Here is a 144179-nt window from a genome sequence, read left to right on the forward strand (position 1 = left end):
TGCAGCAGCAGTTCCAGTTTGTGAAAAAGGTAAGCTGAAAATTTGAGTCTCCAGAACCCCATGGAGAAGTGAATCACAGTGAGTCAAGTAGCTTATGAACAAAAGCACATGTCCACCTGTGAGTGAAAAGATTCAGCAGTAGTCACAACTAAAACAATTAATGTTGAGATTACACATTGATGAGACAAGTGGTCTGTACCCATGAGAAGTAGTAAGAGATCACTCTGGAAGCCTTAGAGACCAGAATCTATGAAAGAAGAAAAAGGGACAATCGAAGTCAGTTCTGAAGATAGTGAGAGTGCTGCACATTTGAGACTTAGGGCCCAATTTAGATCTTGGCAGAGGGTTACTCTGTCACAACAGTGACAGATATCCCATCCTCAGAAATATAAATCTTACTATACCCTAAGGTATTTATATTTCAGAAGATGGGATATCCATCACCATTGTGACGGAGCAACCCATCCACCAAGATCGAAATCATACCCTTAATCTATTTATCTGATTTTTGCTCATATTGCATTATTTCTGAGCCTTTATTGGATTTGAGATTGCTGCTACATTTGCATTTTTGCTATTTTGTGTATTGCACTTTTAAATTGTAATAAACCTTTATGGTTTTTCCTAAATTTCTGATTTCAAACTCCCTTTTGCATCCAGCCTTTCTTATTAACTGTATCTTGAAATGATGTTTTGAATCTTGTCCCTGAAGCATATTACCTCATAAACTTTGAGGTTCACACCGTCCTGTGTCCTGCAAAAAGTTTGGTGTGCCACTGTCAGGCAGCTTATCGAAGGGACAGTTTCCATATGTCTTATCTGAAAGCTACATTTTATACCCTACAACTAACCTTCTAGAGGAAGCCTGGACTGTTCGGTGTTGCTAGTCTCGGCAAGCCATAGCCTTAAGGGGAAGGTCTTAGCAATTCCAAGTCAATTAGCATGCATTAGTGTCTGGCTTCAGTATTCCATGGACAATCACAATACTTGCTGCAAGGATTTCTTAGTTACATTTGATTTCTCCAAACCCTGGAGAAATTGCCTGACAAGCACACATACAATTATTCCATAATATAACTCCATAACACACAGGCCGTATTCAGTGGTCGAAGTGCATAAACAAAAGTATAGGAGCTCTAATTCGGAGTACAATGAGGGTGGGGTCAGTGAGATTAGAGGCGGTGTCAGAGACATGGCTAAAATGTACAAAATAATCTATAATAATTTTGTAGGCCTTTCATTTACAGGTAACTACAAATAAAATATAACCCACACACCTTAAAAGAAATATAAATGTAACTTTAATGTGGTTAATGTGATCACTTCAGACGTATGTGGGTGTAACCGGACCGTCACTGATTTGTATCTTGGTTGGTGCACTGGGGAAATAGTGATGTGTATTTCCAGTGATAAAATTACCAAACCTGCAACAGAAAGCATTCTGAATATACAAATCATTTGTTTAAAAAAATTATTACACACATGTTAAACACAATATAAATAGGCTATCAAGAAAAGTGCAAAATGATTGTATGTAGAGGTTTACAGTGCTTTCAAAAGTTACGTTTTAGTAATGTACTGATTGTACCTTCTGAAAACCTTTATCATAGCTTACGATCAGTGCTTAATTTGAGCAGGTGGTTTCCGGAGCTCGGCATGAGCACTTAATTGTCATCACTGGGACTTATGACAAACTGCCACCTGGTGGCACTGCATATCTAATGTAGAGATGAGGACAACAACAGTTGTTTATTCATTCAATATACAGTAAAGATTACTAATACCTACCGCCCAATCCATTCTGATAGCATTGGGGGCATGGAATAGTCTGATTTAACACACTTGTAAGAGTGTGATGATTAGTAGTTATGTCGGTACTGTCATTATCAGTGCTGGCAGTGGCAATAGGTGTCGTAAACTGCAGCTGCCTCCTGAGGAAGGCCCTGGCACTTATGTTTTCTTAATATAAATTAAGCACTGGTTACCATTAAAAGGACACATTCTATCAATTAAAGCTTACACTGGAACTCAAGGAAACTTTCGATTTACTGATAAGCCAACTCCACAGACAAAATATATTTGTTAGCTGCCTCTCTCTTCTCTTACTTCAAAGTAGAACAGATCCTTCTTCCTCTCCCCATCTCCTTCCACCCTGGAGCGCTTCAACCGTTCAGTGACTTTTGTGTTTTTAAGAAAAACTATGGGAACTGTTTGGAAAAGTGTGTACTTTAAGGACGCGAGCCATTAGGACCCGGGAGCCTGGCTCCGCCTCCATGGCTGTCCCTGACTCGTTGACCAGAGAGGAGGGGTTTCCAGACTCCTTCCGGGGAACGAGTGTTGACGCTCCCGCCGGATGTTAAAGGGTGGGGGGAAGGGTTAAGGGCCTATTTAGGGGTCCCTGGCCCTCTTCCTCTTTCCATCCACACCGGAGAAGGAGACGAGGCGACGCAGACCCACCCACCCACCCAAATTGAAGAAGTATATCAAGGGGTGTACAGTGGGGTGTGTTGACAGTAAGGGGAGCCAATAGATTGTTGTACAACGTCAAGGGGAGTCCTCCTGCATACTCCCTAGGCCAGTTCTTAGGGGGGAGACATTGAATGGAGTATATTCAGTGACCATAACCCCCTAGTGTTGGAGTTAATAGTCCCCATCTTTAAAAAAAGGAATAGGGACAATCCCCAATTGTGGTTCCGTGGTTCCGAATTCGGTTCGATAGTTCCGAAACCCGATTCCTAAAGATTGTCGGAAATGGACGATCTTGGTGTCAGCAGACCGCAAATGATGAGTTTAACGTGTCTGAGTGTTTTCATATGAATCGATATAGGAGAACACTCTGCATTTGAGGATTTAGTTTGAACCCTCGGGTTCCATTTTGTAAAACGGCAGCCATCTTGTATGGTTGCCCTAACATAGGCTCTATGATAGTGGCCGAACGAGTCCTTGACACGTACGCCTTAGCTGACTTTTGGTTGACCTGGCCGAACTGACTCCTCGCCTGGGGCTAATCCTGCTGAGCCAGTTCCTTGGTTAGCAGCTGCACTGATAAAGATCAAAGAGCAGGACGTGCCTTGATTTTATGGCCACCATTCCCACTCCTCTATCTCCTTTCCATCTGTTCCTGCCCTTCCTTTACGACATGTTCATCGATCTGGGTTGAAGGTTTTATGATGGGTTTGTCCGGCCTGATCGAACAGGAAAATAGCATATGTGCGATTGTTTTTGGTGGGCTGGACAACGGAAAGTGGGATTAACTTTGACTGTTGTGATTCGCTACTTTTTGAAATGCTACTTGCTCATTGGTTAGTTTTGTATGCACCGAATGTAAATTGTGATGTTGCCAGAAGCGTAATTTTCGGCATAAAAGACCGAGTTTCGTTCACTGAGATGGTGCAGTCTCTTTCGAACTACCCGTGTGTACTTCGTAGACTTCTGTCCCTGGTTGCAACCATTAAACTTTGGTCTTTGACGTCATCGAGAAGTATCCCGTGTCTCTGTTTGCCAAGACAGGGGAATCCGGGGTCTTTGGGTGTTGCCCTGACACCGCTGGGTTTTTGTATTAGTATTGGTTCTGAGAAAACCCAGTACCTCATTTGGCGCCCAACGTAGGGCGACTTCAGCTGTACCGGTCCAAGCCAGAGGTTCGTGAGGAGCGTCGTGTGAAAATTCCGGAGGTTGGCCAGCCACTTCAGCGACCCCTGTATGTCGACGTGGTTCCGAAGGTCTTTGCTGCGAGGCTTCCCGCGTCCCGACGGCTACGAAGGACTGCTGCCCTGACTGTCGCCCTGTTTTGGAGCCTTAGACGTTTGTAGAGCGAGACGATAGACGGGTCTTCTGGTGACGCCATCGACGATTCAGTTAAGTATAAAGGGAGCGTCTCCTAGTTCTTAGTCCTTAGTTTGGTTTGTATCCTTTAGTGGATAGCTTTGATTTGGTACCTGCAGGCCCCAAAGCCAAGGGATTCGTGTATTCCCGAGCTTATCGATTTTAGATTACCCTTGTTGTTTGAAGCTAGACTAGTGAGCAAGATGCCTGGTTTTAGCAGTCTTAGGAATTTGTTAAGTTGTGGTACTATGGTGTCCGGTTCCTCCGATCGGAACTCCTACATACGAGTTGTACGTGAAGCATGGAGTAGGTCCAATTAGCTATAATGAGGTTTGGATAAAATACACGAAGAACGACGGTGTCCTACAGTGGCCCCATTATGGTAGTTTTGAGACAGAAGTCTTAGACAATCTTGAAGTGAAGTTGTTCAAGAAGAAAGCCCGGCTGGCGATGTTTGATTCTTTCCGCATATGGCGCAAAGAAGCCAAACAGAAAGAAATTAAGTTAGCGAAGAAGAATAGAAAGGGTATGTCAATGGTGCAAGCCGCCGTTGCATACAAAAACGATGAAGAGGAAAAAGATAGTGAGCAGATGCTTAGAGTGAGGAAGTTAGCGGTAGACAGATGCTACCCAGTTTTGCCTGCTAAAGAGCAGAAAGATGAAAAGGATCTTGTGAAAGACCCTTTGATGTCTCATTTGCTCAATTCTCCACCACCCTATGTGCAGAATGCTACAGCTCCACCACAGCCTGTTGTGGCCGTGCAAGCTCCTATTGCTTTGCCTCCTGTTATTCCTTTACAGCCAGCTCCTCCGTTGGTTGTTCCTTCTAATGTGCAGCCTTCTCAAGGGTTGCCTGCTTTGCCTTCTGCTACTACTGCTGTTTCTATGCCTGTTCCGACTATGGATCCGACTACTACTGCTTCGTCTCCTCTTGTCCTTCCGACTGTTCCTTCTCCTAGACAGCGGATGACCGCTGCCTTTTCAAATTTCCTAACTCCTATCTTGGGACAAATGGGTATGTCTCCTATGAATGAGCGTAGACAACTGCGTAGTCAATTGCCCGATACAGATGAGAGAGTGATTCTAGACCATATGACACGTAGATGGGTGACGTATAAGTCCCAGTGTGATCTGGAGGTATTATGGATGTTTTCCGACAATGGGAAGCACCAAAGCAGCGTTACGTTTTTGAACTTATGTGTGCGTTCCTCCATGAACAATGGATGGATGAAGTGGGTAGAGTTCCTGTAGAATTATCCCGATTGCGTTCGGAATTTGCTAAAGGAACGATTGTGAGTCTATCCGATGTTGAGAAAGCTGTATCAGTGTTAATGCTGCTACGTAGCGATGTTCATATTGAAAGGTTGTTTGAGCCAGATTCGTCAGTTAGAAGACAAGCGCGTCAATATCCGATGCGAGAGGTTCCTCCAGTATGGAAACCTGCTGATCCTAATGCTAATCCACCGACTTTAGCACATTTCCAACGTGTGTGGGTACATGTGCCATGGAAGCGTGCAGAAGTTTTAGCGCTTAAGCAGACTTTACCAGATCCGCGAAAGAATCCTGCGGGATATTATAAAGAACTTACACAGACTGTGAGTTCGTGTGTCATGAATTTGGCGGATATAGATATGCTTTTTGGGAATGTTGTTCCACAGCCCATTTGGAATGTCATTCGTTATACAGATCACGATGCTGAGTTGGGTGATTCGTGGGTGAATCTCGCTGCAGCAAATGATAGACAAGTGGGAGGTGCTAAGCCTGAAGATGCTATTACTGAACTCCCTGTTAGGATTATTACTTTCATGAAGACTTTAATGCGTGAGGGTCCGTGTTAATTGGGATAAATTGTCAGCCTGTAAGCAGAAGAAAGAAGAGTCTGTTTCAGACTTTTTCTCGCGTTTCGAGGAAACGTTTGTAGATCATAGTGGTCAGGATATGGCTACCGAAGGTGGCCAGAGATTGTTTGTTGATAAATTTGTGCACAATCTTCTTCCTGAGTTGTGTACTAAGTTGAAGGATTCTGAGAGTTCTTGGCCCGTTTCTACTTCGGCGCAGATTCTTGCTACGGCTCAGTACTACGAGAATAGGCGTAAGGATGAGTTAGAGAAAGCGGATAAGAAGACTAAGGAATTGAAGACTAAAGTTCTTCTACAACAAGCTTATCCACCTCGTGTTAATAATCAGCGTGATTATCAGCAGCCTCAACAGTATTCGAGGAACTCGCAAAGAAACGAGACTCCTCAACAACAGCGTATCCAGTATGGTCCTAATCAGTGTGCATATTGCAGAGAAGAGGGTCATTACAAGAATAGTTGTCCGGTTTTGTTGCAACGCGCAGACAGTGCTCCTGGCGTTAGAGGTCGAGGTGCTCAACAAGTGCCTCGTGGTAGAGGTCGCGGACAAAATACGCGCCCTTTGCCTCCACAGAATTCAATGAATAGTTTTGATCAGCAACAGAGTTCTTCCGGTAGATCTACACAGTACTATGTGGATGATTACTATGTTGAAGGCGATGGAGAGCAAGGTAATGATTATTAGGACAGCCATGGACAAAGAGAGGGAGTTGTTTCAGTTCCGGTAGATCAGAGTGGACCTTACGTGGAAGTGATTGTATCAGGTGTGTCAGAGCCTTTTCTGCTAGACACTGGTGCTACGAAGAGTTCTATTATGCATTCGAAACTCCCTGGCGCACCTTTGTCTGGCTCAAATAATGTTTCCATAGGTTTTTCTGGCGCCCCCGTTATGAATCCGATTTCCGTTCCATTGCCTATTTCTGTTGGTCCTCGAAGACTTGAAGCACCCCTTCTTTTGACAACGGGTTGTAATGAGAACTTACTAGGCCTTGATTTGTTGAAAAGATTGTATGCGACATTGTACTGTTCTCCGTCTGGAGTACATCTTACGTTGGGTGAGAATGTGATTTCTCCGATCTATGTTTCGAAAGATTGTCTTCCATCTGAATTTTCTTCTTTACCAGACTCATTGTGGGCTACGGGTCCAAATGATGTGGGCCTGTTAGACATTCCTCCATATGTTGTGACGTTGAAGGCGAATGCTCAGTTACCACGCATTCCGCAATATCGTATTTCGAGTGATGGTGAACAAGCGCTTTTAGCGATCATTTATGATCTGATTGACAAAGATGTTATTGAAGAGACTCGAGGTAACGTGTGTAATAGTCCGGTTTTGCCTGTTCTAAAGAGAACTGATTCTTCACAGCCTCCTGTATATAGGTTTGTTATCGATCTTTGTGAAGTGAACAAAATAGTTGTTCCACAATTCCCTGTTGTACCTGATATTACTGCGTTACTGACATTGATTCCAGCTTCAGCTACTTGGTTTTCTGTGATCGACTTGAAGAATGCTTTCTTCAGCATCTCGATTGCCATAGAGAGTAGAGATATCTTTGGATTCTCTTTTGGAGGACGAAGTTTCCGCTTCAAGTGCGCTCCTCAAGGTTATTGCGAGAGTCCATCGATTTATAGTCAAGCTCTGAAGACACAACTTGACTTGTTGGCCTTACCGGAAGGTGCGGCCCTTATCCAGTATGTTGACGATTTATTAGTCGCTGCTGATACTGAAGAGATGTGTAAGGATGCCACTGTGTCTTTGTTGTCTCATTTGTCTAAATGCCATCACAAAGTCTCTCTTTCCAAACTACAATTCTGTCGCCAAGAAGTTATCTACTTAGGTCACCTCTTATCGAAGGAGGGAAGGAAACTGACCCCAGAAAGAATTCAGACCATTGCGAAAATGAGTGTCCCTACGACACAGAGAGAAGTACGTGCGTTTTTGGGTATTACATCGTACTGTAGACAGTGGATATCAAATTTTTCCCTTTGAGCGAAACCTTTGATAGCCCTTACGGTTATGGATACTCCAAATCCTATTCCTTGGACTGACGAATGTCAAAAGAGCTTTTCTGAATTACGTGATGCATTGTGTTCGGCTCCTGTGTTGGGTACTCCCGACTACAGTAAGCCTTTCACATTGTATGTTCACGAGAGAAAGGGATGTGCATTGTCAGTTTTGACTCAACAATTTGGCGAGAAGCAACGCCCATGTGCATACTTTTCGTCAACTTTAGATCCTGTGGCTAGAGCGTTGCCGAGTTGCTTGAGAGCAACTGCAGCAGCGGCTGTCTCGATTCAACAATCTGCTGGTTTGGTTATGGATAACACGCTAGTGGTTATGGTTCCACATGCAGTGGATACCTTGTTGAATCGGACGAAGACACAGCACTTGACTAGTGCTCGGTTGTCAGGGTATGAGCTTACGTTGTTGGCGAGCCATGTGCACATCAAGAGGTGCAATACTCTTAATCCGGCTACGTTGTTGCAAATCTCGCTTGAGACAGACGATGATAGTGAAGAGCAACACGATTGTTTTTTGAGAACTGAAGAAGAGACCAAAGGGAGGATTGATCTTAAAGATACTCCTCTCCCTGATTGCAATGATGCCTTGTGGGTTGACGGCTCATGTTTTAAATTACCGAATGGCGATACCACTGCAGCATATGCCGTGACGACTTTACATACAGTTGTCGAAGCTGCTCGAATTCCATACAATTCTGCACAAGCGGCAGAGTTGATCGCACTTACGAGAGCATGTGTGTTAGCGAAAGGGAAAAGAGTGAATGTATATACTGATAGTCAGTATGCGTTTGGAGTGGTCCATAGTTTTGGACGATTGTGGCGTGAACGTGGATTTTTGACATCGCATGGGACGAAAATCCAGCATGGGCAACTGGTGAATGAACTTCTTGAATCTCTTACGCTACCTTTGCAAATAGCGATTGTGAAGTGTAGCGCCCATAAGAAAATTACAGATGATGTTGGTCGTGGTAATGCGTTTGCGGATGAGGTCGCGAAAGAAACTGCTAGAAATGTAACGAGTCGAATGTATGTTGCGGATCCAGCAAGGTGGGTTCCAGAAGTAGGCATGTGCGAAGACACCATTGAGAGTGTGAAGATTATTCAGAGCGAGGCTTCGGAGAAAGAGTTGGATGAATGGAGAGAGAATAAGGGTAGATTGGATGCGAGTGGTTGTTTGACTGACTTGTCCGAACATCGAAGATGGTTGCTACCGAATGCGTATGTGCTTCCAGTTGTTACAATGGCACATGGATTGGCGCACATTAGTGTGAAAGGGATTTGTAAGTTGTTGGCTCCGGTTTGGCAGAATACAGGAATACCCAAATGTGCAGAGAACTTGGTTAAGTATTGCATGGTGTGTTTGATGCATAATCCTGGCAAGGGAACTCCAACACCAGCTGGTCATTTTGCTCCTCCTACGTATCCGTTTGAGGCATTGCAGCTAGATTTTATCCATATGGAAAGATGCAACAACTTGAAGTATGTGTTGGTGGTTGTTTGCTCTTTTTCTAGATGGGTAGAAGCTTACCCCCTTAAGGACAATACTGCCTTGTCCACTGCCAAAGTTTTGATAAAAGAATTCTTCCCTAGGTTTGGATTGCCAAGAATCATTTGGAGTGATAAAGGAAGTGAGTTTGTGGGACGAGTGATGAAGAGAGTGTGTGAAGGTCTTGGGATTAGGCAGAAATTTCATGCTGCAAACCATCCTCAATCAGCTGGTTTAGTTGAGTGCTATAATGGCACTCTGAAGCTAAAGTTGGCCAAAATTCAAGAGAGCACTGGTTTACAATGGCCAGATGCTTTGCCTTTAGCGCTATTGTCCACCCGAATGACTGTGCACTCGAGAATGGGTTTGAGTCGGTATGAGGTTGTGTTTGGTCGCCCGGCGAATATTTGGGGCGTACCAAGACCAACGAGATTTAGCAACCTTGAGTACCCTGTTTTGCTTGATTATTTGCTTGAACTGACAACTAAAATGAGTGTTTTACGCCAACAGGTTCACGATTCTCTTCCACAAGCTACAGACGATCCAGGACACGTGATTGAACCTGGTTCCTGGGTGTTCATCAGGAACTTCCAAAGAACGAAGAATACTCAGCCCCGCTGGACTGGACCTTATCAGGTCCTCTTGTCAACGAGATCTGCGGTGCGAGTTCGTGGTAAAAAACACTGGATCCATGGGTGTCATACGAAGAAGGCACCCCTACCTTTACCATACGATAAGTGGGTTCAAGACGGTCTTGCAGATTCAGAAACTGAAACTGTCCCGAAGTTCGTCACGTTCAGTGATGCTCGTTTGATTGGTACTAATTCAGAACTGGAGAGTGATCGGCTTTTGCAAGAAGCAATACCTCCTGCGAAGCGGTTGGACACTACTGATCCTCAGTTGTTGTTTACCGATCAAGAACTACCTGGAAAAGACAGATACAATTTGAGATCGAGAAATAAGGACAAATAAAGTGAATAAAGTTGATTTTTTTTAATGTTTACAGGTTAACTCTCCACCAAGGATCTACGTATTTTTGTTTTTCTGAACTGCCATCCGGTTCTTGCTGCTAGGGTCGCGGTTGCTACCAGTCTTGGGAGTGCAAGCCTGAGACACTAGGTCTTGGGTTCCGTTAGTCCGAGGCCGTCTTCCTGGGTTTAGCGGAGGCCTCTCAAGCAGAATCAACCAACCACCGCGGGCAGCAACTTTAGTTTAGGATGGATTTCTTTGAGTTGGAGAGACCTGTGCAGACACTGACTTTTAGAAAACGCATTTGTAAAATAATGTTGAAGAAATGTTTTTTGATTCCGTGCATACTTTTACTACTGAGTATCGTAATTTTTATAATTGGTTATGTAGCATTTGTTTTTAAAGAGACGTCTAATTCCACTGTGCAATCTAAGCCTTCACCTACTATTTCCTCTCATTCTTTTCACCCTTTGCCTGAATATGAGGTAGTTAGACGTAAGGAGTTCGCTAACAATTCCTTCATACAGCTTTTGCACCAGCATCAGTTAGTGATTAATACAACGAACTGCTGGATTTGTGGTTTAATGCCTCATACAGCCGACAAGGGAATTCCTTATTTAGTTTTGCCCTTTAGTCTAAATGGTTTGATTCGAGCTTACAGAACCATGTTCATATATGCCCACAGTGCTGACCCCTTACGCTCACCTAGAGATAATCCGAAGAATAGTCCTATAGCTAGAGGCATAGTCGATATGATTCAAGGGACTAATGCAGTAGAGACTATTCCACAAGACGAGAGACAACCATATAGTGGTTGGAGCGTAAGTGGATATGGAGTAAGTCTGAGTAATAACCAGCGTGCGAAAAGTCCTCAACCGATCTGGATAGTGCCCCTTAAGGGTTACTATTGTCTACAGGGCAACGGTAAGAATCCGAGAGCTCAGTTAGGGAAGAGCGTCTGCACTGAGACTTACGTGTTTCCGTCTCAGTCTTCCCCAGCGTTCTTAGCTGCCAAGGGTACTTATTTTGTCTGCTATGACAAAGCATACACATGGTTGCCCCATGATTTTTCGGGCACATGTTTTGTCTCCTTTCTGTTACCCCCCACTTTTACAGCTGCGGCAGATTATCACAAGATGAGAATTACGAGAGGTGTCTTTAGTCAAGAAGACACTGCAGGACAAGAATTGGATGATTTCTTCAAGGGTTTTCTGCCGTTTTGGGGACCTATGGCTAACAGTAGGAATATTCGTCAGCTTACGAGAGTGGTTGAGTCCACCATAGTTGAGACTGCCGGTGCCCTTGGTAATCTGACTGCTGAGCTCCAGTCGGATAGACATGACACTTCAGAATAGAGTTGCCCTGGACGTTATTCTAGCAGATCGAGGGGGAGTTTGTAGACTGATTCAATCGAGCTGCTGCGTTTTTATTCCGGATAATGCTCCGTCAGTCTTCCAGGCCATTTCCAAATTGCATAAAATCTCTGATTCTGTCCATTTGGACAAAGGGGATTGGTCCTTGATGGGATGGTTATGGGGATTGATATCCACTTGGGGTTGGAAGATTTTGATGGTCATTGGTATGGTCTTAGCGATTCTGTTTATGTTCTGTCTCTGTGTGCAGTGCGCTCCGGCTCTTTGTGACCTTTGTGCTACTTTGTGCGTACGGAAGCCTGTCCGAAGAGAGATCCATAGCAATAATGCTACAGAAGCATATTGATGACCTGATGAATATAGATCCAGATTCAGATTAAAATGGGTTTGGGTTTATTGCCTATGATAGGGCAAAAGGAGGGTCTGTGGTTCCGTGGTTCCGAATTGGGTTCGATAGTTCCGAAACCCGATTCCTAAAGATTGTCGGAAATGGACGCTCTTGGTGTCAGCAGACCGCAAATGATGAGTTTAACGTGTCTGAGTGTTTTCATATGAATCGATATAGGAGAACACTCTGCATTTGAGGATTTAGTTTGAACCATCGGGTTCCATTTTGTAAAACGGCAGCCATCTTGTATGGTTGCCCAAACATAGGCTCTATGATAGTGGCCGAACGAGTCCGTGACACGTACGCCTTAGCTGACTTTTGGTTGACCTGGCCGAACTGACTCCTCGCCTGGGGCGAATCCTGCTGAGCCAGTTCCTTGGTTAGCAGCTGCACTGATAAAGATCAAAGAGCAGGACGTGCCTTGATTTTATGGCCACTATTCCCAATCTCCTTTCCATCTGTTCCTGCCCTTCCTTTACGACATGTTCATCGATCTGGGTTGAAGGTTTTATGATGGGTTTGTCCGGCCTGATCGAACAGGAAAATAGCATATGTGCGATTGTTTTTGGTGGGCTGGACAACGGAAAGTGGGATTAACTTTGACTGTTGTGATTCGCTACTTTTTGAAATGCTACTTGCTCACTGGTTAGTTTTGTATGCACCGAATGTAAATTGTGATGTTGCCAGAAGCGTAATTTTCGGCATAAAAGACCGAGTTTCTTTCACTGAGATGGTGCAGTCTCTTTCGAACTACCCGTGTGTACTTCGTAGACTTCTGTCCCTGGTTGCAACCATTAAACTTTGGTCTTTGACGTCATCGAGAAGTATCCTGTGTCTCTGTTTGCCAAGACAGGGGAATCCGGGGTCTTTGGGTGTTGCCCTGACACCGCTGGGTTTTTGTATTAGTATTGGTTCCGAGAAAACCCAGTACCTCACAATGTTACCGACCGATATCCTTGATCGACGTAACAGCGAAAGTGTTGGGTCGCGTGGTCCTCAATCACCTCACGGAGTGGGCTGATGCATGCATTTGAAATGAAGTGCATGCCCGTGTATCTTTATAAAGGTAACAAATATGTACTGCATGGCAAACACGAGCACCTATTGATAAGAGTGCATACTCGGATAATACTTCCCTGCCAACCACCCGAATTGAACACAATACTTGATCACTCGGAGGGCACGTCCCTTGGCATGATTAGTCATATCACAGAGACACTTCACGACGTTACAGGAAAGTATAGAAATTCTACTGAAATCAGTACTTTTTGGCTTTTCCCTACAGGTCTCTTTCCCTTTTTTGCAACCAGACGGCTCTTTTTATTTTTAAAGAGCACATCTACCACTGGTCATTTTTCCAGTTGGTTTACAGGGGATCAGGATAGGGTGTACCTTTTAGGGGGCACACACCTCCCATCCACCTGTTTTTGGTCCTGAAGAATACCGGGCTACTGCCCTGATGGTAGAAACATGTCGACCAAGCCACTCAGACACATATAGAGATACCTTGGCCGTAACTCACCAAGCAGTATCTCGCCAGTGATTTTTAACATTGTTCTGATTACTTTATAATAAAATTGATTTTAAGTTAAACCAGGACAATTTTTAACACCTTTTTTTGCACATACAGTCACAACCTGCTCCACTGTAACACAGGTGTCGAAGCACATCCTGGTGACGCTAGGTCACCAGGGTGGACCCCGATGATGAAGCAAGTCACCACTAGGTGGTGAGTGAGGGGTTTCCTAACAAAAAGGTTGATTTTTTCCTTTTTTTGCCAAACAACTCACCCTCCGTAAGTTTTTCTAAAAAAAACCTGACGTAGGGGATACTCCTTCTTTTGTTTACATAAATACTGATGCACACCAAATCATTACTGACACGCAATACGGGTTCAGGGAGGGAAGGTCAACAACGGATCAATGCTTGAACCTCTATCTCCTGGTCGCTAAATACACCCTAGCTAGTAATGAGGCAGTATACCTAGGGTTTATGGATCTCTCTGCTGCTTTCGATCATGTTAACAGAGAGAAGCTGTGGGCCCTGATGACTAGATTAGGGGTTGAACAGGATTTAGTTAATATATTGAAAGCAATGCATTGGAATACCTCTGCTAAAGTGCGCTTCAACTCGGAAGGGGGTACCACATCACCTTTTCCATGTAACAGTGGGGTCAGGCAGGGTTGTATTTTAGCCCCATTTCTGTTTTCTTTATATATTAATAATTTAGACATGGAATTAGGCAAACTAGGAGTAGATTCCCCCCAAGTAGGTTCCCGCCCTGTCTCGGTCCTGTTATATGCGGATCACGCGGTGCTTTTAGCCAGCACCCCTAAGGGACTCCAGAGTTTGATTGACAGGTTTGTCAGCTTTATGAACACATTAGACTTATCTGCAAATTTTGATAAATCCTATGTTATGCTGACAGGGACCAAACCCTGCAAAAAGTTCTCTTACAAGATAGGTACTCACAAACTAGGGCAGGTTCAGTCCTTTTTCTATCTAGGTCTGTTATTTGATGGGTTTTTAAACTTCAAACTTCTAGTGGAAGAGCGACGCTCGAAACTGGTGGCCTCGACCGGGGCGATAATGAACTACGGACGCAGGCTGGGAAGGTGGTCCCCCGAACAAGTTATGAACTTGTATAGATCGATTTGTTGCTATAAAGTGGCATATGGGTCAGAAGTTTGGGGTTTTGCAAATACCCAGCAGCTACAGGCAGAGGAAAACAAATACTTTAGAAAGGTACTTAAAACCCTGCAAAGTATCCCCGCCTATATTATTCACAAGGAATTAGGAGGGGCATACATTGAGGACCTAATAAAGGTTAGACCTCTTATAGCCTGGCTGAAGATCTGGACTAACACCGAGGCAGATCTAAGCAGACAAATCATTACAGACTGCCTGAAAAGGGATAAAGGAATGAGTATTCCCTGGTTAAAATATGTGAAGGGCACGAGGGGCGTGGTTTGGACGCCGAGGGAGATGGCGGCGCTCTGAGTCTCTCTGCTCGTGCCGGAGGAAACGTTTAAGAACTGGAGCATACAAAACCTCTCCAGCGCCGAAAAAATAAAAGAACTGGACGGCGGAATGTGAGCGGGTCACAAAGAGCGCTCAGTCGACGAGCAGCGTGAAGGTGAAGTCCGGTTTTGCAGGATTTGCAGCTCCGCTCCGGCGCTGCTGGTGAAGGACAGCGGGAGGAAGGCTACGTGTCCGCCCAGCAAACCACCGAGGACGCCGGCAGACAGAGAACGAGGGTCTGCTCGATATGAGAGCAGGCTTTGAAGGACTCCGGCGGTGAACCGGTCTGGCAGATGCACGGAAAGGGCAGCGGGAGGAGAAACAGTGAGTAAATGAAACGCCTGAAACGCTTGGCAGGCACAACAAAAGTGCACAGAAAGCGGCCACCGCTCGCACCACACAAAATAGCGGCATAACGAATTTCCTAAGAACTGCAGGCATACAGATTGATTCTGGCCACATGAGATGAGCGTTTTCACTGGGTAAAGGAGATAAAAACGATTGTGCATGGAAAACGCCTGATCATTGCTCTCATTGGGAACATTAAAATCGGTGTCTTGGTGACAAGCAGAAATGTGCTTTCTGGGATGATTTTGGCCCCTGAGGATTGATTCTGATCTCGTATGTGTAGTCTGACCATGTTTCCAAATTAGCCCGAATACTTTGACACTGCTGAGACATCAGGGCTGCCACAATTTCATATGCTATGATGGCTGGGTGCTGGCTCAACATGAAGGAATGATTAGTTGTTGTTCTACAATGGGCAGAAGCTGGTAAAGACTGGTAAAGGCTGCAGGAAAGTGTAGCTTCTAAATGTATGATCTGAGATTGCGCCTACCACACGATGTGTCACTGCAATGCGATTGAGTGAGATTGCCACTCCACACATATTGCCTATTTTAAGCAAAGTGGCGACGCAAACTCCCACCGTGAGTTAAGAATGGCGCCTTCAGCACAGTGATCAACCTGCTCAAACTAATGGACTGCATCATTGATTGCCGACTCCTCGCTATCACGGCTTTCTCAGTGGTCATCTGAGGAACAAATAGGAACAAATAGGGCATTCTCCGGAGCCTGGAAAAGAAAGTGCGCCACGGCGGACAGGCACAAATCAGGTGAATCACTGCCCACGACCAGTCAGTCTACATCAGTCAGTCTACATCACGAGCAAACATGTCAGACAAAGAGCTAGCAAAAAGCCTAAAGAGACTTAAGTCTGATCTGCCCTCACCAGGCAAAGGAAGGAAGGATAACCCGGATCCAATAGATTTAATACTTAGCAGACTTGATGAAGTCAGGGATCTGGCGAAAGCGACAAAAGAAGAGGTGGCAGCAATCAGGCAAGACAATCGCGACACCAATGCAAAACTTTTAGAAGCAGAAACGAGGATTAGCAAACTCGAGGATATGGAAGTGAAGACCTGCAACGCAGTTAAACGCTTGCGCATAGCAGCAAATCAAACAACTCGGAAACTCGCTGAATTGGAAGACCGTAATCGAAGGGGGAACCTACGCATTTTTGGAATTCCGGAAGGTTCAGAGGATCAACTGGGGAGCTGCGTGGCTTTTCTTGAGTCCTGGTTTACCCAAGCTACAAACATGACGTTTACACACCCACTAGAATTTGATAGAGCCCATAGAGTCCCGGCAAGGATCTCGAAGGATCAAAAGGGTCCCAGAGCTATTGTTTGCAAACCGCTCAGGTACCAGCATGTAGAACAGATTCTTACCTTCATGCGTAAAAACAATCACATTTTGTGGAAATCTGCTAAGGTCTATATATCTCAAGACTACAGTAAAGAGACAGTGGACGTCAGGAAGGCATTCTTGGCGCTTCGACCTCAACTGAAGAAAAGGGGCTTCCAATATGGATTCATTGGTCCGGCAAGATATCAAGTGATTATTCAGGGCTCTCCACACATTTTTTCAGACCCACTAAAATTGAAACGTATGCTGGATGGCCCTGTGGAATTGGACATGGAGACGAATAATCCTGAAAGCTCCGCTGACCAGGCTTCAGCCTCAGGTTATAAATGAAGGGCATTCTGCAACACGCATTTTCCATTGGTATTCAATTCCTGGTTGTTTAGCAGAACAAATGGATATGTTCAGCTATTGTGTCAAACGAATATGGTGCTTTGAAGCAAAGATTATGGCCAAAGTTTAGGGCTTTTTGATTCGGAGTTCATATCTCCATATATGTATCCGTATTATACACACTTCACACATTTATACACATTTTTCAGGATACTTTGAGGGCCCATGGTTAAGGCCCAGGTTTAAGGTTCTGACTTGGTATCCATGTCTATACATTTGTATTCTTCTACCTTGAGCTACTTCGTTTAATAAGTTTAATACTTTTTCGCATGCCTCACTACTTAGGTTTTATAACTTTACCAGTTGGTATTGATTCAACAAAAAGGTAATACCTTGTTTCGTTTATCTCTTATATTGCAGTCCTTGAATTCCTTCATACGTGCAAGGTAACTTGGTACATGATTTATTATGGTCGTGATAGTTAGAAACAACTCACAAGTTTTCAGTAAATGTTATAAATCTTATATGCTCCAAAAGAATATGAATATGTCTAGGCACGGGGAGGCTGCACCGTACTCTCTCTCCAATCACCATGCCTACGAAATACAGGTGGGGTGGGGAGGGTGGAGGGACGAGGGGATTGGGGGTTCGGGTATGTGTTACATATCTTTTATGTTTGATTCTTTTTCTTCTTTTTCTTTTTCTTCTCTTTCTTCTTCTTGCTTGCACTTTCACTATTGCACTGACACCTGATGGTGGTGTGGGTTATAGCCTCTATGTTCACTCATATGTCCTCTCGAAGTCTCGGGGAGATGGAAGTCCAGGATTTTGTAATTGGTCAAGTGTGATGCATGTCTTTCTCCAGATGAAGCATTCTTTAACTGTTCACACATAACGCTGTGAATACTCCGATGGGAGTATGTAATATGGACAAGATGAAGATATTGTCACTCAATGTTAAAGGTTTGAACCAACCGATCAAAAGACAAAAAATCTTAGATTATGTGCGTAGGTTGAAAGGCGATATTGTATTGCTACAAGAGACGAAGCTGGAAGCTAAGCTGTTTTATCACTTGAGGAACAAGTTTTACAACGAAGTTGTGGGTGCAGAATCTGTTCACAAAAAGAATGGGGTGTTGATTCTTGTCGCGAAGAAATCAAAGGTGGAGGTTTTATCTCATGAGGCTAGCTCGGACGGGAGGTGGGTTACGGCCAGACTAAGCAAAGAAAATACGGAATTTTTTGTTACGAACATATATGCCCCTAACACCAGTGACCTGAAGTTTTGGGAGGGCTTAAATAAACATATGGAAAATATCCCAGATAGCGCTGTTCACATAGTGGGTGGTGATTTTAATCTTCCAAAAGACGCAACGCTAGATAGGGACTCCCACTGCCCTTTCAAACCAAACAAATCTCATAGAGCCTTCAATAATCTGTGTGAACGCTTTCATTTAGTGGATGCGTGGAGGCTCCAGAATCCTACAGGGAGGGATTATACCTTTTATTCTACACCGCATGACTCATACTCCAGGATTGACTACATCCTCATAACACAGAACGGGGTACCCAGAATAGAGTCTACCAACATAGAGCCTCGTGTGATGTCGGATCATTCTTGTATTTCCCTGTCCATTGCAAATGCCAAATCATCTCCCCGTCAGACGTCTTGGCGCCTGAATGATGAGATATTAAGCGACGCTCAACACAGATCTACAATACAAGCTGCCATTGTCTCTTACCTGCAAATTAATAAAGAAGGGGACACATCTGATCTTATTAGATGGGATGCTATGAAAAGTACATTACGGGGAGTATGTATCAAGATTAGGTCTGCCATGAATAAAAATTATAACGCGAAATTAGAATCCCTTGAAAGTGAAATTAGAGATCTTGAAAGTAAGCATTTAAGGTTAAGAGACGATATGACTCTTTGTGCTCTGGCAAATAAGAAATATGAACACAATGAGTTAATAAGTGAAAGGGCGGGAGTTTGGCTAGACAAAGGAAAGAGGTTTAAGATTTGTGAATCCAATAAAGCGGGAAAGAGTCTTGCTTCATATTTGAAATTTAAAGTGCAAAAAAACTGTATTAACATCCTTAAGGACGCCTCAGGGAACTCACATTCTGATCCAGACAAGATAGCTGAGGTATTTAGAGTGTTCTATGAGGACCTGTATGCAAAAAATACAAAGGTGGAGGAAGATAAAATTAAGAGTTATTTGGATGAGTGTGACCTTCCAAGGCTGACCGCTGAAGACCAGATTAGTCTAAATGGCCCAATCAGTACTGAAGAAGTGGAAAGCGCGATTAAAAAATTGAAAACAGGGAAGGCACCAGGCCCAGATGGCTTTACAGCCAAATTCTATAAAACATTCCCAACTATGTTAACTGGGCCCTTGATAAACCTATTCCAAGAAATAAATAGCTCTGGTGAAGTAAAAGGCACCCTGGCGGAGGCAACAATTGCAGTACTCCCGAAGGAAGGGAAAGACCCATCGCTCCCAAAAAACTACAGGCCAATTTCGCTAATTAATATTGACTGTAAGATTCTAGCAATGATACTTTCCGCACGTCTTCAAAAGGTGCTCCCACAACTAGTCCATCCATCTCAAGCGGGCTTCCTAAAGCATAGGTTGTCCAGTGATAACACACGGATTTTGGCGCATGTGTTGGAGAAATCTAAACTTCTAGAAACCCCTACAGTAGCAATAACGTTAGACGCCGAAAAGGCCTTCGATAAGGTTGATTGGGTCTTTCTCAAAGCAGTCCTCAATAAATTTAATTTGGGGGAAACATTTACACGGCTAGTGATGTCACTTTATTGCTGCCCCTCGGCGCGAGTTAGAGCGGGTGGATCGTTCTCATCTTCCTTTTGCTTAAAGCAAGGTACGAGGCAGGGGTGCCCTTTATCACCCTCGTTATTTTTTTTGGCAATTGAACCATTCTTACATCATATAAGGGAAGATCCTAAAATTGCAGGTATACCCTTTGGAGACTGCACGGTTAAATTGACAGCATATGCCGATGATGTGCTTGTCCTGTCTGAAAGGGCGGATGAGGCAGTGTCTGCACTCATGTCGGACATTGAAGACTTTTCGAGGGTTTCGGGCTATAAGCTCAATAAAGACAAGACGGAGGTCAAACTGCTAAATAACATAGGGGATAAGGGGATCTTGGGGGATTCTGGTCTTACATGGCAGCCCAAATGCTTTAAGTACCTGGGGTTGGACTTCGATAAGGATTTAGTCTCCACTCTAAAAATAAATGAAGAATCGACTTTGAAAAAAATATCTACTCTTCTAGAAAGTTGGTCCCCAAAGTTTCTCTCATGGTGGGGCAGGGCAGAAACTCTCAAAATGATGTCAACACCATTAGTTAACTACATGGCCAGTATGCTCCCTATGACGTTCTCTAATAATTTTGTCTTAAAAATAGACCAGCTGTTTGGTAACTTCCTGTGGCGGGGCAAGAAAGCCAGGATATCTCTAAAGAAATTACAACTGGCAAAAGATAAAGGTGGCCTGGGGCTACCATCGTTCAGAAACTATCAGACAGCCTTTCTGTGTAAGCAAGGTGCTCAATGGTTAATGAAATCACCAACTTACACTCCTGTGTGGATTGACATTGAGAGATCAATAGTGGGCAAGGCTCCTCTTGAGTCTTTAATCACCATGGATCTGTCACACCTCCCTCACTCCAGATACATATTGTTAAATACCAGAAGGGCCCTACTTAGACTTGACCAAACGCATAAAACCAAATTGACATTCTCTAAATCATCATGCATGTCATTATGGAGAAACCCCTACCTTAAACACACGGGTGTGGAACTCTTCTGGGAGTCATGGTCCGAAAAAGGTATTAACCTGGCCGGAGACTTATATGACAACAGCGAACCAATCCCGTTCTCAAGCCTACAAACGAAGTTTGACCTGGCCCCGATAGACTTCTATAATTTTCTAAAAGTTAAGGCGACATTAACCAACCGTAATTTCACACCCTACACTCCGTGGCTGATAACACATCTCCCACGCATCATGCACTCAGGTCACTTCGTTTCCAAGGTGTATAAACTGTTGCTACCACTGCCCAGCAAATCTCACAAAAAAGTGGAAGCGAAATGGGAAGCGGAACCTAATTCCACAGGAATAGAGTGGGATTGGGAATTGATTCATAAGTCAGCACTTGCCCACAAAGTATCACCCATCCTATTCCAGACGAAGTATATGCTCATAAATAGGTCGTTCTGGACTCCGGAAAAGCTATTTAAATGCAAATTACGTGATTCTCCGGAGTGCTGGAATTGCCAATCAGGGACTGGTGATCTTCCTCACATGCTATTCAACTGTCCCCTGCTGAAAGAATATTGGGAGAAAATATTTGTATGCATTCATCATGTGTTTAAGATAAAGCCAATGAAGGAATTTGTATATGTCATTCTAGGGGGGTTGGAACCGCGATTAACAAATGAGCACGATTGCCAGCTTTTGGATTTAATGTTGACACTGGCATGTAAGGTTATTTTGTGCAAGTGGAAATGTGCTAAGGAAGTAAATTTCAAAATTTGGCAGGAATGGCTGTCTTTCCTGAGAGGTGCCACGAATCAGACGTTACAGTCCTCTACGTGGTGTCCATCCAATAAGAAATTATGGAAGTCACTAGACAGTTCATCCCTCCACTTTGAACCGCCTTGAAGCAATATGACCTTGTAGTAGTATCTTAGATATATGGGTGTGATCCTAGTTGCTATGTCAGAACTATCCCCATTCATCCACACGTCAAGTGTTTAACAACTTGATCAATAACCATGTGACAAGCAAGAGTGATTCTTCTCTTTATTCTCTTTATTTTTATCATTTGTAGTTTCTGTATTGGCCTGACAACATCTGTATTAATTCACTTTTGATGGAAGATTTAATGTAATGCCTTTTGCTTTGTTTTCTTACTTCAATAAAAACGATTTGAAATAAAAAAATATATATATATGTGAAGGGCACATTCGAGGGATTTGGTTGCAAGAATCTTTTTACTAACCCCAATGAAATTACCTCCATGACAAACAGAGTAAAAAAAATGTTGGGGAATGGGCAGCCTCACGTCGGGCCACTGTAGAAGAACGTAAACCCACAGTTGGTGCTTATGGATTATTGAAAACAGGGGAAGGAATGGAACCTTATCTCGCCCTCATACACAGTGCACAGGATAGATTTTTAATGACCCGTTTTAGGCTCAACCTTTTACATCACATACTGGCTGATCCACCAGGTTTTACCTCAACGGTTGAGCAGAAGGGTACCTGCGGCTGCGACGATAGGTCTCCGCAGGATATCCTTCATTTTGTACTTTTATGTTCATTTTACACTTTACCTAGGCGTAGTTTTTTAGTAGGAATTTTAAAACAGGCAAAGTTTAAACACGCCAAGGTTGCTTTACTGTTTTTGCAAAGGGCCAATGATCCTCACACTCAGTTTTGTATTATGAATTTTATCAAGGTTTCTATAAGGCTAAGGAACTCAAGAGGGCGGTGTTGAATGCATTTTTTGACAATTGTTTAATTACGGGTATATGAATTGTATTTTATGGATTTTCAACAGTTTATTATGTACTTTTATGGTATTTTTTAAATACCGAATTAAAAACTATTGATTGATTGACTGTTACTTATGTCATAGGCCTCATACTTTAAATACGCACAGAGCACAGAAAGACTTGAATCTCTTGCCTACAACAAAGAGTGAGAAAATAAAACACTTTATTTTTTTTGGTTTATCTTTTTGCTACCTTGTGTTTGAAATGACATGTTGAGAGTAACTTTACTTCCAGTGGTGGGCTCCTGAATTTGGGAAAAGGTGTAGGAACATACTTCTCTGCTAGCTTTACCTTCACCCCGATTGTCCAGAAGGAATATACACAGTGAGTCCTTTGGAGCCAAGTGTACTGTTGACAGAGAAAAGGTGATCAATGTCCCCAGCTTACTACAAACTGATCAGCATTTAACCTGAAAGCACGCGCCGCTGTGGTGACTGCTGCTATGTCTACTGCTGTAGACACACTGCACCAGGACACTGTGGAGATGATTCACCATAGCTGGAACCTCAATGCAGCCGGTCCCACCTTCATCCTTGCACCGACAGGACACAACGTACGTTGTGTGTATTCGCATTATCAAAAACCACAGTTTCCCCAAATATTCTAGGATAGAACGCACAATCGTATTCTAGTCCATCCTGTATGTTAGGGTGAATTATTAAAGTAGCCCTGCTTAAAGAGAAGCGCGCAAAAAGTACTGCATGCAACAGAATGTATATAGATAGCTCTTCTTCTTTACTAGGAGACATGGACAGAAGGAAAGTTCAAAGAATAACAGAACGGGAACAGGGCTGAAGACTGCGAGGAAGGCAAGAGAACCAGAAAAAAATCATATAGAACAAATACAAAACTGGGGAGAGGCGCACTGCACACAAACTGCCTTCTGCCAGAGATTGAACATCAGCCACAGGTCACGACGGACCTGGGCCAAAACTGGAACCGACCCAGAAAAGCTCCTGACCATGATCGCACACTGGCAGGGCCGTCTCAGATGCAAACAGTGGCAGCACCAAAACCCCGTGGTAGGGGTAACATTCGATCCAACAGTAACCTGTATTAGTGCTGGAACGGAACTCCGGAGTAACAAAGGTAAAACAGAAACAAGATTAATGTAACAAGAAGACAGCAGCGCCAGAGCTAAAGCAGAAATAGTATTGCTTTAAATAGCTTGGCAGGACAATTGCTCGTTGCAGATATTTCTGTGTAACTGCAACTACAAAAGCTAGTAGCATGGATCAAAGTTTCATCATTCTAGTGTCGGTAAAATTAACACTGAGTGGCCATCCAGCTACTGACATTACCACTCCATTCAAACCCCCAACTGACATCATCCAACAAGGCAACATTTTGGAATGGTTATAGTTGCTGACTTATAAACGTAAGACTGGGTAAAGTTATCTGGTTTCCTTATAGCGGATGGCCGCAGTAACACCCACTATTCAAGCGCCTAAAGATCCCTCCGTTCGTTACATGCGCTACATAAAGGAGAAGTGTGTTTGGCAGTAGCAGGGGAGAGTCTGCCTTGCTTGTATTCTGCCTGTATTCTGGTAGCGGCTCGACTCTGGCCCGGGTTCTTCTTACTTTGATGCAGAACAGTTGGCACAATGCACAGAACGATGCCCCTGTTCTGGCCCAAACCCCATAAAAAAACCCTCCCAAAATAATGACCAGGCCATTATCTTCAGATTATGTGTTTAAGCAAAGCTCCATTTTCAATCCACTATGCCTTAAAGTGTTAGTGCGTCATTTCCGCGGTTGTTTCGTCTTGCACTTCGGCACACCTCGTGTGAAATACACCAGAACAACCTGTGCGCTGGTTCGGTTACTCCACCTCGTCTGTCAGCGTTCAGTGTGGAGAAGCTCTGAAAAAAGGGAGGGCGAGGCAAGTATCCCGGTGCTTCTGCTCCCCCCTCCCCCCGTTCCTCCGGATCCCTCAGCTGCTGTATTTACCCCGCGCTCTCCCTCCCGCGCGCGTTAACTAACCTTTTCACACCCGCGCGCGGGGCAGAGGGGGGCGGCGGCCGGGGAGGGGAGCGCTGTCTGTCTCCTCAGCTATCTGTCTGCTGGAGCAGAGCCTGGCAAATCACTCTCCTTTCACACCCTGCCTCGCGCCACAGCCAGCGCCGCTGTCTGCCGGAGACATGCAGGGGAGTCGGCGGCGCAGTGCCCGCGTGCCCCGCGTCTGACGTGCGGCGCACACCCAGACCGACGCTCGGCGGATATCCATGGCAGGGGGGTGCAGCCATCCCCGGACGGAACTCTGAGCCCCGAGCCTCGGCGCTGAGGTCATCCCTCCCCCACCCCAGAGGGCCGCACAGGCTGATGCAGCCGCCAAGGTAAGCAGGTGGAAGGGGGTGGCGGTCGGTGCTGCCATCGCAATCAGAGCAGGGTGGAAGGGACATGAGGACTCAGGTGGACAGTCCCCACACGCACACCTCTTCTCGACGCTGCATGTGGGTGCATGCGTCTCTGTGCTGGGCGACCTCCCGGCCCGGGCCAAGCAATGTTGCAACATTCAGTTACTGAAAAATGATACAGGGAAGGCGCATTCAACAGATGCGCTGTTGGGAATCTGAGACGCAATTTCCCTGCTTCATTTTTTTAAAGTGGCTTGAGGAGAGTCAGGTCAGGTGTGCCAGTCTCTACCTCTGACACGCAGAGTCCTTTTTGTGCACGCTGAATTTGGTGGGTCATGCACGAGAAGGTCAATTTCAAAGGTACACTGGCGAGCGCTTGGCGACTTTCCCGGAAATGAACATTCTTATGGTGGGACTGCCTCACTCACACCCAGGGAGACGAACAGACATCCAGCCACTCGATACTCAAGTCCCACAATTCTGAACTTCAATGTCCACTTTTTAGGACAAATTGAGGTCCAGTATGTGGAGTTGCTAGGGCCCGAGTGCAGAAAATGACATGTAGGGGTCAGTGTCCCAGAATCCAGTTTATGAAAGCGCCGGTTTCAAGTCTGGGTCTCGGACCCTAGGAGCGCAGGTCTAATATAGTTCCGTCTCTTGCTACACTAAATGCAGACCAAGGTTGCTTGGGTCAAGTTTCCGGACTTGGTATGTTTAGGACCTGACCTCACGAGGGGTCATGTTCATAGCGGCTGAATTTGGAAAACCGTAATGGGTAGGAACACCTGCCACTTACTATACAGATAGAAAATGTTCTCTATTTCAGTAATGGTCGCTAACATTGCAGAAGGTCTGGTTTCAAAGGTGTGCTGCGAGCATAAGTAAGTATGTGTGGTTTTCACACATATGTGCTGATTTATTTCATAGAAGGACATACCCAACTCACACTACACGCAGCCACCTGGTATGTGTAAATCACTCTAATGTACCATATGGTCATATGTACAACTGTTTTGATCTAGATGTTGTATGCCAGTGCCAATGCTACATCTGTAATGAAACGAATTAGTAAAACGTTGGTATATTATTATTCTGACCCTCTTCCCCCCAGAAGTCAGTGCGTGCCCCTGATTTAAAATGTTTAAATAGACACCGAGAGCCATATTTGCAGATAATGTTCGCATTCTGGTTTCGTGTGCCAGTCTCATCAAATTCCAGGCTAGGGTGATGCGGCGCGTGGAGCAGAGAAAGGGCGAATTTTACAGTGGAATGCTGCGTCGGAGCCTTTAAACTTGTATCAGAATCGCGCGCCGCTTCACGGTGAGCCCGTTCCCTTGGGATGCGCATGATTGCGTTATTATTTTTTACTGCGTGGTTCCGAAGAGCTGTACCTGCACCCGTACAGTCGCCACTAGATTCGGTCACACTGCAACACAATTAAGGTTTATCCAACCTCAGCACCGACTCGCTTTTCGGTTACAGTTGCTTTCCTTTATTGGCAGTCATTTACATAGCGCTGCATGCCCTGCTGTCGGCTTCTAGTAGTACATATATTAGCTGATTTGTTACGGCCTAATTAAAGTGTAGAGAGTGAAAGGCATAGAGTTAGTCTCTGTTTCCCCTCGCCTCGCTTTTTTTCTACAGGCACATTATATAATTCAACTAGCACATGTATTTTCAGGGACATATTTCTAAGTAGATACTGCGGCAGGTGTGAAGCATAAATGCTGTCACGTTTGAAGGTTATTCTGTTTGGTTGTTATCACCTCTGTTGCAAGCATAAGCAAATGAAAGGGTCTTAGAAATGTTAAAATCTCTTACATCCAACGTGTTACTTATTTTTTTTAACACAGTGAAAGTGGTGCATAAAATATGCCGCATTTTCGGGCGAACATGGCAATACTAAAAGAAATGCTCTCCAGAGCATGTTTGAATATGATGGCAATGAACTCTTTATCGGCGTTCAGGTGGAATACAAAGAGTGGTCCAAGAAGCTCAGGGTGGGTTCTTTTGGAAGGGGCGAAAAATTGGGTGCAAAAAAATGGTGCAGTGCATCAGCTGCCGAAGTCTCAAATATATGGAATCACAGAGACCTTTCCCCATCGCGCATCCACATGTTTAGTGGGGGCTCAGTTGCTAAATATTTCAATATTTTCCCAGAAGTCTAAATGATCACGGTTTCCGACAAATAGCAGAAGTAAAGCATATCTGTAATTTCCTCTTATCGTTGTCTCCTCAATTTTTTATTGATTTTCCTCAAAATATTATTTTTTATGGGGTATTCTTGAAATCAAAATGCTGTGCACGTGACTGTGACATTAGGAGTCGTCTCCGGTGTCTGCTCGAGCGATCACCGTGCGATTTATGGAGTGCTGCAACACCAGACCTGCTTGCACAAGGTCACACCTGTTACAGTCATCAGGGGAAAGGCAGACAAAATCTCACAGACAACGCAAAGAACATGTGTGAATGGAATCCTGCCTTACTTCCCATTTAAATGTGTGACATGCACCAGACGAGCGCTGCACCCACAAGCCCAAAAAAAAAAAATGCCAACTATTCCATCCCCTGCCTTGACAATTGAATTGACAGCGGTGAGGGTGATTTGTACCAAGAGATGGTGTGAAAGGCAAGGGATATGAGCCTTGCCAGGTGTTCCCAAGTATCTGCCACGCATATCAAATATCACTCATTAGGTGTGAGCCTCACGTCTTGGTTCACGTCTCACTCTGGTCTCAGCCCTAGGTAGACGCTTTCTTTTGAAACATTAACTTTTGGTGCAATATGACGACATGTGACCACACTGGGCGGCTGGTCTTGAGCTGTCTGTGGATTTTGTGTTTGATGTTTGCCAATTATGGTTACAATCAAATGAAATAGGTGTACTGATTAATAGAAGAAATCTACAACTGGACACGTGTTTCAGGTTGACTGGACGATATAGCTGTACAAGGGTGGAAAAAGGAATGCCTGGTGGGTGAGGTAATTCAGGTAATTTTACCATGCGTTCTTCACTGCGCCTTTTGCCCTTCATTTGTCAAAAAACGAGTAGCCATGAGGTATACAATACTCATAGTTTATTTAGCATGTGATTCCATGTCTTCCAGGACACCTCCCTTCCGCCTTCCAGTCCTGGGCCTTGTAAAAACTCAGTGCAACCAAATGTACAAGGCCAATGGATATGACTCACTCGATTTCAACTCCCAGCATGCATTGGGCTGAGACAAGACATCAGACTACTCGAGTGACATGGAACGATAAAGTAGCCATACCTGTTGTGTCGAGCGCTAAGAAGCCATAGACCGTGGCCGATCGTGTGCTATAAACAGTTGTTAGTACACTGAGGGCCCCGATGGGCTGGTGTCACGCACAGAGCATCTGAACCAATCAAACACTCACACCCAGTCAAAAGATCTGGGTTTAATCCATCACCGTTCTTTAGCCCACTCTGCCACCCCAGTTCAGACAAGGCTATATGCAAACCAGTCTGACCCTGTGCCTCATGGGAACAGTCACGCATGGCCTCGGCACAAATGTTTGGAGAGGCACAGGTGAGACTTCTGAATCATGCCGTCCGAGGGCCGAGGCCCCGGGTGGGCAGGTGTCACGCACGGCCTCGGCACAGTTTGGAGACTCACATTGAGAAGTCTGATTGCGGCTCCGAGGCCCCGGGTGGGCAGGTGTCACGCACGGCCTCGGCACACGAGTTTGGAGAGGCACAGATGAGATTTCTGATTGCTGCCCGCTGCACTAATCGCATCGCAATTGCACGGACGGAGAATCAATTTTCCCAAATTGAGATTTTAATGGGGGGTTGTACGGCAGCTAAACCCGACGGCCCCGAGGCGGGTTTCGGTTGCAGTTGATATAAACTGGATAATGCGCTAGAAGATTAGGTAAACCACAGCACCACCTGCAGGACACGAGCTTAGGCTGCGCCAAAGCCGTCTTTTCCTTTCCTTACAGCTTCGAAGAACCGGTCTAAACAGTACAACATCAACAAAAATAGACGCTCTTCAGAATGTTTTTCCCTCCTATGGGTTTGATCAAGATGGACAAAGTAGCCCCCAGCGCTATCCTTGCCAACAGCTGAGAGCTCGGTAGATCTAAGCTCAAGACAGAAACATCGTATCGGTCGAAATAGTCGGAATTGGGCCGCACTGATAGGAAAGCCCTGCACGAAAGGAGAGTCGAGAGGTAGCTCAGAGAACTGGGCGCCTGCTGCAGAGATCTGTGTAAACTGCGCATCATAATGTTTAATCATCATAAAGGAGAACAATCATTCAGAATTGTGACTGACTCAGCATTTCCTCCCAACATGTATTGTACAATTGGTGAGCAGAATTAATTTGCTGGTAAGTGTTATATAAGATACGGTTAATGCAACTGGACATCTACACGCATTCAACCTCCCCACCCCCAACACCCACCCCCAGCGCTTTACCTCCTATAAAGGTGCTGCTGACTGGGGGGCCGCTTTGCCATCGCCCTAAATCATGAACCACAATACGAGTCGAGATGTCTGCCCCTTTCCCCTCCGCGTCCCCTCACCTTCCTGAACACTTGTTTGTTGCAGGATATCACAAATTGCTGGTTTATCGAAATACCTTGACAGCACTGCGGTTCAGCCTAGTCTGTGCCCCAATCCATTTACTTTCCAAAGTTCCTGAAGCCATCTACGCCAATGCTTGATTCATCGCAGCCTCATCTCGGAGACAGTGCAGGCAGCCACAATGCCTTGTTTCATCTCGTGAACAGCGCAACAACAACTAACAGAAGGGCGGATTTTTATTCCACAACATCACAAAACTGGAATCGACTACACATGGACAGGGGGGGGGGGGGGGGGGGCTGGAGCCGCAGTAGAGTTCAAGTGTTCAGTCTTGATTAACTTTGAACCTGCTTATAGTCCCTGATACCCCCTTGTGTATCAGGAGCTGGGGAAGGGCCTCTGTATGGAAACACTACCGCAAGGAGCCATCACGCTCGCCCTGACAGCACTACCTGTTGTCATATTCCATTTCTATGACGGAAGCAGAGCTTTGTTTATAACTGAGGAAACCAGGGCCTCATAATGAGGATCCAATGTTTCTGTATGTACTTTTGTGTCTTTTCCATTGCCAAAATTCAATAAAAACATTCTGAACTAAAAAAAAAGATGTAAATTGAAATATTTAACCTTTCTCCTACTCTTTTCAACTTCATTGGCTATGATTATGTATTATGTTTTTAAAAATTGAATAAAACATCATCTATCAAAATAAAGGAAGAAGAAAGTTTTTTCATACCAGAAGTCTCCAGCAAATTGATTTTTCCTTTGGGAGTTTATTCGCAGTGGTTGTGATTGATACTGATTCTTATTTGAACATTATAGATTGTACTATAGCATTTTTAACATTCTAAATATATGGGTATGTGCTGAGCTTTTTTGAATTTTGTAATAATTTTTGTTATCCAAAACATTGAGGGAGCTAGGAAGGTCAGGCTCCCAGCTCTTGCACTACCATTGTTTGTTTATACTGCCTAGAACAACTGAATATACATGTGCAGGTCTAGGGTGCCTTTACCTTTTATCTTGTGTTTCTTTTCAACTTCACATTAGTGAGCAGACTGCCGGATCCAAAAACACAGAATAAATGAACCGAGAACAAGCTCATCTTTTAATTTACTTGATGCAGAACATCATAGGGGGAACAATTATGTTCTGAAGTACCCTGCATGTGCAGGCTCGCCTGAGTTGAAAGGAGGCGCTCAAAAACGCTTTCAGTCCCCTGTACGCAGGTGATTGGAGAATTATCTTCTGTTCAGTTTTTTGGGGGAAATAGGAGGACTCAGTTCGATGGCGAACATGCTGGGATCTTCAAATATGTTCTCCGTTTTCACAAGAGTATGGTCTTCTTCACAAACCCTTTCCGCCATATTTTCGTCACCTCTCACTGACAAGCTGTCAGAAGATCAAGAGCAGGGCCAGGCTGTCATGAAGGGACATGGCATTACTGGTGGAAAAAGGTGCATATAGAAGTCAGGCAAATTAGCTCCAATGTGCGGCTCAAACTACTTCAATATAATATTGTTCACCAGACATACCTGACCCCATATACACTACACAAAATATACTCTGATAGGTCCTCTGAGTGCCCCAGGTGTGGATATGTTGATGCCAGGTTCCTTCACATGGTATGGGATTGCCCTATGGTGACCTCCTTTTGGGTGGCTGTATTGGATCATTTGAAACAAGTAACTGGGTGGTCACTTCAGCGCTCAAGTAGGCAGGTACTACTGGGACTTATCTCTAGGCCCAAGGGCAAGAAACTTTCAAGATGATTTTTGCAGCTGGGCATAGTGTTGGAAAAAAGGTGGGTGGCGATTCATTGGATGAGTGCGCAGCCACCTACACTAAAGAATTAGGCCGGGGACCTGGTTGAGTGGGCAACGGCGGAGGTAGTACGTATGAGACGGGTCCAAAGAGATGACAAGTTAGAAGATGATGTGGGTGCATGGCAGGGAATGATTCTGGAGGCCCCGCTTCGGGAGGAGGTTGAAGCCTCCCCCTCATGGAATACCGAAGAGACCCTGGGGGTGCAATCTGAGCACGACGACAGGGTGGGTACTTCGCTCGGGTGGCTTAGGGGGCACATGGTGAAATTGAGATATCACACTGGTTCCATACTGATTTTCAGGATATATAGGTGACGGTGGGGTGTATCTGGTTGACCCTGGGGTTTTGGAGGGAGGGAGTTCTTTGGTTATTTGTATAGGTGTTTGATGCTGTTCTTTTAGATTCTATTATTTACTGGGATGTACAGTATATGGCATCGAATAGTTGCTGTTTCTACGAAATGATACTGTATTGCATTGTCCCTGGTCTATATTCTGAAGATATTTGTTTTATGACTCTTAAGAATTATGATTGTAACATGCTGTGTTGCTCTGTGCACGAACGAGTTAAAATAAAAATGTTTTTTTAAAAAAACCCAAAAACGACATGGCCTTACTGCTTTTGAGGGAGTATAAGGCTTTGATTTTGTTACCAAAATCACACAATATCATATTCATGGCTGTCTGCTCTGGGCGTAGAATCTCCAATAAGAATTCCTTAACTCGTTTGAGTTGTCCGCTATGCTCTTGCAAATCCATAGCACATGCACCTGCAGTGCACATGGGTCCAGATCGATCGATCTATCTATCTATCTATCTATCTATCTATCTATCTATCTATCTATCTATCTATCTATCTATCTATCTATCTATCTATCTATCTATCTATCTATCTGTGAAGCAGTCAGCATAAGTAAGAGGTTTTGTGTTTTCAACCAGGGCCCCACCATTTTGTGTTACACCACTGATGTAAACATGCTGAGTGTGACCTATGTGTCAGAATAGGGTGACATATATTGTAACTTCCCCACTACCGACAAGGACAGACACACTCATCTATTTAGTCACCATTGTGTTACCCTTTAGAACCCCACAACCCGGCCTACAGTATTATGGTTTACACTTTACTGTCCCCAGTTCCATGGCCCCATACAGAATCCTGCTGCTCACAGATGGGTATCATTAAATTAAAATGCCCCAAAATAATGTCCTGCCTTAATGCAAGTTAGCTTTATATCCACTGGGCATCTTTTACATGTTGATGTCTTATCAGCCTCAGTGAAGTGCAGAGTTTATGAGCCTTCTGTTACTCATAAGCCAGCGTTTAGCGCCTTGCGGTTTATTGAACCAGAATGTATTGGTGATGGCTTTCTTTCTAACAGCTGATCCCACACCCATGAGTCCTTTACTGCTCTTAAATTATATGCAATTGGGGTTTACAGTCGCGTCACGTGGTATATACACACTTTGGCCCATCCTTCAAGGTCTCTCGGGTGCATACCAGATGCTGGATGGTTAGCCCTGGAGGAAGACAGAGCTTTTAAAAGCAGTGGGCAAACAGCACACCGCCCTGGCCTTTGTCACAGAGGACTGAACTGGCCGGACTCGTTGCCATTATTTTACACTTTCCTTCTTAAAACCAGACGAGGCATACCAAACCTCCCCTGTCTCAAGGAAGTCTGCTCGATGGGCTAGAAATTGCCCGGATCCTGATATACACCATAAATGTACTAGGCTATTATAACCCTATGAATATCAGTGGCAAATGTATAGTACATATTAATAACACTGACAGTGTTATATCTCGCAGCACACACCAGACTGTGTGTTGCCGGTCACGCACAGATCTCACCAGGGGCAGGTGGACTTCCGGGGATATTTTCAAGGCACCCAATTTGTGGGATTCTCAATAACTTCAATATTATTCAGGCCTTTAAAACAGTCGACAATGCGTCTGCACACCCACATTACCTGCATGTGCACGGATTTGCTGGAAACACCAGTCTTATTGGAAGCTTGGCCTCTTTATTGACTCTGGCAGCAATCAAAAGATAGAAATTGTCAGGAGAGTAGTATAGCTGCAGGTGATGAGGGTGAAGCAATTACCAAAAGAGGTCTTCAAGCTTTGGAGTACACTGCCAGGTGGATAGGACATTGTAAACAGCAACCGAGGTCAGACTTTCCACTTTCACTCACCTTTTCACGGTTATTTTGAACAAGGGTGGAGGTGCTGAAAGCCACATTTTAAATGCTGTTGGATTATATTGGATGGAAAGAAGTCAGCCCTGATCAAGACGGGGCGTCAAGCTTCGGTGAATAGACTACGGAGCCTGATTGGCAAAGATTTTTCAGTTATTAGGCTGGGTGTACACTTGAATTTCCAGAAGTAGTGGCACCAACATATAATAACTTAATTTATGTGCCCTTCATGCTGAACTCCTGCTCTTTTCAGTGCTGTAAATGGAACCAGAGAAGTTCTGGAACTTACTATTGCAAGTGCCTTTTTTCTCTAAAGAAGTATTGGTACTCTCCCATTAAATGTATTGTAGCACTGCTGAAACGTGTAGGTGCCCCCCTATTAAATGAAAGAAGTGTGGACACACAGCACTGGACAGTACCTGCCCATTAGAAACACTGGCCTCTTTTGAAGTTTTCTACATACCTGGTGTGGCCCTTACCCAGTTTAATCATACTCAATTTAGGACCTTAAAAGGCTGAGGCTGCTTTGCTGGAATTCATCCTCAGTATTACAGCAGATGCCAGCAGTGAGCATTTAATTCCGTAAGCCCCCTTTCCAGTTTGTGGCATTCTATACGAATCAGACTCTCAGTGCCTGCTCAGGTTATCTGTAGTTTGTGCCACAGTTAACCTGTACAAGGCAGTGCTTTATTTGTAAGAAAAAGTAAGTGCCAGAGCCCTTCTCGGGAGGCCACTGCAGCTTGCACCACTCATTGCCCCTGCCAGCGCTGCCAATGACAGAACCAACACAAATACTGACCATCGCACTGCTACAAGTGTGACAATTTAAACTGCCCCCGACCACCCAAAGCAATAATAATGGTATAAGTGACATTTGTTATTAATTTTGAAGTATATTGACTTATGAAGCACTGTTGTTGTGCTGATATCAGCATTTGACAGACAGCGCCACCACATGATGTACTGTCACTAGAGCTGACACTGACAATTAAGTGCCAGAGCCGTGCACCGGAAACCACCAGCTCAAATTAAGCACCGGTACAAGGTAACTCTTAAAGATGGCCAGTGATATCCAAAGACTGGGTGAATGGCCTAGAGTATCTGTTCTCTGAAGTTGCTATACCTAGACCAGTGAGGAGTAACAGAATCTGTATCTTCCTACAAACGTGCTGTCACAGCACAGCTCACTGTGAAGGTGCTTTTTATACAAATCCAGACGATGCATAAGACACAATCCCACACCTTCCTTCGTCCCAAAGGTGAACAGAGTGATAGAAAACGTGTACAATACCTACAGTGTGTCTGGAGAGAAGAGTAACTAGAGAAATACCACTTTATTCCCCACAGAGGCATCCAACTAACTTGCACGAGTGACACATTGAAGCCTTTACCACCATCTGTCTGTTGGACAATGTTACAATTGAAGTAAGCAGCACCCATTAGAAGTACTCCCTTCATTCGACCTGCCCTCACCTCCTAGTAGCACTGGTACACTTTATGTCAATCCTGGTGTTGTCCAGGGCTGTTTAAATGTAACTTGGGCCTGAACTAGGTACATATTTTTAGCCCCATTACCATTTTACGTCTGGCCTTTGAAGCAGGATTAGCTGTTTTGCCAGACTACTGTTTTTTGGTATTTATTTTTAAATCAAACATAATAAACATACATTTTGCCTCCACCCATTGGAGCACACAGCATGGGACACTGCATCAGCTCACTTTTACCATTGGCTCCCTTCACTTTGAGTGATTGCACAAAGACTGTGTACATTGTGCAAAATCCGCCTATACATAGTTCCTTTATCTTCGGTGATTTATCTTCTGCCTTCTTTTTGAAAACATTCTTATAAAGTTTTAAAGTGATATTGTAATGTAGAGGCTGTCTGTAATTTAAGTGTTTTTCCAGTGAAACAGAGGAAAATTAATAAATGTAAAAATACACACATGGGTGCAGTGCCATACCTTTGGCTGGGATTTTGCTGGGAAGTCCTTTCAAGGTTCAGAATGGGCTATCTTGTAACGAGAAGTGCAGATGTGTATATGTGTTTGTGTGACCGCTTACACCTCCTGTCTCCTTCTCGTTAGGCTCTGATGTTTCAAAATAAGGCAAAGTCGGGCTGACACTGACGGCCTCATTTACTATATTTTGATGCACGGCAGAGCAGCAAGCCTTCCTGCTGTGCTGCAGTACGTCAAAATAAAAGGGCAAGAATTCGCCATACTTACAATAGACGCAACGTGACACAAGCCCTCATCACCACCCAGATGGACTACGGCAATGCCCCCTACATAGGAATCGCTGCACACCTCCGACAGAGACTTCAGACCATACAAAACTCCACAGACAGGCTCATCCTCAGCCTTCATGACGAACCCACATTACACCCCACCTCAGGAAATTCCACTGGCTCCCCCTACAGAAGAGATGTCAGTTCAAGCTACTGATCCATGCACACAAGGATCTACACAACCAAGGACCAGCATACATTAACCTCTGCCTGAACTTACCACCAACCATTGAGACGACTACGCTCTGCCTCCCTTTCACTTGCCCATACTCCCCACATCTAGTGGAGGACCCTCCTCCCACATCACTGCAAAGCCTGGAACAGCCTCCCTTTGCACCTCCGTACCATAACCAAACTTCCGGAATTCCGAATGGCCATCAAGACCTGGCTGTTCGAATTAGCCTCCGGGGCAAGCATATGCCTGGATACCGTATCGGGCGATTAGCCATGCTTTATAAATCCTGATTGGTTGATTCCTGTCCTTCTCCCCTGCGCCGGCCCACAAACAGCAGCTTTGTGCAAAAGCGGACAGCTTGTGCCATGGTGCAAGGGTGCCTGTGTTGCAGGGATGATTGTTGTTGTGCAGGAAGGGACACCTTCCTGCACAAAAACAATCATTATTGATGTTTTGCTCCTTTTACATAGAGAGAGCAATAAGCATTGGCATAGCCAATAGGTCTCGCCTTTGGGACCTTATAAGTATTTAGTTATGCAGTACAATATCCTTACTGCAACAACAGTAACTGTTGCATGGCTAAACACTTATAAGTTCCCAAAGGCGAGACCTATTGGCTATGCCAATGCTTGTTATACCAAGACTGGGGGGAGAGGGTGTGGGTCTTGTTAGACTGTCGTTTGGGATTTGGAAAATGTCTTTTGTGGCACGTAGGATCTCAGCCTTTTCATGTGGAATGCAGAGGAACACATTCGCATGTACTAACATTTGTACTTGACATGGCATGTAAATGTATCGAAGACCATGTATTGATTGGCGAATGGCTTGTTGCTTGAAATGTTAGTAGTATCGTTTAAAAATACCAATAAATAAAATACAAAATTCCACTGCTGAGCCACCAAAACGTAAAAGAGATCAGAAGTAGCTGTCATAAGGTCAGAAGCAAAAGAAGCAGGCTGATAGAACCACCTTTCACCCTAAAGTATGTTTTTTACGGCGACTTTGGAAATATAGGAAAGAAGCACATCTTTCTGTTCCCTGAATCAGCTGAATTGGCACACAAACAAAGTCGACATAAGCACACTAAGTCCTGCTCTACTAATTTATTTGTGTCATCTTATGCTGTACTTAGACAACATGAAAGAGGCTTTCTTCCATGCCAAAACAACCTATAAAATGATCGATAAAAAATTAAACATATGATATACAAACCTACTCACCTCTTGAACCTCTTCGTTAAAGACCCTAAATCAGAGCATGAAAGTGGAGGGCGGCAATACGAAAACATTGTTTGGTGATTTTAAATATGGAAGCAGAAAATCAGGAATCTCAAGCCTTTTAAAAGATGAAACAGATCAAAATGCACATAAAAAACAAAGAAATAAAAGGAAAATATAACAAACGAAAGGAAGAATAACAAACGCAGAAATACAAAAAGGGAAGGAAAAAGTTAGGCAAAAGAACAAAGGAAAAATGAAAGCATAGGAAAACAGGAAATGAAAACATTGCTGTTTACTTTTTGTGGTCACTACCGTCTGAAGATGCTAGAGCAAAACCCTTCATTATCATTATCTGCAACCCAGTAGTTTGAGGGATCTGATACGCGACAAGTAAATAAACACATTTTAAGATGACTTCCTTTTAAAAGGTATTTACTGAAGATTGGGGCTCTTGCACTTTTGATGCTCCATTTTGAATGAAAACAAGTGTGCGCGCCTCGTGCTGCAGCGGGAGAGAGAGGCGGAGGGGTGCACCCGCGAGTGGTGTGCGCGCACTGGAGAGAGCAGTCTGCTCTTTTTCAAAGCACATACTCGTGCTTGTGGCGTGCCGCTGCGCACTCCCGCAAGGCGTGTGCCGCCACAAGCACGAGTATGTGCTTTGAAAAAGAGCTGCACAACGGCTAAAGGTCTCCCATGCAGTGCATGCGTGGTGCATAGGCGAGACCTAAAAAACGAGTAGAAATAAGAGGACCTCATTCACGGTAAAGCAGCCATGCGTAAGTTTTACTAGCGCCTGCACCAAAATAGGTTACAACGCCATAGATGCGCCTCATTTACAATACAGGGCTCCATGGTGCAAGGTCCTATGGATACGTCAGAAATTCTGACGTATCCATGAGATGGATGCCGCAAGGCATCTGGTGCAAAATGTGTGCATTGTTGTAGTTGGTCATAAAACTGTCTCCACTTCAGCAATGCATCATAAAAGAGGTGTTGCTTCAGTTTAAGAAGCAAGTAACCTACTGTATGGGAACCAATGTAAAAGAGTGTCAAAAAGTGAAAAACTCACCTTGCACTTTATTGTATTAGTCCTGGATGTCACTCATACAAGTGGGCATAGTCTACTTATGTGTGCCACTATGCCTACTTATATGAGACATGAGTCAATAATGCTATGCAATGTGAGATGTACTGTGCTACCTACCTTAGGTGTGCACTTACCTGTTGAGGGGATGTGACTGGATTGCAGATTACACTGTTTAATGTCACTTCAGCTCGTCAAATTCTTCAACAGCCAATGCATCATTCCTTCGCCTGGATTTTACAGGCATAGAGATTTTGACGCATTGCAAACGCTTCGGTTTTATGGGGGAGTTTCCAACGGAACGCCTACCTTACATGCATTAAAAACTAACGCGACACAGCCAATTTAGAACCTGGCAAAACCAACGTATCCAGATAAATAGTGATGCACCTGTAACCTTTGTAAATATGGAGCAAATGAAATGCCACCGTTGTGTCGAAAAAAGTGAAGCAATGGCAGCGCTAGGGGCTTGTAAATGATCCACAAATTATTTCTCCTTGCTGCACCACTCCTACGCCTCCCATGGTGAGGCAAAGGATTCTGACGCATTCCCAGGTTTATGACACTTTGTAAATCTGGGAATGTGTCAGGTTCCTTGGATGTTGCTTGTGAACACCAAAAGCAACACCCATGGAATGTCCCTTTCACGCAGAGAAATGCGTGAAAGGGGCCCTTATTTACAAGTCCATGAAAAGTCATGCAGGGTGACTTTACGCAGCCTTCTATATATGGGCAGGCACACTGCGCCACCTTTCCATCAAAAAAAGTGACGCTCCGGCGGCGCAATGGGCTTTTAAATTAGTCCATGAGTTCAGGGATGGACCAAGTGACATATACCATCTAACTAATGAGCTAAGAATGGATGACCACTCTACAAAAAATCCAAAAGTGAAACACAAAAGGGTTACAAAACCCACGGAATGTTCCAGCTCTGAGCAGTACCTTGTACTCTGGATCCCCATAGTTATCAGAAGGACCATCTGGGTACATCTGTGAAATCCGGGAATTTCAAACTATTGTTGGGCAGCGGAAAGCTATTACTCGGGGTTCCAAAGTAAATAGTATTGAGTATGGCTCAATGACAGAGTGGTAGGCTTAAGTGACAAGGCCTCAAATTCATGGCTTAGTGAATGTCAATTTTTAGGTCACGTCTGCTGTATTTAGGTAGGGAATTGAAGCTCCGCCCACTCTTCGCCCATATTTTTCATTGGCTTGTGTCATTGTCCACTGTAAACTGTGGCTGTTCATTGGCCAATAGGCTTAGTAATCCCTCCTCAGTACCACCTTGCCTCATTTTATAACCTCCCGTGGTGACACCCCAGGGTACGTGTGTTGGTACTGGTAGGCTTTAATTACCGCCTCTGAGCACTAGTTTCTCAAATAGCTCTGTGGCTACTCTCTCCCCTAATACTTTTTTTAAAAAATTGTAACACGGGCGCCAAACGCATTTGCCATGCAATAGGTCTCGTATTTGCTAGAGTTTAAGCTATTGCCATTGTAAATGACAAAACCTTTTATGTATCTGTTTTGAAAACAACACATAAATAAAAAGCTTTGTTATTTAGACTGCCAATAGCACAAACTCTCGTAAATGCGAGACCTATTGCATTGAAGATGCTTGTTTTAATATTGTAGCCTTAACATTTTAACTTGCTTGTTTCTAAGCGTTTCCAGGCGGGAAGGGATGCACTGAAAAATAAAGTAATATGCCAACTCTCTTACAATTTAGTCAAAACGAGCACGAAACAGAAGTCAATACTTACTTAATAAGACTACTACTGAGAACATGATTCAAAAAGAGCCCATGTACTATCCTAGAAAAGGGTTAACACATTTCTTGGTCAAACACATCCTTGATGCCTATACATCATTTTACATGCCTTGTTGAAGGTAACAAAACCAGCAGGGCCAGCTCTCCCTTTGCACATGTCTCATTTATCAGCACAATTTGCATTATGTGCATCAGTGTACCATTTACAGTCAAATGCAGGCTGCACGCGGAAACGCAGATAGAGTATATACGATGCACTGTTTACACCACGAGCCTGGTGCAAGCAGGATTTAAACAATGCACTGTTAGTATCATGGGGCGGGTCCAGTCAGACACAGTTGGAATGTAAACAACGCACCTCTAGCAGCATGATCCCACAGCGCCTCGAGACCCTCACAGGTGATGCAGCCGCCCTTTACAAATCCAGATTGAATGATGTGTCATGTGCAGTCAGGTACAGATAGAATGTAAACAACGCACTATTTGTATCATATGCCTGGTACAGTCAGACACAGATAGAATGTAAACTACGCCCTGTTAGTATTGTGCCTGGTGCAGTCAGACACAGATAGAATGTAAACAATGCACTTTTAGCAGGGCCACTGGATGTATGTGTGAGGGAAGGACGAAATTATGCTTCAGGGTTTGACCAAAGCATGCAGCGAGAAAAGGCAAATTATGCGGCGTAATGCAGCACATTTTGTGATTGTATCACTTGATTATTTTGACATTTATACGCTTGTTAATTCTGTCTAAGCGTAGATTTCACTTTATTATTATTGGTGTAGCACTCACATATATAGCAATAAGCAATAGAAAGGTAACCAGTTAACTTTCGAGAAAGGCCTTCCGCTGTGCGGCAAAACGTGTTGACACATTGTTAGTAACTTTTCATCCATTTGAGCTAGAAACAATTTTTGTTGTTAAATCTGCTGATTATGCTGCAGAAGACTGATTATCCGGGAAATGCGGCGTTTCCATCATCATAATTCCAGTGGCCTTGGCTATTAGCATCGTGCCTGGTGCAGTTACACAAGCAGATAGACTGTAAACAATTCACTATTAGCATCATATGCCTAGTGCAGCGAGACCCGCCTGTAGATTGAAGCAATGCATTATTTAAATCATGTGTCTAGCACTGGCTGAGTCACAGACTCTAAACCATGCACTATTTATTTATGTGCCTACAGCAGACAGACAGTACTGTAAATAATGCAGTAGTTGCATCACATGCACAATGCAAGCAACCACTCAGACACAGACTGTAAACCATGCACCATTTATATAATGTGCACATAGCAGACACACTCTAAATAATGCACTAATTGCACCGTGTGCTTGGTGCAGACAGACACACAGGCTGTAAGACTGGACAATTTACATTGCATGTCTAGTCCAGGCAGACAGCAAGATAAACTGTAATAGAGGACCATTTACATAATGTGTCACGTGTTGTCAGACAGACTTTGAACAATGCACTACTAACTAGCATGCACTCAGTTCAGCCAGGTACACTGATAGAATGTAATAGGTGCACTCATTATATCATATACCTACTCCAGGCAGATACTCAGATAGAATGAAATAGGTGCACTCATTATATCATACACATACTCCAGGTAGATACTCAGAGATAATGTAATAGGTGCACTCATTATATCACATACCTACTCCAGGCAGATACACACATAGAATGTAATAGGTGCACTCATTATATCATATACCTACTCCAGGAAGATACTCAGATAGAATGTAATAGGTGCACTCATTATATCATATACCTACTCCAGGCAGATACTCAGATAGAATGTAATAGGTGCACTCATTATATCAAATACCTACTCCAAGCAGATACACAGATAGAATGTAATAGATGCACTCATGATATCATATATCTACTCCAAGCAGATACACAGATAGAATGTAATAGGTGCACTCATGATATCATATACCTACTCCAGGCAGATACTCAGATAGAATGTAATAGGTGCACTCATTATATCATATACCTACTCCAAGCAGATACACAGATAGAATGTAATAGGTGCACTCATGATATCATATACCTACTCCAGGAAGATACTCAGATAGAATGTAATAGGTGCACTCATGATATCATATACCTACTCCAGGAAGATACTCAGATAGAATGCAATAGGTGCACTCATGATATCATATACCTACTTCAGGCAGATACTCAGAGATACTGTAATAGGGTGCCTCGTGCAGACAAAACCATAGAGGAGTGCAAACAAAGCGCTATTTACAACATCAATCTGGTGAAGCGAGGCAGACTGTAAAAAAGATACCACTAGCTTTACAGGACTATATAAGGCCAGTATTTACATCATGAGCCTGGTTCAGGGCGACAAATAGACTGCAATCAATGCACTATTAGCCTACTGCAGCCAGACACACATTAGACTCTAAACAATGCACTGTAAACTAACACCATCTGCCTCGCGTAGCTAGAGACACATATCTAAAACAATGCACTAAATCTAATCAGAAGCATGATGCAGGCAGACACACAAAATGCAGTATTTACATCTCATGAGCCTTGTCCAAGAAAACAGACATACTGTAAACAATGCGCTACTAACATCATGTGCCTAGTGCAACCAGACACAAAGATCACCTGTAAACAATGCACCATAAAAAAATATGGGCCGAGTATAGCCACGTATAAGATACACTGTAAATAATGCACTATATACATCATGTGCGCAGTACAAACGGGCACTCAGAATGTAAAGAATGCACTATTTACATAATGTGCCTAGTACAAACCGACAGGCTGTAAAGAATGCACTATCTGCATAATGTGCACAATCCAAGCAGCAGACACTCAGAGTTAACAATGCAGCATTTGCATCATGTGCATAGTGCAGCGGCACACGCACAGACTGTAATCAATGCACTAATTGCACTGGTGCAAGCAGACACACAGACAAACTGTAAAGATTGCACCATTTACATTATTAGCCTGGTGTAGTCATTTAAATCATGCGCCAAAGGCAGACATATCAATAGGCAACATAACTGACACTGCTTACATCATACTCCAAATTGCAGACAGACACACATACAGAATGTAAACAAAGGACTACTTGCACCAAGTATCTCGTGCAGACAGATACTCAGATTGACTGTAAGCAATGCAATATTTGCATGATGGGCTTAATTTTGACAGGTAAACGTACAGGTAAAAATGAGTGCCATTCGCTATAATAATAATAATAATAATAATAATGATCCACATTTGTAAAGCTCGAACAATCACCCGCAAGGGTCTCCAGGCGCTAGGTGCCATCGGGAAGATTAAACTAGCTATTGCCCAGAGTCACATGGTGCTGGGCTAATCTGCCGCCGGCGATCGAACCGTAATCCCCAGATTCCAGCGCCAGTCGCCCTGGCTGCGGCGCCACACCTCTCCCCTACATGTCCCTGACGTGAAAGTTGAGCTTTCTAGACTGATTGACATAGTCATAGTGCTATTTCTCTGTGGTCAGTACCTGTCTGCTTACCATACTACTTTGGGAAGGACACCCAGATTCAAAAACTTTGGAAAAACCAAATCTGGCTCACCTTTGATCTATGTTCTCCATGGAGTACAGCTCTACTCTCTCACCAAATTGCACCAGCTGTCTGAGCCCTGCGTCATCTATCTGTGGACACGGGGAGGATTCCCCTTGCTTTGAAATCAGCACATGTAGTACCTATACAAAAGAAGGCTAATGTTGATCCTAGTAATCTAGTTAATTATCGTCCTATCTCATTGCCTCTGCTACTGGTCAAGTCGCTCGAAGGTCTCATAAATACTCAATTTTCATCCTATCATGAGGAAAATCAGATCTTGGACTCAACACAATCTGAGTTCAGATCCTCTTACAGTACTAAGGCTGCCTTGGTTGCGGTTATTGGTTCCATAAGACTCTCCCTGGATAAAAATATTCCATCCAAGCTGGTATCGCTGGACTTATCTGCAACCTGTCCCACACCAGGTTGATTCAAAGGCTGCATGAGGTTGGCATTTTTGGTATAGTTCTCCAGTGGTTCCAAGATTTCTTTGGAAATAGAATTCAGACTTTCTCACTCAGCACTTTCAAGTCTGACATCATGCTGATTGGTAAGGGGTTACCGCAGAGCTCTTGTTTGAACCCCACTTGTTTAACATCTATATGGCCCCTCTAGCTACCATCGCTATAACCTTTGGATTTGAAATGATATACGCCGATGATACTCAGCTTATTATCTCCTTTGATGAGTATCTAGATGAAGAAAAGGATCTGTCTCCAATGGCATGAAAGCAATTGCAGACTGGGTGGTAACAAACTGTTTGCAATTAAATAAAACAGAGATCATACTGTGTGGGAATGCCCAGCAACTTTGGTTCTCAGAGTGATGGCCTATTGAATTGAATCCTGCTCCAACGCCCAAACGGGTAGTTAAGAATCTTGGCCTTAAAACTGACCAGTCTTTATCTAAAAAATACAGTGTTGTAGCTACTAGTGGTAGCTGTTTCAACATGATGCAGCTTCTGAAGAAAGCTTTTCCTTATCTTCCACATTTAGTCAGGAAGACCCTTATGCAGACTCTGATTATTAGCATATTGGAGTGCGGCAATGCTCTACTTGCATCAGCAAATGAGACTTTAACCCCTCCCCTGCTGGTGACGGAATCACTCCGTCATCAGCCCGCTCGGAACGCCTGCGAGGCACGGATTCCGCGCCTGCGCTGAACGTTCCATTGAGCGGGCGGGGCCGTGACGGAACCGCGCCGTCATGGCACGGCTGGTGACGGAGCGGTTCCGTCACCAGCATGCGCCCGCCGCGCGGCCGCCACGCCCCCTTAGCACTGCAGCAGAATAGCCGCCGCAGTGAAGGGGTTAATGTCGAAATTGCAAGTGATCCAAAATACTGCCGCATTTGTGTGCAATCTCCCTTTTGGCTCCTCGTCTGAACCTCAGTTGAGAGCCATATATTGGCGGCCAATTAAGAAAAGGGCAATCCTTAAAATGTGGGTGTCAAATTAATGGGCTAAGGGCCTAGTTATCTACTTCAGAAACTCAAATACTATTGTCCAGTTAGGAATTTCCTTTCCAAAGATAAAGCCTTACTTACCGTTCCTCGTGTTGCTCTGACAAGAAGTGGTGGCAGGTCTTTTACTTACTTGGCCCGTGCTATTGGAATACCTTTCCTTACCATATTCGTATCTGTTCTGATTATGTTAAATTCAGCAAACTGCTTAAGACAGTCTCATTTTAATCTTCAGCATTTTGTCCTGCCTGTGTTTATCTTCAGTGCCTCTTCGGGTGTGATTCGTGGCTATAGTAAGTTATATTAATATAACATATTAAAATAACATAACTACCAGACTCAGTAAAAGTTAGAGAATTTATGGAAAGTCTTAATTCAGGTACAGCATTTCGGTGCGTAATTTCGAGGTAGAAGTCTTAAGAATGATCCTTTCACTCATTTGAGTGACCTATTTAAAAACCCTGTCTTTAATTTTGATTATAAGAAAGCTCTTTTACTTTTCACTATTTAGGACACCACAAGTCACTCTAGAAAGATGGGTTTGTTTTTATATTTTATTTGCATTTGTGTTTTTCCACAATGGATGGGGGCTGGCAGCTATGCACAACTGTTATTTATTTGGTCCTTGTTTTCGATAGCGCAAACATGACCCACAAGTACAAAAGCATTACATTTCCATCGTTATACGTGGTGTAAGTGGGCTACCACATTTAAGTGAATGTTCTAAAAGTGGTATTCAGTTTGCATTAACGATTAATACAAATATTGATTATTGCATAGTTAAGGTTCTTGAAACAATATTATGTGAATAACCAACCACTTCTTGAGGATGTTTGGCCGAACTTGTCAATTAATCATAGCAACCTGGAGTTAGATGCCCCGAAATACCAATGATTAAGATTGTCAGGACTATTATCCTGTACCATGAATCATACAGGATCAGCCGATATACGAAGAACGAGAGATGGACTGCAGGGTTCAATTAAACCCATAGTCAATACCACCAAAAGTTTTGGGAGGAATTTGCTCATTAGAAAGGACTTAGCTCCCTTTTTGAATAGCACAGAGGAGGTGATTCTTCTAATGTATGATGGAAGAGAATTCCAGATTCTAGCTTCGTATGGAAGAAAATTGATCTCTTTCAAATGTGGGGTGATATGGTAAAATTTCTTAGACCCAGTTATGAGTCTAGCTGCTGCGTTAAGACCTCGAGATGACCAAGGCCTGGACTGCTGTTTTGAGGTCAGCAGTATTGATGAATGGTTTTAGTTTTCTGAGATAGCTTGGTTGGAAGCGGGCCTTTTTTGCCATTGTGTTGATGTGTGAATGCATGTTTAGAGCCTTGTCCAGTGTGAATCCTAGTGATTTGGTAGAGTCCACTAGGATCGGGGTACAGTTTAGCGCAGTGATCGTCTTAGTCCATTCCTTTATCACCGTATCACATCAGCTCACCACCACCAGTGCAACACCAGCTCAGCACCTGCACAGTCCCACACCAGCAGCAATTCAGAAACAACGCAGCACCACTTCAGCATCAACACAGCAACACCTCAACACAGAACAAAAACAACATTACTTGGCACCACATAAGCACCAGTTCAGCTACACAACATCGGCATAACTCATCACCACAACATCACTCAGTACCACCTATGTAACATTCAGCATCACATAAGCATCACCTCAATATCATTCCGGATAACCGAAGCATCACCTCCGCCACTACTCACAACCACGTCAGCATCACTCCACACCACTTCAGTTTGGCATAAAAATTTGACATTGATTAATTCTCCACAAATAACTCTCCACTACTCCTATCTAATTAAAATACTACTTCACAACATCCACCCTCCCGTTATTTATATCCCACACCTAACAATAAAAACTATAACAAAAATAAATTACAACAAGCAAAGAAAAATTTACAGCATTGCATAAACAAATAAAGTAGAACGCATTTTTTGTATTAATATTATTTTTTAGCACAATACTTCAGTTGTATATAATGTTTTTCGGTTAGATATAAAGTGACAGAAATTGTTATAACACTTTTTTTTATTATAACGTATACATTTTCAACATGCTGCACAACATTCATAATGCTCTACAACACATATCAAAAACGTTAACAAAGCCAGTAGCTCTGTCTAAACACTTATAACGCCCCAAAGGCGAGACATATTGGCCATGCTTATGCTTGTTTTTATAGAAACTCATAAAAACAGGATGAAACGTCCCAGTGAAAAGGTCCTTTTTAGCGTGCAAATATTTGAGCTCCTTATATCCGAACTTCAGCTACTTTGTACTTTGTCTCACTTCCGCATAGTTGTCATGACATAAAGGCATCCTCCTGGTCCATGCTTTCAATGGATTTAAGATTGCATGCTGCAAACGTGACCACACCCGCTGTCAGATTCAATTTAAAAATGAAATAGACATCCTCATCCACAAGTGATCAAATTCATGCAATCTTCTATAACCTGCATATCCGCTTGTCACCACTGCCATTCCTACTCGTTGTTCTCACACTTTACCCAAACCAACATCACCACTATTGTAGAAGAGATTTTGTTATAGTGTTGTGTTCCACAAACTCTCACTTGTGCCCAAGATCTGATACCTTCTGGCTTCCATCTCACTGAATGCTTCGCCCCAATCTTCTTTTTTGCTCGTAGTTTATCCACATCTGTCCAAAAGTTCAAGATCAGATGCACAAAGACAACAATACCACTATTCTTTCATTGACGCATGCGCCTCTGAAAATTCCTCCTTGCCATTCTCCCTGTGGCTGTCTCCTTGCAGAGGGTGTGCTCTTAACACTCTCTGTTTTTGAAGACATCTCATGACATCTTCGTGGTCCACATTAATCTCACTTCCATTGGCCTTGAAAAAACATAACTCTGACCTTTGAGTCCTACATGTTCATAGTGTATGTTTCACTTGTGGATTCTCTCTTTAATTTATTCAGCACATCTAAATAAATGGTTTCTTTTATCAATTGCTCTTGTATCACAATGTTAGTATACACACTTGTCGTTACCCCTTCGTTTTGTGGGATCAGAAAAGTGAGTGGTAGGAGAGAGAAGAGTCAACAAGGGAAAAAAGTCTGGTAGAGGTTCAAAAAGGTCACCTATTAATACATAAGACTAGTTGAGTCGTAACTTGTTGCTATATATCTACATACTATGACACTAACCACAGAGATAACTAATATTTTGAACTGCACCCAATCTTACCATGTACCATTTGCATCCAAATATGCCTGGGCTGGATTTAGAATAGTTAGAATAGAAAATTAACCTAGTCCTAAAATATGTGGGAATTTAGATTGACTTGACTGGGGCGTTATTTACAAGATTTGTAGGAGGGGTTTTTTCACATCGAACCTGCCTTATGAAGCCTCACTTTGTCCTCTAGCAGAGGAAATGAGACAGAAAGAGAGAGAGAGAGAGAAAAAAAGAGAGAGTGTGTGTCAGAGACTGACAAACAGATTTTTTACGCAATGGAAGAATTATACCTTCCTGTAAAGCTCACTTTTAGTTGCCCAGGGCCGGCTTCTGTATTCATGCCAGGACCAGTAGAGGTGTGCTAAGGACAACCGTGCTGTAATTAAACAACTTTCTCTCACAAGCTCCAGCCCAATCATTCAAGATGAGACTACATTAATAGTAATTTTTTTAGAAATAAGGCCTTTCTTTTAGAACAAAAATTCTTAGGTTCAAAAAGCCATGATGTTCAAAATTAGACTCCAGAATTTTTTTTTACATTTTGTGCTATAAGTAAGACGTTAAGCCATACTTTTAGAACTAAAATTCTAAGGTTCAAAACAACCACGAAGTTCAAAATTAAACTACCGAAAAAAGTAAATAGAAAAGGCGCTTTATAATAAAAATTCACATCTAGTTACAATATAGGGAGGAAAAAAAAACATTGAGTCATCTGGTCATGCTTTCTTTTAACAAGGTTATTTCACTTTAGTGAATGGGGACATTGTGAACTACAAATAATGGCTACATTAAAATTGTTTAACAGATAACATTCGTCACACATTAAGTATTAGGGTATGTAAAAATAAAAGGAAGTTATTTGGCCCCCCGCACCTCAGAGGTTTCTCAAGTGCAGGGCCTTCCAGCGTTGGTGCAGAGGGCCTGTTCCATGACATGACATTATCCATATTTGACATGATCCATGCCAGATCTTTAGGATGACCAAATGAGAAAAGGATATGCACATCTAGATAGGACGGTGGAATATTAACTTGCAGCTGGACATGCACAGTGCTCATATACCATCCTTGACTTGAGTTTAGCACATGGGCCACTTAGAAGGAATCTTGATGGAGCATTGTAGACATTACAAACCTTTTAATTCAGCTTATTTTACCACACCCTGATCCTATTTCCTCCAGTCCTACTAGCTTTAAGTACTGAACGAGTGCCATGCTGTAGAAAGAAGCACATGAGTTGGTCATGTGTTCACTTGAATGGGACGAAAAGTCTAGAAAAGAACTGAATGGCTCATTCAATAATTTTTAATACTGTGGATTTTCATTAACATTTTCAAATTAAAACTGTAGTTAAACATGAACATGGCCAAAAGCCAAGAATTTGCACGTCGTTAAAAAATGTTTGGCATTTATCTTTGTGCCAACCGCTAAAAGGAGTGGCTCCACCCACAGACCGGGTGTGGGTTTCTTAAGACGTTGAAAAGGAAGTTTATGTTTTATTTTAGATGTGATTGATTTCATTGTGTGTTGAATTGGGTCTTATATTTAGTCCCGAGGCACCAAATCACAAAAGAAGAATAGAAAGGTTTGCAGAGGGGCAGCTCCCACTGCCCTCCTTTTCTGTGGACTTTTTTCCATGTGGATACTTACTGTCTCTATTGAAGTGTGGGTAAACTCTATGCTACAGTATTAGGTAAGTCCCACTTGTGGTAAGAGTATGTCTTGTGCAAGAGCACACATGGAGCTTGCACTTTCATCAGCAGTAAAACTCTATAAATATTAGTAGGTCCTTCTTAAAACAACCGGCCGGCCTAAAAGTGTGCATAGTGGCATGGACAAACATGAGGTCATGTTTTCATGGGACACAGAGGAGAATGTGAGGGTCTGTATGTTACTGCGAATCACTGGCTGTCCCTGGGAAATATCTGTATCCGCAAAGATCTATACTGACTCCATGCTTAAGCAGTGGTGTTAGGCTAATAAATGGGACTCCAAAAATGAGTATCTTAGCCAACTCACACGTTAAAAGAATGAAGGTGTACCAGTCACCCTCTGCATGGACTGCTGGATGTGCAGAGTCTTCTTTTACTTTCTACACATTTGGCTTATTTATGATCATTTTGGTGATTTCTTAGCTTTTTCCCACCACTTTTAAGCAGAAGTGGTTTTGTGCACACTGCACCAACACAGATCTGTGGACTATCCAGGAGGCTGGACTTAGCTACAGAAAAGGTGTGAAGAGTTCCTCTCTCACTGTCCAGAAGTGTGTACCATCCTAAGCCTGATATGAGGCTGTCGAATGTTTATCACTTTGCTAAAGAAACAAGTGGTCAGAAAAGCCCCACCATGAAAATGTTGTGGACTGCGTGTGACGTTTCAGCCCCATTGGCACTTGCCCTTGTTAGGCTCTGGCTTAGATGGTGCGTTTCACACCACTACAACAAAGTGTAAATGTCGGAGAAGAGTCATACAGCATCACCCCCCAGCGCCTCATCCCTTCAGTCTTTGTCACACCGCTAGGCATCATGCTCCAGCACTTCTTGGTGAAAGTATATGATAGAGATTCCCTTGTTCCAAATTAATTCATTGACACATTGGAAACGCAAGCATTGCCACCCCATACGGTCGTACACTACAGCTTATGTTAAAGCGATGCTGATTCACAGACTCTCCATGGGCTGAAATAATTGTAGAGCTAAGCTCTCTCAAAAACTGTGCATGAGTGGGGACTAAGCTCAAAAATAACAATACTGTAACCTGGGGAAATGTACAGGTGAGGTGCTGTCAATGACAGACTCTCATAAGAAGCATTGAATGTCTGTGGTAACATGCTTGTGCTCGTTACACAAAAGTCTGGCTGATGAAAAGAGCCTCAATATAAGAGAGAGGTTTGTGCTCCCTGTCTCCGGAGAGGCTCTTGCTAAGAGGTCTGAATGCCCCTGTGTTGTGTCCTGTTTCTCTCTATTTCTGTGCTTCACCATTCCCTACCTCGCTTCCCCTTTCTCTCTGCTCCACCTCTCACTACGTGGCCTTTTTTTTCTCCTGCTTCGTAGATTCAGCTCTTTCTATCCCTCTCTGCCTTTTATCTCCATTCCTTGCTTACCTTTCTCTATGCCTCATCTCACGCTCTCTTGACCTCGACTTTCTCTGTTTCGAACACTCCGCACATCCTCACTTAGTATGCGCAGACTCACCCTTACCAGGACGTTTATCCATTAGAAGGAACAGGCTGATCAAGCCCGCCATGCCATATAAAATGTAATTTTCACAATTGTTTCCACATACAAACGTCAAAAAAGCCTTTGTTTATGTTTGTGTTAGTGGGAAGACAGTGGAGAAAGATATCTCTCAAAGCACCTGGAGTCTGAGGCATTTTAGGGCTGCCTGTGTCATAGGGTTCCTGTGAAACACCAGCCTCGGTGTAAGCCTGCCACATGCTCATTTCTTTGTTAGAGGAAAACGAGGAGGCTGAGTGGGGTCAGATGCACTTTTTCAGTCAAGAAGGTGGCGTGGATTGGGTTTGTCTAGATCTCCCTCTTACTTAAATCCTCTAATAGTCCACTCTGAAAACCCATCCATTGCCTGAGTAATGTGCAAGCCTGGCCAGTGTTCACCAAATCAGCTCTGGGTCAGGAAACAACAAACTCTCACGGTTTGCTTAACTCAAGAGTGGTAGCTAGTCGAAACGTCTGCCCTCACACCATTCTCTCGGTCAAAGCTATGGCGCTCAGTGCCTCTGGCCACCAAACCATCCAAAGTCAATTGGCTATGTATTGCTTTGTTTGCATTTTACCTGATTGATGTCTATGTGCCTTGTATGCACTCTAGACTATTCTTGAGCTATGTCTGCATGTGTTGGTATAAATAATGCTCTATGTCTGGATCTTCATTATTTAACTTGTGTTTGGGTGGATTTCAATGTGAATCTAGGAATTAAGGAGCAACTTGAATGAAGTATTAGGTTAGCAATGCTAGGAGGCCTTTGTTTAACCTCAAGGAAGTGATTAGTTTGTGGAGGTGGTTGCAGGCGGTGGGAACTAGCAGTCATTTCTGAAGTCCACGACTTACTTTTCATCCTTAGACTTTGATCCAGAACAAAAGAGAGAAAGTAAAAAAAAAAGAGAAAGAAGAAGGAGAAAGATAGGAAGACCGGGGAAAAAAGAGAAACAGGGATAAAAACAACCTACAAAAAAAGTGATGTAAAGGGACAGGAAGTGCAGAGGGTGGAGGAAAGAGCCAGACGGTGAAAACAAGGCTAGACAGTGTTGGTATTTGGCAATGCTGGTGTTCTGCAGCAGTGGTGGTCGGCTCACAAAAAAATCTCTAGGTATCTGTCCTTATTATTTTGCAAATTAAAACAGAAGGGTTTTGGGTAAATTTAAATGAAAGGACACTAAGGAGTAACGGTGACATGCATCAACAAAACGTTTTGCGATTCCTTATTAGCGATTTTTAAGGAATTGCAAATAAGGAATCGCAAAACGGGATGCATGATTGAAAGTGCATAAAATTTGCGAATCGGTAAAAATCGCAATTTTTACCGAATCGCAAATATTATGCGAATTCCAATTTGCGATTTCGCAATTCCCATTGATTCCTATGGGCCAAGGCCCATAGGAATCAATGGGAATTGCGAATTCGCAAATTAGAATTCGCAAAATGTTGATGCATTCCATGGGTGCAGGGGGGGGTCCAAAGGACCCCCCCCTGCACCCCTGAAATGTATTTTGAAGTGCATGTTTCAAACACACATGTCCTAAGGACATGTGTGTCTGTAACATGACAGTGTTTTGAAATGCAAAATAAAGCATTTTAACACATTTTCGCAAATTACCACGAGGTTCAACCTCGTGGTAATTTGCACCCCCTAATTGCGAATTTGCAATTTTAAAATTAATCATGCATTGCTTTTAAGGAATCGCAAATTTGCGATTCCTTAAAAGCAATCGCATTTTGGGAATTCGCTAAAAATAGCGATTTTACCAAAAATGCTTGATACATCCCAAAAACCTATTTAGGAATCGTAAACGGCCGAATTTTGCGAGTCGCACCGTTTGCACTTCCTAAATAGGTTGATGCATGTCCCTGTATGAGTATTTCGCACAATGGTAAAAAATAAAGATTGCTAGAAAAGGTTCATATGATATTTTTAAACATTTTACATCACTTTCCTAAAAGTACCAAGGAATGAAAAGGATCAAATTCATTTAAGTTAAAAAAAATATGCAAATTAGAAACTGCAAATAAAAGCATGGGCGTAACTTAAGCTTTTGCCCTAGTTCATATGTGTGTCTGCCTACAAACAGCACCAGGCTCACACTATTGTTCCGATTCAAGATTACAATTGAAAGTTGGGTGCCCTATGGCAGAGTAATGACAGCGGGAGATGAATGTAGATTAACGTGCATTGTGTGATCTCGTATATTAACGTTAATCCCTCACTTGGGAGGTTGCCAACAAAGCAATAAAATTAAAATAAAGTGCCGTCAAACAAAACATAATACTTTTGGGGTGGATTAGGATAACTGAATAAACCTATGTACAAATCTTGTGGTTTACCGTGATGCCCTAAGACTCTATAATATATGGGTTTATTTTAAATTATGTATTTATTATCTTGCAATTATGTACAAGAAACTTTTGTGCTCAGGCCTAGCTGGTGGGATGGCCCCTCGCACGCTAAGGACATAACGGTCTGCTCTCATCTGCTCATAGGAGCTCGTTTCACATATAGTTCGTTCTATTAGAAATTAAAATATATCAAACTTTAACAAAAAGACATGACACAGTGTGAGTTATAATGTGGCTGGGCTGTTTCCTATTGGTGCATGCCAGAGCAAAGGGCCATCCTGTAGCATGGAAAAAGGTGGGTTAAATGTGCAAATTACAAACAACAAAATATGATTTCTGAAGTGTTTGTGAGTGATCTCTGTGTCACTTGTGATGTCGGAGGAGTGTCTCCGCTCCACCATCTCCTGATGTACAGAGGTGTCAGTTGAACTCTTCCATTGCTTTTATGTGGCACTAAGAACATAAGTGAGGATTTTAAGGGTGTGCAAGAATTCTCTTTCAAATAGAGGTTTGCAATAATATTTCATAGAATGGGCGACATTGTAATATACTCTTCCCTTCAAGCCAGCTTGATCACTAAATGGTGCTTACATGTGGAGGAGCCATGAATCCCTTCAGAAGGATTTGTGATGTACAAAACAATGTTGTTTTTTTAATTGATGTTTCCATTTTTTATGTTTAAATATACACCGTTATAAAATGTACGTCATTTTATAAAGTGAAAAGGGACAACTGGTTAATAAATAGTTAATTCAGAGGCCACAGTGAGCCTATTGGGCTAGATGAAAAGGCCCCTTGTTAACAGAGGATGAAGTATCCTAATGTGCTGTGAGGGGAATACCAGCTTCTTGCCCTGATCTTTCGTGCCTGTGCCCCACCATTCTTTAAAACAGAAAGATTGTCACAGAAAACAAGGCGACACTCAAACATGGCAATTGGAAGGAGATACTGTGTCCGTTAACTTCTCGGTTACACTTGTATAAACACATATAGAGAACGCCCCCCAAAGACTTACCCTCCAAATCTTGTCTTACTCATCTTCGGCTGGCATCCAAACCGCACCCGACACACCCCAGCATCCCCCCACCTACCATGTTCCCTTGTAACCAGGTATGATGTGTTAACCTGCGTCAAGCACCTCTTGAGACTGCACTAATGTGGAGCGTTCCATTGCTTTTTACCTTGGTTTGGGCTATATAACCACATACATACCGAAACTATTAGAAAGCCATTTATAGTGGGAATACGTAATGCAGGGTGGCATTTAACTACTTAGTGTTTGCCTCTAGACTTTGATTTCTCCCAAACCCAATCTACCTAAACTCAAGAAAGTGTCCCGGTGAATATGTCAGTGCTTCTGGTCATAACACGAATTGAAGTTCACCCTCAAATGGCTGATGATCTCTTTCATCCCAGTGCTGGCTGCCAGTCTGCCTGCAATAAAGAAACTGATACAAGAACTAGTAAGCTGGATTTTGTGTTACTCATGCCTGGGTAGAAGGGCATAAGATGGCTGGAAAGCAAATAGTGCTAAATCTAAAATCCTGCCAGGCAGGCAGATACATTGGCTATGGTAACGCATGCGAGCAATATATGAGCTTATCTAAAATAACGTGGGTTACTATTAAGGTAAAACATTGCTGTCTGCCTATCCTTGCACTGCAATTACTGACATGCTCTTCTGCTACTTTCCCAAATCTGAGTGCGGACATGTATTCAGTAACATATCATACACCTTATCTTCTCACATCTGGCATCCCATAGATATTAGACCATACTTACAAAGCACCTAAAGTGGGCTTTAATAGTTTCAAATGTGCATCTATGTAGATATGCCATGTTGTGGGAATTACATGATTTCTTTTGCAGGTACTACTTATTGTAGGGTTTACCTGACAGCCTCACAGAAAGAAACTGTGTCTTACACTATTGGTCTCATGCCTAACTTCCGGGTGTGGAATTTTGTCTGCTGCAAAAAAGGCAGAGAATACAACTCTCCAATGTAATACCTTTCAGCATTGATTGTATGTTTCTTCTCCTCCTTTACATTGTGGTCAGAATGCTGCCTATGCTTACTACAAATACATTTCCTTTCCCCACAGAGCCTCTTTATCTTCCATTCTGTAGCTGATGTTTTTACTATTATACTCTAGAATGATTGCATGGCTGTTTGGGCCTCTTTGCAAGCTGTGAGTTACTAATTCTGGAAAAACTGTGGGGCATATTATCCAGGGGGTTTATCTCCGCTTTTTTGGCTTTAAAAGCCAAGAAAGCGGAGATAAAATTATCTCCCTATTACCTAGCTGTCGCTAACACCAGTTAGCGACAGCTAGTAGGAGTAGCCATGTTATCCAATGGGAGGTGGATAACATGGCTAAGAGCATTAGCTCGGTAATGCATGAATATCGCTGATTTTTCAGCGATATTCATGCATTGCGGCTGATTTTTATCGCATTTGCGATAAATCTTGGTAATACCAAGGTTTATCTGCGATAAAAATCGCCGCCGCTCAGCGGTAAATTTTTGTCTCTAACCAAGCAATAGCGATAATTATCGCTATTGCTTGGTAATATGCCCCTGTGTTTTTACTACTTTTTCATGAAAAAAAAGTTTTAGGGGACACATAGAAGTTAAGCAGATTATTCTTTTGAGGTACCCCAACTAAACAAATATTAGCATGCCTATCCTTGTCAGCTGTTTTCTTTCCATCAAACAAGAAGTACATATTTTTAAATATATATACATGTGAGTAAGCAAAAGCTCCCAATCATCTAATTCTGTCATTTGTCATTGTTTTTGGAAGACCGAGTTCTAAATTAAATTCTCATCCTTAAAAATGTGCTGCTGCAATGGATTACTTCACCATAAATTGATTTTCCACCATAAATTGATTTTCTGTACTATTCCTTCTGTCCCTGACCCTACTATCATGGCTTTTTCATCTTCGTCAAGTCTATCAGATTACCAATGGTACCGAACAGGTTTTTGTTAATTCTTTAAACTGTCTATATTTCTCTGCTCATGCCTTTTAAGTCTGATAGGCATCCAGCAACCACAGTCACTAATGATCCTTGTTACCTCTTAAATATATCAATAGGCATTTAAAGACAACTCTGTGTTTTAGCCTATCCTAGGAAATGCCTTCCTGTTCAAGCCTGCTCACACAATATGTAGTAAAGTTTATGTGGGAGTAAAACCCTTTCATCTAATGACATATTTGAGATGGTCAATGTCAAGTCATCCATGTCTTTAGCATGTCTAGACCCAATGGGTGAGAGTGCTTGTACTTTTGTAATCCTCCAATAAATTGCAGTGTATCTATATTTAGGGTCATCGAAAGTATTGTCTGTGGAATATTAATCTTTGTCTGTAAGTCTGTGTGCTACCTGACACCCCATAATACCCTCTCACACCTATCTGTAGTACATCCACCGCAACGAAGTTTCTGTGAATTTTTTATCCTGCAAACAGGCAAAACTCCACACCGCTATTTCCTTTTCCCCATGAACCTTGCCAAATACCCTTCACAATGCTAAATTGAATCCCATCCTGCAGATCACACTAGCCGTCTAATTCACTCGAGCACTTTGACCACTTTGCTCTTCTTGATCACTGCTTTATTGACCTGTTTACTTTCTTCTCAATCGAGATGCTGTCGAATTCACTGTGTCATTCCTTCACTATGTCACACAGGCCTGTGAAGTGTGCACCTCTGTTAACGTTGTCCCATGCCGAGCACTTGCTTCCTCAGTGCTTGAGAGTCTGCCACCCACCAGTGCAACAGTGGCTAGACCTCTGCATCCAAAAGGTGGTCCTACCCTTCTGGCGTTTCAAAATTTTGCTACACATCATCCACACCAGGTGTTTGCCAGCCACCAAGGTTTATGGGGTCTAGTTTGATGTTCCCGCTCGGAATTTCACAGCGCAAACACAGTCAAACACTGCAAGTCTCACCACGCTCTGTCCCTGAGCCCCCAGAGTTCATATTACATCCCCAACATGATGAGGGAGAGACAGCTCCAAGCCTGAGGTTCAGCATCTACTACGAATCAACCAAGCTGGATTGCTTCAGCTAAAAGACAGCACGGCACACCCCACCACTAAGTGGGCTTTTAGACTGTCTTTTTCATTGTCCTGCACTGCAAAGTCTTAGATTCATTAAAATGGCAGACCTAAGCAGCCATAAATGACATCACCTACATCCAGTCCTATCAGACGCAGTCCATCCTATCCGCTGCATCCAGTGCTGCTAGCTGCATCCAAAGCTATCAGTTTCATTAAGTGGCATCTGTTTCATTCACTACTATCAACTGCACTTACCACAAGCAGGCCTTACAGTGAAAATATGAGAAAACAAACACAGCTGTGTAAATCATGACGTCAATACATACACACTAACCACTGGCTCCAGCAATGGATGATTGTATTGTACTGCTAGTTGTAAAACTCTTTCTTACCCTTTGCAAAGCCCAAACCACTTTTAGGATGGTCATGTTGCATTATTTATGTAGCGCTCCATATACCCAGCGAGTTTATGAAGCGCTCCAGTTTGCATGGCGTTCTGGGGCACCCTCTGTAAAGCATGGCTCCCAAAGTCAGTTTGATACACAAATGTACTATGGAAAAATAATTATTCCTTCTGTTATGCTTGCCATGTGTGACTGTGAGCACATAGATACTGATTAGCCTAGGGAACGCATTATAATTGTGGAATGTTGTCTTGATTACTGTAACATATTTATCTGGTCTTATACTACTACCAAATTGAAAAGCTTCAAATTATACCCATTTTAGTGCCGAGTATTCCTTGGCTTACCAAGATGGGCACCTATCACCGACCACTTGAACCAATTACATTAGCTTCCTGTTCACAAACGCATCAAATTCAAAAGCCAATTTATCTGTCATAGAGCAAATGGCAACAGCACCTTATTCATAAAGAAGATGTAGAATCAGGGGCTGTGTTTCTTCCCTTTGCAGCACCAAGGTTATTGAACTCTCCCCCTTTCTCGCTTCACCTCATTGCAGATTACCTGTGCTTTGGGAAATCTCTGAAAACGTTTCTTTTTGTTGACTAATGAATTTGCTCTGCCTGTTTCTCAGTACTGTGTGATCGAGGTAGCGCCAGAATGCCATAGTGATAAAAGGGTGCTTTATAAATACACAAATACCTCAGGATTGGGTAGGGCGGGCGCACTCACAGGTGTCTGCGTTCAAACGTTGCTTGGTGGCTGACTATAAAAAGATTTGGCACCTGACTTGAATGAAAGGCAGTTCATTAAAGCAAGTTATTGTGCATCTTATCTCTGTACCGCCAAAAGACCTACCCCACGTGCTTGGCTGAACAATACTGCCAGTCCCTGCAAAACCGCAGATCCCGCTGCCGCTTGCGCAAGCTTCAACAGAACAGACCTGTGAAGAGATGAATCTCTTTTTTTCTCTGTGCCAAGGTCGTGCTTTTAACAGGTCTCTGAGTAAACATTTATAGATGTTTTCGCTCTGTGTCCTGGGAAACGCACATATCAGTATTTATGCCTTTGCTTGATGTGATACGCCTCTATATATTAACAACCTTCAAGTGCTCTCTGAGATACACTACCTGCAAAGGCCTGCAAGTGCTGCCCTATTGGCGGTGGGGAATTGCTGTTGTGAATTTTCTGGCGCTGCCACTTTTAAAGAAATGCTAGTATTTTGAGCTGGCAAAATAGAAATTACACTCACATTGGCCTGTCTGCAACATTACCTTTGTCTCTGATTCCTAGCACTTAGATCCCCCAAGTTTTAATTCTGTATAAAAGACACCCGCAATTCCTGCACTTACATCTCTGTCACTGTTTCTTTTTGATAATGACTTCACTACCACCCCTCTGATTTGTCTTTCATTCACACGCTTTTGCCCTTCAGATCCCCCTCTGACAGAAATGCCCGAAGTCTGCGTACACTTATTTATGTAGCCCAATTTTTATCACACTACAGCCCATGTTTTATTTTTAAATAAATAGAATACATTTACTCTACCTCGTCTCTCTCGCTAGAATTTTAAATATTAATTTGCCCATATCCCCTCTTTATGTGGAGTAATCCTATTAAAAAAAACTGAGGTTGTTCTGCATTTTGACATTGTCTCTACTAAAATGGTGTTCAGACCAAAAGAATGTATATAGGCATTTTCTGTCCCACAATTGAATATCTTTTCAGATTTCTTGACAACACCCAAATAAAGGGAGGCTGACATCTTCCACTGACATCATATATTTTAAATGCTTCCCATATTTAATTTGATGGTCAGCCTGCCACCATCTTTGTTTCTTCCCAGAGCAGCGGAATCCTGTTTAGTGCAAAAACCTCAGTTTAGATCAGGTATAATATGTTCGTGCAGAATATGTAAAAGCACTTTAATGAATGAGGCCACAGGTTAACGCACAGACCTGTGGAAGGCATTGACCAATCATTGTTAACAGGGATATATTGTGCCATGGGTTTCAAACCATGTTACCGACAAGTATATGAAGCCCAAATGGACTATGAAATATTCTGAGCCCCATGAAACAGCTGTGTACATGCCCTTCCATCCCTCGATCCGACCATACTCATGTCTGTACTGGGGAAGTGGAGTTAAACAGTAGCGTAGTGAACTGAAAAAAGGGGGAATAAAAGGCCCAAAAAGTACCAAGTCTCTTACCTCTTTGCACTGTTCTTTCTTTCATTGGGCTTTAAGTAGCAGCAAATGTTGTATGTGATATTGTATTGTAGTTGCATTAGCACTTCAAAGCCCGATGAGTTGCTGAAGTGGGTATCAGGTAGCTGTGTGGAAGTGTCAGTCTGCCATGTGATCTGCGTGAGTAGTGTTTGATGGGTCTGAGGACTAGTGTGATTCGCTTGTTGTGGTTTTGGTGCAGCGTCTTGGTGTGTAATTGGGTGTTTTGTAAAATGCTATTGCACTGATAACTCTGCAGCTGGATACAATATATTGCATTTGGGGTGCCTGCATTAATTAGAACAATATGTTATGCTATGAGGTTTCGTTAGTACACACACATTTCAGAAGTGCAATCACAATGCTTTGGTGCTTTAAATGGGCAGGTACTGTCAGGTACTGAGAGCTTGTACTTCTTAAATTTGAAAAAGGAGAACCAACATTTCTCAGCATTTGTGCAATACTTTTGAGGGGAGTACGGGCAACTCAGAAACAACCAGGTTATTTCTGATAGTCAGAATCTACCCTTCAATATATCCATTTCAAGCTCAATTTATAACGCCCAGTTCTACAACACAGTCTGCATTTTGACTTTGTGTAGACAGTGAGCCAATACAAACAAGCCCTGGTGAGGAGTAAAGCGCCATGTGAGGCCAGCAGTGCTGCCATGATGTTTTGTTCTCACGAGGCAGGATTCCAGGTTTGTGGTGAGGCCCCTTTTCTTTCCTTGAGGGGAGAGCATGTGACGGGTGCCTGCAGCAGCAATGCTTGCATGCGCAAACAGTAATATGTTTGCTGATTCTGCTTAAGTTTCTTTACAAGTTAAACTTCTATTGGTGTATTTATTCTCCCACTAAGTGTGCGTGCATTGCAGGGCTCACTGCGGGATATGGAGCCGCCGAGGGAATAGTTAATGCGTCCTTCTTTTGTTTCCACGCCTGGGCAGGATCCCAGCTCCCCCTTCCTCCCCTCCCTGTCCCGGCCCTAGCCTGCTCCAACAAGAACTCAACCCGGAGAGTGGGGGCGGGTTCTCTTTCTGATTGGATAGAAGCGGGTGATTGATGGCTTTTGCTGAGGAGGAGGAAGGTGAACAGAAAAAAAAGAATATGTAATCTTGACTGAGTGCTGAAGGAGTCTGGTGACTGCAGCTGCGTCTTCTCTGTACCTTCCCGGACGCTCACTCGTTCCCTCTCTTTTTCTCTTCCATCCCTCACTCTTCTTGCAGGGAGAGGGCAGTGGTCAAAGGCCGAGCTGGATGGATGGGCATGGGGAGAGGGGCAGGACCCGCAGCCCTGGGAGTCGTGGAAGCCCTGTTCACCGCCTTGCTGCTGTGCATCTGCCCTGCAGGTAAGGAGACGAGCGAGCATTGGGAGCCTCGGCACTGCGTGGGCTTGTGTCTGCAGCGCGTGACCCCCGATCCACACGGGACCCCCTGCTCCATTCGCATGGCTGCAGCTTGTGCATGGTTCAGTCAGCGTGTGTGTGTCCCGGACAGCTCATACGTGCAGCAATGCGGCCAGGTCACCGCATGTTCACAAATGTATGCCCACTCCAATTACACAGGGATGTCCATCGGTAGTGATTGTGTTTCTAACTATAGTAGGTATTTTTTCAGCCCAATTTTATAATACATTTTTGGAAATGTGTGATTATGTGCATTTTATGTCCAGGTGTACCTCGCATGTGTAATAGCACCGTGTACCCTGAAAGCTGTTTTCACAACTTTATGCGTTTTAGTTATTACCGCATTTACGGTTATATAATTGTAATGAATGTGTGAGTAGTAGTACCTTGGTGATAGGAGCACGTGTGTGTTCTATTTCACACTGCCGGTGGCAGCGCCTTCTTTGCTATTTATTGAGCAGTTGGTTTATAGCCCATAACTTTCTGTTCGTCTGCTTTCGCTGGACTATATGTTTTTGATATCTCAATGTTTATAGGTTTCACCGTAGCGGATATTGCAGGCACACTTGTCTCATGTGTGTGTGTACGTACATCTTCGTCCTTGGGTATTTTTTGGCACTTCTGCTGTCGGAAATGTACGCTCGTCTTCCTTTATGCCTGTTTTGTGGTGTACTTTGTGTGCTTATCCTTATTGTTAAGGCGTTCTGCAATATGTTTACATTTAATGGTCTGTGTTTGCGGCTGGGTGCGCCAAAGAGTACATGTGCACTGAATATGTGTATGCTGGCGAGGACGCTGTTTATTAGTCACTTTGCAGAGCTGGCGTTATTCACTAGTACATGTATGGGTATTTTGTGGCGGCGTGCATTCCCCTGCATATTTAATCTGGGCATTGTTTATGATTTCACAATATCTAGTGTAAATAGACCCAAAAAAAGCGAAATATGTAGCCAATGTTGTGAGAAGATATATGCAACTATGCGAATTGCATACTATATATCCTATCTCTTCACACTGTACCTATGGATTTGAGACATTTTCATGTTGTTTTGTTGGTATTTATGGGCATGTCCTTTAATGGGTGTCTGTGTGCTGCTTTAAGCTTTGAACGTAAGTAGAACCCATTGGATTTAGTTTTTGCTAGAAAGATTGTATTGTGGTGAGCCACGTCAGAGGCCCTGATATTTTTCATGAAACGCATGGAATCACCCCCTGCGCCCCAATCCATGACGCAGCTACAGTTTTGTACAGCTCTCCCAGACTTCAGAAATGTTTTTCTCCCTATGAAACTGAGCGGGGTCAAGGGAAAAATCCATTTGACTATTTCGCTCCCCATTTCGAGTGTTGCCCCTTTGCTGTGCGAAGTGTGTTTCTTAAAACCAGGAAGCAATGGAAACTTTTTGGCTGGTGTTCCCCTAAATTCCTCCTGTTCATTTTATTTTCCCTGCTGAAGGTGGGGGCAAAGGTACGTGGAGCACTGAAGCTGAAAAGACATCTGCTTCCAATGAGCATCCCGTGGTTTTCACGGTGTTGCTGGCAGTTCTCTGCCTTACAAATTCCTTGGGGCCTTAAGTCCGTGTTTTTGTTGGGGGGGAGGGGAGCGGTGCGCCTCCACAGAGAGGGTTTTGTTTCTGCCCGAGCTCTCCCGTTTCTCCAGCTTTCCTTTTCTGTTTACGTTTTAGCCCGAAAGCGGGGTGCTGCGACACCCAAACGTATATAAAATTAACTCCAAAGCGTCTAGTCAACCTTGTAGCCCACGCTGCTCGATTAAGCATGAAAATTGGAGCGGTTTACATGTTGTTGCTCATGTAAGGTGCTCCAATACCTTTGGGTCGAGTTCGCGCTATATAAATCTGCCCAATAAAACATTACAACACTTTAAATATTCTGTAAGATTGTGTCTTACTGAGCTGAGCCTTTTACCCAACTGATAGTTACCCCGGATCCTTGTTTGTAGAACACCCTTAGGCATTCCTCTATCCCTCCCCCACATACACGCAACACAACATCCCGTTTCCAAGTTGCAGGGCAGCCGGACACTGGCATTAACTTTTATCTGAAGCACTTAACATGGTCCACTTGAGACCGCTCTTCTCAGAAATGCCCCCAACACGGTGTTTTGAGATTAGTGAAGTAATTTGTATTAGTCGTGTTTGTGTGAGACCTTTTTTTTAGGGGTGGGAAGGTGGAGGCTTAATCGGGGCTGGATAAGTCGGTCAGATCGGTGATAACGCAAGGCACTGCACGGGTTTGTGTGAAAGCATTTATCGGTGTGTATTCTGTCCTCGGAGACCCCAATCACCAGACCCAGCCTGCGCGCTGCTCCCTTTAAAACTGCGACCAGACTTGCTGGCAGCAAACTGGGATCTCTTTTCCAAAGTGCGCTTTTGTGTCCAGGCGGTGGGGTGGGTTTCTGCCTCCATGGAATTTTCTTGGGTTGATTAATGGTTTTTGTCTCTGGGAGCTGCAGGGTTATTCTCTTTCAGCACTGAACTGACCGGGAACAAAGTCTTGGAGGCTGTCGGGCAGCACATTCCCCCAGTTCACGCAGACTTTAGTTTTGTTCGCTCCCCTCTCGGTTGCAGTGTTGTCCATAACGCCAGCTTAGTGGTTCGTTATTAATTCCAGAAGGATTTTAGTGAATATCTCGTCTCATTGACTGACTCTGAAGAGTCTGCTGTTTAAATCGGGGAGGGCGATGTCCTGCTAGCCTGCTACCTCCAGGCAGCATCACCAGATTTGGAGGTTGAGCGTGCCATGTTTTTGGAATACCGCGGTTATGGTATTGAGGCCAAATCAGAACCCCACTGGTCTTGTAATCCACTGAGTGCTCGTTTCCTGAAGCATTCTGTTGCCTTTGTATGTAGGCCTTATTGTTTGCTTACTAGTGTTAAAAAAATTGATAAAGAATTGGAATCCAAAAATTAACTCTAAGCAAAAGCCTTGCTGCTCAGGAGGTTAGTCCAATGTTTTCTGCGTTTTTTATTTTCTCTCTCCCATCCACAGACTTGCGTTTATTTAACTACAAATACTTTCTAACTACAATTACTACGCCTCTGGGTGCTTGTTGGTTACAGTAAGCAAATTGCGGTATTGTGAGAGAGAAAAGTGCAGGCCATGAAGCGAAGTTCATGACCTCCGTTTTCAATCTACTCCGTTGGTGTGAAATTCGGATGTCTGGAAGATGGCGGTTCCTACTCCAGGACAGCCTTGGCACCTGGTGGCTTCTTGGGACTTGGCTGGCGTGGCAAAGATCACCTGTTTAGTAAAATGCACGAATGGTTATCATCCCCTCATTTGACGTGAGCCCCGACAGACCTAATAACGGGCTTCCAGGGTGGTCCCAGATCCCGCTTGTACAGTTCATCCACGGAGTCCTTGCTCTTTGCGCATGCTCACGGGCGGGGCGGGACCCATGCATTTGCCTGATGCTTGATCCATCTTCAGGTATTTATGATTGAGGATGGGGCAGACGAAAGTCTCTCCAGTGAACCCGTGCCCCGGTCAGCCCATGATTCTTTAGATGCTCTTCCGTTGCCCTCAGCAGTTATTGAAGCGACATTGATGGGATTGGTGGGCCTTGTGAGGGTACCTGCAGTTCAGCCAAAGTGACGTGCAGTCCCTCCAGCCATGATCTCTCCCACTTTGGATAATCTTGGCAGTGTCCCCATCCAACATATAATCGCCCTAACCCGCCCCCGTAACCTTCCCCCAGTCTCTTAACAAAGGCAACCTTTCGAAAAGGTTGACAACAGATGGGGCAAAATCAAACGCTCCGTTTCCCCTCGGTTCCTCCACCCACGCCACAGAACCACATTGATGCTCATGCCATGAATAGTCAGCTGCTTCGGAGGTTGAGAGCCCCGTCTGTGGGACGGTTGTGCAAACCCATTTTTCATGGTCCTGGTCGATTATACATTTTAAAGCGGTCTGTGGCACCAAACCCTAGCACCGCTCTATCGAAGTCTGTTAATAAATGGACAACTCAAAATGTGTCGTTCTAAGGTGCCACCCGTCCTTCCCCAGAAGGTGGCTTGGCATAGTACAGTCTTTGCTGCTGAGCTCTAAGCGCTTGATGTTAATTGATGCATTATTTCATTCTGAATTGGGCTTTTGCAGGCAGCTGTGTGAAAAGGGCGCCAAATTCGCCCATGGCTGCATAGTTTTGAGCGTCAACATTTTACGGGACTCATGATGCAGGTTTAATGGCGGCACTGATTCTGTTAGAGGGGTCTCCTAGAATCCTGGCACGTGTCCAACATGGCAGCGAAGAGAGCTTCTCCTGAGCGCCAGACATGCTGGTGGAGGGGGAGGAGGGCGTTGGAGAGGAAAGATAAATCTTCCCTCGATGGGCGATGGCGTCCCGTGCTAGCCCCTGGCGATGAGCCTTCTGCACAGGGGGCTAAACGTGTGAAACAAAAATGTTGGCACTAGACACCACTTCTGCCACGCAGCCAGTGACGGATGAGTGGAAATATTCTCTGACAAGTGCGAAGTTTTTTTTACAAGGAATATTTTGAAAATCAATTTGTGCCTGCCTGTGGGGTGCTTTGGGCGGTCGTTAATCGTACTGATATTACAGGCATGTTTTTGTTTACAGGTGTATTTTATGCACACGCGCATGGAACCCTGTCAGAGAGGTTCTACCGGGCAGTAGATGTATATGCATTTGTGCTAATATAAGGCCTCTTCATAAATGTTGTAGACATGGCAAGTTGTCAAACCTTTCATGTGTACTGTACCGTACAGAACACAAACAAAGTTGGAACGTTTTAGACTATGTTGAGGATGGTATTTTGAAGTGGAAGAATACCTGTCCAGTACAAAACCTTTGCTAGTCTCACACAAACAACTTTTTAGTGTGGTGCAAAGATGGCGCTAGGGAGCAAGAAAGTGCATCAGCGCAAGGGACAGCAATACCAGCTCCAATTTTAATATATATGGCACTGTCCTTTCCCTTTCACATAGCAAAGCAACTTTGGGTGCTTTGCTGTGTTGCATTAAAACAGTAAATTTAGCCCTCAGTTTCCAATTAGAAATGCTATATGCTCTTGCTACTTAGGAGAAGCACATTGTCATCGAGCAGTATATTCATTTCTGTTGTGGATTCTTCAGTGCTCGTGCTATGAATGAATGATTTTATTTATATCGCACAGTTACTTAAAACCATTTGCAATACAACTTACATACAATTAAAAAGAAAGTTGAAGCAACCATTGTTTAAAAAGTATTCATAAAAAAAGCATTTACATACAGCACTGTCAAAACATAGTAAAAGAATAAATACATACATTAGTAAAACTACGAGAGATTGCCAGTTCAACATTTTTGCAAAATTTCATACAAGTTCTAAGATTTAATAGTTAAAATGACGTCTTCACCAGCTGGTTACTGGAGACTAATTGTTTAATAAACCAGATTGACTTTCGTATTGCCTGGCCCCTCTTCTTCCATAAGCCTATGTCGGAGCTCGGCCATGTATCTCCCAAACCTCGTGCTGTGCATAAGAAAGGCTTGATTGCCTAGCACACCTTTGCCTTGAATGGTATTGTCTGTCTGATTCAGGTGTATAGTGTACTTGTCGGATGAAGCTATGTAGTCATATTCCTTAGTTGGTGTAGTTGTCCTCAAGGTAGACTGCATCAGACAGCTCATCTCTGCTTGAGGTTATCCGACTAGCCAGAGTTAGCAATGGTAAGATTGCGTTCACTGCCTGGTGCTACTGCGCATTTTGTGTTCTCCACAACTTATTGTGGCTCCGTATTGCCTCCTCATCCACCTTCCTCTCACAGTTCTTATGTACGAGTACATCAAATGGAGTGTATGAGTGTATGTGTGTGTTTGTGTATGTATATATGTATATATATGTGTGTGTTTGTGTGTGTGTGTATATATATATATATATATATATATATATATATATATATATATATATATATAATCTTCCCAGGACTACCTGTTTCTTATTCTGCAGTAAGTCAATTGCCATCTTAGCTACAGGTATGGAGTATATCTTCACTTGTTTTTTCCTGTATAAATGTGTTTTTGTTGTGGATTATGTGTTCTCCAAGGTTTGGCGTTGCCATTTATTATGTATTCTCCATTGGTTGGAGTTTCAGTCAATTATGTACTCTTTATTGCTTGTTGTTGCTATGCATGCTCCTTTACTTGATTTTGCTGTACATGCGTTCTGTATTGCCTATTGCAGCTCCTCGGTACTTATTGCTTGGTGTTGCTATTCATTATGTAGTCCCCATGACTTGATGTTTCTGTGGATTGTGTGTTCTGCCATGCTTGTAGTTTTTACTGTGCATTTTGTATCCTCGTTACTTGTTTTGACTGCATGCTGAATTGCTTGGTATGACTCATTGAAAATACCTAATAAGCAATCTCTGCATAACCTTAGCCTCATTCTGAGAATGAAACATTAGTGTAAACTGAAAAAAAACAAGCTATATCTTAGAATGGTGTGAGCTTGGGTCCTGAGCCTCTCTTTACATGTATTCATATACTGAACATTTCACTGTGCACTTAGGGATGACCTTAGCAGCAAAGGTACACCCACTCACCCACTGTTGAATCCCCGAGGTTTCAGAAGGGAAACATTTGCAAGAGTTTACATGCATGCTTGTACTGCAGCATGCTCCCAGTCTTGCATGGGGGGAATGTTAGCCTACAACTCATTTAAAATGAGATTTCCCCCTTCCTATAGAACAGATCAGTGGCAGCCTTTCCTTAGTGTAAGGCATTCTGGGGAAGGTTTTAGAGTAACCTGATTCTCTGGCAATATCAGCCTAAGTGACTGAAGAAAAAATGTATCTTCTTACAGCTGTAGCCTCATGGCAGATCCTCCAAGAATTGGGAGGGGGGGGGGGGGGAAGAGAAGGATAGGATGATGTACACAGGTTATGTTTTTTCAAACTCTCACATTTTTGTCCACAACCTACACTCTCAGTATGGCCAGGTACTGCGGAGTCCCCTCTCAAGAGAGAGCCATCCGAGGAGACCCAACCCCTCCACTCTCCCCCGAGGCATAGAAAATAGCGAAACCACAATTGCTAGGGTTAGGGGTCGGAAGAACCCTGACCGTATTTTATTAAAATGACAAACATATTGAATAAATTGTTAAAAATTTACAATACTCAGAAAACCAGCCAAAAAGCCCCGAATCTTCGTACACCAAATCAAAGTCTGTGCATAATGTATTTACATTTGCTTATGAAAGGCTAACCTTAACATAGTGTCTAATTCATATCCATTCCTAACCTAAAACTAATCTATGTACATTCGGTTTCTTGTGTCTCCTGAATGAGCCTACGGGCAAGGTCATGACTACTAAATGCTAGGTACACCCTTCCCACTGGAGTGACCTTGCGCAGGAGGCCCGGTTGCCTAGAATGGTTACCTCCCTGAGGCACCCCCTATGCCCTCAAATACTACCCCCAAGGGGCAGTGCTGCTATTTTCTTTGTAGAAGTACAAGGCTTTATTTCGATATGAAATATCTTAAAAAGCACATGGCAGTTAAAATACAATTCATTTGTAAAAAACTTTAAATAAGCACTTACACAGGGATACAACAGTAAAAAATCATTAAACCAATTACAGCTTTTGACATAATTAAAAAGTAGTCGCATTGTATTTATTCATTTATTTATTTATTTATGCATTTTTATATAGCGCGGACTTTACCCGAAGGCGTCAGAGCGCTTCACATTAGGAACAGAAATGAAACATAATGAGAAACATTACAAAAGAGCAGATTACTAAAACATACCTTACTTACATAAGGTAATAGTGACAATTGTGAGTAAACAAAAAAACATGAGGTAGTAAAAATTGTGAGCAACCAAAAATACATGAGGTAATAAAGGTAATAATGACAATTGTGAGCAAACAAAATACTTGAGGTAGTAAAAAGTGTGAGCAACCAAAATACATGAGGTAGTAAAGGTAATAGTGACAATTGTGAGCAAACAAAACACTTGAGGTAGTAAAAATTGTGAACAACCAAAAATACATGAGGTAGTCAAAAGTGCACAAGAGGAAAAGTGACAGGTGTGCAGTTATAATAGAAAACAGAGTATAATTTGAGGTATAATACTGCAATAAGTGCTGGCACAAGAACAGGCGTTACGTAGGCAAGGTGGCACTTGTGCAAGTATCAAAGGTAAAAACATGTGAGAGGTAGCAACCGTGTGTTACATGGGCAAAGTGTTGTGTGCATGTTACAAAAGGGCACCAAACACAAGTACATGGAGAATACTGCAAAAAGGCAGACACTCCCACCACAGGAAAACACTGGGAAGGCACTTCCATGGTCATGGAAAGTAGAAAATATCAGTAGTGGGGAGTCTTCCTCCAAATAGCAAGAGGACGTGAATTACTTTTGGAGGTGTCTCTGGAGGAGGAGAACTTTGAGGTCCCTTTTGAAGGCCTGGGAGGAGGCGGTGGTCCGGAGCTCAGGCGGAAACGAGTTCCAGATTCTCACTGCGTTGCCTGAAAAGGATTGGGCCATTGTTCTTTCCTTCTTGAAAGTGGGAGGTTCAAGCAGTAGATTCTCGGCATTGCGTGAAGGTCTAGAGCCTCCAGAGAGTTTCAGTTTATTCGCCAGGTAGCGGGGAGAGGAGGAGTGCAAGGCTTTGTGGGTGATACAAGCGGTCTTGTAGATAGCTCTAGCCTCGAAGGGAAGCCAGCGGAGGGTGGATAACATCGGTGTGATGTGATCGCTTCTTTTGGCCCCATAGATGAAACGAGCTGCTGAATGGAAGACAGACTTAAGTGGAGACAGGTGAGATTTGGGGAGGCCAGTAAGAAGAGAATTGCAGTAGTCTAGTCTGGAGAGGACCAGCGATTGCACCAGGGTTATAAGGTCCTGCTCCGGGAAGAAGCGACGGATTCCCCAAAGAAGGCGCAGTTGGTAGCGAGCAGATTTTGCAATAGAACTGATGTGGGGAGTTAGATTGAGTTTTTTGTCTAGAATGACACCAAGAGATTTTGCGCTGTCGACAATGATGGGTTTGTTGTTTAGTAGATTCATCTGAGGTCTTTCAGACTGATCACCCACGCCCAACTAAGACATTTGGCCACCCCATAAGCTAGGGTGGTGTTAGGATCTGTCTGCAAGATTCTAAGGGCAGAGGCATGATTCTTGGTCTCAAGCTGACGGCAAACAGGTTTTAACCATTTCGACCTTGGTTTATTATAAGCGCGACATACAAAGAAAAAATGTGGGATGGTTTCAGGTGCATCGGTACAAAACGGGCAATTGGCAGGTGCTTGGTTGGGGGGTTTCCACTTACAGGTGCGTTCACGGACCGGTAGAGTTCCCAGTCTGAACTGAATATATAGAGCCCTATCTCTGGGTTTCCTAATGAAATCCAGATAGGGTTCAAGACGATGTACTGTCTTATGTAGACGGAACTCATCTGTCAACCTGCCCAGGTTGGTATCTCTAGAATCTTGGGCATCAACCCATAGCCAATAAGCTCTTTTGATCTCCAGTTTAGACACCGATACACCTGTCTCCCATGCAATATTAAAACCAATAGCCAATAAAAACTTCTTTACCCTAGTAAGCCAAACAATTTTATGGGACCTCTGCATGTTCATGACTTCTCTAAGGCCATCTGCGTAGCTAGATTGCTCAGGTGTACGCCACAAACGAGCCCAATAGAGAAGCGGGCGCAAGATAATGAGATCTTTAATTGATCGGCGTCCAAGGTCATATTGGAGTGGTTTGCTTGGAGTACCCCTAGGTAATGAAACGAGCTCCCTAAAAAACTTATTTTCAGCCATAACAAGGGGGTCAACATTGTTGAAACCCCAGAGCTCAGCTCCATACAATACACTACCTATGGCTTTTGCAGAATTAATCTTTAGTGCAGGTGCTATGGGTCTGGCTATTGAGGCTCTATGTTCCCTCCCAATGACTCCCAGGACACGTTTGTGATTAAGGGCCATTTTCTCAATATGTGGGTGCCATTTCAATTGATCAGATATCCTTATCCCTAGGTAGTCAAATGTTTTAACACGCTCTAGGGGCACCTCATCAAGTGTAAGCGTACAGTTGACTTTCTTGCTAGGGTTGAAATAAAGGAGCTTGGTTTTGGATGTATTAATGACCAAGCCCCTTAAGTTACAAAATGTGCAGAACCGGTCCAAAAGCTTCTGGAGCCCCATAGGTGTTTTAGATACCAATAGCGTATTGTCCGCAAAGAGCATGGCGGGGACTTTGACACCGGCCAGGGAAGGGGCATCAGCATCAATATCAGACAGAAATGAAACAACCCCATTTACAAACAATGAAAAGAGGGTCGGCGCCAGGACGCATCCTTGGCGGACGCCTCTATTTACCGGGATTTTGTCGGTTGTTTGCTCCTGAGTGCCCCACCGGATGCAAGCATAATTTCCATCGTGCATACGGGCCAACAAGTTCAGGATGGGCAAGGGGAACCCCCATCTCCTGCAAAACCGTCCACAGGCGCTCTCGGGGAACCAGGTCAAACGCAGTATTTAAATCGATAAAGGCCAAATACAGACCGCCCTTGCCAATGATTACTATCTTCCAGTGCAGGAAAACCAGCCTAAATGCCTGGTCAACAGTGCTTGTGCACGCCCTAAAACCTGCCTGGAATTGGGAGATGATTTTATTCTCCTCCACCCATGAAAGGATCCTCTCCAGAAGGACCCTGCCAACCACCTTCTGGCCAGCATCAATTAGGCTGATTGGACGATAGTTGGCAGGGTCTCCCCTTTGTCCCTTCTTATAAATCGGGATCACCGCGGCCCTTTCCAACTTGGTGCTTGTGTGGGGATTGGCCAAAGCCCTACTGGAAGCGTAACTTCCCTACCCCTCCCTCCTCCCACTGAAATTCATCTGCTATAGTTATTTCAAGTAACTATACCTTGCGGCCACACCACTGATGTCATGAGTGATGTCATTTCAGTTATCAGTCATGTTAGTAACGATGGCCTAGAACGTCATAACTGATGTAATATGGGAAGTCATAAGTTGTGCATGGCGAGTGTGTGAGATCTGCAAACCCAACCGTCCAGATATACATAATTTTGTTAATCTTAATTTTTCAAAAACTGCATTTTTACCAAATCACAAAAAAGCATACTGGCTAGGTAACTTTTTTTTAGGTCACGCGTGGCGTACTGTGCACATGTGCAGTCGAGCTTGCGAGATTTTATGTCCCAGGGTGAGTTTCACTAGCGAGGGTTAAGCCCCGCCCCTCTTCTCCATTGGCTGGCCTCCTAAACGGAGGCCAGCCATTTGGAGAAGAGGTCCTAGTGACGTTCTTCTTTCTCTTTTAGCCCCATCCTTTTCAGATTAGCTGACTTGACTTACTGCTGTGGTAAAAGGTTTCTTATCTTCTTTATGGGGCGACAGATGGCCCCATAAAGAAGATAAGAAAACTTTTACGCCAGCAGCAAGTCAACCCGAGCCCATCCCAGTGGGACTGGGCTAAAAGAGTAAAGGCTGTTGTTTTTGCAAAGCTTTATCGTTTACAAATTAAATATTTGAATGTACTGTTCATTGGCCTGAACAACTATAATGGGTTCATCGATGATATTGAAATCTCACTGTGATTTTTTGTTTAGCTTCTAACAGTTGTATTTCAAGGCTTTTGTGGGCGTGAATACGAAAGGACAATCTCTGGTCCAAAATGACCTCGGCAAATGTGCTTTCTCTTTCAACGGAATATGTGCCATCTTCCTGCTAACAATGTTGCAAATTAAAAGACCAATTTCGCAGAGGGCGGACATTTTAGAATGGAGCAGTCCAATAGTCGTTCCCAGGAGGCGTGGTCTCGCTTCGACCCACTCTTGTCTCTGCCTATTGTAGGCGCACCTGCAGGGTGGCGGTCATTTTGTTTTGCTTTTGCCCGCGCTTCTGATTCCATTCGCTCCAGCGGGCGGGAGATTGAATGAGCGGTGGAGCTACTATAGCTGGGTAGAGGAGCCGTCAGCACCGCGCCAATCGGAGCAGCGGACGTCACCTCCCCCCCCACACCCTACTCTTCCAGGCACTATGGCGAGCCGCAGCAGCACCCCGAGCCGCGGCATCGGGCCCGGCACCCCGCTCTCACCCACCCGCATTACCCGCCTGCAGGAGAAAGAGGAGCTGCGGCACCTCAACGACCGCCTGGCTGTGTACATCGACCCCGTGCGCTCCCTGGAGCTGGAGAATGACCGGCTCATGGTCAAGATCTCGGAGAAGGAAGAGGTCACCACGCGCAAGGTGAGCAGGGCATAACCGGGTGTAGGGCAGGTTGTAACGATCCCTATGGAGGCGGCATCATCAATAGGTGCCTTTAACTGGAAGGGTGAGGTTTCAAAGCTGGCTGGATCTGATTTTTGCAATGCATTATTTTTTATATATAAGTTTTATGCCAATGGATGCTATAGGGTAAAGCATGAATCCTTTATTTAGGGGCGTAGTTTAGGCATCCTCATAGAATTTTTTTTTAGCAACGTTAAAACTAACTGAGTACATTCAATGTGTCCTTTGACATGATCAGTTCTATTTGTTTCGGGGGAAGCAGATCAACCTGTATCTTTATTTGAGGTGTCCCGGGTGACATTTAATCGGGGTCCTCTTTTTGTTTAAGATTGTGCAGAAGTTGGTGTGGCATGTGAGTTCATGTTATTTTGGGTTTATGGCACACCTCGGTTCGACCGCCATCAGCAGTGCTGACTAACAGATTTAAGAGAGATTATTAAATCTGAAGGCGCCAGTTATTGCAGTGTCAACCATCCCAGAACTGAGCTGTTCACGTGTGTCTAAGTGCTGGTCTCGTGTCTTAAAGTTCCAAGTTTTATTAATTATTTGATTCAACGTTGCAGTTCCCGGAGTGACAAGTGGTATGGCATGAAATAAGATTGGTCGCTTCGAACTAACTACGCGTGCTGGTTTTACAGGTGCTTGTTACATTGTCTTCAAAGCACGCTGCACTATGTATACGTTCGGATGAAGGTTGTAAGAATTTGAGATACTCTGGCAAGTGGAGACTATTTGCTTTTGTCATTGTTTTTCTGAGCCTCCCTAATTTCACCCGAGTTTATTTGTTGCAGTAGCGACCCTGGATTCATTCATGTATCAAGCCTTGATTTGGCTGCATTTGCTTTGGTCACGTGAGGGGCACACCTACAACACTTTTGTAAAATGCAATTGAAAGTCACGAACGATTAGCAACGATTTGATTGGGTAGCCTGTGTGTGTGTGTGTGTGTGTGTGTGTGTGTGTGTGTGTGTGGCTCTGTGTGTGTGTGTGTGTGTGTGTGTGTGTGTGTGTGTGTTGGTGGGTACAAATGCGATAGGTCTCGCATTTGCAAGAGATTAAGCTTTTGGCTTTGTAAATGACAATGCATGTATTAATCTATTTTCAAAACCAACACATAAATAAAAATGTTGTCATTTACAATGCCAATAGCTCTAACTTTTGCAAAGGCGAGACCGTTGCATTGTAAATGCTTGTTTGTAAATGGAAAGTTTCTTGAACATTTTCTAAATGGCGTCAAAGTTATTAGCAAACCAAAAAACACTCTTCCTATGGCAACTAGGTTCTAACTATAAATGCACAGTAGCGATTGCCAATACATTACTTGGTCTGCACAATCTCTATCTCAATGCTTGTTAGGTGTGTGGCATTAGCCATAACCTTTGTTTTTACTAAAAATGCCTGTTTCCTTTTGTGAAATGGCATGCAAAAGAAAATAAATAAGTAAAAATAGCAAAATGAGAATTCATTTCAGTAAATGGTTTCTTCTTTCCCGGTGCTGCTGGTTTTGTACCTCGTGCACCTCAGCGGAAGGCCAAAAGAGAAGGTTCATGTGAATGGGTGCTACAATGTGTGTTTTTTGAGACCAAAATATGTTTTGGGTTTTAGCCATTTGTTGTATTTTATTTTTAATTGCCCAGGGCTGGCAGCTTTCTCAGAGGTAAAGAAAATAAGCATTGACGAAGCCAAAAAGTTGGCAGTCAACCCAGAGTTATTAATTAGCTTTGCCAATGCTTGCATTTAATTTTATGCGCTAAATGCAAGGCGGAAGAGGCCGCAGGGCTGTAAAAGTCCTAATAAAAGCCTGGTGAGTGGAGAGAGTGACACATGGAGACGAGACACAGCAACAACTGCCCATAGCCAGTTTAGCATAATTCCAATACTCTTACCATGGAAGTGACGTTTTAAACTCCATGTTTACTGTGGAGGTCATGTGTTCTAGGGGCAGACATCTTCGCACTAAGCTGTCCTGTCGAGATGCTCAGAGAAAAAGACCCTCCCCTTCACTAAAACATGAAAGTGGTCAGAGCAGAGCTGCGTGGCACACCTCTGCAACCAGTGTTGCAAGCGAGCGCCCCCTCCCCCATCAGCCCCTTTGCCTTGGCCTCCCACCCCCGCTTCAACACAGCTGAAACCTGATCCCACCCCCTCTCCCACCCGCCCCCCTATTCTCCTCGTTCGCACTGCTGGTAATTTATTGGTCTGTAGGGCCTTTCTTGAAGGCGAATTGTATTGTCTTTATTCTTGGTTCAGACTTCGGAGGAGTCCACTGCATTCCTGGCTGCTTCTATGTTTTTTTCTCTCCTTCTGAAAGCTGGGCTTTCAGGCTTTCACACCCCCTCTGAGCACAGCCAAATCCGTTTTATTGGGTTCCTTTGTTGTGCAAATAGGGCAATAACACTAGGGCTATTCTTGCCAGAGATTGTGCCTGATTAGCAGTAAAAGGGGACGGCAGGGGAAGTCAATGGCTTGCACAAGTCACACAAACACTCCCGCGCTGCCTGACCTGTGCTGCAGACACTGCGCCCAATCCCCTTTCAACTGCGCTCTTTTGTGCTGCCGGGCCGGACCCGGCCTGCCGAGCTGTTTACATGCTGATCGCGATACTGCTGAACAATTAAAGAGAGAGATTGTTGATTTTAAAGTTAAGATTCTCATTTATTTGCCTGCCTCCAAATCGTCACCATTTTCCTATGATGACGTTTGTTTTGCCACGCAAAGTCTATTTTTTTGCTTCTAGGCATTGTTGCGGTTTGTGGGGTACAGACCGACGTAAAAGGGTCATGTGAATGCTTTTTTTTAAAGGACCGGTCTTTAGTTACCTTTGTAACAAGGAGCGTGGGAAGAAAACAACTGCAGAGTTCTGGAACTTGGGACGCAGAGGAAATTACGTACTGTCGGCAGCCGTTGGGCTGCGTGAGTTCCGGCAGAATCAAGAGGGTTACGTTAAGCATGTTGGGTGTTACAACAAATACAGCCACGTGCGACCGTCTTGACTCGATTTTTGCAGATCCTAAAATATTGCATTCATAATCTATTAAGCGTTTGCAGTTTTTAGGGCAAAAATATAAGGAAATTTAACTAAAACGACTTGGAAGTTGGACACTAATCCCCCCACACCGAAATACTTTTTTTGCAGCTTCACCCCCTTCCAGAGACCACCGAATAACTTTTCAAAACTTGCAGTTATGTAGCCCCCTTCACTGGATCCCACAGACCTCTTTCCAAAGTCGTTTTTCCTGAACGAAACTTCACTTTTATCATGCACGAGAAGGCACCCGTTACCTGTGCTACATTAAAAACACCCAAAGCTTAAGTAATAGACGAACTCCACGCCACGCCATGTAGTCACCCAGTATCATTACATCACAAATGCATCTGCAACATCCCCTGCGGTGGATCGTCGATGGTCCACCAAGAGCCTAGTCATCTGCCTTTTTCTTTTGTTGCAGTTTTCCTAGTCATCTGCCTTTTTCTTTTGTTGCAGTTTTCCTAGTCCTCTGCCTTGTTCTTTTGTTGCAGTTTTCCTAGTCATCTGCCTTTTTCTTTTGTTGCAGTTTTCCTAGTCCTCTGCCTTGTTCTTTTGTTGCAGTTTTCCTAGTCATCTGCCTTTTTCTTTTGTTGCAGTTTTCCTAGTCCTCTGCCTTGTTCTTTTGTTGCAGTTTTCCTAGTCATCTGCCTTTTTCCTTTTTTGCAGTTTTATCAGCATTCTGAGATTTTCAAAGTGGAACAACTGTGGAATTCTTTACAGTTGTTATAATCTTTAACTTGTTGTTTCTATTTATATGGCATTGTATACCACACCGGCCATTCTAGTACAGTAAATAGAAGTTCACCAATTTTGAGCACTTCAATTTACCGACTATTAAGGGATAGAATTATGGCTCAGTAAACTTCCCCAGCAGATGATAGTCTGTAGGGTGAGTATTAACATCTGGCCAGTTCACAGGAGACAAAAAGTTTTTTGGTCTCTGTGCACACTTGTTTTTAGAGTTTTCCTTAATACTTAGTAATTCTTGGTTAAGCGCTACGCGTTGTCACACGATGCCTATTCGTGTCTTTAATTGAAGCGAATTGTGCGGAGGTTGATTAACTTCCACTAACCGTGCGCTGCAGTTCAACTTGAAACTTTAACTTGTTTCTTCTCCTGGATTAATTCATTATTTACAAAAGTTCATGACTCCATTTTTTTCTTTGACTTAGAATTTTATTGATCAGATACTTTTCTTAATTCATTAAAGAATATTTAGCATTTCATATCCTTGAGTAATCATAATATCCTTTATAACTCTGCCCAATGCATTTCGGGTCAGGTCATGTGACCCTTCGTCAGGGGCCTGTGAATAAAGACAAATACAGGACCATCACCTTCAGTATCATGAGAACATAAAACAATTCTTAAATGTGCAGACAGTAAAATGAATATTCAATTGATATGCTAATTAAATCATGGGTATGTAGAAATAACCAATAAATCAGACAGGTCCTAGTAAAGTGAGCTAGTGGTATGGTGGTCCGTGAAAATGGCAGGTCAAGGGTAACCTAGATGACGGGTCAGGGATTGCCAAGATCCAAATACGGGGTACTGCATTAGTGCGTAAAGGAAGGAAAAGGCACTTACACAAGTATGCGGGTCGATTTAAAGCTAAAGTGGGGATAACAAAAATGGGTGCGCGTGACGCCAAAATCGTGTACAAAGAATAAAGTAGCACTTACGCGAGTCGGTAGAGTATCAGCAATTCCACGAGTAGCGGGCGGGTACATCAAACAACTCTCATGGATACCGGGCGGGTAGAAGGGGAACTATCGCGGTTGTGTTTTTGAAGAGCGAGCTGGGTTCCGATCACGTGAGCGGGTTTTGGTAAAGGAAGTCGAGAAAAGACTTCTGGTAGTGTTATATACAGGGTATCGAGCATATGGGCAAGGTGTCCGAATTGAAAATAATAATTCATATAGAAGGTGGACAATGTGTATGCTCGAGGAAAAAATAAATGAAATAACATGAAACATGGGAAAAAAAGTCCCATCGCCAGGGTTTACTAAAGGACATATGGAAACTGAGAAAGGACTAAAAAGAAACTAGCAATAGTGAAAACACGAAAAGTGGAGTTTAAGGTGTGTGGTGGGGCGTGAATAAGTACAAAAAATGGCTATTAATATTCAAAATTGCTATACATTCAATTATATTATGTTGATAATAGTAAAACTGTGAATCAACATTGATATATATATAATCACAATTGGAGATGCCAGTGGGGCATTTTTTCATAGAACATTAAGTTTCAAGAGTTCCAAAGCGGGGGTTAGAAAGGTCCTTAATGATGCCTTTTATAGGAAACATGAAAATTCTATCCGGTCATTCATCCCGGATGGCTGTAGGCTGTTTAGTTTCTTGATCCAGAAGAATTCGGCTCTTAGCCTTTGTTTTGTGGGGTCCATGTCACTGCGTTGTGGTATAGTCTCCAGTACCGTGAATCTCAGTTGGGAAATTTGGTGATTTGCTTCAGCCCAATGATTGGCTATAGTTGATTTTTGGTTATGTAATCGGATATTAGATTTGTGTTCTGTTATCCGTATTTTAATTTTCCTTTCCGTCTGGCCTACATATATCTTGCCACATGGGCATTTGATAGCGTAGATAGTATTAGTAGTGTCGCAGGTGCTGTTGTGTTTTAAGTCAATTTCATAGCCTTGGGTAGGATGTCTCAATTTGTTGCCCACTATAACATTGTTACAGTGGGTGCAGTTGAAGCATTTGCACATTCCTTTGAATTCAGATTTTTTCATTTTATCAGGAGCGGTGGTTAAAATTTCTTTTAAATTTTTTGATCTTTGGAATGCAAATGTGATGTTTTCATTGTACAGGTCTTTCAAGTCTGGTTCCATTTTAATTAGATTCCAGTGAGTTTTGATGATCTTTTTGATTTTCATGGCTTCTGTAGAGTATTTAAGTACGCATACTGTTTTTTGCTCTGTTAGGTTCGACTTAGGTATGAAGAGTTTTTCTCTTGGGATAGCTTTAATTCTTTTCATAGATTCATCTAGGACAGTGGTTGGATATCCTCTTTCAAGGTATCTGTTAATTTGATCTTGCATTTTCAATTCGGACACCTTGCCCATATGCTCGATACCCTGTATATAACACTACCAGAAGTCTTTTCTCGACTTCCTTTACCAAAACCCGCTCACGTGATCGGAACCCAGCTCGCTCTTCAAAAACACAACCGCGATAGTTCCCCTTCTACCCGCCCGGTATCCATGAGAGTTGTTTGATGTACCCGCCCGCTACTCGTGGAATTGCTGATACTCTACCGACTCGCGTAAGTGCTACTTTATTCTTTGTACACGATTTTGGCGTCACGCGCACCCATTTTCGTTATCCCCACTTTAGCTTTAAATCGACCCGCATACTTGTGTAAGTGCCTTTTCCTTCCTTTACGCACTAATGCAGTACCCCGTATTTGGATCTTGGCAATCCCTGACCCGTCATCTAGGTTACCCTTGACCTGCCATTTTCACGGACCACCATACCACTAGCTCACTTTACTAGGACCTGTCTGATTTATCGGTTATTTCTACATACCCATGATTTAATTAGCATATCAATTGAATATTCATTTTACTGTCTGAACATTTAAGAATTGTTTTATGTTCTCATGATACTGAAGGTGATGGTCCTGTATTTGTCTTTATTCACAGGCCCCTGACGAAGGGTCACATGACCTGACCCGAAATGCATTGGGCAGAGTTATAAAGGATATTATGATTACTCAAGGATATGAAATGCTAAATATTCTTTAATGAATTAAGAAAAGTATCTGATCAATAAAATTCTAAGTCAAAGAAAAAAATGGAGTCATGAACTTTTGTAAATAATGAATTAATCCAGGAGAAGAAACAAGTTAAAGTTTCAAGTTGAACTGCAGCGCACGGTTAGTGGAAGTTAATCAACCTCCGCACAATTCGCTTCAGTTCACAGGAGACACCATGAAAATCTGCCACTTTGGCAAAACCTTTACCTAACTGGATCGTACTACACCTGGTTTGATGCTGCATTTTTACCCCTCCCGTCCTTCTTGTCAGGGTAGTGGCCCCATCCTTCTGCATTTTTTGTTGTTGTTTTTGAGCAGCTCATCCATTTCCCCAATCTTTCCCCATTCCATGAACAGCCATGTCCCTCATCTTGGTGCTCCTACGTGATGGTAGTCAGTAAGAGTTTTGAGAGAGGTTGGTTTAATGCAGCAGTGCTTTCTTTGTAGGCTGAAATTCATGCCTCATAATCCCTGAACATGAGTTAAAAAAGTATAATCCTTTGTGAAGGATAAGGATCTAGAGTATAATGGTAATATATTCAAATTGTTTACCGTTCTTAGCATGTCCCATCGGTCAGTGGCCAAGAAGGTGTAGTCATGCTACCAGAATAAAGCAATTCTACATTTATGGGCCAGAGGGTCTATGTAGTGCTTGCTGATATTATTCGGGTGTAGTGGATTTGATTTTAGAAAGGCATTTTCCCATAATCAAGCATGTTGCAGGGAAAATTGTCATGGTGAATGTAGGGTGGTTTTGCATTGAACTTTCTGAAGTTGACAGTGTTTAAACAAGTGCTGATGGTATCTGTCTCAACCATTGCTGAATGAGCACGAGAACTTTAGTGTATGGGCGATAAGCATTCCCCAGGCAGTGGACTGGCTACATCCAGAAGGTAGACTCACACTACTTCGCTCTCTTTTTGCGTAGCTTGTGTTTTGTGCACATTCACATGACGTAATGGAACAGAACACAAACCAGCATGCTTAATTTCTAGACGAGTTACTTCTAGTCTCCAACAAGCAACCTGACACTAAATGGGTGGTCACATCTTGTAAGGATCTGGGTATTTTACAGTGCACGAGCATCCTTCAAAGTATCCGGTCAATCCTAGCCACATTTACCTTCTAAAGGGCATGCTACTTTAATCTCAAGATCATGGGGTTTTGGCACTGTACACCAGAGCAACCTCTTCAAAGTTTACCCCACTCTGCGTTAATCCTGAATTAGATAGGATCTGTCATGTTTGCACCATATGTTTCTATGCATATTGTTTCACCATTTTCGTCTTGTTGTGATCCTTTTCCTTCCTCTCCCTCTAACTGTAAAGCACTCTGATATCCTTTGGGGTCAAGTTTGCGCTATATAAAACTTTATAAATGAATAAATAAATCCCATTTTAATGCTGAGTGTTAAGTGTATCATCAGACCTCGCTCGCCCTCCAATACGAAGAGCGAGGCTTGACGAGCACGCCTTTAGGGCCCGGCCCCCCGGCCCACGCAACGCCATTTGCTGAATAGAGGGGGCCGGCCCGAGCAAGTACTTCCGGTGGCAGGCTGTGACGTATTTCCGGTGGAGGTGTGGGGGTCAGAGGCCGTGACCTATTTAGGTCGAGGGCACAGTGGTCTCGGCCTCTTCCTTCGCCCGCACCGGACTTCGCCGCACCCTGCTCGTGCACGCTCCCTCGCCTGATCCCTAGAAGCCTTTTTAACTCCCACACGTCCCTTTAAGGCAGTAATTCGGAAGGATGTGTTACAGAGAAGAGACATTCGACCATTGATAGAGACCTACAAAATAGACGGGAGTCCGCCCTGCGCACTCCCTAGGCCAGCACTGAGGGGAGAGAAGGTAAGCTCTCCGCAGGGGGATGGAGGCCACTGGCTGGAGGAGGCTAGGGCGACAGGTACGAGCCTCCTAGGCAGCCTGGTGGACGAGAGGTGGGGCCCTGGAAATGGCGGACAAGGACCCTCGGGCTGGGGCCCATCGCTCAGTGGCGCAGGTGGGTTGCACCTTGCGTGGGCATCTCAACCTGGGGAGATGCGGACCAGAGGGCCCCTTGGTGCTGGGGGAAAGAAGACTATCTGTACAGTTTTGAAGAATAATGCAATTTGATCATGCTTCATTAATAAAGTCTTGCTCATAAATGTAATTTTAATGTAATTTTTAATAATCATAATCTGTCATGTTTATGAATGTTGACATTAAACATGGCCTTTTTACACCCAACTTATCTCAAAGTACTGATTAATTGGTGGGTTGGGCGGGCGTGTAGCATGCTGGGGATCCAGGTCCTACACACACACACACACACACACACACACAGCATAGAGAGGTTGCCTGCCCCTCTGCAAACACAGTGATAGTTTCCTGCTGACATTAATAGATAGGTGCACATCCAAGCTGCCCTCATTGTTTTTTTTTTTGTTTTTTGTTGGTACTCCCATGGTCATCCCACACCCTAAAACCTACCAAATGTTGTACTTTCATCCTTAAAAGGACCAAGGAAACGGTCAAAACACTGGATGAAGAGAGGCTTTTCAAAGTTGACACATTTTGAAACTTAATGGGAGTTGCTGGGCTTGTCTGATTCGTCTTGCAGTTATATTTTCATGTTGGGTCTGCCAACTACACTATTGCTACATGGGGACTTGAGGAATGACAACATTGTGCTGCTTTGTTCACATGTCAAGGAGAACCACTGAGATTTAAAGGTTATCCTAAAAGGATACATTGTGTGGTGTTCAAAATTCTTTTTTTTCCCGTATCTGATGTGTTTGTTACTGAGAATGTTTCTAGAAGAGCTGATGTAATTCTAACTTTATGTTCCCTCACCCCTTGAAATTAGGAACTTCCATCTTCTACCCAAGTGGTGCTTGTTTTCAAAGCACTGGTCCTCTGTCTAGCAATTTCCGACCAGTGGTCCACTGTCGGAAATGCATTTGGCTGCATATCTAGTGTTTCAGTGACTGGCTTGCCGAATTTTGTTTTTACTATTCATAGTAAAATATACTCCCTGTCTGTCTTAATTATATATATATATATATATATATATATATATTTTTTTTTTTTTTTTTTTTTTTTTTTTACTGAACTAACTTTTGCAGCGTTGGACTCAATCGTTCTGTCACTCGTAGACCCAAACAAATCATTGGGTAGGCACATTTCAGTCTGTGATAACTTGGAAAGGCCTATTCCCTGCTACTCCTCAACCCCTTGCTAAAGGTGCGTTTGGGTGGTGCCTGTTGTGTGGAATAATGGATGGTATGTGATGAATTACAGGATATTTTCTGAATATCACAACTGTCTGTCAAGTCATACTTTGCGCTTGTCGAACCACCAATTTAATAAGATGCAATCTGGCATAGAATGGCTAACATAAATCCAGTATTTGTAAAGCGCGAACAATTGCCCAAAGGCGTCAAGGCGCTGGGGCCCGTCAGGAAGATTAGCAAGCTATTGCTCAGAGTCACATGGTGCTGGGCTGACCTGCCTCCATTGCCAGGGATTGAACCGTGAACCCCTGTGCTCCGGAGTGAGACGCCCTGGCCTCTGCGCCACACCTCTTTCACAAATAAAATTCATTGACGTTCATTATATAATACATTTTTCTCATACGTAGTCAGTGTTCCTATATGTATATGTGTATTTTTATATATTTTGACAGGGTCGTTTAAAAAATATGTCTGCCCTGAAATTTGGCAGATGCAAACACTTAAATTAAAACGGTGGTGTGGATTAAAAAAAATTACGCGTGGGACATTTTGTCCCTGAGGGAACTTGCGGGCTTGGAGGTACCGCTATAACTCATTACCTGTTAAAAATAGCCTTTAAGGAACGAGAGGAGAAAGTGGGGAGATTTTTTTTTCTTAAAACTGAAAAACGAAGTTCTTGTTTTATGGCAAACAAGCCCAGCAGGACATATTTGGAGCGAGATTTGTTTTTCTGCTACAGCTCCATCTGGCTGCTAACATCAGGGGTGAGGCTGCTAGTCACTGGGGTTGTTCTAGAATCCAGGACCAGATTAGGGCCAAGATGTTCAATACATAGTGCTTTTGTGAGTAAATATTTCTTTCAGCCATAGCTAAACATGTCCGTGCCAGGGTAGGACTCTGTCGGGTCATCTGAGGTCTGGAAAATGTTTGGGCGCAAGAAACTTAACAAAATGAATGGCTTGTGCCATGCCTTGTGTGGTTTCCACTGAGCTACCCACCTGGGTGATACATAATGGAAAGGCCAGGCAATTAACTGGTGTAATCCCACTCATCTTTAAAGTTGTTTAATGGTTCTTGAAATGCAAAAGTCATGTCTTTTGATGCTAGTTTCGATCGACTCCATTTACTTTTTGGATGGTCTTCGAAGACGTGCGTGGTCTGCCCATGAGATGGACAGGGGAGGGTGTGCGGGCAAGTCTGCGCGCCTCTGACTCCATAAACAAGTCACAGTGTCGTAGTATTCTGCGTGCCAATAAACTCAGTTGCCAGCGGTGATTGGCAGCCAGGTGTGCACGTGTGAGGTCTGGCCCTGGCACTGCTGCAGCGCCAGGGTGGGCAGCGGCTGGTGAGCACGCTTTTCCACATGTGAATGCTGCTGAATGTTCTGAGGAGGGGTTTCCACCGAGGGTGTTGCTGGTCGTGAAACGTAAGTTGCTGATGTGACTTTCACGACAGCGGTCTTAGGAAAAAAAGCATGCTTTCGAAGAACTGTGACCTCTGTCTGTGCAATTATGCGCTTAACACCATCCCACTGCTAAGGCGGTGTATTCATATTTTGTCAGATGAGGTTTGTACCTAAATCGGTCCCAAATGTTCCATATTTTATAAGCCGATGCTTAGTGAGATCCAGTCATTTGCACAGGATCACGCAGTGTGATGACGTGGCGAAGTCAAGCATTAGAAAGCAGTTCTTGTGATTACGCATTCGACAGTATAGCCTTTGTTACGGTTGTCCTTTTCATGCTCGCCGTACCATTATATTCCGTGCGTTACTACTTGAATTAATGTTTCCATTGTAGTCAGGATCTTAATGTTTAAGATCACCAGAAGTGAAGATATCGATGATTAAAGGTAGGAGGATATACAGTTTGTTTCATGTATTAAAAAATATGTATATTCTACGTCATATTAAAGGCATGCACCAGAATTCCTCCTACATTTATGAGCTGGGAAGAGTCAACTGCAAAATGTGCGCTTCAGCTTGTCAGCCTTTGTCTGATTGATGATAAGTAAAACACTTACTCCCCCTAGAGGCCAGTCTTAGTTGTTTCGCAAAACATCCCAGTGTGCTAGCATTTGCGTCGATTAGTTTATTCAGCGCTTTCGATATGTACACGCCATTTCATGGAATAATTAGCACAACAAAAAGAATGCTGTCAGACTGTCGGAACCAAAGCAAACATGACAAAGTAGGGAAAAAAGGGACTCAAAAGTGTGCCCTCGCAAACTTCATGTAGTTCGTGCATATGCTGCCTTAAGTACCAATAGTATGGAAAGATTTCTGCACGTGGCTTTTCACACTGATCTAGGACCTCATTTGTGACTTTCGTCGCCGGAACATCAACGTCACTTGTGACGTTCTGTGGTGCAGGAGCCTGCTCCATATTTACGAGGCAGCACATAGCCACTTTTTTTGGCTTAACGATGCCTCGTAATTATCTTTCCCTTCAAAGAAGTTTTCTGTGTTAAAGGAGCGTGCAGTGGGTGTTGCTGGGGGCGTTCCCAGCAACATTGATGGCTTTTTGACACACTCGCAGATTTACGGAAAATCGAAACTCTGAGGCAGAACAAAAACGTACGCCTCCCCAGGGCAAGCCTAAGGGAAGCACGAAGAGGACAAATATCTTTATTCCTCCTCGTTTCTCCTTTTCTATGTGTGCTGAATGCAGCCCACATAGAAAGAGGAAAAAGCCTCTTGTGATACTTTTTTGTGCAGGAAGGTTCCCATTCCTGAATAAAAAATAATCATCCCTGCAACGCAGGTACCCATGCACCATGGTGCAAAGATGCCTGCGTTGGTGCATGGCAGCCCATTGTGTGCGAACACAGGGGAAAAGGACAGGAATGCGCCATATCTGATAGATAAGATGCATTCCTGCCCTTTTCTTTTGCCGTAGGGCAGCGCAACAGGAAGGCCTGCGTCACTGCCCTATGGCAGATCCTCATAAATGAGGCCCCATGACAGGAAGCCGTGCCCCACCCCAAACTCCAACACCTAATCCGACGAGGTGCCCTGTTCCTGCAATTCGCTACACTGCCTCCAAGAACCAATGAAAGCGGTTCCCTGGCTCCTGTCAGGGCAGCCGGTCCTAAAGCTGCCCCTTCCCTTCACAACATGTGCACCATGTATACAGCGAGCATTACCGTACTCTCCCATCACTCAGTGCAGTACCCAGCTCCTCTCCACAGGAAATCAACACCCTACAGTAACGACGTATTATTTGCTTATAATACATTGATTCTGTAATCCCTGTACAAATGCACGTCTCTAATTTCTTTATAATCGGGGGCTTCTGACAAAGAGGTTAGAACCTGTCAGGTCACAAACCAATTGAAGCAGCTGTTTAAAGAAACTGAAAACAGAACGTTTCTTTTCTTTCTACCACATTATTTTAATAGATTACAATGAGAAGCTTAGAGAATATGTAGATTTTTTTTGCATTTGGATAGAGGAAAGCTAGAATCTCTCTGCATGTTTCTACACATTTCGAGCTCTTGCAGTTTTTTTAACTGACTTGTATTGAACTGTTTCCATTATCTGTTTGCAACAAATATCGAACATATTTTTTATGTTAATTTTGCACCAGAGGTTTTATTTAGATTCTTTATGTTTGCAAACACGCTTGTTCTATCGTATGGAAGAGCTGTGCACCAAGGTTGTAAGTGTTTTGTGGGAAAGGTGACGGTGTGACCATGTATTATATGGGATAAATTACCTGACGTGTGTGATAAAGATATTGCAAGTCACCTCGGAGTTCCATAACCTTCAGCCTCGTTCCTTTATATGTGTATGGAACTCCTCAGTGACTTGCAATGTACGGCGGGGGTACTTTATCCCTTATCTCCACTCTTGGTAAAAAATGACCCCCCCCCCCCCCCCCCGGTATTTCTGCCTAGCAAGCTCTCCAAGAATTACTTTAGGGGTCTGTGTCAGCCCTCCTGCAGGATACCGAACAATTGCATGCTGATTTTCATACTCTGTACAACTTACACATCAGCTGAGCTCCGGAAAAAAAAACACTTGCATTCCGTATATGGGGCAAAATGTGTTGACTGCAAAACATCAAGACTACTACATACTTTGAAACTGTACAAAAGCTACCTTAGAAGACCACAACTGGATTAAAAAACATTTACTAGAACGATTAACTGTACTCTGTCTTGTGACTGAGCAAAAACTTGCATTGAAATGCGTGCTACCTGACAGTACAGTATTGCTGTCAAAGTCTTTGCCATACATGGTATCCCTGTACAGACTGAATTCATGCTCTACGGTCCTATATCTCAGTTTTGTGCATAGAGGCACTGTTTCAATAGCAACTTCTTGTTAATCGAGTGACAGCAGTGACTCCAAACCTCACTAAATCCTAAAAAGCTTACTTCATACGTCATTCACTACTTCTGAGAGAACAGCAATAATCAAGCACCGAAAGATGCACTTACATTCTACAAAGAGAAGTGTGATAAAAATAATTAAGCAAATGTATGCCTTTTCTGTACCTCACAGCTCCAACACAACATATTAAGCAGATCTACGCCACTCTCTCGTATACACCCTACTGCAAAGCCACCACACCTTTGCCAAAACAATCCATCTACTTCTTTAACAAAATTATAATTCACAAATGTAAGATACTCCATCGTACTTTCACGTGCAAAACACCTTACCATAGCTATTTACCTATAACATTGGGAAACTCCTGACTACAAACCTGTTCTTCAACCATTAGAGCTGAGCTTGCAATCCTTCAGGCATTTCTTTCTTTATGACCTGTCACATAGCCAATGAACGCTGTCAAAAGCCAACAGAGCATTCTGTGACATGGCAGCAAACATTGTTTCCAGCCCTTTAAAGCTAATTTGGAGGCATTCTAATTTTAAATATTTTTTCGCAAAGCTTTTTTTACAATGGGTGTGTGTTGTTACTTGTTCGTGAAAGCAGAATCAACATAACCAGTGGGATGGGCTGAAAACGGCAATATGGTAGACCAACTTTTGCAAATAAACATTGGTAAAGCCAAAAGGTCTGGGTTTAATGTGCAAACACATGCTGCTTTAGAGAAAATAAATCAAGATTGGGCTCAGAGGGATATAGTTGTAAAGTAGTTTGTCATGGATTCCATGTGTGGAAGGATACACTGAAACGGCCAATATTAATGGGTATTGGATGATTATTACATTGTGATAAATGAGGACGTGGTTGCCTATGTCTCAAGCATATGGCTGTAAGAGGCTGGTTGAAGAAGCCAGTGGTTGAAAAAGGCAGGCCCAAAGCCCACTCTGTGTATTTTATTGTTAGTATATCAGTTGTCTGGTGCACCGTCAAGACTCAGACTTAAAAATTATATATGTCAGATGCACAATCTCTGCACAGCTACTTACATATATCGGCTTTCAGCCAGACCTCTTCATCCATAGGTCTGTGTAATTTGTATTTTCCTTCCACCCAGTTCAACATACTACTTGGGGACTTGGTTAGCCCATGTCTGACATTGGCTAATTTCACTCTGAGTGGTGGCATTCGTTTCTTTCACAATGAGCACATCCTCACACAATGTAATCCCTTCAGTACCAGCGGCCACTATGGCAATGTGTTTTTTTTGTTGTTGGAACAAAGAATCTTTTTTTTTTTGATTTTGATGAGGGCAGGCAGGTTACTCTACAATAAAGTTTTAAAAACCATGACCAAGCAAAATAAGCATTAGCAATGTTGTTTTCCAACACCAGATCTATTGGCTTTGCCAATGCTTGTTTCCATATGAACTTTCAGAAAAGGCATCTCTGTAGCCCCTAATTGTTCATCACTTGCAGTGTGTGCATCATAGAGATCTACTCGGCAACTTATTGTGATTTGGCTCTGCTGTAGTTACCGAATTGCAAGTGGAAATAAAGTGCCAATGCTTCTGTAGCCTGGCAGAATTCATGCCAGCACGTTTTCAGCATCACATGTTCTCTGATTGTAGGCCTGCCCACTTTCTGATTTCACCTGAAGCAATATCCGCTTCCATGGTCTACACGCAAACTATTACATTATATTGATGAATTTTGGGATACCAGCTATTATAATGAGAAAATATAAGACCATTGCCCAAGTTTATTCACCTTCAAGTCATGTACTTTTTTTTAATCCCATTTAATACTGCATTTTTAACTTAAAAATGTATCTTTTTTTGGGTTTTTTTTTTTTTTTTGTTCATCAAATCCACCTTGTTCTTCACCTCACTGCACTTTTTGGAGCATAGCCTGCACTTCTCAACGTGAGGGCTAGGGCACTCCTGTCCTCCCTTAGGGAAAACAGGGCAGGCTGTGACTCAACTTTCATGCCTTATACTCTTGGGTCTCAAGACGACAGTAGGCCCAGTGCTTGCTGATCACTCTGACAGTCTTGATTTAAAGAAAGCTGCTCCCCAATGTGAAAGTGGAAAATTTAGGTTGGGTGTTCTTTTTAGTGTATGTATCAAGACTTTCCTGTTGTGTACCACCCAGTGCCCCAGATACCCTTTTTGAGACCCGTGATGACTGAGAGAAGTAACCAATAGATTCTCAAGCGATTGTGGGTCACCAGGTACATGACCATCTGAAGCACAGCAGATGACGCTCATCCACAACCCCCTCTGCACTTGTGCTCTAGATTTTCACCATCTTGTCATTTTCTGAGTAACCTAATCATAGTGCTTCAACAGCCCTAATGCACACCAAGAGATCCCATCTTCCTGCTTTTTGTGACTAATGTGTGGGTCAGTGTGTGCATAAGTCACTGCCTGATCGTTCATGGCATAGATGTGACTCCGCTATCATTATGTTGAATGTGGCATCAACGGGTTCCTCCTCGACCAACTGATGCATTCCAGAGCAGATCTATTTATGTCCATGTGCTGTCTGGCAGGAGTATCTGGAGGGTATTCGGTTTGCATTAGGCATGATGAAAAAATCCCTGGCCTTACTTGATGCAAAACCCAGGCACTATGAAAATATATCATCACTTACTGCAAGAACGTGGCCTTATTTACGAGAGGCGTGGTGTTTTGGTGGAAGCTTATTCGACATAACACCTGACTTCCCCATGTCGGAATGTATCTGGTATCTCATATAATAACTCCCAATTACGAACTTGTCCCCAATAATGGAGACTAACATGCAGATTTTAGTGCTTATTGCACATATAATGCAATTTTAGCAGGTCAGACTGTGGGAGTGCGGTCTTAGCCCCCAAACTCCTAATTGCAATATGTTCGGTAATGACAGTAATTCCCTCTCATATACCAATTAACCAGGCCACCTTTAACAGGGCTCCTACCAGAACACCGTTGAGTTAAACCAGGAGTGTCCACCGGGTAGCTTGGGAGGTACACACAGCTCGACGGCTGCCAGTAGGCAGCTCTTGAGCATAGATCACGTCTTGCGCATGCGCAGAGTCAGCACAGCAGAGTTGGTGTGGTTAACGCAGGTGAAGCAAGAAGGACAAAGAGGCCCCGCCCGCCTCTCCCTCACCACTTCCTTCTATACAGTTGCCTTTGATATCTCATATCTCCTTAGCCTTCAAGAAACCGCGCCGGCGCAGGGGTCAGAGGTCAGCATGCGCCGTTCCCTCGCTGACTCGAACAGGCCAGGCGTGCATTGTTCTGGCGCTTGGAATAGGAGATCACGTCGTCAATAACCGTTGGTGGAGGTTACTTTGAACTCTGCTGGTTGTTAATTTCGGCGTAGATATACTGTGCTTGTGTGTGTGTGCATCGATGTGCCGCCAGGGCGTTAAGATGGCAGTTTCATGTTCGATACCACTAGACGACTGTGTCGGCAAAATTATAATAACTGTTGAAACATCTGACGCTAACGTTTTAAAACAAAATAGGCTGGTGTTGTTGATAAAACAAAATACCTGATTTATGTACTGCTTATTATGATGTCCTGAGGCCTCGTGGCTTTGTGCATAATGGACCATCAACTTCTGTTTTATCAACCTCGAAGGGGGGAGCTGCTTGCAACCAGATTCCTACAGGGGATGCTTTTTTTTCCAATGAGCTGTCATAAAAGTTATTTTTGTCAGAAACACTTTGGGACAGCATAGCCTTGAATTATACAATCCCTCTTTACTGGGGAACAGATTTAATGTGAATCCATACACTGAGTCCAATCGGAGTTGCTAACATAAATGGAGCCCTGGTGGCATTCATGGTAGGGAATAGTTAAACCCACAAAAGTCTAATACTAGTTTCCAACCAATCCAAATTATTGAAATAGCTATTTTCACAAAATGACAATGCCTTCTTAAACTAGGGCTGGGTTTTTGCAAACAATGGTATTTATTCCAGTGAGGAGGACGTTGACTCTTGGTGGATATGAATACTGTGTTTTTTTTCATTTGATATACATGTGATCGGAGTATTATTTTACTGGTCCCCCGGTGGCTCCTGCAATGCTTGCAGCAGGACAGCAGTTTATTTCATAGTCCTATGCAATAGGCTTGTGTTTTTCCTTTTGAGAATATCAAGGCCTGTTTTTAATGTTCGACCCTGTTGCAACCCTTCACAGCAACCATTTTATACTGCTCGGGCACTGTGTGACAAAACCAGTGGAAGAACTACCGTCTCCAAGTATGCAAAGCAGGAAAGGGGGATACACTCTGTGTCCTGACAGTTGTTTACTGAACTTTAGGGGGGTTGGTATGTTTCCCCTTACATATGTGAAACTGAAAACCTAATAACTGTACAAAACAAATATTCTGTTCCAAGTATTAATTTCCATAGTGAATAGTATGTGGTCAGGGATCAGAGTTTAGACTATTAGGACCAGACCGTACAATACATTTTGTGATCGTAAACTCTGCGATTCTGAATCGCCATTAGAAGGGGCTTCCCCTCGTAATTACGGGTCACAGTGGCAGGGATCCTCAGCCAGTCTCGCCTTCAGAGCAGCCCTGGTGGTGGTGCATACAGTATTCGTACATTATTTGCTGCAGTGGGAAATAGTGCACCTAGATTTTCTGCCATACATCAGTGTTGGAAGATGTCATTTTCTTTCTCTGTTTCCTGTAAAACCTATTGCACCTTAAACGCTATTTTTGTAGAACTTCTTTAACGTGAATCATTCAAGCATATAAACAATATTTTTGTATGGGAGGACTTACAGTCCTCTTTGAGAAGGTTGGTCTAGCTCGAAGCACTTTCTCATCCAGTTCCTTCTAGGACTGCTATTAAAATATTTCCCAGGGCTGCAGTTCCCTATAGTTCAGACTCCTGTCAGTGATTCCAAAGCAAGAGGTAGGGTGAGTCAAGCAAGACCCTACAAGCCATGTTCTCTGGTCTCCCTAGTTAGATTGATGGTTGTCTTATTATAGCTTGAACTCATGTTGAGTTGTAGTCCTAGTTGGGTGGCAGGGTCAGGTATTTGTCAACAGCCAGGTCTTTACAGCTAATTCCAAGTGGTTATGCATATTTTTCTTATCACTTGTCTTACAAGAATACTCTTTAACATTTGGCTTTCTTGTTGGGCAAATCCTTTTTTGCATCTGGTCATCACAACACATTTTTCTCACAAAATTAACGTTTCCTATTCTCATTCCCGTTTTAGAAGACCAATCTCAGCATAGTGTTTTGCTCTGTACTGTTGAAAATATCATTAATGTATGATAAGATAAAAAATGTTATCAAATACGATTTTTACTGTAACTTTTATTCTGAGGTTTCATGACAATGGTTTTGTAATATTTTCCTCTGCCATTTTTAGGTCAAGCATGCAAACAGTGCACATGCACTGTCACTATGGAGACTCTCTCTTGTGTGTGTGTGTGTGTGTGTGTTTTAAAGCCTCTACTAAAAAGGGGCTTTTACCCCGCCCATTACTTACCATTAGTTGCTACCATAATCGTTCTTCTTTGCGTCTAATTCGGCATCAATCAGAACACGTCACTTCTTCCATCACTTCCTGTTCCTTGTGTGGAGCATGGACCAAATACAGATTGATTAAACTTAAGCAGTGTCCCTGAGCTCGCGCTTTGATACTATTCTTTTTTTCAAAAACATTTTTATTAGTGCGAACTCAACCAGACCCCTGCTGTCTTGCTTCCTCCCTTGTGAGCGTCTCCACCTCACGCCTGCTGCTCTATCCCTCCTGCCTACACCAAACCCCTCGCCAATATTTTTATCCACGGCTTATGTTTATTTTTACATTTTTATATAGCTGGAAAGCAACCGAAGTGTCTTTCAGGAGCACCAGTAACAATACAAATGGTCGCATTTTATAGGAACAGCATATTAAAATGATTTGTCCAGAATACAGGATGTTGAGCCAGAGACTTGCATGACTAAAAACATTGACAAAGCCAATCATTTTCGCATCAGTGTGACCTATTGGTTTTGCAACTGCCTGTTTTTATTTTTATCCTGCGCATTTATAGAGTGGCACACTTTTTACCAATCTTTAGGAGTCTTTAAAATAACCACTATTCACAATGTCTGTCGCCTTTTCACTAGAATTTGAAGACTGCTCTGTTGACCACAGCTAGCTTCTTACCCAGAGCCAAGGCCAGCTGTTTCAAAAGACAAAATAAAGCCATATGATATGTTGTGACATGCTTATGTTTCTCTTTGTAAGATTATTTTGTTTCTCTCTTTCTGCAGTGAGTTATGAGTGCAAGATTTTGAGGTGTAACTCTGAGTTCCTGGCAGCGACTTCAGGTTCTCATCACGTGGTATCGAAGGACTCGCCTGAGTTTTGCACCGCCCTGCGTGCTTACGCCCACTGCACTCGGCGCACTGCCCGCACTTGCCGGGGAGACCTTGCCTACCACTCTGCTGTCCATGGCATAGATGACCTCATGAGCCAATACAACTGTTCCAAGGATGGCCCGACGTCCCAGCCGCGCCTTCGAACTTTACCTCCAGGAGACAGTCAGGAGCGGTCAGACAGCCCGGAGATCTGCCACTATGAGAAGAGTTTCCACAAGCATTCTGCTCCTCCCAACTACACCCACTGCGGACTTTTCGGGGACCCGCACCTCAGGACTTTTAGTGACAGCTTTCAGACGTGCAAAGTGCAGGGCGCCTGGCCCCTGATAGACAATAACTACTTGAATGTACAAGTTACCAACTCCCCAGTTCTACCTGGATCAGCAGCCACAGCAACAACCAAGGTAAATTGAGTGTCCCATTTGATTAGACATAAGGGAATCTTGAAAAATAAGTTTAAAAAACATTTGTCTTCTATTACTGGAGTAGCATTGTGGCTTAAAAGGATTCACCCAGCCAAGTGATATTATATAAAACATGAAATAGACTGAGCTAGCGAAAGAGGAACACCATGTTTGTTTTCACTTCAAGTTTTCCTCGAAGGACAATGTCCCCCAAGTAATCAGTTTCTCCTTCTTTTTGATGAAAGTGAGAAGCTGTTTGCCTCGAGACTAAATATAGTCTAGTAAAGTGTGCTGTATGTGGTATCAGGACACAAGTTCTAATCCTGGCTTCTCCACTAGGTCAGACTGTGATTTTGAGAAGATTTGCTTTATCTCTGTGGCAGACCGCAAGATAGAACTCTGAATGTAGTTTCTAAAATGGCATACAGGGAGGAGTCGGTGAACTAAAAAGTTTTTGCCCTGGTCTTTTATTTACCTATTTCTATGGTACTTAATCTCCTCTCTGCACATAAAAAAAGAAAACTCTGAGCATCTGCAACTAGTGGGACCCGAAAATAAAAAGGTTTTATTTGACTTGAATTCCCATTTTTTAGGGAGAGCCTGAAAAAGACAAAAAATAATGACAAAGTTCTACTTTATACTGTGCAGCCTGTTTAAAAGGTGGTTGAAAAGTCATAGATGCTTTATAGGCAGTTGAAATGATCTAACTATGCAGTTTGTCGTGACCTACTATCTTTTCCACAATGTATTTAGCTTCTTTCCTCACTTCAGCTTTACACTACATAGGCCAGTTTTCCATCCATCCCAATAAGATCAAAGTCCCGTTTTGTGACTAAGAATCTACTTGGAATTGGCAGATGGGAAGAGAAAAGTTATACAGATTTATCAGTTTCAGATCATAGGCTGCATAGCTATCCCTCTATTCATACAAATCTCGCAGTCACAGATTCTAAAACTTAACAAAGACATTCCAATTTCATTAAAAAAATCTGCATAAATATCTCTTGGGTTACACCAATTGTACAGCATTGAGCATCAGGCAGAAGAAGTGAAGATAAATAATGTCATAAAACGAACATAAAAATCAGTCTTAATGCTAAAATTTTTCCACAATACTCTTGATAGAACAGTCACACAAAGCGGTGTCCTCTTGCATATGAATTATCACTCAATAGTGATCTTTAAGTATGTTAATCCAATCCATTTTCATCAAAAACTCATTCGTTTTTCAGAACACACAGATTTTGACATTGGATTCGAAATGTTGCCTTTGTTTAACAGATTTTTCCTCAAACACGAACTAGTTTCTGCCATTGTCTGAAAGTACACACATTTTGGTCCAAAGAAAATGTTATGCCAGTATTTCGTTTTGGTGAAATAAACACAAATACCCTGAACAATGACTGGTCACTCTCTTTAAAAAAAAAACCCTAACAACAGATTACATTTTTTACCAGATATGAATCAGACCACTAAATATCAGCTTTCCATTTTCATAATATACTACTTCCCCACGCAGAATGTGCCTCACATGTCCAGGTATAACCGTCCCATGGAGGAATGAATGCCCACCACGGAACAGTGTTAACACTAGGATGTCAGAGATGCTCTAATCAGTGATTCCAGTCAGGAGGTGGCCACAATGTGTAACAGGGGCAGGGTGGAAGGGGGGGCATTACTACGCTAAGTATAGATGCTGCTGTGCCTGAGACCGCCATACTTATGTCAAGCATTACAACACTATTTCATTATATAAGATTTAGCCACCACGGTGCCCCAGATGCCCACCATCACGCCAAGTATGTCCACAGTACGACAGTTGCAATTGATGCTGTTCTTAGACTCAATGATGCCCGAATTGCTTCCAGTATAAATCGAATGAGTAGTATTATGCCACAGATAGCCACCAAACTGCAGAGGGTGCCTACAAAATGCCATGGGTACCATTTATTCAGTGATTTCAGAAACTATTATGTAGATAACCAGAACTGTGCCTCAAATGGCCTTCACAGAAGGCCAGCTGGAAACTCCACAGTGTGTCATAGGCAGCAATATGCCAGGGGTTGATACAATAAAGCCAAATTAACAGAGTGAACCAGTAAACCACCTTTATGCTGTTGACGACAATCATTGGTCACAATATGCTAGGGATGAACACAATATTACATGGGCAGCTTTATGCCAGGAGTGGACACCAGATAGCCACAGTATGCCAGCATTATTGTTATGAATTTTAATAATGATTCACCACCAAGAAGTACTCTACAAATCAGTGGCACTAATACCCAAGTTAATGGTACTCGTTTTACCAAATTCATGACCATTAGATCATAGTGTACATCTGGGATAAGCAGTTAACTTCATGATCTATTTTGCAGGCTTGTAACATGGGTGGCTACCTTAATGCTAAGTTGGCACAATATGTAAGGGAGGCATATAATATACTGAGTCCACCATCATTCCAAGGAAGCCGCTATATTCTGTTACCACTGTTATGCCTTGGCCTTCATCCTTCCCTCTCCAAATGATAGGAGTGAACCACATATCCTTTCCAGCAGACATGTATCCATATTCGCACTTGAATTACACACACAGGCAGACTTGCAAGTCGATACTCATTCAAACATGCCTGCATGCAGGCATCCTAATTTTTCATGCATATTTGTATATGTGCACACTAACTTAGCACGTGCCCACTTGCCTACAAATCTATTACTGTTGATGGTGGCTTTCCAGTGCTTCCCTTGGACATGAAATAATTGGACGAGTTCATTAAATCATGACAGATAGATGTTACGGGTGCCTGTAACATTCCTGGATATCAAACCAAATGGCATAGGGATAGATCTACCCAGGGCTCAAGAGATAAAGATCTGCTGCAGACAGCTCTCTGCTTAAGACTACGTTTAGAAAGGGCACTGAATAGTGCAGACAGCAATAGCAGTTACATGGTCACTGTGCCAGCCAGTCGTGTACCTCCACCTTTATATGGGGGACTAGGGCCTGTGGGTTGGGATGAGCTCCTCTCATGGAAAGGTTTTTTCCCACCGTGATCCTTGGTACACATTCTGTGTTGGGTAGTGGCTTCCTACCTCACCTCTGCATCATACAAACATATTGCGCATGTGCGTTGGGGGCAAAATTGAAGGCACCACATCTTCAGATAGAGGTGTGTGTATGCGAGCTCGGCGACTTCATTGCTGATTCCGTGCTTGGGAGCAGGAAACCAGCAGAGGATTCTGCTGAGCTCCTGCTCCTACCTCCCTCCTCTTCTGGTGGAACCCTGCCCCAAAAACATTGTGGGTAAGCCACCTCTACTGCCCATAAACAATGGAGCAGCAAGTTTGTTGAGGTGAACTATATTTATCGTGTAACACGTTGGATAGTTCATCAGTAACATTATTTCTGAAGCAGTGTGTAGTGCTATGTGGAATCCAAGCGCCAATGGAGCGTGGTTCGATGTCTTCTGGTAAACCGTTTCAAAGTCCGGGTGCATAGCACAACACACACTGTTTTAGATTGATTTCTGTTAAAACGAAGTAATAGTGCAGACATCTCTTGTAGAAGGTATAAGTAGATTTATTCACGTAGTAATCAGCAGGTATACAGTTACAAGAAGATCCTTAGTAAATCAGGTAGTCTCTGGTAAAGCCCCACCAGGAGCAAGGTCCACTCTGCTCAGCCCATCACACCAACTGAATTTCCCCACATACAAAGCAACCCCAACATTCCACGTGACATCATCTCAGGCTGAGCAGGCAGAGAGAGAACCACAAAGGAGAGACTGAAATGGCAACAAGCACATTACAACAATTTCCCAGTCAGGGGCATATTGAAGCAGATTCAAAAATTGGTTGTAAAGAAGTGAGATACCCAAACCCTGCCTTTTATGATGGTTATTGGAAGTGTGTAGCTACATGAGCGATTGAGGGGATCAAGTCTGTTTTACGGCCGTAAGTTGGCTGAGAACTTTGAGAAGAGCAAGACAATAGGATCCACTTTCCTCACCCCTGTGACAAGAGAGGCTAGATAATTAGGGTTGCTTTCATAGGAATAAGAAATGGTTTGTGACCTCTTAACATTTTTTCCTCCTCGAGTTATGAGAGTGACATTCACCGAGGAACCACTGCTAAACCTTCCAGGGACATGGGTGACTGATCATCTGCGGGGGAGGGGGAGTTGGCTAAATGTGTTAACCTTACTTTTGGTGGGGAGTGTTAACTGTAATTTTGGTGATCTGTGTTTGGAAAGAAAAGAAACTGGAATCTAGAGGGAAGCTCGAGGATTTATCCGAGGGGACATAGGCAAGCTTGATCCTTCATATGTATTTTTTCTCGATACTGAGATAGATGTGAATGTGATATCCAGCTGGGTTGCCTAGGAGTTCTGTTTTGCTAGGATTTAATCTAAGAAGAAACTATTCTAACCAGATCTAGGTCAACTGGATAGTTTCACATTTAGCAGGTTGGTCAGGCACGAGGCACCTACATTTGGGTAAAAGTTTAGCGTCAGCGTGTATTGGTGAATTGCAATGTTCTTACTCAGTTTTCCAATCCTCGTTGGCATTTTACAACCAGGCACAGTCTCTTCATTCGTTGAGTAATCTGGTGATTCTACCTCTTCCATATTTAAGTAAATGCTAGGATAAACATTCCTACATATGTCGCATTAAGGTTGTAACACGGGATTTAAATTGAGGGAATCCATCTCTCAAAGTACATATGTATGTGTAGGTATGAGCCTAATTTGGCTTGAATGAAGCACTACATATAACAACAAGGGGCAAAGCAATTGCATCGGTAGTGGAGAATGAATGATCCAAGATAACATACAGTAATATGTGTAGGGTGACAACTGTTTATCAGCCGAGTTAAGAGTAGTTCAAATGGGTCTTAATGAGTGATTCATGAGGTGCTTTCTGAATTGACGAAGTGAAGGTAGAAACCTAGTGAGTGCAGATTTGTGATTCATTTTTTAAAATGTTGTAATAGCCCTTTTTTTGGTTTTAACATAACATCTGCTGCATGTACAACATCCGTATTATCCACATTGATCACATATTGGAAACATTGATAAATGTCAGTCTTGAGCTTTGATACAATTTAGCATTCCCATTACAACGTATCCTTCGCAATTCCAATCTGTCTGGTTGGATTCACCGCACTATTATGCATCCATTTATTTTTGGACCCCTCACTTCCTTTTGCATTCCCTTTATTTTATCTGTCAGCCCCTACTCTTGTATCTCTCCCGCATGTGTTTTTCGATGTCTTGTGAGGCGGGCCTCTCATGCATAGGTTCTCTTATTCCACGTATCCTTGCATCTAAGTTGGGTTGAGTGGTGATTTACACAGAAGTCTCATTGGTCCCATTTCATGTTGTGTATGGTGTGTGGTATTCCTTCCTGTGCAGTGATTGGCTAGTCTAAGTCAAAGCCTCCGGGGGATGGGGTGCTCTTTTCGGCTTCGGCTTGGAGTGCCATGAGTCAGATGTCTCATTCAGCCAATGATGTTCCTCTCCCCGTCTGTTTATGTATGTGCAGTTGAACTGCGATCTCTGCAGTGGTCCATTTGATCAAGTCTTGTTGCCATCGAGCCACCGGGGAATGCGCGGTTGCCTTCCAGTGCATTGCTATGCTGCGTTTTCCCAGTAATAAGACCTGGTCCAAAAATGTGGACGTTTGGCTTTCACTGGCTTGGGTAATCGTCCCAGTAGGCATGTTGCCATTGTGAGTGTTAGCTGTTGACCTGTCTGGTCTGTTAATTCATCTATAAGGAAGGCCCAGTAGGTGTGCATGTGGGGGCAATCCCATATACCACGTTAAAGAAGTCAGCTGCATTCGTTTAGCATCGAGGGCATTTCAATGGCATTCCCGGATATATTTTATCTAGTCAGGCCTGAGATAGATATGTGCAATGTGTGTAATTACGTTGTGTATCTTTGAAAAGGGAGTTCCTGCTGACCGTTTTCGCATGCTTTAATATGCGGTCCTATTGTTTATTGGTCAGCTTTGTTTCCATTTTCTGTTCCCATTTGCATTTCAGCTCTCTCGTGTCAGCATAGTACGCTTGGGCTCTGGCACTTTTGACACAGGTCAGAGCTTTGTGTTGTACCCCATGTGTCAATAAGAGTGAGAGCTTCCAAGATCGATAATCCATTCTCCCCTGCTTCCCAGGTGGTATGCATGGTCTTCTCCCCTCCTCCTCAGGTGGTATGCATGGCCTTCTCCTCAGGTGGTATGTAAGGCCTCTATCTGGGCATGGTATGTTAAGAATTGCCCCTGGTGGAGACGCAGCCTTCTCTCATGGCCTTGAAAGTTCATAAGTTTTCCGCCAGGCCAGGAAGAGGGCATTGAACACCCCCAGATCTGCCCTCCTGGAGAGGAACAAACGAGAACAAAGTGAATGCATACCTGTTGTCACTACCTTTGACCCTCTGTCAACCAGAATTCGGGGGATAATCAGAAAACATTGACACATACTCAATACAGCTAGTATGAAAATGCCATCCCCAAGATATGCATTCAAACGGTCCACCAACCTACGGGACAAATTGGTTCACACCTGCCCTGTAGTTAACACAAAACGGTGATACAGTCCGGACATTTCCCCTATGGGGGATGCTCGGTATGTGATTTGACAGCACCCGCAACAAGTGTGACACTGTTGAATGGGAAGGCTTGGCATCTCAACAGATTCAGTAATTGCAACACCATTAATGTCATCTACAGGCTTACCTGTCTGTGTGGTCTCCAATATATTGGTTTGACCACACAGAAGGTCAAAGTGAGAATACAGGAACATGTGACCACCATGAAAGCAGGGAAATTGTCAGTCTAGCTGGTACAACATTTTAAGGAACAGAAACACCACCACAAAAACCTAAAATGTGTTGTACTAAAAAAAGTAGTGGGAGACAGACATATGGAATTAAGATTGCCAACCAAGGAGGCACGGTTGATCTACCAAGAAGGAGTAGATCTCTGGGGACTGAACAATGTCGTTGAGTGGAATAGGATTGGCACATGAATGGGCACCCATATAGGTCAACCGTGCACCCCACATCAACATTGGGGCTAATTATAAACCAGTAGTAGATGCATGCAAGTGCTAACCTTTAGAAACTATCACATACTGAAGTTGACATTCAGTGAACTAGTTTGAGATAATACACCCTAGATCCTGTGACAGAAGTAAAGGGGGTGAAAGTACCAATCACACATCCCGGGGTACCTTTATTGCAATACATATGATGTCAGCACACCACATAGCCCTTGTCATCTGTCACCGAGGGTATGCCATTTTTACACATCACTGCACTATTGGATATAACTTGCAATATATTCAAAATGTCAGCACCACCTAGCCAATTTTTCGTGTCACTGATGGTATGCCTCTTCCATATCTCCCTGCACTGTGAGATAAAACCTGCAAAATATTTCTGTGTATCAAAGTTTCTTTTGTAATAGAAAAATTTGCAAACTAAGAAAAATTTTCGAATTGTCAGCTAACAGCGGGCTATTCATTGTGGAGTAATGTTATAACAATCCCCCTGTAGTTTCTTAACTCCTTGATCACTATAAGGCACTTGTTACATATAGGGAAAGAAGGATTCATCCAGCGCGTAGGGGGTGCCAAGATGGTGCCCACCTTAGATCTCACTCTGAGGGCCAGTACGAGGCTGAGATTGCGGGAGGAGTTACTGCGATAGTTGACAGCCGGAAGCGAGACGAGTCGCTCTAAATGGAGGTGACTCGCCCGGCAGTCTGAGAGGACGATTTCAAGAGAAACGCGCTCATAGTACCGGTGCAGAGCCGGTCCTAGGCCTTCTGAGGCCCCGGGCGAAAGGGAAGATGTGAGGCCCCTCTAAGTGCCTTACTGCCTGCGCGAGTGCGTGCAGCGCTTTTCCCTCATTTCATATCGGGCCCCCTGCTCTGCGGTCTACTCTGCGGGGCCGGAGGCGGGGCCCCCTGAGCGCGAGGCCCTGGGCATCTGCCCATACCGCCCATGCCTAGGACCGGCCCTACGGTAAGGAGCAGGGGTGGGGGACGCTGCCAGTCTTCTTACATTTGCCACGGAGACGGGGGTCTCTATGCATTTATTTTCCTAAACACACGAGAATTAATAGAATGCTCAGGGATGGGTACACCCTTTTTTCCCAGGGCGGTGCAATGTACTATGCAGAATTGAGCACCATTCAGAAACGTAATTTTAATTGATAGCACACAGTAGCCTAGACTTCTGGTGCAAGCTACTTCATCACCAATGTAAAACACAGTAGAAGGTTGTTAAATAAGACATTTTCCTTGCAAACCACGTGTATTAAAACTACCGAGCCATACATATTAGCACAAAGTGAAAATATATTATGGGCAAAAGTTGACAGCAAGGCATAATATTTGATCAGAGGGTTAATCTGTGTACATTTCCTTGGCAGGCAGACCGGAAGCAGCACAGGTATTTTTGACCGTATGAGTGACAAAGAAGGGGGTCACCGGTATGCCACAGTCGGGCATCCTTACTTTAAACCAATGTTCAGGATCATATCAGTGTTTAAGGACTAATGACCATGGAGTGGTCATCTTTTAAGGTTGTACTCATTGTGTGATGTCTGTTTTTAATTCTGTTCCCCAGGTTACATACATACAAAATATGAGCAGTGTGGTGAATAATTGACCCTCGCCCTGACGAAATTGCCAAAATCTATAGGCAATTAAACATGTTGGCCCTCTAAGGAGTTAGAAGGCAACACAATGCCTTTTAAAGTGAGCAGCACCACGGCAGGAATAAAGAGGTATAGCTAGTGGTGGCCTACCTCGTTTTTAATTTTAAATGAGGTGGGCCTAAGCCATCAGTCCACTTTATTTTGGGTCATTATACAGTTGTACTAGGGAGACTCCTCTTTAGCACCAGCAAACTTACTAGAGGTGCACATTTTTCCTTTCACCATCACAACATTTTTATTTTCTTTGTTTTTTCGATGTGGTAGTGCTGAAGATGAGAACCAGAGTCCACTGGTGAACCTACCAGTGGATCTCCATGGTGTTGCTTCTGTGAGGCACTCCACATCTTTTCCTCACATTTTTTCACATGTTGTCACAATTGTGGTGATTTCTTCTTTTTGGTTTATTCATGCACTACACCACATAATAGGATGTATGTCAAGGGAACAATATTTTAAACTGAACGGGGATTCATGACAAGGGGCAGAGGAAACAGATTAACTGCCCAAGTAGCACGCTAAAGAGAGGGTGCCACAATAGACATTGAAATCCATACAGAACTGTTCTAAAAATAGCGTCAGCTCATATAGTTGTGTTGGATGTTAAGAAATGCCCCTGGTGGAGACCGCGGCCTTATCCCATGGCCTTGAACGTTCATAGTTAATACATGTGTGTATAGGAAGCAGGCTTGACTCCTGGATTTGGCATTTTTTGCACATATTTGTCCTGTGCTTCTCTACGGCTTGCTTGGATCCTTTTGTTCAGCTGGTCACCTGCAGGTGTCAGTTTTTCGTCCTGCTTTGCTCTTTACGTAGTGGCTAACAAGTACCTGGTAAGGCAGGTGTACATACAGATGTTTTTTTGACATCTTGTTTCTGGGAACCTGCATATCATCATCCTCGCCTACCATGAAGGGTGAAATGCGATGGATGTCAGCCATATGGGCTCAAGCATTTATGTTTTTGCTGGAGTGATTTCTTCCCAGTGGACATGGGTAATGCGTTTTATGCTACCTAGATCAGGAGTTTGATCTGTGCTCGTCTTTTTGGACTGGAACTTTTCTCCATTACGAGCTCCCATTACTCCAAAGGCATTAGAGATGTTGTGCTAAAGATAGTGTTCGATGCATTAGTGCAGGGAAGATAGATGAACCACAGCCATGGCTCTTAAGTAAATCAAATGGAAAAAGCAAGGCCTGGGTAGCTCAGCAGGGCTCGGTATCAAGTGTCAGCTGGGGGGCGAGAGATGCTGCGCCGTGAAGATGATATGGCCATCAAGCTAAAAATGTAGCCATGGCCCACTTTGCAAGATCACTGACACTGCACATTTGTGCAGCCGACGTTTAACTGATGGGCGCGGCAGCTCTTCTCAGAATGCTTTGGCTTTTATTTCCGACAGAGATGCAAATGTTTACGAGGATTAGTCTCAATTTAAGGCCAGGGATCGCATAGGAAGCCCGTGGCTACAATTTGTTCCTCATTACGAGTTGGCCCTCAAGTTCCTATACATTGTGTACAGCTGATTATAATATATGTTGGAATTAGGAGTATTGTGATAAAAATCACACCACCAGTTTACATTTTGGCAGGTCAATATTGCCTTTATTTATCATGTAAAAAAAGGACAAGTAAGTACTGTAACATGGTAAGCACCTTGATATGCATGTTACTGCCCATTATATGGGAAAGATTTGTAATTCGGTGGTATTTATTACACTCGATAAATTACGACTCACCGGATTTGATCGGGTGCAAGAAATATTGCACAAATTACCAACCCATTTGTAGTGAGGGCGATAGTGTCCTATTTTGTTCCTTGCACATTGTAATTCCTATGTTTTGAAGCAGTCTAAAGTTTCGTTCTATAAGGGTTTCACGCCTAACAAATGCGATACCTTAAATTGATATATTTAATTCTGTACTGCCCACAGAAGAGCTCTGGAAATGCTGTGCATTAGTGAGGCCTCCTAAACAGCATCGTCAAAGGAATCCATAAACACTGCTAAATTTGAATTTCACCCACAAAGTTTACTAACTTTTCTAACTCACTAAACTTCCCCTGTAGTGGAAAATTCCACCATTTTTTTTAGCAGAATTTCTTCACGGGCGTTTTGTGTGGTTGTTTCTCGCAAAAGCTACCATTTTCCCATGCTTGCAAACTTTTGAAAACAGGTTCTAGAGTTTTTATAAGAAAATCTATACAAATGTGTACATCCCTAGGCAGAATACTCCAGACATTCAAGCAACACAGCATATCAGCTACAAAGAGAGCTCTGTCTCAGTTGCAGACCACACCTGACAAAATACAACTCTGACTAATGTGAGCACATGTTGCGTAATTAAGCCTCGTCCCTGCAACATTTCCAAAACAGTCCATCTAATACCGTACACGACACTTCACTGTATCACTACAACACCAAGATCATGTACAGCATTAACCTGCTCGCCAGCCTGAAAGCAGTCATCAGTCTCCAAGAAGCATATTGGCCCATGTGACACATCTGTCATCCACTCACATACAAACACTAACTCTTCATAAGAATAAGTACATTATAGCAAATAAATAACACAGCCACTTATGGGCGAACCATTGGTTCAATAGCTGATAAGCATGGCCTTCATGATTCAAAAAGCATCGCACAGAATGGACACTGCCATGCTGACCATCAAACACACCCGACAATACTGAAACCTCTGCATCCGAGACAACGGTCCATAGACATCGAGACTCCGTTTTGTGAGCTGGCAGACCTCCACACGCCAGAGAGCCCACAGTGCTATGGGACGAGACCATTGGTCATTGTGCTTGGGTTGAGGCTGTACTAGACTGTGTACCCCTCTCACTTCAGGCATAATTAGGGGTGGGCGGAATTTGCGTAATCGCGTCACGCAGATCTCCGCGAAACTGTAAAAATCTCCACGAACACGCAGAAATTCCGCGAACACGAAGAATTGCTTGTTCACGTTGCTTTTTTACTGTTTGCAATCGCTGTTTGCGTGCTCTGGGAGAAATATCTCGCGAACACGCATTTTGAGAACGCGAACAAGCAAAAAATTTCGCAAAGTCGCGGAATGCAGAATTTTGGCCGATTTCGCGTTCTCTGCGGGATGCGAAATTACCCAAATTCCGCAAGCAGAACTAATTTACCGCCCAGGCCTAGGCACAATGGAAACAGCATCACGGAAAGGGTATCTGCTCACACTGATGTATTTCCTTAATGCATTTTGTGTCATAATTTAGGCGTCAAAAAGAATGAATTGTGTAGTCCCCCTAGATTAAACCCACTTAAGACCAAACCTTGAAAAAATAGGGAAAATCCTGGCCAGGTCTTGCTGCCCGATACGGCTTACTTTTGGCCAGAAACAGTTTCCCTTTATTTGTAGAATCGCTCATTTGAAAGCACACACCTGTCACTAAAGTGAATCACAGACTTTAGCACGCACTGAGACAGTGCAAGCAATCCCGCCTCTTTTGAAAGCAGAGCCATAGTCCCTGAGGTTGTCTTGTTGTGTGGCTGCTCTAGTGGGAACATGTATGTTGTCAATGTGTTGGGGCGAAGGGGGCTGCAAGGAGGTATCCTTAGTAAAGTGTCATCTGCTGGAACATAGATTTTCTCAGAGTGATTATTGAAAGTGTCTTTTGTCCAGGATTTCTCAATGTGAAACCCTACAACTAAGCAGAACAATTATCTGAGAAAGGATCTGAGCACAAGTGTTGAAAAATATTCAGTCTTAATTAAAGTGAAATGTGTGTCCCCACCTAAAAAAACATACACAGAACACATAGGAGCATCAAAACCCAAGCATTTCTGCTCTGACGCAGAGAGGAAGTTTTGATATGCGGGATGAGTGTAGAAATTTCTTGTTGAAAGATAAGGGAACAGGAACCTTTACAAGGGACCCTGTAATGGCTTCACCTTTGTAGCTATGGAGACTGTAAGAGATGTTGCATTATGCCTGATGCTGGAGTCTGGCACTCTGTACTTCACCACCACAATCAATCGGTTTTTAGAGCACGGCTACTCATCCGGAGGGGTCTCAAGCCACTGGGGGTGGAGGAAAGGGAGGGGCGCAGCTCCTGGAGCTTCATCGAAGAGCCAGGGCTTGAGGTCCTTCAAGAATCCTTCAAGAATTTGGGGAGTGATGGCATCTTTCGGAGGTGAAGAGGGAGGGAGTTCCATGCCTTGACCACGAGCCGGAAAAAGGAGCGTCCTCCTCCTCTGGTCTTCTTGATGCGAGGTACCGTCGCGAGGGAGATCTGGGCCGAGCGAAGGGAACGTTGGGGTGCGTGGAACGGGAGGCGGTGGTTCATGCAGACAGGTCCGGTGTTGTGAAGGGCCTAGTGAGTGTGGGTGGGACTCTTGAAGGTGGTTCTCTTCTCGACAGGGAGCCAGTGTAGTGGCCGTAGGTTTTGGCTGATTCACTGGGCCTAAATTAATGGAATAGCTAGATCCTAGAAACCATAGGACAGCTAACAAGAGGGGAATGGGACTGACCTTTGATGTTGGAGTGTGCTTCAACCTTATTTACGGTTCTGGAGCCGGACTGTACATCATAATAGCCGATATTATTACATCTAATGAGAGCTAGTGTCATAGCTTATAATTATAAACCGTTCTGTTAAAATGTTCTTTTTACAGACCTATATCATTTGACCATCATCCTTTTTATTGTCTTAAAAATAAATTCCAATTTCGCCCTCTAATTGTAACACAACTAATTACACATCAAACTTCTAATCCAATGACAGTACAAGTGCAACTTACGTTAAATCATTTGCACTACTCTATGAATACATGTTAGAGGTTTGAGGGTGTTTTCTTTATTGTCTGCACAAAAACACTTGACCTTTGGGAATTTTGCATCAATCCACCAGCCAGTCAAATGAGTGGCCATCTGTACGTCACATGGAGCCCACAATCTGGCAACGAAGTTGTCCCTGATAGGGCAGTGTTTCTCCTCGATCCCTGAGTGTCCAGATTGCATGCACCTGCATGAATCAAGATACACATTCCTGAGACCATAGATATTTTCAGCCTCAGATTTTCAAACTCTAGGCAGTATTCATCTGGACACTACACAAGAAATGCCTAACCATGCTGTTATGGGCGTTCGAAAAAAGAAGTGTATTTTCAACTATAGTTTAATCATCCAGAAAACATTAGATCGAGATGGACAAATCGGTGTCTGAGGCTTCTGTATGCCCTAATAATGTCTTGAAAAAACGGATTGATTCTTTTTAATGTACAACCCTGGCATATTCCTGAAAATCTTCATCCTTAAGGGCACTAGTTGTAAAACATGCATTCCCGCCACACAGGTGAAACTAATGAGTATAACAGAAAGAAAAGACACCAAAGCACATGTAACTAGTATGAAGGTGTGAAGAATATCACAGATATACTTTGATTTAAGCTTAAGGATTTCTTGTAATGTGATTATGTGCCAACATATAATGTTAAACCGGTTAAATAATGCTAGTTGACAGGCGAGCAGTGACTAGATGAAACTCATAAGGATTGTGATAACCTTTGTGGTTCTTCAGTTGTGACATTCAAATGTATTTCTATTTCCCATAATGTGTCTTTGAGGCCGCACCTCTGACACTTGGGGGTTCAGTCTGACTGAACCCACCTTGGGAAAGAGTCTACTCAACAGTAGCATTCCGAAGGCTCCGTATGGTCTTCCTGTTTAACTCGTACCTAGACGCTGCCACACCGAGACAAAGGTAGGGTGCGGAGGCAATCAAGTAAGCAGGTAGAGTTAGCACCTCTGTCGTTATATCACTGAAGCTCGCGAGTGAGTTATTCATTCGGTAAAGAGAAATCATCTTCCTTATGTCCTTGGAGCCTGTCCCTTAGCTAACATCAGGTCCCAGCCAATGAAAAACTGACAAAAGTTCTCCTAGCCAATCCATGTTTGCCACACTTTCTCACTATCAGTAAAATATGTTTCTGCCTACCTGATTTGTTGAACACCTGGGTGCGTCCGATTTGATTCTTCATAATTACAGTAGAAAATAAGAGCTTTAAATAAAGAATATAATTTAATCACAAGGAATGGCCCACCAGCTTTACAAGTTTTTTAAAAATAATCCTGCCCTGTAACAAAATGGTAAGTAAATAACAGATGGCAGCCAATTCTATAAGCATCACTTACGACTGTTGATACAAAGAGTGTGAACATTGAGACTGAGACTTTGCAAGCATGCTCTACTTTCCTTGTATGTGAATGACTGCGTGCGATAGTCTTCAAGTAGAGGCATCTGTCAAGATGGCTACTTGATTACCAAGAGCAATCTAGCCAGTTTCAGGAAAGTAACCTCCGTCTGCATTCAAGAGGGTCCGGTCCGCTCTGCTTGCTCGCCCATACAGGCAGCATGATAGCTGATGCGTGCTCTTTGAACGTATGAGTAAAATACAAAGGCTCCAGTATCTGGTCTCACTCCTGAACCACAAATATTTAACCGTAACAGCACTAAGGTGCCAATACGCCAAGTAAAATTAGTTACTTTCGTTTTTTTTTTAAGGTGTCTATCCTGCCACTGCTGCGTTTGTGAATTCATGGGGGATACGTAATACCTGATTTACAGTTTGCTGCTGGGATATCCTGTTCTCTGTATTACAAGTGCCATTGGATACACTGCACTTGTAATGCCGCAAACGGAATGTGCGTTGCGTTTGTGATGGAGTATCCCATTCGCCAAACTCTAAATCATGCCCTAAATATGGATAGATGTATTGTAACTGAAATGTATTCGTGGGGGTTGTAACAAAAATGCCAAAACATGTGGCCAAACTAGTGGCAAGAGAAATTGTTGCCTTTTGGACTGGGGTTTTATAGTTTACAAGGTCTATCTTGCTTGCCATAAAGCTGTTCATGGTTCAATAATCAATGCCAATATGAATTACAGGTTTGCATGGTATCTGCCACAGGCCAGAATGTCTGTGTATGCACGCTGACATTTTTATCTTGTTTAGAAAAAAGGCAACCTGTTTACATTTCTTTAAGTTCTGAATTTCACCTTCTACCAGTGCACCCGGCCTACCAGTGTGAAACAGAATAGATCCGTGTAGTGTTAGCTCACACTAATAAGGGGCTGTTTTTAGTGCTTGTTCAGTTGGTACTGTTAAGGTTTGGTTGCAATAAAAGGTGTGCCTTGTTTGTTGGATTCTTGAAGGACAGTATAGAGGGATTGAATTGAAAACCTCTGCCAGCTGTCAGCCAGTGAGGAGTGGATCGAGATGGGAAATGGTGCGGGATCATTTGAGACCAAAGGCCAGGAGTGTCCCAGCAACGAGCCCTTGGCGCGTGCAAAGAGCAAAGGCAGGCCAGTGCAGATGGCCTTGCAGCAAGCACGACTTGACAAAAGGGAACAGCAGCAGGGAGCACCCTTATAGGTGTCTGCAAATGGCAAAAGCAGGAGGAGGGTTCTGGTTTAATTGGGGAGTCTTCGGAGGACTGGCAGTGTTGTTGACTCCGAGTGATGGTGTGGAACAAGTGTTGTCAGCCATTTGGATCCTCATTTACTTTCCGTTTAGTTCCAGACAGTTATTGGGTATCCATAGTGGATTCCTTTCCGTGGTATTGCCCAGCCGTCAGGATAAACAAGTCTGTTTATCATTTTCATGAGGATAGACTGCGGGACTCTAGCGGGTTTGCTGAAGAAGCAGGATAGGGAGGCTTCCTAAAGAATCCCAGAGAGGAATTTGGGGAATTGACTGGAAAGGGAGTGAGTGAAGAAAGGGGGAGAGTAACCACACTCTTCGAGAGCCGCTGATCCATGGGCTCTGGTCATTGATGAGAATGCTGTTGCCATCCAGGAGATAAGGTGTTCATACAATAACATCTTTAAACATTCACCTGTTCGCATTCATCTATGTTTTTTTTACCTATTTGGCCGCGACCCAGTGGAATCTACTTCCTTTGGATATTCGCGTCACAATGAACTGTTGTGGCCTGGCAGGCCTCCTCTCCCTTCATCCTCCCAGCAGCTGCACAAGGGTATAATTAGGAAAGAGTTTGTGTGCCTTTCAAAGCTAATTAGTGGCGGCCTTTTTGTTGCCCTCTTTGTTCCAGTGTTTCGGCGCCCACGAGGCACGTTGGCGGAGAAATGCGTGTGCACCTGTGAACTGAACGAGTGTTTTCCGTGTCTTTCACAACCAAGCCCCAGTCACACCGGAGCGAGAGTCCCTCTCCAGCCCTGTGCAGGCACCGATGCTTTGCGGCCAAAGGGCCCGATGCAAACCCTCTAGAGAGAAACCGCCCGGCTGCGAGGGCTCACTTTCCCCGGAGAAGTGGGGGTTTCTTTGAAAGTTTAAGGCTTTACCCGTGCTGCTTCAACGGGCCTGCCGGGTCCGAGGTTTGGGGGCGGTGACACTCCTAGATATGACCGCTGTTTTCATTCGCCCGCTCCTTTACATCTTACGACACTTTTCTTATGCTGTAATTACAGAATGGAATTTTCAAGACCCCCCTTCTTGCCCGTTTAGGCAGAGATTACAATGACCTGCTCTTCCTTGTGAATAAAACCCTCCAGCAGGGTTAGCGCTGTATTGTCCAGCTGCACCTGGCTCCTTTGATCTAGGAGCTGCAATCTGAGAGATAATGGAGCAGGGCGGGGAGATGCAAAAATGCCCCATTGTCACTTTTCAGATTTGTTCAGGGCAAATATCCATAGTTTCACTGTAAACACCAAAGGCCTCTTTCGGCTCCTTGGCCTGTAAACCTTTGTATGCACTCACTGTTCGCCTGGTAATTTCACAGCAGAATCTAGTAAGAGTGAACTTGCTCTCGACAGTCGTTCATTCTGCAGGGCAGGCGTACTTTGTGAGGGCAGTGGCAACCCGTGTCCATTCAGTGTGCAGAGACAATCCCACGAGCGAGGAGGGAAGTTAAGCTAGGGGGTACCGAAAGGGTATTCAGTCCTAAAATGAGCAACTCTGCTTGGTTTTGCTCTTGGTAAGTGTAGTGCACATATGGTACATTAAATAAACACAGTGGTCCGCACTCTCAAGCTGGAGCGGGGGAGGGGAGGCTCACGTTTATTATTGCCAACAACATGTTTTTAATGGAGATTCTGAAGAGCAACTCCATATTTCGTAACACTTCAGTCCAAAAAAGGATCGGCAGGTCTACATGAACTTGGTTGGTAATATTGTTAGTCTACTTATGTCTAGTGGAAATTTTAGCTCTGTTTGAATTCTTAAATCTGCAATGCATCGTAACCTAATTCTTTGTTTTTTTAAATTTACAGCTTACAATAATTTTTAAGAACTTCCAGGAGTGCGTAGATCAGAAGGTGTACCAGGCTGAAATGGACGAGCTCCCCGTGGCCTTTGTGGATGGCTCCAAAAATGGAGGTGACAAGAGTGGGGCCAACAGCCTGAAAATCATTGAGAAGGTTTCAGGACAGCACATTGAGATTCAGGCCAAGTACATTGGAACCACCATTGTGGTGAGGCAGGTTGGACGCTACCTGACCTTTGCTGTGAAGATGCCAGAGGAGGTAGTCAATGCAGTGGAGGACAAAGAGAACCAAGGACTGTATCTGTGCCTTCGAGGGTGCCCGCTTAACCAGCAAATAGACTTCCGAACATTTCACAAGCAGGCCATGGAGACTCGGCCCCGGAGGCAAGGAGCCAGTACAGCTGAGGCCTTCACCTACGAGACGGCTACAGCTAAGTGCAAGGAGAAGCTGCCTGTGGAGGACCTGTATTTCCAGTCCTGCGTTTTCGACCTGCTCACCACAGGCGATGTGAATTTTACACTCGCTGCTTATTACGCCTTCGAAGATGTGAAAACTTTGCACTCCAACAAGGACAAACTGCACCTCTATGAAAGGACGGGCAAAGTCCCAGGCAATAGGGCCTCCAGGCAACCCGCAGATTGCCTTGCGATGATTGTGGCATTGATTTTCTTAATTCAATGCGTCTTCCCATAAATGTGTTTACTATGTAAAACTTTTGGTGATCTGAAGGGGTGTTGGATTTAATATCTTCAATACATTGTAAAACCTGCCTTCCTGGATTGGAGGAGAGGGATTGCAGGTGCAATGAATGAATAGATCGGATAACTATAATCACAGCACTTGGGCATGCGTTCAGCTTTTGATCATCATTCCTGTTGGATGCATGCTCTCGACCTGTTCTCTCTGGAATGCATTCGATCCACACCATACCTCATTTAGTCCCGTAGTCGTTTGTGGTGACTGTAACGTCCTGTCTGTGATAGTGGCTTTACGTTTGGCAGTGGTGGTCTTTGCCTAATTTATCACATTCAACCCTCCTTCCATTTTATATCCATCCTTCATTTCTTCTATACCTTTCCCTTCCTCCCCTTTCCTTACACTCTCTTCCTCTTCTAAATTCTCTTGTTTTCCTCTCTATGTTTTCTCTTTCCTTGTCAGTTTCTGCATTGCATATCCTTCCTTTCCTTCTTAGTCATGCTTTTGTCTACTTTTAGAGGAGTGCTTTTGTTTGATAGTTGCCCAAAGCAAGCCCTCTTTGTTCATTCTAAATATTTTATTTTTTACCAGTATTGGAACTGGAGGCTTGTCTTCCCTGAAGGGATTTTAAAGCTAGTATGTTTCAAGTAGGGCCTATGTAGTTTGCAGTGGCTTGCCCAAAGATGGAAATGTGTTTAGGAGTTAAAATTAGTTGACAGACATGCTTTCCGACATACGTCCCACAATCCTACCATGACAAAATACACCACATTTGCAGAGGTGTGCTAACTGGTGTGACGCATACTGGTGCCATTCTTCTCTTCATCAAACACCTTTAGAGATCATTTTCCAAGGAAATGAAAATGCAGCTTGTGTTAGATGTAATTTATATTGTCACTGATATTTGAAGCTCTCGCTTTCAACATGTTGTGATTGTACATAAAGAGATGTAATTTGTTCAGATGTAAAAAAACAAATGTGTTTATTACTTTTGCTTACGTTTCTTTAACCGGTGGACAACTACCCCCATTTTTTTCTTCTTGGCCGTACACAATGGAAGGCCTCGCTAACAAGGTTTCCATACAAGAGTGCCAGTATGAGTGAATTGTTTTAGGTCAGGCTGCTACTTTTATCCCAGCATCTAGTATGTTTCATCAGGCTAAAAGTATGAAGCTGCTATTTGATTTGGCCACTACCTAATCTATCCACTGGAAGTCTTGCTGTATACTCACTGGGGGCAGCACTGGCCTCCTGCTTCAGCAACAGTGGCAATAGGCAAGGGATTTTGGGGAAAGTGAACATGGAAGAAACATTTTTGCCACTTTTTCACTTTTTGGTCAAAGAATAATACTAAGAAATATTTATCCTTTTATTAAAAGGTTCACCTAATCTGAAACTGTGTGCCCCATTCTTTGTTAATCAATAAAAATGGATGAACATGTTTGCTCAGTATTCATTATGTCCGTCTATGTAAATTAGTCTGATTTCCCTACTCACTCCATGGACTGAGATTTTACTTCGGACAGTTCTATGCGAGTGTTTTATGTTTAATTCAGGTTAAACATATAAACAAATTCTAAAGTACTCACCATGCGATTACTGAATAAAAAATGTTTCTTCCAAATGCATAACACAGTTAAGTCCTTCAAAATGACTATAGCCGCCATTTTGCAGATAACTTTCAAAATCAACTTGGTTCCCAGCTCAGAACTCTTGCCATTATCAAAGGCAACCTACTAAAAGACGCCTTTCACAATAACCAGTTTTCTTCACTTCTTTCACATTTTTCATGGTAGAGCTGGCTTATCAAATGCTTTTTTTTGGTAAAGAATGATTGTCTCCCAGCATCCCTGTTTTCCACCCGAAATGTGAAATATGAATTTCTGTCTTTTGAACTCCTTGCAGAGGTTAAAATCTGTACCTGAGTTTGTTCATTACCATATTGTTTGTTCAGATGTCCCCCATGTGGTTTTTTTTTTTTTTTTAATGTTGAGCACTTTATTTTGGTTGTGTTTAACAGAGTTCTGGTTAAAGTTGAAGTTTCGTTCATGCAAGACCCAATGTTAGACAAAAATAAGAAAACAAAAAAGTGTCAGCTTTTGAGAAATGTGCAACGTGTAAACCACCTGTAAATATTGTAAATTATTTATTGTTCAAAAAAATGCAAGTAAAGTTTTTTGAGATCCTATTCGTTCTTATTTTGTATGTGACATTATTTTTTTTCTGGTTAGTTCATTTTCACAAATCTTCTGTGTACTTGATGTTACATTTTTGTATTACTCCTCTTACTTTTGCTTCTTTTCATTTTTCCTGAGCCCAAGTTCCAGAGCTCGTTTATAGTGAATCCAATTTTCTTTCCACCTCATGTTCTCCTTTTCTCCTCTTTTCATTTTATCCCTTCTGCATTTCTTTTCTCCCCTTCCATTTTCATTTTTTGGTATGTAAATTAGTGGTTGCCAGGATTAGCAGCTTCACTCCTGACTTGCTCTTCTGTACCTATGGAACTGTCCTTACTGCCCTTGACCACAGGGTGTATTGAAGGCAACAGCAGGAAGAGAAAGTAAACTGGGCTCTGAGACCCCAATATGTTCTCTGTAGTTTCACGCTTTTCACACCTGTGATGGTGCGATGAATAGAAGAAATGACCCACCCTATGATGTCATCCTGGATCATCAGAAAAATTATCTCACATCTGCGAACCCTGTCTTTGTGGACAACAGTCATCAACCGTGTTCCCTCTTCTCGCCACTTTCATTTGTTCCATAAAGTTTGTAGTTTCTTCCGTTCTCCATAGTGTCTAGTGGGAGTGGGAGTGTACGCATCCCGAAGAAGTCCTTTGCATGACTGCGATGGGGAGCCCTGAGCCTGCCTATACATCATTTTTCTTGTGATCCTCCAGAAATATTCCTAATTATTTATGATGCATGTTGTCCATATCGAGAGGCATTCTTTTTCGTTTCTGCTGTAGAGTATGCTATATCAGTGTTCTTTTACCTGCCACCGCTAAGGTTCCAGGTCAGTTACCTTGAATCTGTTGAGGGCATCCTCCAACCTTCTGTAAAGAAATCATTCATTGCATTTCCCCACAGTCTGTTCCTGTTTCAATCCACCAGTGATTCCATTAGTCCCAGGGACTTTTGTTATGTATCCTCAATGTATTTGACAACGTCTTATACATATTTACTCAAGATGCGCATAGTCGTTGGTAAAAAAAAACTTTGAAGCAGACGTGTTATCTTGATAACACCTTCCACCAAATGCTTCTCAACCTATGTGAGAGCAAAACCGAATACCAACAGGCTATTGGCCTGGGTTTAGAAGGTCTAATCAAAAAACGATTTAATGATCCTACAGCGGAACCTCTGAAAATACAGTCATTAGAAATGTTTTGCCAGTTTTGAATGGATTCTAAAACTCCACTTTTATCAATAACTAAAGTTCATCCTTTTCTGAATTTTCAGGAATTTAACAATTCAAAGGCACTTTTCCAAAACAAGGTGACAAGTGAGTTAAAGAGAAAGCATATTACTTGAAGCAAACTCCCTGAATTGTGATAGTTGTTAACAGAACAAGACTACCATTTCTCTACTTACCTAAAAGTTTTCTAAATTCTTGTCACCACAAAATGGAAATTACAGTTCGCAATGGATCCTTGTTTATAAAAGTTTATGGCTATGACAAATCTGTAGGTGCTGCGGTCACGTTAAACAAGCAACCTGAAGGTGTGGAAAAGGCCCGTTTGGGGTAGGCGAGGAGGCCACGTTGGCATGAAATTATGTTAAGTTATAAAACATTTAAAAAAAGATTTCTCTATAGGTGCTGCCCGCTTTTTGAAAGCTTAGCCTGCTTGGTCATATACAAAGAGACAGCCTTGACTCCCCTAGGGAAATTAACGTTGGAAGGAAATCAGATTAACAAAAAGAGGGGAAAAATGTATCCACATCCACCCCAGATCCATTGGATATGATGTGGAAGTATCCTGCAACTTTTAAAATACAAGCACAATAAAACGCCACTTTGAATAGCAGGATTTTATACTAGACATTTAATTTAGATATTCTTTTTTGTAACCGAAACATAGCTAGAAGATCACAAATTCCCGACACTAAATGATCTAGTCCCAGGGATTTACTCGAAACTAGAGCAAGGAAAGGGTGCTGGCCCGCCAGGAATGACCAGAGACACCCTAGAGTTGAAAGAAATTCATATAGCTCTGCTAGTGAAAGTTAAAACACTGGCCCAAATAGTTGTTGCATAATTCGCGGGTAGCGTTTTGTTATCCTCCGGGTGGCGATGTAAACTATTTTAGAGGGATCCCTGACAGTGATATCTCTTGTTACTTACTAAAAGATATTTGTGCCAGATGATTTTAATTCATTGACTGCTGTTTGTGATTAGAAGAACAGGAACCGATAGATAACATGAACCTTGGCAGATCCATAACTATCAGGAGAAATCTGCCTCGCAGAACACACGCATTTGCTTTTCAAAAATCTATAGGTACAGCAACAGCACTACATCTTGCATCTTTAAGAGGTAATTTATTTAAACATAACCAAAACAAAAGTGGTAGAGAATAATGGAAATTAATATTTGACCTGAAAATGTCCTACAATGTTTCATTCAATGACACATTTAAATCTCGGAACTATATAGACAGTATAAAAACCGTGTACTTAGTAATTTTGTACAACCACTAGTGCAAGTCAGAACTTCTTAGCCCTGATTGGGTTTCGTGGGGGGGGGGGGTTTACATCTGGGCCATGTGGAAACCTACCACGATCATACAGTTTTAACATCTACATATTGAACAAGTTTCTTACCTTTGGTAAAGCATTATCTGATAGAAACTCTATCTTGCTGTTGATTCCTTACCCTAGAATAATCCCTGGGCCTCAGACGGAATCCCGAAAATCTTGCAGTACCTCTACACGCCTCAAGTGACGTGTCCTGCTCCTATGTAGGCGCCACACCAGAGTGGTGACATCAGTTTCTTTTCGAGACATTTCTGCTCTAGAAGCACATAGCCACGTCAGAAAGCTGATGGACAAGTGTGCAAACACTAAGGACCTACAGAGAGCAGAAAAAACAGTTAGTAGAAGTAAGAAAGTCGGGAGGATCTGTAAGGAATCTGTGGCTATATAGTCTCTACCAGATAAGGCGTTACCGAAGATAAGTAACTTGTTCATATAATAGACACCTCTAGTCACAGTTTCCTTACCAGAATAGATACCCAAGCAATACCTCCCCAGAGGAGGATCTGCAAAGGGGCTTAGACCAAAAATTACTGGAGGACCGAATAGGCAAAATGCCCACCATAACGGGCCTGACAGTATAGACAGTAGTGTTTGGTAAGCGTGTGCATAGATGAGCACATAGCCAGCAGGGGGAGGAGTAGTTGATGTGAGCATGACGGTTTGGCAGGTCATCTTGGGCCGACCAAACAGTCATACGCATTCAGCATGTTTTCCACATGGCTGTATTGCATAGGCTGGGTGGAGAACATGCACAGGCTCTCAGTCCCTGTCTGAGCGCCGAACCAGGCTGCTCATACCAATCTTGACGCTGCTGTCCTGCTGGTGATTGGCTAGGGGAGTCAGGAAGCCTGTGCCCTTCGGAGTCGAAGAAGATGGAGGAAAGGTGGCGTCCGTACAGAGTTAAGTGGATTTTTTTTTCATCCCACCTCCGCCACGCCAACTCTCCGTTCTGTAGCGGCCGCCACTCTCCGTTCTGTAGCGGCCGCCACAGTGGAGAAGTGTGGCTCACTGGTTAGAGCAGGCAGACCCTGAAGCAGAGGTCAGACACGGGACCAGGGTTCAATTCCCGATGCGGCAGGGTCTTGAGCTCAAATGTCCACGGACTCGATAATTCTCGCTTCGGTGCCTGACCTAATCATGGGTTCACACTCTGCAACTCTGGGCATTAAGCTTGCTTAATCTCCACAACGGCCCCCCGCGGCGGGATGCCTGGCTTTCACCTTGGGAATGCCCTGTAGGGGCTATCTCACAGGGAAAAGCCAGGACGGGTTCCCAAGGCAAGCGCTTAGAGACCCCTGGGTGATAAGTGCTATATAAATCCAATATACAATACAATACAATACTGGTGTCATAATCTCCTCATACTGCATTGGATTTCCAGGCAGTGCAACATGCCCCAGACTTATCTGCTTTGCTGGTCCTACATTCATCATCCTATCTTTTGCAAAGCATGTGGTGCGCCTGGCTGTGGGACCTTTTATTTGCATGTCCTTTGGGAGTGGACCTCTGTGTTCACCATCCTTCCCTTAGGACCCACACTTGTCTTGGATTTGTATAGGTGCTTCCAAGTGCCATCAGGCAAGATGGTTCAGTAAGTTAAATGTTCACTGGTTCATGTGCTTTGATCTACAGGTTCCACTTTTGAATCCCATGTAGGTCAACACAGTATTCACTACTTCTGAAGATTGTATTTTGAGGATGATTTGTCTGGGTGACAGTGACCCCTGCCCTTTAAAGCACTTAAAATGGCTGAAGCACACAAGGCAACGCTATATTAAAAAACAATAGCATGACCACAGGCCAATCTCAAGGTAGTTGCTACAGTGGCCAGGCCGATGGGGATATCTGCTCCTGGAGATGCATTTGTGGTGATCCCCTACATTTAGAGCAACCTTTATACTGCCCAGTTCCTTGTGAAAGGGGTTTCCTGGTTTTATCCCTTGCTCTAAGTCTCATCCTGTTTGGGTGAAGGTTTCACAGCTTCATCACTGGCGACTCTGCTAGTGGGCTAACACATACCTCAGAGTTGAGATGGCAGGATCCAGTGACTCCCATGGCTGCCCAGTAACATCATATCCTTTGTCTTCCTCTAAATCCTCTAGATCATCCTGCAGTAGTGGGGCTTTCCTTCCTCCATCATATAGCTCACAGAGAGAGGGCATGATAGGGCATATTGCTCCTACTTCCTACACTTCCTGTTTACACCAATTTTTTTTGGGGGGGGGGTTTGTTGCCTGTATACCTGACTTCTCCTGAAGTTCTTTGTGGGGCTTCTCATATTGACTCTCCACTCCCTTTCTATGAGATAGTAGTGCTTTTGACCTTTGGTTTGGGGGATAGGCTCTCATTTAATTGAGGAAGCCAGTTTTTCTCTTCTAGCCTCACCCATCTGGCCCGATTCACAAAAGTTACCTGAGACAAAATCCTACCTTTACGATTTTCGGTATTCACAAAGTGCATTTAGGAGTACTAAAGTTAGGATTTTGTCTCAGTTAAACTTAAGTTTCGGTCTTAAGTTTAACTTAAGACCAAAACTTAAGTTTAACTGAGACAAAATCCTAACTTTACTACTCCTAAATACCCTTTTTGAATACCGAAAGTCATAAAGTTAGGATTTTGTCTCCGATTACTTTTGTGAATCGGGCCCATTATCTCTGAGGTACCCTTCTTCACAAACATATGCTCATGTTCACTTCATAGTGCACCAGTTTTACTACACAGATGTTCTGCCAGTGTTCACTTTTGCACAACCCTCAGATACTCCGCATTTGTGTTGGAGCTTTTTGGCTTACGCATTGTTAAGTAAACAACATTGCAATGTTGTGAGCGGGGTAGAAGTAGTGTTGGAACGCTGAGGGAGGAATTATAAAACTAGCAGGAAGGAGAGACTGAATTGACAATGTCAAGATGACTTCAAAACAAATAGAGGACACTGTTCCAAGGGCAGGGTGCAGAAAGCCACCCATTCACTTTCAAAAGCAGAAAGACTAAGAAAAAGGGACATCCTAGGTGGGACAGACACATCAGTCCGAAGGAAGAACACGTCTTGCCTCCCGTTGTCCTCACACACCCGAAGGGTGTCATGCTTCATCATCGGGTGTTTTGCTCCTTGTTAGGCCGGTGCTGCAATTCCCAATGGGTCCCCCGAAGGGTCACTTTATCGGAGTTCTTTTGAAGTATGCCAGATGGTGCATGCTTGTGGGACCTAATAAGGGTAACCAGATAACGTGCATAGTGGTTTAAAACTGGCAACGGGTGACCTAAAAAGATTGTTCAATGTGGTAACACCCTTCACAGAATGCAAGCCCATAGATAGGGTATCATCCCAAGAGGCACAATGTATCTAGATAACATAAAACGATCAACATATTTCGCGCCTCTGCTGCCGCAAGGGTCATTGGCGCTTCTTCAGGACCGGGATTTAAAGATGTAGTGAAGTGCACATGAAAAAAGTAAATACCCATAATGCATATTAGGGCGGGCCATTACGCTGCTCCTGATCAAGACCTAGGACAGAAAAGAACAAGCATTTGCAATGCAATAAGTCTCGCATTTGTGAGAGTTAGAGCTACTGGCATTCTAAATGACGATAGTTTTGTAACTATGTAGTATGTCATATAATACAAAATTGTATATGGAAGCAGTTTAATTAGAATGGGCCACAGAAGGATAGAGGGGGAAGCATCACAGCCCATCTCTTCCACTCCTGCCTTGTCTCGAAATATCTGGAGTTCTACTGGAGACAAGGAGTCCGAATTTTTGACTTTGCCAATGTTGGTTGTTGCACAACAATTGCAAAGACAAAAAAAGCCAACATGGCTGACCCTAACATGACAGCGTATACGCACTAATTTATCACAAAGTAGGATTGCATGCATCATGATGCTGTGGGGGCTCATTTTTTCACCAGCATTGCATATGCACCACCACATACGAGACATGACAAATAGTTTTTCATTTATCCTTCCAAGATGATTGGCAGTAAATTAATCAAATTAAAAGCACACGAAGGTGGTTTACAGAGAAAGAAGCAACTCTGCAGCACATTGGATCAGCCAGCCCACTGAAAAAAATGCATAAAAATCTGGGTGTTGTGGGGTGAGCAACTAATTACAGTGGAGCAGCGGCAGGGTGCAACCTGGGAAGGGAGGGGCAGAGAAGCAAACGGGGAAAATTCCAGGAGGAACAGCGTTTGCAAGAAAAAAAAGTTTTTAGAACATTTCCTTTTCTTTTGGGGGAAGCAGGCACCAGGGCAAAAATGGCTTGTCTGCACCTTCCTCGGTTTCGCAGCACAGAAGACTCCCTGCCCCACACGTCAGCTGAAGCATTCCAACCGTTGCAATTCTTTTCACAAAATGTAGAATCACTGATTTTCTAGTTTCAAATGTGTTTTATTGATTTTGAGAGCAGAAATAGGCATCGTGCTACAATGCAAATGTATCAGGCAAACAAAGCGAGCGAGACAGACAGGCACGTCTTCTCTGTCAATTGCATAGAGAGGAGATGGATATACCAAAGTAGAGGTTTGATACCAAGAAGGCAAATGATAGGCAGTGTAAGAAAACAAAACTGGAATAACAAAACCCAAAAGTCCCCCCCTCCCCATCCCTTCCTTCCTCCCCCTCTCCCAACCAGTGTGCTGTATGCAGGAAGCAACTTCATAGTCAGTCAAATAGGGGATGTTGCGATCAATCATGAGACCCCTGGGTTTCACTTGTAGCTTCAGTAAGGCGCAATATTCGAAGGTATTTGGGGCATGTTATTTCATTAAATTCCTTGGATAAGAGGGATATCAATGGGAGCCAAACCTTTTGAAATGCAGCAGTGGTATGTGTGAGGGTGGCTTGGATGCGTTCCATCCCCAAGGTGAACCATAGTTTGTGTAGCCATCCCACATGTGTGGGCTTGTTGGTCGATCCCCAAAGCGATAAGACGTGCTGTGTAGCTACTTGCATGGCAATACCCATTTGGCGACCCCGAATAGACTTCAGGGGAAAGGTGAGTGCATTGGGCAGGCCTAGGATAGTGTAGGCAGGGAATCTCGGGATTTCGGTGTCAAAGGTGGAGTCAATGTCATCAAGGACCGTTTCCCAGTATCCCCGGACCTCGCAGCAGTCCCAAAGGATATGAGTTTGCGTGCCACGCTCCCCACAACCCCTCCAACATAATTCACTGCGGGTCGGGTTCCCTCTGTGAAGCCGGACCAGTGTGAGGTGCCAATACATTGCTAGTTTCACCGCTGCTTCTCTACCTGTCGTGTTGCTCGTGGTATGCGAGGCCCTGTAATATATGTGATTCCATTCTGTAGCTGTTAGTGTCCTACCCAGTTCAGCCTCCCAACGTTTCTGACCCGCTGTTTTACCTGAGGTAGGTGGGGGTGTAGGCATTTTGTATATGTCTGAGATAAGATGTCCATCCGTCTCTTTTGGCAGCAGCCATTTCTCGAAAACTGTCAGTGGACGACCCACTAGGGCGGTGATGGCTGGGTCGGTGAGCCAGTGCCGGAGTTGGAAATATTGAAAAAGGTGAGGGTCCGCGATCTCGTAGCCCTGTCTAATGTCTGAGAGGGGAAGAAAGCCCCGTGAGTCAAAGAGGTCACCGGTGCACCGGCAGGCAGTGCCTCGCCACTGCAAGAAGGCATCAGGATCGTTTCCCGGCGGGAAGTCTGGGTTGTCCAGGATGGGGGTAAATAGGCTGCTAAGCTGACTGGGGGTAAATGGGCTGCTAAGCTGACTGAGGCCCATGTTAATACTATTCTAGCAAAACATCTCCATTCTGCGAATATTTTAGATCCCTCGCAGAATGGGTTCAGGCCCGGCCATAGCACCGAGACGGCGCTCCTGTATATGGCTGAACATCTTCGCATGTTAGAGGATTCAGGTCACACGGCGGCACTTGTGCTCCTCGATCTAAGTGCCGCCTTCGACACTGTCTCCCATGACATTCTACTCCAACGTCTGGTTGAGGCAGGGGTGGATAAGCTGGCCCTTGAATGGTTCAGATCTTTTCTATCTGATCGCTCCTTCAGGGTCATCACTCCCCCCTTTGAATCCAAACCTCATGCGATTGCCCAGGGCGTCCCCCAGGGATCGGCCTTAAGCCCCACTCTTTTTAATCTTTATGTCCAGCCGCTGGCTGATGTCGCCATGCGTGGGAACCTCTCCATCGTGTCCTACGCAGACGACACGCAGCTTGCGGTTGCGATTAGTGGGGCTTCCGATCTCGAGGCAGCCAAGTTCTGTGAGGGACTCATATCTGTGGCCCACTGGATGAATGATAATTTCCTACAATTGAATGCTAAAAAAACCGAGGTGCTCATTGTGGGGAAACAAATTAATCTGTGGGGTGACAGCTGGTGGCCACGCGAGCTCGGTCCTACCCCTTCCCCTGTCACTGAAGTCAAAAACCTCGGGGTATGGTTTGACTCCCAACTGAGCTTTTCCACTCACACTAAAAAGACCGCGGCATCTTGCTTTGGAATCTTGCGTCAGCTTCGGTCCACTTTCAAATACTTTGACGCTCCTACACGTCAACTTATTGTGCAAGCTTTGATTCTGTCTAAATTAGACTATGCCAGCTCTCTTTTTCTTGGAGTCAATCAGGCTGAGCTCTCCCGTCTCCAACGCGTCCAGAACGCTGCCGCCAGGGCTCTGGTTGGTTTGCCTAAATTTTGTTCAGCTAGGAGAACCATTTTTAATCTCCATTGGCTCCCGGTGGCACAGAGAATAAAGTTTAAATCTTTGATTTTGACATTCAAAATCCTTAAGCTTTCCTCTCCTCAGATTCTGCAGCAACTCATTTCTCCTTATGTTCCAGCTCGTTCTCTGCGGTCTTCTGTTCTCCACCTTGCCACTGTTCCCCGTTTCAAGAGATCCAGGATTGGCGGCCGCTCCTTCCGAGTCCTTGCCGCCAAACTGTGGAATTCCTTGCCCGTCCACATCCGTGCCATCGATGAGCTCCTGGCTTTTAGGAAGGCGGTTAAAACTTTTCTTTTCCCCTTAGCCCCTTAGTTCTTGTTGCCGTCGTGTTGTGTTTCCCACCTCCTGTCCGGTTTTGTTCTGCACTAGCGCCAGGACGCCCCTTTGCTGGGGCAGCTGTGCGCTCAATAAATCAGGATAACATAACATAACATAACATAACATAGGGAAGGAAAGGTAGTCAGGCCCTTCTTGACGGCGACCATGTCCCAAACCTTCATAACGGTGCGGGTGATAGGTGAGTTAGAGATGTAACGCGGGCGGGGCTTTCGGGGAAGGAAAGGAATCTTCCAGAGGGACGTCTGAGCCATAGCCCTATCTTGGAAGAGCCATCTCTTTTCGGATTCTGGCCTGTACCATTCCACCAGATATCGGAGTTGAGCAGCTTGAAAGTATTGCAGTAGATTGGGGACTCCGAGGCTCCCTTCATCCATGCTCCTGTGCGTCAGCTGTTTATGTAAGCGCGCTCACTTCCCTTCCCAGATGAAATGATGGAGGGCGGCTTGTAGGTCCGAGATGGCGCCTGTCGGGGGCGCAACCGGGAGGGTCTGAAAGAGATATAACATTTTAGGTAGGACTGACATTTTTACAGCGGCAACTCTCCCCAAGAGGGAGAGGGGTTGTTTAGACCAACGCGCAAGGTCCGCCCAAATCTGGGTTGTGAGAGTTTTGTAATTAAGATCTATCGTCTATTCTGTCGAGGAAGTGAGAGTGATCCCCAAATACGGGAGTTGTGTGGCCAACTGGAGATCACTCCCGAACGTAGAAGCAGACCCATTAGGGTGGGCGTTTTCGCCCAGGCGTAATATCAGGGATTTCCCCCTGTTGATTCGGAAGCCTGAGATAGTCCCAAAGGAGTCTAGCTTCTCCAAAAAGGCAGGCACCGATCGGTCTGGATGGTCGAGAGTAACTATGATGTCGTCTGCATAGAGGCTGATAGTGTGTGGTTCTCAGCCGAAGGTGATACCTCGGATGTCAGGGTTATCTCGGATCTTCTGCGCTGAGGGCTCTATATAAAGGACAAATAGAAGGGGGGACAGGGGACACCCTTGTCTCGTGCCCCGTTGGATACGGGTCTGATCGAAGACTACCCAAACGAACCCGAGCTTTGGGGCGGTGGTAACAGCAGGCGACCCAGGATTGGAAGCGGTTGCCCATTCCAAAACGCGTCAGGACTCGTTGTAGGTAGGACCAATCGATACAGTTGAACGCTTTCTCAGCGTCAATGGCTAACAGTGCGGCATCTGAGTTCTGAAAATGGGCCTTGTCTATCAAGTGGAGCACCCTCTTGGTGTTATCACTGCATTGACGATTAGGCACGAAGCCCGATTGGTCAGGCTCCTAGATCCCAGGCATATTTACAACAAGGGGTGGTGAGGGACAGAGTCTCTAAATTAAGTAGAAAGCTCTCACCCAGTCAAGAGATCAGGGCTAGATCCAACACCGTTTTTTAGCTCACTGCACCATCCCAGTTTCAGAACCTGGCTGTATGCAAATTAGTCTGTTCCTGTCCCAGTGCATGATGGGAACAGGGCAAACCAAACTACAAAAGCCAATTCTTACACTGGGAAGGAAACAAGCTCCCGGGGACCGGTTTCTGGCATTACAGCCGTCTTCGGCCCGGTTTGCTTGAATCCTGATGGTGCAATGAGCAAGGGTCTCACATCTGAGAATACCCTTCCACGCTTAGGGTGGACAAAAATATTTACAACAAGGGGTGGTGAGGGACAGAGTCTCTAAATTAAGTAGAAAGCTCTCACCCAGTCAAGAGATCAGGGCTAGATCCAACACCGTTTTTTAGCTCACTGCACCATCCCAGTTTCAGAACCTGGCTGTATGCAAATTAGTCTGTTCCTGTCCCAGTGCATGATGGGAACAGGGCAAACCAAACTACAAAAGCCAATTCTTACACTGGGAAGGAAACAAGCTCCCGGGGACCGGTTTCTGGCATTACAGCCGTCTTCGGCCCGGTTTGCTTGAATCCTGATGGTGCAATGAGCAAGGGTCTCACATCTGAGAATACCCTTCCACGCTTAGGGTGGACAAAAATATTTACAACAAGGGGTGGTGAGGGACAGAGTCTCTAAATTAAGTAGAAAGCTCTCACCCAGTCAAGAGATCAGGGCTAGATCCAACACCGTTTTTTAGCTCACTGCACCATCCCAGTTTCAGAACCTGGCTGTATGCAAATTAGTCTGTTCCTGTCCCAGTGCATGATGGGAACAGGGCAAACCAAACTACAAAAGCCAATTCTTACACTGGGAAGGAAACAAGCTCCCGGGGACCGGTTTCTGGCATTACAGCCGTCTTCGGCCCGGTTTGCTTGAATCCTGATGGTGCAATGAGCAAGGGTCTCACATCTGAGAATACCCTTCCACGCTTAGGGTGGACAAAAATATTTACAACAAGGGGTGGTGAGGGACAGAGTCTCTAAATTAAGTAGAAAGCTCTCACCCAGTCAAGAGATCAGGGCTAGATCCAACACCGTTTTTTAGCTCACTGCACCATCCCAGTTTCAGAACCTGGCTGTATGCAAATTAGTCTGTTCCTGTCCCAGTGCATGATGGGAACAGGGCAAACCAAACTACAAAAGCCAATTCTTACACTGGGAAGGAAACAAGCTCCCGGGGACCGGTTTCTGGCATTACAGCCGTCTTCGGCCCGGTTTGCTTGAATCCTGATGGTGCAATGAGCAAGGGTCTCACATCTGAGAATACCCTTCCACGCTTAGGGTGGACAAAAATATTTACAACAAGGGGTGGTGAGGGACAGAGTCTCTAAATTAAGTAGAAAGCTCTCACCCAGTCAAGAGATCAGGGCTAGATCCAACACCGTTTTTTAGCTCACTGCACCATCCCAGTTTCAGAACCTGGCTGTATGCAAATTAGTCTGTTCCTGTCCCAGTGCATGATGGGAACAGGGCAAACCAAACTACAAAAGCCAATTCTTACACTGGGAAGGAAACAAGCTCCCGGGGACCGGTTTCTGGCATTACAGCCGTCTTCGGCCCGGTTTGCTTGAATCCTGATGGTGCAATGAGCAAGGGTCTCACATCTGAGAATACCCTTCCACGCTTAGGGTGGACAAAAATATTTACAACAAGGGGTGGTGAGGGACAGAGTCTCTAAATTAAGTAGAAAGCTCTCACCCAGTCAAGAGATCAGGGCTAGATCCAACACCGTTTTTTAGCTCACTGCACCATCCCAGTTTCAGAACCTGGCTGTATGCAAATTAGTCTGTTCCTGTCCCAGTGCATGATGGGAACAGGGCAAACCAAACTACAAAAGCCAATTCTTACACTGGGAAGGAAACAAGCTCCCGGGGACCGGTTTCTGGCATTACAGCCGTCTTCGGCCCGGTTTGCTTGAATCCTGATGGTGCAATGAGCAAGGGTCTCACATCTGAGAATACCCTTCCACGCTTAGGGTGGACAAAAATATTTACAACAAGGGGTGGTGAGGGACAGAGTCTCTAAATTAAGTAGAAAGCTCTCACCCAGTCAAGAGATCAGGGCTAGATCCAACACCGTTTTTTAGCTCACTGCACCATCCCAGTTTCAGAACCTGGCTGTATGCAAATTAGTCTGTTCCTGTCCCAGTGCATGATGGGAACAGAGCAAACCAAACTACAAAAGCCAATTCTTACACTGGGAAGGAAACAAGCTCCCGGGGACCGGTTTCTGGCATTACAGCCGTCTTCGGCCCGGTTTGCTTGAATCCTGATGGTGCAATGAGCAAGGGTCTCACATCTGAGAATACCCTTCCACGCTTAGGGTGGACAAAAATATTTACAACAAGGGGTGGTGAGGGACAGAGTCTCTAAATTAAGTAGAAAGCTCTCACCCAGTCAAGAGATCAGGGCTAGATCCAACACCGTTTTTTAGCTCACTGCACCATCCCAGTTTCAGAACCTGGCTGTATGCAAATGAGTCTGTTCCTGTCCCAGTGCATGATGGGAACAGGGCAAACCAAACTACAAAAGCCAATTCTTACACTGGGAAGGAAACAAGCTCCCGGGGACCGGTTTCTGGCATTACAGCCGTCTTCGGCCCGGTTTGCTTGAATCCTGATGGTGCAATGAGCAAGGGTCTCACATCTGAGAATACCCTTCCACGCTTAGGGTGGACAAAAAAATTTACAACAAGGGGTGGTGAGGGACAGAGTCTCTAAATTAAGTAGAAAGCTCTCACCCAGTCAAGAGATCAGGGCTAGATCCAACACCGTTTTTTAGCTCACTGCACCATCCCAGTTTCAGAACCTGGCTGTATGCAAATTAGTCTGTTCCTGTCCCAGTGCATGATGGGAACAGGGCAAACCAAACTACAAAAGCCAATTCTTACACTGGGAAGGAAACAAGCTCCCGGGGACCGGTTTCTGGCATTACAGCCGTCTTCGGCCCGGTTTGCTTGAATCCTGATGGTGCAATGAGCAAGGGTCTCACATCTGAGAATACCCTTCCACGCTTAGGGTGGACAAAAATATTTACAACAAGGGGTGGTGAGGGACAGAGTCTCTAAATTAAGTAGAAAGCTCTCACCCAGTCAAGAGATCAGGGCTAGATCCAACACCGTTTTTTAGCTCACTGCACCATCCCAGTTTCAGAACCTGGCTGTATGCAAATTAGTCTGTTCCTGTCCCAGTGCATGATGGGAACAGGGCAAACCAAACTACAAAAGCCAATTCTTACACTGGGAAGGAAACAAGCTCCCGGGGACCGGTTTCTGGCATTACAGCCGTCTTCGGCCCGGTTTGCTTGAATCCTGATGGTGCAATGAGCAAGGGTCTCACATCTGAGAATACCCTTCCACGCTTAGGGTGGACAAAAATATTTACAACAAGGGGTGGTGAGGGACAGAGTCTCTAAATTAAGTAGAAAGCTCTCACCCAGTCAAGAGATCAGGGCTAGATCCAACACCGTTTTTTAGCTCACTGCACCATCCCAGTTTCAGAACCTGGCTGTATGCAAATTAGTCTGTTCCTGTCCCAGTGCATGATGGGAACAGGGCAAACCAAACTACAAAAGCCAATTCTTACACTGGGAAGGAAACAAGCTCCCGGGGACCGGTTTCTGGCATTACAGCCGTCTTCGGCCCGGTTTGCTTGAATCCTGATGGTGCAATGAGCAAGGGTCTCACATCTGAGAATACCCTTCCACGCTTAGGGTGGACAAAAATATTTACAACAAGGGGTGGTGAGGGACAGAGTCTCTAAATTAAGTAGAAAGCTCTCACCCAGTCAAGAGATCAGGGCTAGATCCAACACCGTTTTTTAGCTCACTGCACCATCCCAGTTTCAGAACCTGGCTGTATGCAAATTAGTCTGTTCCTGTCCCAGTGCATGATGGGAACAGGGCAAACCAAACTACAAAAGCCAATTCTTACACTGGGAAGGAAACAAGCTCCCGGGGACCGGTTTCTGGCATTACAGCCGTCTTCGGCCCGGTTTGCTTGAATCCTGATGGTGCAATGAGCAAGGGTCTCACATCTGAGAATACCCTTCCACGCTTAGGGTGGACAAAAATATTTACAACAAGGGGTGGTGAGGGACAGAGTCTCTAAATTAAGTAGAAAGCTCTCACCCAGTCAAGAGATCAGGGCTAGATCCAACACCGTTTTTTAGCTCACTGCACCATCCCAGTTTCAGAACCTGGCTGTATGCAAATTAGTCTGTTCCTGTCCCAGTGCATGATGGGAACAGGGCAAACCAAACTACAAAAGCCAATTCTTACACTGGGAAGGAAACAAGCTCCCGGGGACCGGTTTCTGGCATTACAGCCGTCTTCGGCCCGGTTTGCTTGAATCCTGATGGTGCAATGAGCAAGGGTCTCACATCTGAGAATACCCTTCCACGCTTAGGGTGGACAAAAATATTCACAACAAGGGGTGGTGAGGGACAGAGTCTCTAAATTAAGTAGAAAGCTCTCACCCAGTCAAGAGATCAGGGCTAGATCCAACACCGTTTTTTAGCTCACTGCACCATCCCAGTTTCAGAACCTGGCTGTATGCAAATTAGTCTGTTCCTGTCCCAGTGCATGATGGGAACAGGGCAAACCAAACTACAAAAGCCAATTCTTACACTGGGAAGGAAACAAGCTCCCGGGGACCGGTTTCTGGCATTACAGCCGTCTTCGGCCCGGTTTGCTTGAATCCTGATGGTGCAATGAGCAAGGGTCTCACATCTGAGAATACCCTTCCACGCTTAGGGTGGACAAAAATATTTACAACAAGGGGTGGTGAGGGACAGAGTCTCTAAATTAAGTAGAAAGCTCTCACCCAGTCAAGAGATCAGGGCTAGATCCAACACCGTTTTTTAGCTCACTGCACCATCCCAGTTTCAGAACCTGGCTGTATGCAAATTAGTCTGTTCCTGTCCCAGTGCATGATGGGAACAGGGCAAACCAAACTACAAAAGCCAATTCTTACACTGGGAAGGAAACAAGCTCCCGGGGACCGGTTTCTGGCATTACAGCCGTCTTCGTCCCGGTTTGCTTGAATCCTGATGGTGCAATGAGCAAGGGTCTCACATCTGAGAATACCCTTCCACGCTTAGGGTGGACAAAAATATTTACAACAAGGGGTGGTGAGGGACAGAGTCTCTAAATTAAGTAGAAAGCTCTCACCCAGTCAAGAGATCAGGGCTAGATCCAACACCGTTTTTTAGCTCACTGCACCATCCCAGTTTCAGAACCTGGCTGTATGCAAATTAGTCTGTTCCTGTCCCAGTGCATGATGGGAACAGGGCAAACCAAACTACAAAAGCCAATTCTTACACTGGGAAGGAAACAAGCTCCCGGGGACCGGTTTCTGGCATTACAGCCGTCTTCGGCCCGGTTTGCTTGAATCCTGATGGTGCAATGAGCAAGGGTCTCACATCTGAGAATACCCTTCCACGCTTAGGGTGGACAAAAATATTTACAACAAGGGGTGGTGAGGGACAGAGTCTCTAAATTAAGTAGAAAGCTCTCACCCAGTCAAGAGATCAGGGCTAGATCCAACACCGTTTTTTAGCTCACTGCACCATCCCAGTTTCAGAACCTGGCTGTATGCAAATTAGTCTGTTCCTGTCCCAGTGCATGATGGGAACAGGGCAAACCAAACTACAAAAGCCAATTCTTACACTGGGAAGGAAACAAGCTCCCGGGGACCGGTTTCTGGCATTACAGCCGTCTTCGGCCCGGTTTGCTTGAATCCTGATGGTGCAATGAGCAAGATCCCAGGCAGTCATGGGCCAAGGCGCGCTGCTAAAATTCCTGTGAAGAGTTTCAGGTCTAGATTCAGCAATGAGACTGGGCAGAACGCCGCGCAGTGTGTGGGCTTCTTGCCCGGTTTAGGTAGCACCACCACTTCGGCCGCCAACATATCGGGGGGGATGGAGCCCGGGCCCTCAAAGGAATTGAAGAGCCGGGTGAGGACAGGAGCTAGCAGCTGGCTAAAGGTTTTGTAAAAACCGGCCGAGAAGCCGTCAGGTCCAGGAGATTTAAGTGGGCAAAGGCGGGAGATAGCCCCCGTCACTTTCTCCAGACGGATGGGGGAATCCAGAGCGTCTGCACCAGCCCGAGACAGTTCGGTAATTGCCGCCGTGTTCAAATAGGTGTCGACTTCTCCGAGGGGCATTGCCTCCGTCTTGTATAGTGAGGCGTAATATGTCCGGAATGCCTCCGCAATCTGAGTTTCCTCAGCGAGGACATTGCCAGAGTCGTCTGTAAGGCCGGAGATTTTTGAGCGTTGGGTTTTAGCCTTCAAAGCGCTGGCAAGCAAACGCCAGTTCTGTTACCCCCGACATAATACGTATGTCGAAGACGGAGCGCAGCGAATTCTGCCCTGTCAGTGTCCAAGCTGGCCAGTTGAGCCCTGGCTGCTTTCAAATGTCTCCGGACCTGTGGGGCGCAGGTGCGGCTGTGTACCCTCTCCAGTTCAGAAAACCTGAGCAGTGAGATTGTCTCTCTTCGCTCTCCGGTCTTTGGCCTCTGCTGCGGCGATTGCGAGGAGTTCACCGCGGGCTACTGATTTCAGGGCCCCCCATAGAGCTGACAGTGATATCTCCGGAGTATCGTTAATAGTCAAGTAATCGACAATACATTTGTGGAGCCGTTTGGTGACTTCCGGTCTTTGCAAGAGGGTTTCGCGGAGGCGCCATGATCCCCAGGGGCGGGACGACACAGGGATGTTGAGCGATAACTCCACTGCTTCATGATCTGAGTGTGCCGCAGGCACTATGCAAACCTCGTTGAGGGTAGTGAGCAGTTCGGAGGATCCTAAGTAGTGATCTAGCCTGGTGTAGGTACGGTGTACGTGAGAGTAGAAGGTAAAGTGTGTTGCGTTAGGGTGTGTGGCCCTCCAGAGGTCCACCAGGCCTCTCTCTCGCAACCATTCTATTCCGGTCGCCGTGATGGCGCCCGCGTCCCCATAACGATGCCCTGATCTATCTTTGTTCGTGTTCATAACTAAGTTGAGGTCTCCCCCGATGAGCAAGAGCGCGTTAGATGGCTGAAGGGACTCCGAAACTGCGCTTTTCAAAAAAGCCTCCTGTCCTGGGTTCGGGGCATGGATGGAAGCTATCGTCAGACTCCTGTCACCTATCAGGAAGGTGTAGGCCAAAAGGCGACCTTTGACCTCTCCTGCCTTATCCCCCACCTTTCCCCGGAAGTGTTTAGACACTAAGATGGCCACCCCAGCCTTTTTCGTTGGAAGGGAGGAAAAGAATTGTTGGGGGAAGGCACGAGAGCACATTCTATGCCAGTCTTTGGGCAGAAGGTGGGTTTCCTATAGTAAACAGATGTCGGCCCCGGAGTTCTCCAAGTAGGAAATTATTGCTCTCCTCTTGATAGGATTGTTCAACCCTTTCACGTTAAGGTTCAGTACTTTCAAAGTAGGATCAGCCATAATAAGGAGAGTAAGCAGGGTAGCTCAAAGTGAAGGAGTGTGCCCCTGGCAAACAAAAGTGTGACGGACTAATCAGTATGAGGTGGATCTCTTGTATCTCGGCCTTCAGGGGAGGTGTGTATGAAGTGTTTTGTGCGAGTAGGCACATATTCGCAAATGTGCGGAGGGCTAAGCAAAGCGATGGGGGACAAGTATGAAACACAGCAATTCCATCACTGACAATTCCTTTCCGGCACACTGGTTCCACCCACCAACCCACCCCAAACCCCCCCACCAAACAACCCAACTGTCAAACCATCTGTTCAAAGCCAAAACCCATTGTCTCAGATCTGAATGGTCATCTCCCCCCTCCCATCTCCCTCCCCCAACCCCCAAACCAAGAAAAGGTATAGTCCCAGTCCTGTCAGTCCACACAGGGCCGTGGTAAAGTTTCTAACAAGGGTCATATCCAATGGCGGCCATCCCGGCTCCCCATCCAACACCCCCCCACTGCAGGAGCAAGGTGTGTGCTGTGAGCAATCTCCCTAACAAGAATACAGATCATTCAGAGGAGGAGGTCTCTTTGGCCACCTCTGCCACCGCTATCGCCCGCTCTTGCGTGATGATGGAGGCGTCGGGTTTCAAGCGGTGTGAAGGGGACCGTCTTCGGCCCACTGTCTGCCAGCCCCTCCTGGAGGGCCCTTGCGATGCTTTCACTGTTGGCACCTCGTCTTCCTGGTCAAGTCCCAGAAGGGTACAGGTGTCTTTAAGCGATCGCATTTGATGTAGAGTTCCGTTCCATTTAAATATCAGTCTGAATCGGTGACCCCAGGAGTAGGATTTCTTGTCGCCGCAGGAAGTCCGCCGCTATTGTAAATTCTTTTCGTTTTTGCAATGTAATGGCTGACAGGTCCTGATATAAGGCGACGGGGTTACCCTGAAATTGAAGTGGCTGCTTGTCGGGCCTCCCGGAGAATCCGCTCTTTTAGCGGGAAGTCCGGGAGAAAGGCCAAGATGTCTGGTGGCGGGGCAGAGGCGCGCCGAGGCAGCCCAACTCTGTGCGCTCTATCAATATGGATGGCAAAGTCTGCTGGCTCCCCCAAAATGTTCCTGAATAGGGTTTGCAGGTATCCCGCAACATCAGTCCCTTCTGCTTTCTGAGGGACCCCCCCGGACCCGTATGTTGTTGCGACAGGAACGGTTTTCAAGTTCGTCTGCGTGGGCCTAAAGGTCCAGCTGCTGGTCTGTGAGTCGCAGAACCTCTTGTTGGACCTGCTCGATTTCGTCGCTCCTGGTTTGGTCAGCTTCTTCGATGGCAACCACACGTTCTCCAAGACCCTCCACGTCTCACCGAAGCTCTCGGACCTCACCCGCCACTTTGTGCTTCAGGGACTTGAAGTCGTCCCTGAGGGAATTAAACAGTGTCTCTAGGAAGGATCTGGTGATGGGTACCTGGTTATCGGACGGTGCCGGCGAAGTTTTCGTGGTCACTGGGGAGGGTGGATCCTTGCTGGGCTTAGGTTGGGTCTTGGCCAGCAGCCATTTCTCGAACTGTCAGTGGACGACCCACTAGGGCGGTGATGGCTGGGTCGGTGAGCAAGTGCCAGAGTTGGAAATATTGAAAAAGGTGAGGGTCCGCGATCTCGTAGCCCTGTCTAATGTCCGAGAGGGGAATAAAGCCCCATGTGTCAAAGAGGTCACCGGCGCACCGGCAGGCGGTGCCTCGCCGCTGCAAGAAGGCATGAGGATCGTTTCCCGGCGGGAAGTCTGGGTTGTCCAGGATGGGGGTAAATGGGGAAGGAAAGGTAGTCAGGCCCTTCTTGACGGCGACCATGTCCCAAACCTTCATAACGGTGCGCGTGATAGGTGAGTTAGAGATGTAACGTGGGCGGTGCTTTCGAGGAAGGAAAGGAATCCTCCAGAGGGACGTCTGGGCCATAGCCCTATCTTGGAAGAGCCATCTCTTTTCGGATTCTGGCCTGTACCATTCCACCAGATATCGGAGTTGAGCAGCTTGAAAGTATTGCAGTAGATTGGGGACTCCGAGGCTCCCTTCATCCATGCTCCTGTACGTCAGCTGTTTATGTAAGCGCGCTCGCTTCCCTTCCCAGATGAAATGATGGAGGGCGGCTTGTAGGTCCGAGATGGCGCCTGTCGGGGGCGCAACCGGGAGGGTCTGAAAGAGATATACAATTTTAGGTAGGACTGACATTTTTACTGCAGCAACTCTCCCCAAGAGGGAGAGGGGTTGTTTAGACCAACGCGCAAGGTCCGCCCAAATCTGGGTTGTGAGGGTTTTGTAATTTAGAGCTATCGTCGATTCTGTCGAGGAAGTGAGAGTGATCCCCAAATACGGGAGTTGTGTGGCCAACTGGAGATCACTCCCGAACGTAGAAGCAGACCCATTAGGGTGGGCGTTTTCGCCCAGGGGTAATATCAGGGATTTCCCCCTGTTGATTCGGAAGCCTGAGATAGTCCCAAAGGAGTCTAGCTCCTCCTTAAAGGCGGGCACCGATCGGTCTGGATGGTCGAGAGTAACTATGATGTCGTCTGCATAGAGGCTGATTGTGTGTGGTTCTCGGCCGAAGGTGATACCTCGAATGTCAGGGTTATCTCGGATCTTCTTCGCTAAGGGCTCTATGTAAAGGGCAAATAGAAGGGGGGACAGGGGACACCCTTGTCTTGTGCCCCGTTGGATTTCAAACGGGTCTGATCGAAGACTACCCAAATGAACCCGAGCTTGGGGGCGGTGGTAACAGCAGGTGACCCAGGATTGGAAGCGGTTGCCCATTCCAAAACGCGTCAGGACTCGTTGTAGGTAGGACCAATCAACACGGTTGGACGCTTTCTCAGCGTCAATGGCTAACAGTGCGGCATCTGAGTTCTGAAAATGGGCCTTGTCTATCAAGTGGAGCACCCTCTTGGTGTTATCACTGCATTGACGATTAGGCACGAAGCCCGATTGGTCAGGCTCCAAGATCCCAGGCAGGCATGGGCCAAGGCGCGCTGCTAAAATTCCTGTGAAGAGTTTCAGGTCTAGATTCAGCAATGAGATTGGGCAGAACGCCGAGCAGTGTGTGGGCTTCTTGCCCGGTTTAGGTAGCACCACCACTTCGACCAACATATCGGGGGGGGTGGAGCCCGGGCCCTCAAAGGAATTGAAGAGCCGGGTGAGGACAGGAGCTAGCAGCTGGCCAAAGGTTTTGTAAAAACCGGTCGAGAAGCCGCCAGGTCCCGGAGATTTAAGTGGGCGAAGGCGGGAGATAGCCGCCGTCACTTCCTCCAGACGGATGGGGGCATCCAGAGCGTCTGCACCAGCCCGAGACAGTTTGGTAATTGCCGCCGTGCTCAAATAGGTGTCGACTTCTCCGAGGGGCATCGCCTCCGCCTTGTATAGTGAGGCATAATATGTCCGGAATGCCTCCGCAATCTGAGTTTCCTCAGCGAGGACGTTACCAGAGTCGTCTGTAAGGCCGGAGATTTTTGAGCGTTGGGTTTTAGCCTTCAAAGCGCTGGCAAGCAAACACCAGTTCTGTTACCCCCGACGTAATACGTAATACGGGAAGGCACGAGAGCGCAGGATGCACAGCAAGCGATTGGCGTGACACACCCAGGAGGTGGGGGTCAGGGCACAGCGGATAACAGGCTAGTTAGGGAACAGGATGCAGGACAGGTGTCTGGGCGGCTTGATTGGAGGCATACATGAGGGACAGTGTGGCTGCAGGCAGGCAGAGGCTATCAGCAGGGTAGGCCAGGGAACTGGCGACAATGTTCTTTACCACACAGCTGCAGCGACCAAGGCTGTGGTTTTAAACTAATCGCATCATTGAGGTGTGAGCTACACGAAAATGAAGCATGCTAAAGTGCATAAATACAACGAGAAGTACAAAATGATGTGCTCATAATGGCATTTTTAGTTTTTTTTTATTGGGCTAACAATAGTGAATTACCCCTAAAGAAGAAAGTTGGAATAAAGAGAGTGAAACATAAAACTCTAACAAACAGTACAGCCAAAACAAATCTCGAACAGTTGCGACTGACACGAGGCCTTTTTTAAAAATATTGAAAATACATTGCTTGCATGTTCGTTTTTCTTAGCCACACAAATGTTGGTATTTTCCACAGACCTTTATTTAGGAATTAATATGGCGTTGTTTAATTATGGTTTCTTTATTATCACATAATTGTGTGCGACGCTACCTACATAAAAGGGAAAACACAAGAATGCCAGTTGTACTAAACAAATGCTATGTGGCCTAGCAGTTCAAATGTCGGCCGAGCGCCTTAATCAACGTCGAGTGATCTATGACACATGACAGTACTTAATCTCTCTGTACCTAAAAAAGCAACAAAGTAACGCAAACTCACGGTTTGTGCAATCCCCTACTTCAATGGCAACTTTTTGTAGTCTCAAACTCCCCCCCCACCCAAACGCATCCCCCCACCACCTCCGGCCAATTTAACGTACAGCGCTTCATACTAGGTTTGCGCTATATAAAAACTCTGAGATTATCTCTACCACAAGTGAAGCACTAGAACGCGGTGATCTGATGCCGTCATTTCCTCAACAACAACTGTGACAACATTCTCAAGCTCGTCTTGGCCAAAGTTAGTAGCTGACAACATCTAGTGAGAATCTATGTTTTTATGGCGCATCGAGCGCATCTTACTCACTTCCACATTTCCTTCTTCCACGAGGGGACACCCGCTAAGTGCGTTTCCTTTCAAATTGGCCTTTTACTTGTTTCCATCCTATTTTTCAGTCCTAGTTTTCTCACAGGGCTTGAGAGTTCGCAGAACAGCTTCTTACCATTTTTAGCTTCAAAGTATGGAGAGAAGGTGCACGTTTGAACAAGCGGCAAGCCTTCGCTTTCACTTCCGCTTGAAAAAAAAAGAAGCCAGCGAGTGGTGCACGCGGGTCACTGCGAGCCATGGCCTATTGGTGTCGACTACACGCACCAAGCCCGTAATGGACGCCAATAGGCCGTGGGCGGAGCAACGCACGCCTTTGGCCAATTGCGTGCTGTCTTTTATTAAAAGACGCACGCATAGGCCAATCGCGTAGCATTACAGGATTCGCACGAGCGTGTGCGATTCCTAGGTCAGCCTAGATTCCCCTTTTTTCACTCACTAAATGTCTCGCGCTGCGCAGTGCACCGAACCGCTAGGCACGACAACTAAAAAGATAAGAACCATAATGACTGATATTCCTGTGCTGGTCATCAGCTTCTCCATGTGGCAGTGACTGACATTCCCTTGCTGGTCATCAGTTTCTCCATGTGGCAGGGACTGATATTCCCCTGCTGGTCATCAGCTTCTCCATGTGGCACGAACTGATATTCCTGTGCTGGTCATCCGCTTCTCCATGTGGCAGGAACTGATATTCCTGTGCTGGTCATCAGCTTCTCCATGTGGCAGGGACTGATATTCCTGTGCTGGTCATCAGCTTCTCCATGTGGCAGGGACTGATATTCCTGTGCTGGTCATCAGCTTCTCCATGTGGTAAGGACTGATATTCCCCTGCTGGTCATCAGCTCCTCCATGTGGCAGGGACTGATAGTCCCTTGCTGGTCATCAACTCCTCCACGTGGCAGGGACTGATATTTCCTTGCTGGTCATCAGCTTCTCCATGTGGTAAGGACCGATATTCCCCTGCTGGTCATCAACTTCTCCATGTTGCAGGGGCTGATATTCCCTTGCTGGTCATCAGCTTCTCCGTGTAGTAAGGACTGATACTCCCTTGCTGGCAGGGGGCAGGGACTGATATTCCCTTGCTTATCATCAGCTTCTCCATGTGGCAGGGACTGATAGTCCGTTGCTGGTCATCAGCTTCTCTATGTGGCAGGAACTGATATTCCAGTGCTGGTCATCAGCTTCTCCATGTGGCAGGAACTGATATTACTGAGCTGGTCATCAGCTTCTCTATGTGGCAGGGACTGATATTCCCTTGCTGGTCATCAGGTTCTCCATGAGGCAGGGACTGATATTCCCTTGCTGGTCATCAGCTTCTCCATGAGGCAGGGACTAGTATTCCCTTGCTGATCATCAGCTTCTCCATGTGGCAGGGACTGATAGTCCCTTGCTGGTCATCAGCTTCTCCATGAGGCAGGGACTGATATTCCCTTGCTGATCATCAGCTTCTCCATGTGGCAGGGATTGATAGTCCCTTGCTGGTCATCAGCTTCTCCATGTGGCAGGAACTGATATTCCTGTGCTGGTCATCAGCTTCTCTGTGTGGCAGGGACTGATATTCCAGTGCTGGTCATCAGCTTCTCCATGTGGTAAGGACCGATATACTCGTGCTGGTCATCAGCTTCTCCATGTGGCAGGAACTGATATTCCCCTGCTGGTCATCAGCTTCTCCATGTGGCAGGAACTGATATTCCTGTGCTGGTCATCAGCTTCTCCATGTGGCAGGAACTGATATTCCTGTTCTGGTCATCAGCTTCTCCATGTGGCAGGGACTGATATTCCCGTGCTGGTCATCAGCTTCTCCATGTGGTAAGGACTGATATTCCCCTGCTGGTCATCAGCTCCTCTATATGGCAGGGACTGATAGTCCCTTGCTGGTCATCAACTCCTCCACGTGTTAGGGACTGATATTTCCTTGCTGGTCATCAGCTTCTCCATGTGGTAAGGACCGATATTCCCCTGCTGGTCATCAGCTTCTCCATGTGGCAGGGACTGATAGACCCTTGCTGGTCATCAGCGTCTCCATTTGGTAAGGACTGATAGTCCCTTGCTGGTCATCAGCTTCTCCATGTGGTAAGGACTGATATTCCCCTGCTACTCATCAGCTTCTCCACGTGGCAGGGACTGATATTCCCTTGCTGGTCCTCAGCTTCTCCGTGTAGTAAGGACTGATATTCCCTTGCTGGTCATCAGCTTCTCCACGTGGCAGGGACTGAAATTCCCTTGCTGATCATCAGCCTCTCCATGTGGCAGGGACTGATATTTCCTTGCTGGTAATCAGCTTCTCCACGTGGCAGGGACTGATATTCCCTTGCTGATCATCAGCTTCTCCATGTGGCAGGGACTGATATTCCAGTGCTGGTCATCAGGTTCTGGTCGTCTTTAGTGTAGTCACACGTGCCGTTCCCATCATTCCACACAAGGAGGTGAGGAGCAGTGCCAAAGGCATGGGCCCCCACTGTGGTGGGAGCTGGAACCCCCCCACGTACTCCCTTATGGATCCCTCCTGACAGGGTAAACACACGGCCTGTTTCCTGGAGGACGTTTTTTGGAGGCCCACATTGAGGTCGCATCTCTAGACCCCCTGTGTTCAAACTGAAACAAAAGCTCTATGGAGTGGCTATGGCTGCCATATTGGAAGAAGAAATGGCCGCCACCTGGCATTCTACCAAACCACCTCTCTATTAGCCCAAGAAGAATGCCGCAATACTGAAAAACGCTCATTGCCAAAGAGTCTGACGTAATTTGCTTAGGTGAGGGACACTACTCCACTGGGTCTGTGGGGCATTACCCTAATTGCCACACTGGTGGAGAGGAACCCGGTCAGAAGTGGGTGGCTCCAGAGCGAAGGGCGATTAATGCAAGCCCCTGTCCCTGGAATGAGGCTAGCTCGGGGTTTGGCACGCTGCGGAAAGGGTCCAGGCATCTGTAATGCCATGCAGTGTAATGGGACTCCTGGCTGCAGGCCCATGTGCCCCCTACAGAAGAGCGTTCAGCAAGGGAATGACTTCAGTGGTGTTACTTTTGTGTGAATTTAGCGTGCGACACAGGCTGTGCGTCTTTGCATCTCTGTACACAATACTGTGTGCTGGAAAGTGTCTGAATCCTCTCCCAGCGAGGCCTCTGTGCACGGTTCGAGTGCTGAAAAGTCTCAAACACCGGCTCTTGGCGCTATACTGCACACGCACACTCACTATGCAAATGCCTAGTGCTGAAGGGGGCCCAGTACGCACTGGGCGCTGCCGGGGGCACAAGTGTGTGATAACCGAGAGCCGCCAATCACAAGTGACCCAGCCACCCCCCCCAATCCCTGCCCCCGCTCTCAGGAAAGGAGGTTCATTCAGTGCGGAAGAAACGCTCTAATGGGGCAGTGTAAAGGGAGGTCCGAGCCCCTGGCCTAGAGGGGACCACATATCTCAGTATAAAGTCATCAAGGCGCTACACACTCCAGGCATCAACCTTAACAGGCCCAGGCCTCAGCAGCCTCCAGGCACTGTACCCTGCAGTGACCACAGCATCCAGGTACTGCACCCTGCAGACCCCACCGCACGCAGGCACTGCACCCTGCAGACACCACCGCCTGCAGGCAATGCCCCCGGCAGACACCACAGCATGCAGGCACTGCCCCCTGCAGACACCACAGCATACAGGCACTGCCCCCTGCAGATACCAGAGCATCCAGGCACTGCCCCCTGCAGACACCACAGCATCCAGGCACTGTCCCTGCAGTCACCACAGCATCCAGGCACTGCCCCCTGCAGACATCACAGCATCCAGGCTCTGCACCCTGCAGACACCACAACATGCAGGCAGTGCACCCTGCCGACACCACCGCATGCAGGCACTGCACCCTGCAGACACCACAGGATGCAGTCACTGCACCCTGCAGACAGCACAGTATGCAGGCATGTAGAAAAAGGTACGGGCAGAAGACCGTTTTCAAAGTTGCCCGGCGTTAGCCGCCTCTATACCCACTCAAGTTACCAAACAAAGAGGCAGGCGCTGGAGACTGGAAGGCAGGAAACAGAAGTTTTATTCCGACGGAGCAGAACACGTCAAATCAGACAACAGGGTCTCTTCTCGAGGTGCTCTAACCGCATCTCTGAGGCCTGGCCTCTTATACATGAGTTTATTACTTTATTGCAAGAAACATATCTCTGTCAACCCTTTGATGTACGGAAAGACATCCTCGGAATCTCCCCTTCAGGCCCGTTCCCACACACATTTACAGTTGAAGTCCCCACCCCGGTCACAACAGGTGATGATTATCGCGCAGCTGGACATTCCGCCGATTCACGGAATGTGTGGGGTTGATCGGATCTCATAGGGTGGGGGCTTTGATCAACTCGAGGGTCCTTTGATGGGGGAAGCTTCCTACTGTATGGGGGGGCAATAAACAGTATCCGCAGGGCCAGGTGGCGGCCTGGGAACGAGGAAGACAAACGGGCACTCAGGAAAAGGGGGTTGTATCAAAGGACCCGGGACCATGAAAGGAATGAAGGGAGGTGGTGCGCTGGGAACAGGATGGGATTCCGAGGTAGAGCTGCGCTGAAGAGGGGTTTATGACCCATGGCATGTGAGAGCGGGGGTTGTCAGCGTGCGGGGGATGCCTGCGAGGTTAGGAGAGAGAGAGAGAGAGAGACGCGCTGGCTATCAGCGAGGGGCAGAGAGGCCATGGTACTCAAAATGGCTGCCGCTTACGCGCACGAATGGGCTCAAAAAGGGCAAGATGGCGCCGATAATGTTGACGTTTGCGGCCTAACTTTTAACAGTCCTCCCTTTTCAACATATCTAGCCAACTTG

The 144179-nt window shown here is 44.5% G+C and overlaps 1 protein-coding gene across 1 annotated transcript; it reads left to right on the plus strand.

Moving 5' to 3' along the window:
* Nucleotides 1-24534: 24534 nt before the first annotated feature.
* On the plus strand, nucleotides 24535-116278 carry RGMA (repulsive guidance molecule BMP co-receptor a). Its single transcript, XM_086958089.1, has 4 exons — nucleotides 24535-24905; nucleotides 61803-61924; nucleotides 94912-95423; nucleotides 113401-116278. The coding sequence occupies exons 1-4, from the start codon at nucleotides 24892-24894 to the stop codon at nucleotides 114085-114087; spliced, it is 1335 nt and encodes a 444-aa protein (XP_086814215.1). The 5' UTR covers nucleotides 24535-24891; the 3' UTR covers nucleotides 114088-116278.
* The last annotated feature ends 27901 nt before the right edge of the window (nucleotides 116279-144179 follow it).

This window comes from Lissotriton vulgaris, chromosome 2_1 (assembly GCF_964263255.1).
Source record: "Lissotriton vulgaris chromosome 2_1, aLisVul1.2, whole genome shotgun sequence".
Classification (NCBI taxonomy): Eukaryota; Metazoa; Chordata; class Amphibia; order Caudata; family Salamandridae; genus Lissotriton; species Lissotriton vulgaris.

Bases quoted from the DNA above. Each gene is read 5' to 3' on its own strand.
- RGMA (XM_086958089.1), top strand. The intron at 61,925-94,911 runs GTAAGGAGACGA...CTCTTTCTGCAG, and splicing joins GCTGTGCATCTGCCCTGCAG to TGAGTTATGAGTGCAAGATT. The intron at 95,424-113,400 runs GTAAATTGAGTG...TTAAATTTACAG, and splicing joins CAGCCACAGCAACAACCAAG to CTTACAATAATTTTTAAGAA.